General features: G+C 42.1%; 1 protein-coding gene, 1 long non-coding RNA gene and 1 pseudogene across 5 annotated transcripts; 1 reads left to right on the top strand and 2 right to left on the bottom strand.

The window, feature by feature from the left end:
• Positions 1-32272: 32272 nt before the first annotated feature.
• Positions 32273-118242, top strand: TMCC2 (transmembrane and coiled-coil domain family 2). Of its 4 annotated transcripts, XM_056558071.1 has the most exons (6): positions 32273-32894; positions 52178-52762; positions 93749-94012; positions 99762-100453; positions 113466-113601; positions 116286-118241. In XM_056558071.1, exons 1-6 carry the CDS (start codon positions 32709-32711, stop codon positions 116595-116597), a joined length of 2175 nt encoding a protein of 724 aa, XP_056414046.1. In that variant the 5' UTR covers positions 32273-32708; the 3' UTR covers positions 116598-118241. The 4 variants fall into 4 exon arrangements, with proteins under 4 accessions (XP_056414046.1, XP_056414047.1, XP_056414049.1 ...); XM_056558072.1 differs by lacking the exon at positions 52178-52762; XM_056558074.1 differs by lacking the exons at positions 32273-32894; positions 52178-52762 and adding an exon at positions 63228-63509 and having other exon boundaries at positions 116286-118239.
• On the bottom strand, positions 117837-140607 carry LOC130356473 (uncharacterized). Its single transcript, XR_008888893.1, has 4 exons — positions 140479-140607; positions 122881-122929; positions 118545-118686; positions 117837-118329 (listed from the first exon to the last, which is right to left on the bottom strand). It is a non-coding gene; the product is annotated as an uncharacterized LOC130356473 (long non-coding RNA).
• On the bottom strand, positions 130434-130540 carry LOC130359894 (U2 spliceosomal RNA; annotated as a pseudogene).
• Positions 140608-144179: the final 3572 nt, after the last annotated feature.

The following is a 144179-nucleotide window of genomic DNA, read 5'->3' as shown; positions in this document are numbered from 1 at the left end:
CAACTAATTGGTCTTAAAGGTAAAGCAGTGAAAATAACCCCCTTGTGCACCATTCCCTCTCAGTCTGTCAGTCTGGGACCCCCTCCTCGCTCAATTGTTGGTGCTCTATTGGCTTACTCAGTTACATTATCTCCTCTCAGATTTGGTTATCATTATTTTCTTAGCACTTCAATCATCTCATGATATTCCTAGCTTTGAAACTTTACACTTTATCCAACAAAGGCATTGGGCAGCCATTTTTGTACGGGATGGGGGGGAATTTCCAGAAATGTCCTGTCTAACCCCAACATCATAATCAGCATCCTTATTCCTTATGTGCACAATTGGGAGTGGGACTTAACATTGAATAGGGATCTTGCACTTGTCTAAGTGCTGTATTAATGTAACATCCTGAGGCTATAATTACACAGCAGAATTTCGGAGTGGAATTCCTTGAAAATATTCCGCTTGGAAATTACTATGCAGCAGAGTCCAATTGATTTTAATGGGATTCTGCTGCACTGAGCCTGCGGTGAAATTTCTGCGGCAGAGGTTTCTATGAGGACGGCGCATTTCTGAGGGGTCCTAGTGCCACAGAATTAAAGGGGTTATCCACCATAAGGTGATTTTAGTACGTACTAAAACAAAGATTAACCACACCTCAAGAATACTACCCTAGGGTACACAGTGAATAATTGTTTGAGACATAAAGTTTTGAAAAAAATGCAGATTTTATTAAAACAATAAAAACCTAAATGGTTAAAAATATCAGAGCAATGTCAATGTTATCTTAAACTGTCATTGGGCCCTAATGACAGATTTAGAAAATATGAATATATGTATAGCAACCACCTGATATAGAATAATCTATAGATGTTAAAAACAAATGCAATTTTTCTACGGCATATAATGATCCGGAGTCGACTATTAGTCCGGCACCTATGATGAATAAAAAAGGGCTGATAGTCCGGCACTTGTAATGGAAAAGGCAAAGTCACTTGATGGACTGATGTACAGGTGTATAAAAAGCTGCCCACAGATGTTAAACATATGCAAAGTTCAACCTCACCCTGGCTGCTGGTCCCGTACTGCGAAGGGCCGATAGTTGAAATTCTTGAGTTGGCTGCAGCAATCCCGGCGTGAGAGCCTGGATGGATATGGGCTCCGGCAGGAGACTCTCTCGGGAGTGGTCCGTGGTATCGGCAAATACCTGGATGTGTATCGGACCTTCGCTGGAGAGATCGTGGCTGGGTTCTGGTATTGCAGGCAGCAGGTTGGTAATGCAATACCAGAACCCAGCCACGATCTCTCCAGCGAAGGTCCGATACACATCCAGGTATTTGCCGATACCACGGACCGCTCCCGAGAGAGTCTCCTGCCGGAGCCCATATCCATCCAGGCTCTCACGCCGGGATTGCTGCAGCCAACACAAGAATTCCATCTATCGGCCCGTCGCAGTACGGGACCAGCAGCCAGGGTGAGGTTGAACTTTGCATTTGTCTAACAACTGTGGGCAGCTTTTTATACACCTGTACATCAGTCCATCAAGTGACTTTGCCTTTTCCATTACAAGTGCCGGACTATCAGCCCTTTTATATTCATCATAGGTGCCGGACTAATAGTCGACTCCGGATCATTATATGCCGTTGAAAAATTGCATTTGTTTTTAACATCTATAGGTTATTCTATATCAGGTGGTTGCTATATATATATTTATATTTTCTAAATCTGTCATTAGGGCCCAATGACAGTTTAAGATAACATTGACATTTTCTCAATGTCCTGATCTCGAGAAATGACATTGGTGGATTAGACACTACGATATACCGCAAGCCCACATCCACAAATTCACTACTAAACTGGGATAGTCATCACCCCAGATCTGTCTGCCGAGGGATTCCGAAAGGACAGTACCTGCGCATCAAGCGCAACTGCTCTACAGATTCGGAGTTCAAAAAGCAGGCTGCTGACTTACGGAAGAGGTTCAGAGAACGGGGTTACCCCGATTGGGTGTTAAGGAAAGCATATCAGGAGGCTATGAACAAAGAACGCAATTCACTCCTTGTACCCCGACAAAAAACATCAGGTAAAGACATCACACGGATAGTGGCTACTTTTGACAGTGGCACCCCGCAGGTCAGAGCCATTATTGAAAAGTATTGGCATGTCCTACTGATGGATAAAGATCTCCAGGAGGTCTTGGACACTCGCCCACAGATTTCATTCCGGCGGGGTCGGAATCTGCGGGACAGACTTGTTCGCAGCCATTTCTCCAGACCCAATCAAGGACATACTTGGCTAGACCGCAGAATCAAGGACTGCTTTAGATGCAGTGGGTGTATTGCATGTAACCACATTGCAGTGACCAAGACCTTCAGGAGTTCCATCACAGGGGGCATATTCAATATCCGTGATTTCATAAACTGTCGGAGCAAGGGGGTGGTATATAAGGCCAACTGTATATGTGGTCTTGAGTATATCGGCAAAACCAAGCGTGAACTGAGAAGGAGGATAGGGGAGCATTTGAGGGATATTGCAAATCAAGCAGATAAACCCTTGGCAAGACATGTATGTGACAGCCACGGGGGGGACCCAAAAGTGGTGACCTTTGTGGGGATTGAGCTGGTAAGACCCCCCCTTAGGGGAGGGGACTCGGACTAATTGATTTTGCAAAAAGAGGCCCAGTGGATTTTTCGTCTCCAGACTCAGTCCCCGAAAGGCTTAAATGAGAAATTAAGTTACGCATGTTTTTTATAGCTGAGATATGTATATGGTCATTTTGAGCCTATACCCTCATGCCCTGTTACTCCATCACTTGGCCTATCTCTATGGTTCCTCCGCCATTCACACCCTTGTTATTACTTTGTTTTATTTCTACTACAATGATTTACTCACTCGGTACTCTGAATCTACCTGTCTGAAGGTCATTAAATATTTTTTCAGTTGCCCGACACTGACTAACATGTCCCCAATTAGTAGGATTGCACTACCTCTATGTTTTACTTACCACTGATGTCCCAGATCCAGCCCCCAAAATACTCATTCTGTCATTGTTTACAAAGTTGCGGACGACGCCTGCACTTAGCACTATGGTGTCGCCAGGCAACGGCAGACGCTCCGCTCTGTACTGTTGACGCGCCCGCGGAAGTGATGCAGACTCACCAGCGTGACGTCGGCATCCGGCAGTGGCGCGCGATCCGAACGTAGCAGCGTCTAACTAGGTAAGTGCTATAAGAGGGCTCCTCTTTCGCTGATCAAACCAGCGGAAAACAGACGCCATAGCTGTGCATTCTGCCACTACAGATGCCAGCATCTCGCAGACCGCCACTGTGGGTCACGTGAGTCAATACCCAGGAGCAGGGCTCTGCTCTGGGTCATTAGCACATCGCTACTCCCTGCACTATTACTTGTTACTGAGGGGTGCCTAAACGGATGGGATGTGATTGCGGTGTGTTTCATTTTGGTTACTTCATATGGTGCACTTTATTGTAACTGTTGCACCTTTTTGGCCTCGGCTTTTATCTTACACTCTGTGTCACTAAGTTGTAGTTTATATTTGTGACATTGGCTGTTTATGCTCTGTAGCCCCTGACGAACCCAGTGATCTGGGGGAAACGCGTTGGGCGGGCGGGCTGACTATTCCTTATTACAGGGATTGACAAAGGGGTAGACCGGGGCAGGGGTCGTCCTTTCTAGGACGAGTGCCCCGACAGTTCCCTGAGCGAGCAGGGGTAGTGGCACGACATCTCCCTGATAGGGTATACTAGGGCCACAGCCCTACCCACCCTGGTCTCTTATTGCTTATCCCCTATCACTCCCTGACCATCACCTTGGCCTTGTGACTGACTCAGACTGCTGTCCACAATCTATGGCCTCTGGGTCCGGTGTGACTACTTTTTCTGCTGTATTGTTGTCAGTGGGGTCCTGTCTTTTAAATAGCACATTAAATGTTAAGTTTTAAGTTGTTATACCCCTTCTGTGAAGCATATATTGAAACTGGGTATTTACTACAGAATCCTGTGATTTAACATTGACATTGCTCTGATATTTTTAACCATTTAGGTTTTTATTGTTTTAATAAAATCTGCATTTTTTTCAAAACTTTATGTCTCAAACAATTATTCACTGTGTACCCTAGGGTAGTATTGTTGAGGTGTGGTTAATCTTTGTTTTAGTTTTTACCCATTTGGATTGGTGGGGATCAATCCTTTAACCACAATAACCTCGAATACCTGGTTGTGAGCTGCACACATTTTTCTGATTTTAGTACGTACCTGGCAGACAGTAATGGACATGCTTAGGAAGGATCTGCGCTTGTCTTGGGGCTAAATGGCTATGTTGTGAGATTACCATAACACTGTGGCTAGCTTTTAGTGAACTGCTATTTCCTGTTTGACTTTTCTCTTTGACTACAAATCCCATGATTCAATTTTCCTCCCTCCCACACATCAATCAGGGTGCCTACAGCTGTTGCATTAGTTGCAGATTGATCCCTCCACCCATTGAAGCAGACAGGCTCCCTGTCATCAGCTGACTAGTGAGTCAGGTCTCGGCCGCATTGCAAGCTGGGAAAAATCCAAGACAACAGTCATTTTGTATGCTGTTAAAAATAAATATTGGGGTGAAAATCACAGAAGAATTGTGAGAAAACCGTCACACACAAGTATGGACACTATATTATGAACTACACTAACTTTACAGCCCCTGTAGCATAGTCAAATAAAAAAAAAATTCCTGGAAAACCCCTTTAAGCAAATGTGTGAAATGTCACCCGGGTGGATATTATGCACATTTTTGGCCGTAGGAATCCAGCTATACAGTCGTTATGCAGTGGTATTTAGTACCAGAACCAATAGTTTTACTGTGTCCCTGGCTATCCCTTTTCCTACTTCTAGGGCTGTACGTACATTATACATATGCTGCACATTTGCTGGACTTACCCCAGACTAGTAAGTTTTTGGTCTTGAATATGGTATGATACATACCTTTTTTAATATTGTTTTCCATCAGGACCCTTGGGCACTGTTACATCAAGAAACTTCTGCCTTCACGCACCTCTTGACTGTATCTACCTGCAGCTAAACAAACAATTGCCCATTCCTTGAGGAAAAGATGGGTTCCCCTTTCAGAAGTTAAAGAAGATGTCCAGCATTAAAAACGTATCCCCTAGCCGCAGCATAGGGAGTCCCAGATCTCCCGTAAGGGGCAACGGCTCTGCTCCTGTATGTGACGTTTCGCACCCAGCACGTCATCCATATGGGAGAGGAGGAAATACAGCGTTTGTTGGTCTCTGCCTTTCCCACGAAAGGTCACATACAGGAGCAGAGCCAGGGCCCAGTACAGGAGATTGCAGGGGGTCCCACAAGTCGGATAGGGGATACGTTTTTTACTGCTGGACATCTTTATATCCAAGATGGATTAGAAGCGTGTGGTGATATATTGTCGTCACTCCGTGTGTCCTTACTGAACCAATATTCAAAGAGACTCAACACTTACCAATAATACAGAAGGAGCTGATTTATTAAGCTTCACATCATAGAAAACAGACACAGGACGCGTTTTGCCAATTTGCCCTTCTTAGTACCTATTAGTAAGTATCGGGCTTGTTTGAGTAAAAATCCAGGATGGAAGGCTTCCTCATAAAAAGACAACTTTCCAGCATTTTACTTGACAGAAATGATAAATTTGGAACATACAAACTCCCCCCTCCCGTTTTTTTTCTTCTTATCTGTTCTTTTTATGTCCTCCCAGTCTTCATTGTTTTGGGTGTTTTTTCTTGTTTGTATAGCTCTTTCTCAAATTGATGTCCATGCGGCTCCTACCCTTCTTTGCTATACGTATCTGTTTTATATTGCATGAAGCTGTATTTTATGTCTTGTTTTAATAATTATCTTGGTTCTCATTATGCCTGTGTAACCTGTGTTACCCAAGAATATAATAAAACCCTTCGAAATAGAACGATCTCGTCCACTTGCCTGGTACTGTACATTTTCCATGTGCAAGTCTGCAACATTTAAACAACTTTTCTATATACCCTAAGAGGTTAACCAATGCCTTATGGGTGCTAGGCTGTTAGTTGGCTCTGGTATGAAGACTCGGCATCTGTCATTTTATTTTCTGAAATGATCAAGACAAAAAAATATCTTGATCCAGGATATTCTTGGAATCAGTCCATTGCAATGCGGGTTTCTATTTTTCCCCAATGAATATGGACACATAATTTTAAAAGATACTGACTATAGTCCAGTGCTTTCCAAACAGTGTGTCTCCAGCTGTTGCAAAACTACAACACCCAGCATGCTCGGACAGCCTTTGGCTGTCCGGCCATGCTAGGAGCTGTAGTTTTGCAACAGCTGGAGGCATCCTGTTTGGAAAACACTGGACTATAGGTTCAACAGCATGCTTGCCTAAATGGCTACTCTCATTAAAAACATTTAATTTTTATATTAAATACATTATGTAAAAAGAAAAATGTTTGTAATATATTTATTTAAAAAAAAATCATGTTTTACATGTTTTTTTTTACATTTGAAAACCTGGCCACTAGGTGTCACCCTATATGGCTCAGGATTACTTACCCCCCCCCCCCCCCCCCCCCCCGATGTTGATGACGTTCGGACCAACGCTGGCCGGGCAGCGTGGCACAGCGTGTTCCGAAATGCGCGTTCACATGAATGAGGAGAGGGAGATGCAGGGGGCAGGGATATTATGTTTCCTATACAGGTAGAGAGTGAGCACAGTGCTCGTGCACGCGCGGCATGCGAAATTTAAATATCCCCGCCCCCTCCATCTCCCTCTCCTCATTCATTGCAGCGCACAAGCTGAGGAGAGAGAGGAGACAGGCGGAAGCGAGCCCCGGCCAGGCTTCAGATGACGTCGCGCCTGTGCAAAAAAAGGTAATTTTATGGGGATTTGGGGAAAAATAAAGACAGGGATAGATGTAGTTAGTGTCAGGGACAGATGGGGAGGGGGAATAGGGAAATTTAATTTAGTGATATCCACTCTTTAAGGCTAAGTTTCCACTTGGATTTTCTCCTGGCAGTTTTTGGATATCTGCCACTGCAGTTTTTGAGCCAAAGTCAGAAGTTGATCCATAAGGGAGGAGAAGTGTAAGTCCTTCCTTTTCCTTCCTTCCCCTGCAGCATAAAGTTGCATTCTGCGTATTTAAAACCACATTGCATGCCAATTTATGAAGGGATTTTGTGCTGACTTTTTCTACAAATCTCATCCATTTTGCTTCTTCTACAGGGTGGGCCATTTATATGGATACACCTTAATAAAATGGGAATGGTTGGTGATATTAACTTTCTGTTTGTGGCACATTAGTATATGTGAGGGGGGGAAACTTTTCAAGATGGGTGGTGACCATGGCGGCCATTTTGAAGTTGGCCATTTTGAATCCAACTTTTGTTTTTTCAATAGGAAGAGGGTCATGTGACACATCAAACTTATTGGGAATTTCACAAGAAAAACAATGATGTGCTTGGTTTTAACGTAACTTTATTCTTTCATGAGTTATTTACAAGTTTCTGACCACTTATAAAATGTGTTCAATGTGCTGCCCATTGTGTTGGATTGTCAATGCAACCCTCTTCTCCCACTCTTCACACACTGATAGCAACACCGCAGGAGAAATGCTAGCACAGGCTTCCAGTATCCGTAGTTTCAGGTGCTGCAGAATGGGCAAAACAAAAATTGGAACAGGACCCTCAGTTTACGCAGAAAACTTTGTTCAGTGATGACGCAAACTTTTATGTGAATGGTGAAGTTAACAAACAAAACCACCGCTATTGGTCTGACACTAACCCACATTGGATAGATCCCTCCAAGACTGTTGGAACACAAAAATTTATGGTATGGTGTGGTATATGGGGTACAAAGATAGTGGGGCCATTCTTCATCAATGGAAACCTCAAGGCCACTGGATATGTGAAATTGCTACATGATGATGTGTTTCCCTCTTTATGCACTGAAGCTGGCACGTTCCCTGAGTGTATCCAGCAAGATGGTGCACCACCACATTATGGGTGTCAGGTCCGAGCATTCCTAGATGAACAGTTTCCTGGAAAGTGGATTGGTCATCGTGGGCCAGTTGAATGGCCCCCAAGGTCTCCCGATCTGACCCCCCTTTGACTTTTATCTTTGGGAGCATCTGAAGGCAATTGTCTATGCTGTGAAGATACGAGATGTGCAGCACCTGAAACTACGGATACTGGAAACCTGTGCTAGCATTTCTCCTGCGGTGTTGCTATCAGTGTGTGAAGAGTGGGAGAAGAGGGTTGCATTGACAATCCAACACAATGGGCAGCACATTGAACACATTTTATAAGTGGTCAGAAACTTGTAAATAACTCATGAAAGAATAAAGTTACGTTAAAACCAAGCACATCATTGTTTTTCTTGTAAAATCCCCAATAAGTTTGATGTGTCACATGACCCTCTTCCTATTGAAAAAACAAAAGTTGGATTAAAAATAGCCGACTTCAAAATGGCCACCATGGTCACCACCCATCTTGAAAAGTTTCCCCCCTCACATATACTAATGTGCCACAAACAGGAAGTTAATATCACCAACCATTCCCATTTTATTAACCCCTTAACGACGCAGGACATATATTTACGTCCTGCGCCAGCTCCCGCGATATGAAACGGGATCGCACCGCGATCCCGCATCATATCGCGTCGGTCCCGGCGCTAATCAACAGCCGGGACCCGCGGCTAATACCACACATCGCCAAAAATCCAGAAGTAAATTTTAAGTAGCATGTGAACGGAGTCCAGGAGGAAACCCTATTCACACACATAACATGCAGCTTGTCATTGCATTTGACATGGATTTTAGTTTGGAATGCTTGCTGAAATCTGTGTCAAGTCAAACATGTATGAATGGGACCTAGATAGATAAGTGACAGCAGCTTATACCATATCCCTAGCTGATTCTTCTTTCTCTATAGTAATAACCATTAGTTGATCTGAGCCTGCATATATGTGTGGGCAGAAATCTCCTTCATTTCTCTACAAACCTAATGGTGTTGGATTTATGTTACTTAAAGGGGTACTCCGGTGGGAAAAAAATTTTTTTAATCAACTGGTGCCGGAAAATTAAACAGATTTGTAAATTACTTCTATAAAAAAATCTTTACCCTTCCAGTACTTTTTAGCAGCTGTATGCTACAGAGGAAATTCTTTTATTTTTTAATTTATTTTTTTGTCTTGTCCACAGTGCTCTCTGCTTACACCTCTGTCCGTGTCAGGAACTGTCCAGAGCAGCATAGGTTTGCAATGGGGATTTTCTCCTGCTCTGGACAGTTCCTGATATGGGAATCAGGTGTCAGCAGAGAGCACTGTGGACAAGACAAAAAAGAAATTCAAAAAGAAAATAATTTTCTCTGTAGCATACAGCTTCTAAAAAGTACTGGAAGGGTAAAGATTTTTTAATAGAAGTAATTTACAAATCTGTTTAACTTTCGGGCACCAGTTGATTTAATAAAAAAAAAACTTTCCAACGGAGTACCCCTTTAAGAGCAATCTGTGGCACTTCAGCCATATAGAACACCCAGCAAGTCATGCCATCATCTGAGGATTTTTTCTACCTTGAAACATAGGTAAAGGCCTAGAATTATGGTGATACAGTCACATACATTTTTATGTTACCTCCTTTTTATATAGCAACATTTTTGAGTAAATACTTCATTTATGTAATGATTCAGGGATTTATAAATGTATCACACCAATCATATCTCACATGTGATAACATATATTTACTCCTTTACTTCCTTCATCTATGCCCTCATCCCTCCCCTGATTTATCTTAATGGGTATGTCTTTTATCAGCTGTACCATGTAACCATTGATGTTGGCTAAGGCTAGAGTGGCCTGAAATACTTTGGATGTCCTTATCAGATGTTTCCACATACATGGTGAACTTAAGTGCCTTTGTTATCTTCCTGTCTTCTATTCATCTTGCCACAGGTCTAGTGCCGCAAACAAGGCCCAAGAGGGCTAAACGTTAACTTACTTACTTCTAAGTGGCACACATTCTACTCACACTGAAATGCACATTTAAACGGGGTATTCCGGGCAAAAACATTTTATTCCCTATCCAAAGGATAGGGGATAAGATGTCTGATCACGAGGGGGGGCCCGCTGCTGAGACCCCCCTCGATCTCCCTGAGACCCATAGAATGCGGGTGCTGAATCTCCAGTTTCGGAAACCTCCGGTTTTCCGGGACTGGGGACGTGACATCACGCCACGCCCTCTCCATTCATGTCTATGGGAGGGGGCATGATGGCCATCACACCCCCTCCCATAGACATGAATGGAGGGGGTGTGGTGTGACGTCACGTCCCCAGTCCCGGAAAACCGGAGGTTTCCGAAACTGGAGATTCAGCACCCGCATAGAATGCAGGTGCCACAGGGAGATCGCGGGGGGTCTCAGCAGCAGGCCCCCCGCGATCAGACATCTTATCCCCTATCCTATGGATAGGGGATAAAATGTTTTTGCCCGGAATACCCCTTTAACCACTTAAGGACCTAGGGCGTATGGATACGCCTTGACGTCCTGGTACTTAAGGACCCAGGGCGTATCCATACGCCCGTGGGAATTTCGGTCCCCACCGCGCGCCAGGCGGGGACCGGGCCGGGGTGACTGCTGATATCAATCAGCAGGCACCCCGTGCAAATGCCCAGGGGGGTCATCAGACCCCCCCCCGTCGGCGATCGGCGCAAATCGCAAGTGAATTCACACTTGCGATTTGCGCCGATTCCGGGTCATACGGGTCTATTGTGACCCGGTGACAAGGAATAGAAGGGGGATCGCGGTTGTCTAAGACACCCACGATCCCCCTGTAGGCATAGGAGTGAGGTGGCAGGGTTGCCACCCCTCCTATCCCTGCTATTGGTCTGCTATTGATCGTCAGAGGCGACGACCAATAGCAGACCGGGGGCGGGGGGGTTAACTTTCGTTTTCCCCGTCCTGCCCACCCACAATAGGCGGGGCAGAACGGGGAACCGAAGGGGACCGGGCGCCGACGTCCACTTACCCGTCCGGAGGCTGCGGCGATGTTGATCGGCGGGCGGCGTCACGTGCGTCTGAAGAGGACGGCTGCCGGGATCCTACGGAAGCCGGTAAGTAGATCTGGAGGGCTACAGTCTGAGACCGTGGTCTCTAACTGTAGCCCTCCAGATGTTGCAAAACTACAACTCCCAGCATGCCCAGACAGCTGTTTGGGCATGCTGGAATATGTAGTTTTGCAACAGCTGGAGGGCTGCAGTTTGAGACCACTATACAGTGGTCTCTAAACTATATCCCTCCAGATGTTGCAAAACTACAACTCCTAGCATGCCCACATAGCTGTTTGTTGTCTGGACATGCTGGGAGTTGTAGTTTTGCAACATCTGGAGGTCCACAGTTTGGAGATCACTGTGCAGTGGTCTAAAAACTGTAGCTCTCCAGATGTTGCAAAACTGCAATTCCCAGCATGCCCAGAAAGCAAACAGCTGTCTCGGCATGCTGGGAGTTGTAGTTGGGTACCTCCAGCTATTGCATAACTACATCTCCCAGCACGCCCTTCGGTGATTAGTACATGCTGGGAGTTGTAGTTTTGCAACAGCTGGAGGCACACTGGTTGGAAAATATTGAGTTAGGTAACAGAACCTAACTGAAGGTTTTCCAACCAGTGTGCCTCCAGCTGTTGCAAAACTACAACTCCCAGCATGCACGGTCTGTCAGTACATGCTGGGAGTTGTAGTTTTGAAACAGCTGGAGGTTTGCCCCCCCATGTGAACGTACAGGGTACATTCACATAGGCGGGTTTACAGTAAATTTCCTGCTTCAAGTTTGGGCTGCGGAAAATTCTTTGCCGCAGTGCAAAATCCTAGCGGGAAATTCACCGTAACCCGACAGTGCGAATGTACCCTAAAAACACTACACTACACTAACACCTAATAAAGGGTAAAACACTACATATACACCCCTTACACTGTCCCCCCCCCCCCCCCAATAAACAATTTAGAACGTCTTGTACGGCAGGATTTCCAAAACGGAGCCTCCAGCTGTTGCAAAACAACAACTCCCAGCATTTCTGGACAGCCACTGACTGTCCAGGCATGCTGGGAGTTTAGCAACAGCTGGAGGCACCCTGTTTGGGAATCACTGGCGTAGAATACCCCTATGTCCACCCCTATGCAATCCCTAATTTAGTCCTCAAATGCGCATGGTGCTCTCTTACTTCGGAGCCCTGTCGTATTTCAAGGCAACAGTTTAGGGCCACATATGGGGTATCTCCGTACTCGGGAGAAATTACACTACAAATTTTGGGGGGCTTTTTTTCCTTTTACCGCTTGTGAAAAGGAAAAGTTGGGGGCTACACCAGCCTGTTAGTGTAAAAATGTTTTATTTTTTTACACTAACATGCTGGTGTTGCCCCATACTTTTTATTTCCACAAGCGGTAAAAGGTAAAAAAGACCCCCAAAATTTGTAACGCAATTTCTCCTGAGTACAGAAATACCCCAGATGTGGGCGTAAAATGTTCTGCGGACGCACAACAAGGCTCAGGAGTGAGAGTGCACCATGTACATTTGAGGCCTAAATTGGTGATTTGCACAGGGGTGGCTGATTTTACAGCGGTTCTGACAAACGCAAAAAAAAAAAAAATACCCACATGTGACCCCATTTTGGAAACTACACCCCTCACCGAACGTGACAAGGGGTATAGTGAGCCTGAACACCCCACAGGTGTTTGACGAATTTTCATTAAAGTTGGATGGGAAAATGAAAAAAATTATATTTTTTCACTAAAATGCTGGTGTTACCCTAAATTTTTCATTTTCACATCGGGAAATAGGAAAAAAGCCCCCCCAAATTTGTAAACCCATCTCTTCTGAGTAAGAACATACCCCATATGTAAATTTAAAGTGCTCTGCGGGCGAACTACAATGCTCAGAAGAGAAGGAGCGCCATTGGGATTTTGTAGAGAAAATTTGTCCGGAATTGAAGGCCACATGTGTTTACAAAGCCCCCATAGTGCCAGAACAATGGACCCCCGACACATGTGACCCCATTTTGGAAACTACACCCCTCACGTAATGTAATAAGGGGTACATTGAGAATTTACGCCCCACAGATGTCTGACAGATTTTTGGAACAGTGGTCCGTAAAAATGAAAAATAAACTTTTTCATTTGCACAGCCCACTGTTCCAAAGTTCTGTGGGGTGTAAATACTCACTGCACCCCTTATTAAATTCTGTGAGGGGTGTAGTTTCCAAAATGGGGTCACATGTGGGGGGTTCCACTGTTCTGGCACCACGGGGGGCTTTGTAAATGCACATGGCCCCTGACTACCATTCCAAACTAATTCTCTTTCCAAAAGCTCAATGGCGCTCCTCCTCTTCTGAGCATTGTAGTTCGCCAGCAGAGCATTTTACGTCCTAACATGGGGTATTTCCATACTCAGAAGAAATGGGGTTACACAATTTGGGGGTCATTTTCTCCTATTACCCCTTGTAAAAATGTAAAATTTTGGGGAAAAACTGCATTTTAGTAAAAAAAAAAAAAATTTTCATTTACACATCCAACTTTAACGAAAAGTCGTCAAACACCTGTGGGGTGTTAAGGCTCAGCGGACCCCTTGTTACGTTCCTTGAGGGGTGTAGTTTCCAAAATAGTATGCCATGTGGGTATTTTTTGCTGTTCTGGCACCACAGGGGCTTCCTAAATGCGACATGCCCCCAAAAAACCATTTCAGCAAAAGTTGCTTTCAAAAAGCCAAATGTGACTCCTTCTCTTCTGAGCATTGTAGTTTGCCCGCAAAGCATTTTACATCCTAACATGGGGTATTTCCATACTCAGAAGAGATGGGGTTACAAATTTGGGGGGGCATTTTCTCCCATTACCCTTTGTAAAAATGGTAAATTTGGGGGAAAAACTGCACTTTAGTGAAAAATTTTTTTTTTTCATTTACACATCCGACTTTAACGAAAAGTCGTCAAACACCTGTGGGGTGTTAAGGCTCACTGGACCCCTTGTTACGTGCCTTGAGGGGTCTAGTTTCCAAAATAGTATGCCATGTTGGGGTTTTCTGCTGTTCTGGCACCATAGGGGCTTCCTAAATGTGACATGCCCCCCAAAAACCATTTCAGCAAAATTCCCTCTCCAAAATCCTATTGTCACTCCTTCCCTTCTGAGCCCTCTAGTGCACCCGCCGAACACTTGACATACACATATGAGCTATTTCCTTACTCGAGAGAAATTGGGTTACAAATTTTGGGGGGATTTTTCATCTATTACCCCTTGTAAAAATTCAAAAACTGGGTCTACAAGAACATGCGAGTGTAAAAAATGAAGATTTTGAATTTTCTCCTTCACTTTGCTGCTATTCCTGTGAAACACCTAAAGGGTTAACACACTTACTGAATGTCATTTTGAATACTTTGAGGGGTGCAGTTTTTATAATGGGGTCATTTGTGGGGTATTTCTAATATGAAGGCCCTTCAAATCCACTTAAAAACTGAACTGGTCCCTGAAAAATTCCGATTTTGAAAATTTTGTGAAAAATTGGAAAATTGCTGCTGAACTTTGAAGCCCTCTGATGTCTCCAAAAGTAAAAACACGTCAATTTTATGATGCAAACATAAAGTAGACATATTGTATATGTGAATCAATGTATAATTTATTTGGAATATCCATTTTCCTTACAAGCAGAGAGCTTCAAAGTTAAAAAAATGCAAAATTTTCCATTTTTTCATCAAATTTGGGAATTTTTCACCAAGAAATGATGCAAGTATCGACAAAATTTTACCACTAACATAAAGTAGAATATGTCACGAAAAAACAATCTCGGAATCAGAATGAAAGGTAAAAGCATTCCAGAGTTATTAATGTTTAAAGTGACAGTGGTCAGATGTTCAAAAAATGGCCGGGTCCTTAAGGTATATTTGGGCTGGGTCCTTAAGGGGTTAAGTGCCATAGTTTCTCTTTTGTTCTTTAACAAATGTGTTATTGCATTTTTAAGAAAAAACAACAAAGCCAGACATAACTGTAAAATCAATGTTAAGTTCCTCTTCATAATATCTATGATCCCTCGACCCACTGCAGTGTCTGCAGGAAAGGAGGTCAAAACATCCACATGTGGTTCAAGCTTCAAGAAAACAGTAGGAACAATTTAAAGCTAAATGAACCAAAAGAGAAAGGGAGAGGGACATGGGTGTCCGCAGGATGGGGTGGATTCTGGTAACCTATTAATGAAACAGACAGGGAGCTCTTGCTCTGTGTAGTCTCCATTACAGGAAGCAATACATTGTCCCTACATTGACCAGCTGCTTATCTATCTATTTTTTTTTTATCTATTTCATATCTGTCTAATCTATGTGCCTATCTCATATCTCGAATGTATCTATCTCCTATCTGTTTGCCTGTCTATCTTATATCAGTCTTTCTATCTATCTTTGCACTATGAGAGTGTTGGAGATACTCAAGTACAGTATACTGCGCTCTTGTATCTCTGTCTCCTATAGAGAATACATACAGCGTGTGCCAACTTACCACTCCATGCACAGGAAGAGGCAGAGCCTATTTCTGGAGATTGCGGTCACCACCAAAATGCCAGCCCCCAACACTGCCTCTCCACACCTGTGATCAAATACTTATCCCATACAGTACCACATTACAGTTAAAGGGATGTTGGTAGTCCATCAGATAGGGTCAGGGAATAACACCCAACAGGAGCAGGGCTAAATACTAGGCAGGTGGTTGTAGGTAAGAAATCCAACAAAAACAGTTCTTGAGTGCGGTGGTTTCTCTTGTGCCTTTGGACGTATCAGTCCAAGTAAAGAACTCCACCACTATTCCATTGTTTTGTGACTTCTTGGATACCTTGTAACTGAGGGCTTGTCAAATCATTGCTAAGAAGTAATTTTCTTTCAGAAGAAACACTGTCATAGTGGTGTCACAAGACCTTAAAAATGGTTTAACACTTATGTTTAAACAACTTTTCTATTTGCCTTTTAGACTTGAAATAAGCATGGGCAGGAAACATACCAAAGTGTCTGGGTGGAGCAGGTCTACGGAGAAGAGTTGCATATGATTCCTCAAAAAGTTGGGACCAGATATGTTTCACCCTGGTGATAGTCCTGTTGCATAACTGAATTAATAAATGTAATAATAACTGAAAAAAACATGTGTATATGTTGTGCGCCTATAGAAGACACAGAGCTAGATTGTTTTCTCACTAGCCCCCGCTGGTAACTGGTCACAGAGTATGAGCTGCCACATCTCGGCTAATGACAACACCATTACTTAGTGTATTCTTCCACCCCCATATCCCCTCCTGTCATTCCCTCCTCCTACTCTACACAGCACCCTGATTTCTCACATAGCTTTTCAGCTCCACGACTGCCATAGAATGACATAATACATGTTATTGCCATGGGAACCCCTCCTACAGCCTTAATGTTACTTGAAACATTCCAAACTTCTGATGCATCATAGACAGTGGTACCTCCCTGTACAAAATGGGATTTACATATTAACTTTCGAAACCATGTGCATAGTACAAAAACAGTGAGTCGGCAGGAAAATGAATATTTGAATTATCCATCTTTATGTATGTCCTGAGAGGAGAATTAGTCAAACTGTGCTTTAATCCTCTTTCAAAACCAGAACTGATCTCTATCGAACAATACCTGACCCATATAAATCTACAGGCCTCATAGAAAAGTCTTGATGGTTTTGTGCAGCTTCCGAAACTAAATTGAAATATAGCTTTTCAGTAGGTATCCATTTCAATATGTATAGTTTTGTCTGTGTTGATCTGATCATAGAAGCAATATATGAAAAGATAGATAATAATAAGGACCTACTGCTAAAGAATTTACAGAGCAACCAACAGTCAAATACTACAAACCTTTATGATAATAGAAAAAGAAAGACAGGGCCTTGTGTATTACCCTTGACAAAGGTTTTTTCCGAAACACTGCATTTCCGTGGTGCCACTCCTGTGTCTTGCAGTATGTTTTGCATTGCTGTGATGCAGAGAAAACATTTGAGTCTGATGCATGGATCTTGCATTATACAGTAGATTAATAGAGTTAATAGTTATATAATTATTTTTTTCTATAATTAACATTAACATTAAATGTAGTAGCTTTGTTTCATGATGCAGAACAAGAACAGTTGTTAAATTGGGTGTTAATTTCCTTTTCTGCAGACGGATGCACTTTCTGTAAGCCAGGTTGGACCTGGAATACATATGAGACTTTTAAACAGAGATGTGACTTTTATTCTTCATAAATAGTGACTATCACATTTGATAAATACATGACCACTGCAAAGTGAAAAAAAAAAAAAAAGACCACGTGAGCAGATTTCAGAAATGTGCTTTGGAATAAGCAAATATCAAAAAGTTGCAGCATGTATAGAAAAGTCGCACGTGCGCAAGTACGTGCGACTTTTTTACGAAAAAAAATATCTACTACAGAGGTCTGTGCCTGCCTGTGCATAGATATAGCAGTGTACCCCATTCTAACAATTTGCCAATGTATCTGTGCTTCAGTGGGCAAAAACATGATGTGAACGTGACCTAAGAGATGCTTACGCAGACATTCACCACCTAAGTGTAACTGTATTATGTATGTGGTTTTTTGTTACTAGTTATATAATAGAGCGGGGGGTTGTGGCTTGTTTGTTATTTCCTGCTGAAAATAGAAAGATAAATGCTTGTATCTGTTTTGCAATATTTTGAACAATAATTTAAGCCCACTTTAGAGAGCAGGTACTTGATTGTTCTTTGGGTACATATAGTAAAATGATGGGGGTCTCAGAGACCAGAGCAAGGAAAAAATTCCTAGAGGGGAAATTGAGATTCTGCATGGTGTCATGGTTTCATCTAGAAATAACTGCAGTTTTCTGCACTTGATATACACTTTGGTTAGTTAGAATCCCCATTCTTCACATTCCCACACACCCAGAGGGTCTCATGACACATGACAGCTCCCTTTTTTTTTAGGACACAATGATGTGTACAGCTGCTTTTTTATACTTTATTATGGCTGCAAGTCCTGTCTTGACATCGAGTCTGATCACCTGTACGTTATACCAATGTAAAAATACATCTATATTACATCCATTTTAAATCCGCCTAAAAATGGAAGCAATTTTTTCTGAAAGTCTGGGTGTCCTCTAATCAGATTTACTGATGAAAATAGAATGTCAGAGATTCTAAAGTGTCCAGTCTGTCTTGGGGAATTTTAATGTTTCACTCGCTCTTCCTTTGCTCCCCACCTGAGCTCTTTATAGAATTAAGACAGAGGATGATCAGAGATTGTATCTACTGAGGAGAGTAAACTCTGTATTTAACACCAACCTCCAAAATCCAGCATAGTTTAACGTCTCAATTGGCACAATGTAAAATGTGTATAAAAATTGTCTTACCAACCACTGCTGATTGCACCCTTGTGTCTATGCATAAATATGTAATGAGAAATGCTATTTAACTAATAAGGCATTGTTGTGTAGAGCCCTTGTACTCTGCCACCTTCCATTTGAGGAATCCCCACAGATGCTCAGTATGGTTAAGGTCTGGAGACATGCTTGGCCAGTCCATAACTCTCCATTTACCCTCAGCTTCTTAAGCAAGGCAGTGGTGGTCTTGGAAGTGTGTTTGGGGTCAAAGGGGATCATGCTCTGCTTCAGTATAACACAATACATGTTGGCATTCATGGCTCCCTCAATGAATTGTAGCCCCCCAGTGCCAACAGCACTCATGTAGCCCCAGAACATTACACTCTCACCACTTGACTGAAGACTCCTCATCTGGTTGTAACCACACACGCTTGACACCACCTGAACCAAATTAGTTTATCTTGGGCTCACCAGACCACAAGACATGGTTCCAGTAGTCTGCTTGTCTTCAGCAAACTGTTTGCGGGCCTTCTTGTGCATCAAACGCTTCCTTCTGGGACGACATACAGACTGTTGTGTGCGGTGTATCATCTGAGCACTGACAGGCTGACCCCCCCCCCCCCCCCAGCCCTTTAAACTCTGCAGCAATGTGCTGGCAGCACTCATTATTTCCCAAAGATAACCTCTGGACATGACCCTGAGCATGTGCACTCAACTGCTTTGGTTGACCATAGTGAGGCCTGTTCTGAAAGAAACCTGTCCTGTGAAACCGCTGTATGGTCTTTCCCACCATGCTGCAGTACAGTTTCATGTTCTTATAGCCTAGACCAGCGGTACTCAACTGTCAGACTGCGGTCTAGATCCGGACCGCGGCCGCCAGTCATCCGGACCTCTACAAAGGAATAGCTGAGCGCTGTTGGAGCAAGGGAACACTCTGCTCCTTGCCTGGCCGCACTTCTCCTGTGATGTGGCGGCGCGATTAGCCAGGCTAGAAGAGGCCAGAGCAGTGGAGCAGTGTGGGAACTGGCACAGAGAGGCAGTGTCGGGACAGGTAAGTAAGTATGAATACTGCAGGGGTCTTGGGGTGTGGGGAGGGAGATGAATGCTGCAGGGGTCTTGGGGTGTGGGGGGGATGAATGCTGCAGGGGTCTTGGGGTGGGGGGGATAAATGATGCAGGGGTCTTGGGGTGTGGGGAGGGAGATGAATGCTGCAGGGGTCTTGGGGTGTGGGGGGGATGAATGCTGCAGGGGTCTTGGGGTGGGGGGGAAGAATGCTGCAGGGGTCTTGAAGTGGGGGGGGGGAGATTAATGCTGCAGGGGTCTTGGGGTGGGGGGGATGAATGCTGCAGTGGTATTGGGGTGGGGGGGGATGAATGCTGCAGTGGTATTGGGGTGGGAGGAAGATGAATGATGCAGGGGTCTTGGGGGGGAGAAGATGAATGATGCAGGGGTCTTGGGGGGGAGTAGATGAATGATGCAGGGGTCTTGGGGTGGGGGGTGAATGCTGCAGGGGTCTTGGGGTGGGGGGAGATGAATGCTACAGGGGCCTTGGGGTGGGGGGGGGATGAATGCTGCAGTGGTATTGGGGTGGGGGAAGATGAATGATGCAGGGGTCTTGGGGTGGGGGGAAATGAATGCTACAGGGGTCTTGGGGTGGGGGGATGAATGCTGCAGTGGTATTGGGGTGGGGGAAGATGAATGATGCAGGGGTCTTGGGGTGGGGGGGAGATGAATGCTACAGGGGTCTTGAGGTGGGGGGGTGAATGCTGCAGTGGTATTGGGGTTGGGGAAGATGAATGATGCAGGGTTTAGACAACAGAGTAGATGTCAATAACTGTGAGTCACCTATATCATTGTCCTATCAGAGCTCTAGTCACTTGTATGTTCTGCAGTGCAGAGATGATGGGTTAAACAACAACTCCGAACATACCCATACCACTATTGGGTTATACTAGGAGCTGTCAATTCACATGGTAAAAACTTCTGTACCATTTTAGTCTTACTTGTCAATTGTAGTGATGAGCGGCATAGGCCATATTCGAATTCACGAATATTCGCAAATATTCGTCATATATTTGCGAATATTCGCATACTCGTAATATTCTCGATTTATTTTCGCATATGCGAACATTAGCATGTACAGAAATTAACATAACCGAAAATTCGCATATGCGAAAATTAGCATATGCATATTTTTCGCATATGCGAAAATTCGCACACCGGTCTCACACAGTAGTATTAGAGCCTTCTTTACATCACACAAGCTGCAAGCAGAAAGGGATGATCACTGTGATGTGTACTGTGAAAAAAAAAAATTCAAAAAAAAAAAAAAAGACTATTCGTAATTACGAATATATAGTGCTATATTCGCGAATATTTGCGAATTCGCGAATATGCGATATTCGTGAATAAAATTTGCATTGCGAATATTCGCGAGCAACACTAGTCAATTGATATATTTGATTATAATATTGATTAATATAACCAGACACAAGAGATAGTGTACATTTCTACAAATCCTTTTAATTACCTTATAAATCTACTGCTATATCTATGAACTCCCAAAATGCAGCATACATACAAAAATTGGAGTAATTACAAAAACTTAAATTGTACAAAAATTTACTTTAATAATCAATGCAATATACATAAAAATTAGAGGTATTCCACCCAGAGGGGAAATGAAACAACAGGGAGATACTTCATATCCTAGAACATGCCTAAAACAGTACGTATTGAAAATACACACTGCACACCTTGATAATTTTAGGACACGTACATGCTGGCGTACCCACAACATTTTAAAATTAATGTTATGTTAAAATAGAATAAGGCACAAAATAATTGTGTAAGAATTTCTACAGACTATGTAAATAACCCATATGTGTGGCACAAAAATGTTTCCTTAGCATGTATCCATAGTAATACAGCTTCATGCACATTTTGGGGTGGGTAATGTACCGAACCATTTTTTATTTTTTTTTGTGACTTCACTATTGTTTACGTGCCTGTTGGTGCTGCGCTGTCTTCCTTCCTGACATAAACTCTGGCCTCAGCGCAGCAGCGCAAGACCCCGCCCACCAACGTCACTAAATGCGGGCTCAAAATTAAACAAAAAAGCCTCCAGAGTAGGGATATTCATGGTGCTGCATAGTATGTTTTTAATAATTTTTTTTTTCTGAGGAGGGTGGATGGGTTGTTGCGGGATAGTTGGAGTGCCGCTATTTAGTGCCAGTCAGGGTGTCACCCGATGCGGTATGCCCTCCCTCCCCATCACTCTCTAGCAACGCTACTGGTAATAAAGGGTAGATAAAGAACTTCGGCTATAAACATAAGGGAAAACTTTTCTCCTTTAACCCCTTAAGGACGCAGAGTTTTTCCGTTTTTGCACTTTCGTTTTTTCCTCCTCACCTTTTAAAAATCATAACCCTTTCAATTTTGCACCTAAAAATCCATGTGATTGCTTATCTTTTGCGCCACCAATTCTACCTTGCAGTGATATCAGTCATTTTACCCAAAAATCTAAAGGAAAATGGAAAAAAAAAATCATTGTGTGACGAAATTGAAGAAAAAACGCAATTTTGTAAATTTTGGGGGCTTCCGTTTCTACTCAGTACATTTTTCAGTAAAAATGACACCTTATCTTTATTCTGTAGGTTCATATGATTAAAATGATACCCTACTTATATAGGTTTGATTTTGCCGTACTTCTGTAAAAAGTCATAACTACATGACCCCTATAACTTTTTTATTTTACCGCGTATGGGGCAGTATGAGGGCAAATTTTTTGCGCCGTGATCTGAAGTTTTTAGCGGTACCATTTTTGTATTGATCGGACTTTTTGATCGCTTTTTATTCATTTTTTCATGAAATAAAAAGTGACCAAAAATACGTTATTTTGGACTTTGGAATTTTTTTGCGCGTACGCCATTGACCGTGCGGTTTAATTAATGATATATTTTTATAGTTTTATGCACGCGGCGATTACACATATGTTTATATTTATTTTTATTTACATGGTTTTTTTTTTTATGGGAAAAGGGGGGCATTTGGACTCTTATTAGGGAAAGGGTTAAATCACATTTATATACTTTTTTTTTTTTTTTTGCTCCCATAGGGGGCTATAACACTACACACACTGATCTTATACACTGTTCAATGCAAAGCCGTAGCTTTGCATTGATCAGTGTTATCGGCGGTCAATTGCTGAAGCCTGAATCTCAGGCTTCGAGCAATCAATCGCCGAAGGGACGCGCCGGACGAAGGCAATAGGACCTCCGCTTGTGTCCCAGCTGATCGGGACACCGCATTTTCACTACGGTGGTCCCGATCAGCCCCACTGAGCAGCCGGGAAGCTTTCACTTTCGTTTTAGACGTGGTGCCGCGCGCTATTAGCCCCGGGTCCCGGCTTCAGATACATGCCGAGACCGACCCAATATGACGCAGAGTCACCGCATCGCGGGAGCCGCCCAAGGACATAAATATATACGTCCTTTGTCGTTAAGGGATTAAAAAATGCTTTTGTAAGCGGGTTTCCCGGGTTTTGCTTACGTGAGATTTATTTATCAAGGTCGTGCGACTATTTGATAAATAGGTCATACGTAAGCAAATGTAAGTAAAAAAAAAATTGTCATATAAAAGCCATACGTTTGAAAGGAATGATAAATCTCCTTCTATGTTGTTTAGTAGCTAAGGCTACTTTCACACTATAAAATTCATCCGTTTCAAAGATCCGTCTGATGTTCCGTCATGAAAACCCTGCAAATTGTCCGTTAAACGGCCGTTAGAAAATCCCATTATAGTCTATGGGATTTTTACATTATCCGTTTTAATCCGTTATAGTCTATTATTAATAACGAACGTTATTTTGTGACGGGAGAATGAACGGAAGAAATAGTGCATGCAGTATTACTCCCGTTACTATCTTCCGTCACAAAATAACGTCCGTTATTAATAATGGACTATAACGGATTAAAACGGATAATGTAAAAATCCCATAGACTATAATGGGATTTTCTAACGGTCGATTTTGCAGGGTTTTCATGACGGAACATCAGACGGATCTTTAAAACTGATGAATTTTATAGTGTGAAAGCAGCCTAAGGAGGCCTCTACTTTTTCACCTAGGGTCATGTGTGTCTGAACTAGGGATCGACCGATATAATTTTTTTAGGGCCGATACCGATAATCGGTGGAGGTTAGGGCCGATAGCCAATAACTTATACCGATATTCCGGTATAAGTTATCGGCTATTTATCCTCCTGCAACACCGCTGCAGATAATTGATTTAAAGCGGGCGCTTTAAATCAATGCCCTGCAGTGGCTTTTGCGGTGCCATAGGCCGCCGCCGCCGCCACCGCCACCCGCTTCTCTCCCCCTGCCTGTCCGGTGGTCCTGAGATCTATCACCGCCACCGCTCCCCCCGCCGCACCGCGCCTAGGGGTGCCTCCAGCTGTTGCAAAACTACTACTCCCAGCATGCCCGGACAGCCGTTGGCCTAATGTAGGTATAGTATATTATACAGACCCCTGTCCATCCCAGAACCCTGACTCACCTTCCCAGTTGCTGCAGGGACCGTCCGGGGAGGGTGGTCCGGGCCATCCATCCTTCCTGTAGTGTCCGGCGGCATTCCGGGTGGAGGGTGAACTGGTCCGGGCTGTCCTTCTTCTCCGGGGGTCCTCTTCTCCACTCCGGGCAGGCTCTGGCCTAGTAACGCTGCATAGACGCCGCTGCGCAGCGACGCACCTGACGTCACGGCATCTATGCAACGTACTAGGCCGGAGCCTGCCCGGAGTGGAGAAGAGGACCCCGGAGAAGGACAGCCCGGACCGGTTCACCCTCTACCCGGAATACCGCCGTACACTACAGGAAGGATGGATGGCCTGGACCACCCCCATTACGGGTAAGTTTAATTTTTTTTATTGACTTGGAGGGTGGGGGAGGGGCCCGATCGGTATAGCGGTATGGGCAAAAATCCATACCGTGGGAGAAAAAAAAAACGGTATCCGGTTCATACCGATATACCGCCCAGCACTACGGTGGGGGTGCGACGCGGTGCGGTGGGTCGGGGGGGCGGTCGCGGTGCGGTGGATCGGTCGCGGTGCGGGGGTGGGGCATTATCGGCAAGGTAATTGCTGATACCGATAATGCCCAAAATCGTGATTATCGGCTGATAATATCGGCCATACCGATAATCGGTCGATCCCTAGTCTGAACAGCATTTGGACCTATGCCCTTTACCTATTCGCTCATTTAATTAAAAAAAGGGTGTCTCCAAAAGTTATTTTGACAAAGCTGGTAAATAGTAGACATAATATCATAAATTATAATATACATTACATTGATATTTTATATCCATCTAAGCTCCATAAAAAGGAAATGTACACTCTTTCATATGAGGCTCTTTATAATACTGACTCCCAGACAGAATAGATGTCTGTAGACCTAAAGACAAGCACGGTATGTAACAAATGATCCTGTCTGCTATTACTCTCTCATTACTCACATCCACATACAGACTGCATAGCTATCTCAAGGATGAAAAGGTCACAAGCTTGGAGGATCAAACAGGCAATGTCATTGATTAAAGCCTACAATACAGAATCAATATATCTATCAGGGAATTATAGAGAAATAAACCAGCTACCCTACACACTGTAATGTGTGACCTTTCATTATCACCTTGTACAGTTAGAAGTACCGAACGCCCTGTTTCATATCACCAGCTCACTTTCCTTTCTGCACTGAATCCTAGTCAAGATTCCTAGGAGTGAAGAATAATTGTCACTGACAATGATAAATGTGCATTAGAACACAATGCAGTGAAGACTTCAGTAGTTACACAGTAATTGACGTTAACCATGTAAAATGCGCATGCACTATTTTTATGTCATATAGTCGTTGAGTCACTTAAAATGACTTTAAACCTTTAAATGGGCACTGTCAGAATCAAAAACTTTACTACGGTTTTAGGTCCGGTCTCAAAACCGGATACGGGTCAAAAATTAGCTGACCGGAGTCACCGTTTGACTCGGTCGGCTCATTCAAGTAAATGGATTTCAGCGCCGATCCGGCTGGGGTACGGAAGCGCCCGGTTTTCCCCTCCCCCAGCCAGATCCGGCAATCGTAGGCTGAAAACGAGGTGTGCATGCAGCCTAAGACAGGTACCCTTTAAAGATGCATTCTGTTTTGGACACTCATAAGGTTGCATTCACACCACATTTTTTAAATACAGTTCCTGTATCAGGTTTTTGATGAAAAACGGATTCCTCAACTCAATACTAAACTGTATCAAAATGTGTGTACAAATTTTAACCCATATACAGATTATAAACCATATACGGTTTGAAAAATGATGTCCGGTTGCATCCTATTTTTAAGAAAAAAAACGTTTACGTTTTTAACTTTTCACTCCATTATGAATAAAGTTTCACTTGTTTGATTAAAATTCCATGAAAAAAACTGTGCAAAGTCAAAAACTGTATGGTGCAAACTGGATGGAACCATACATGGGAATCAACGGTTCCCATTGATTCCCATGTTAAAAAAATATATATATACAGTTTGAATACGGTTTTTCACCCAGACCAAAAACCGTGGTAGGCTACGGTTTTGGGTATGGGAAAAAATGGACGAAACCGTACAAGACACAAAACGGATACAAGCGGATGAATCATTTGGCATACGGTTTTCATATACAGGAACTGTATTGCAAAAACGTGGTGTGAATGCACCCTAACTTTTTTTTTCCAGTTTTTACATTACTTTAACTAGTTTTTATTTATTTATTTTTTACAGAATGGTGAACACTAGGTAACTTGAACATGCAATCCTGCAAACACTGTTGCAATGTATTGCAATACTAATGTATTGAAATATATTGTTTGTTAGTGGAACACTGACTAAATACCTTTTTGACAGGCACATTAATATAGAAGTGGTCACATTTTAACACTATTGACAAACCTTGACTGTACTCTGTCCTGTCTCTGTGGTACTGAGCACCATCTGAGGTTCGAGGCTGTGGATGATAACAACGTACCTGAACATGGTAGGGTTTCCCATTTTGGCCTCCAAGGCCATATGGTGATTTTATTGTATGGAGGTATGGGTATTAACACTGTATGGCTCTATTTAAAAAAAAAATAGCTGTATAGTTGAACATATGTAACTTTGGTGCCAACATTAGTCTAAAACAACAACAAAAAACGTGGTCTCAAATGGCTGGAGGTGCTCAACCCCCAATGCGGTTGTGCATTTATACTGGGGGAGCAGATCCTGCCCTTTAGTCCGTTGCTAGGGGTGATCCCCAGCATAAAAAATGCATACAATGGAGGATGCCTGCAGCGGACTACAAGTGCCACAACATTAGTCTAGCAATATACAGTGGGGCAAAAAAGTATTTAGTCAGCCACCAATTACATACAAGTTCTCCCACTTAAAAAGATGAGAGAGGCCAGTAATTTTCATCATAGGTATACCTCAACTATGAGAGACAGAAGGAGAAAAAAAAACCATTAAATTACATTGTCGGATTTTTAACGAATTTATTTGCAAATTATGGTGAAAAATAAGTATTTGGTCACCTACAAACAAGCAAGATTTCTGCCTCTTACAGACCTGTAACTTCTTCTTTAAGAGTCTCCTCTGTCCTCTACTCGTTACCTGTAGTAATGGCACCTGTTTGAACTTGTTATCAGTATAAAAGACACCTGTCCACAACCTCAAACAGTCACACTCCAAACTCCACTATGGCCAAGACCAAAGAGCTGTTGAAGGACACCAGAAACAAAATTATAGACCTAAACCAGGCTGGTAAGACTGAATCTGCAATAGGCAAGCAGCTTGGTGTGAAGAAATCAACGGTGGGAGAAATTATTAGAAAATGGAAGACATACACAGGGGTGTGGAAATTTAAAAAAAAACTACTTGTCCAAGGGACTAAAGCGGAACACAATCTACTTGTCCCTCATGAAAATCCACTTGTCCTGGTAGATAAAATAATTTCGACGAAAATAGTACGATCCCCCCCACTAGACCACCAGGGATGGATATAAGATCCCTTTAGACACTGCTGTCAACTGAGACAGTGGTGATCTAATGGTTTAATAGCGGCCGCGGTGATCTAATGGTTTAATAGCGGCCGCGGTGATCTAATGGTTTAATAGGTGATCGCAGTATGTCAGGATATTAGCGGAGGGAGAGCTGTAGATCCTCTTACACCCGAGACAAGCCCAGAAAAGTCTAGATATAACTTTTTGATCACCATAAAAAATTTCTCATATGAAGTGACCAAAAATGAGCAATTCTGGACTATTTTTTTACATTTACACCGTTCACCGTACGGTTTAATTAACATCATATTTTAATAGTCTGGACATTTCCACATGCAGTGATACCACTTATGTTTATTTTTGTACATTATTTTTATTTAAAGAAAATTGGAAACTTATTAGGAAAGGGGCTTATTCACATGTATACGCACTTTTTAAAATATTTTAATCACTATTTTTCAGTCTCAATAGGGACTTATGTGTTACTGGGGGGGGGGGGGGGGGGGGTGGTGGTGTTGTTCTGCTTCTCCAGTTTATGTGGTGCATTTTGTGTAAGAAAATGCTGGAAGTTGCATTTAGTTACTAGATAACTACAACACCCAGCATTCCCTGATACAGTCTATGGTTGTGTGGGTGTTGCAGCATGTTGCACTGTATAGTAGTACAGTTAAGGTTATTGTGTAACATGCTGGGAGTTGTAGTTTTGGTCCGTGTCAGCTGCAGATCCATAGGCTGTGTCAAGGAATAGTGGGAATTACAGTTAGTAACTACATCACCCAGCATGCCCTGATGCAGCCTATGGCTCTGCAGCTGACCCGAACCAAAACTACAACTCCCAGCATGCTACACTTTATAGTTCTACAGTTTAGGTTATGGTGTAACATGCTGGGAGTTGTAGTTTTGGTTCGGGCGTGTTTGCGTGCATCCGTGAGGCTCTTGGTTGGCGGGTGAGTATGAAGGGGGGGGGGGGATTCTGGGGGTGCAATTTAGTGCGGGTGCCACTAAAAATTAATAAAATTAGATGGCACAACTGGCAGCGGCAGTGCCCTTCCCCCGCCCCCCCACATCATACATTACATACACACATCACAGATACATCATACACCCATACACTCACACCATACATATGCACACATCATACATACACCCGCCACTGCCCCCCCCACATCATATATTACATACACATCACACAGACCTCATACACACATCACACATACACTCACACTATACATATACACACACGCACACACACATCATACATACACCGCTGCCCACCCCACATCATACATCACATACATACACACATCACACATAGACAGACATCATACACACATTATCCATTACATACACATCACACATAGACAGACATCATACATTACATACACATCACACTTAGACAGACATCATACACACATTATCCATTACATACAAATCACACATAGACAGACATCATACACACATTATACATTACATATACATCACACAAACAGACATCATACACACATTATCCATTACATACACATCACACAGACATTATACACACATCATACATTACATACACATCACACAGACAGATATTATACACACATCATACATTATATACACATCACACAGACAGACATCATACACACATTATCCATTAGATACACATCACACAGACATTATACACACATCATACATTACATACACATCACACAGACAGACATTATACACACATCATACATTATATAGTCATCACACATAGACATCATACACACATTATACATTACATACACATCACACACAGACATTATACACACATCACACATACACTCACACCCTACATATACACCCACCCTTCCTGTCGCCGCCTGTATTCTCTGCCTCCTCACCTGAGCCGCCATGAGTGAACATCAGAGCTGTAGTACCGGACAGTGTGAGGTTACATGGGTTATAAATCTCCCCTCACACCGGACGTCCTCTCCTCTCTCCCCTCCCCCGCTCTGTGTTTTCCCTGTGCAAACATGCAGCCTCCCTGTGGTGGATTAGGTCCTGTGAAGAAAGAGCAGGGAGAGGGGGAGGGATAGAGCTGTGTGCGGGGGAGGGGAGGAGCTGTGTGCCGAGCTGTGGACATCCTTTCTCTCCCCCTGTCTTCTTGTGTTCTGTGTAGCTGCGTCCTCCGGGAGGATTAGATAAGGGGGCGTGGCTCAATTATGTAATGCGAACGTGCGACCTCGGGCTCTGCGGCCAGCTGGGGGCCGCCGCCCCCTCCATACACTCTGAGCTCCGGTGTGGGGTGGAGACTTCCATCGGCCCCTGCGCCTCACACCGGCAGTAAAGAAAAATAAGGGGGACATCGGTCTGTCCCTGCTAGCCCGATACAGGGCTAAATCTATAAACAATTCACCTGCCCGGCGCCCAAAACTACTTGTCCCGGGCGTCGGGCGATATAATTTCCACATCCCTGCATACAAGACCACTAATAATCTCCCTAGATCTTGGGCTCTATGCAAGATCTCACCCCGTGGTGTCAAAATGATCACAAGAACAGTGAGCAAAAATCCCAGAACCACACAGGGGGACCTAGTGAATGACCTGCAGAGAGCTGGGACCAAATTAAGAAAGGCTACAATCAGTAACACACTACGCCGCCAGAGACTCAAATCATGCAGTGCCAGATGGTCCCCCTGCTTAAGCCAGTACATGTCCGGGCCTGTCTGAAGTTTGCTAGAGAGCGTTTGGATGATCCAGAAGTGTATTGGGAGAATGTCATATGGACAGATGAAACCAAAGTAGAACTTTTTGGCAAAAACTCAACTCGTCATGTTTGTAGAATGCTGAGTTGCATCCAAAGAACACCATACCTACTGTGAAGCATGGGGGTGGAAACATTATGCTTTGGGGATGTTTTTCTGCTAAAAGACCAGGACGACTGATCCGTGTAAAGGAAAGAATGAATGGGGCCATGTATCATGAGATTTTGACTGAAAACCTCCTTCCATCAGCAAGGGCATTGAAGATGAAACATGGCTGGGTCTTTCAGCATGACAATGATCCCAAACACACCACCCTGACAACAAAGGAGTGGCTTCGTAAGAAGCATTTCAAGGTCCTAGAGTTGCTTAGCCAGTCTCCAGATCTCAACCCCTTAGAAAACCTTTGGAGGGAGTTGAAAATCTGTGTTGCCCAGCGACAGCCCCAAAACATCACTGCTCTAGAGGAGATCTGCATGGAGGAAAGGGCCAAAATACCAGCAACAGTGTGTGAAAACCTTGTGAAGACTTACAGGAAACGTTTGACCTCTGTCATTGCCAACAAAGGGTATATAGCAAAGTATTGAGATGAACTTTTGTTATTGACCAAATACTTATTTTCCACCATAATTTGCAAATAAATTATTTAAACAGACAATATAATTTTATGGATATTTTTTTCTCATTATGTCTCTCATAGTTGAGGTATACCAATGATGATAATTACAGGCCCCTCTCATCTTTTTAAGTGGGAGAACTTGCACAATTGGTGGCTGACTAAATACTTTTTTGACCCACTGTATAATAATGATAATTTTGATTGCACAATATTATTTCAGGCCTATAAAATCGTACTATTTAGACATACATTAAAAAAAATCTGGAAATGTATGGCAATTGTGCATGATAGTCCATATATTATTATTATTATCTTATTATTATGTTATTTGCCTTAAAGAGACTTTATCAAGAGCCAGATAATAAAATATGTTAATTTTTTTCTGTTTCCATTTTCTGATTGTAATTTTTTTTTTATATTTATTTTCCCGCACACTTTTATGGGTGGGGTGCCATCTTGCGATAGCTGAGCATTTAGATATTTTCTTTACAGAAAACCCCTTAGACATGGTCTGGGTGTGCTCTGTGACCTTGTCAGAGGTCATTCTACAGGAAAGGGAGCCTGATCTGTGAGCAACAGCTATTGCGTATACCTCTGTTATTTATTAAGGCTAGGATCACATCAGCATTGAGGAGCTCCATTTAAACTGCCGATAACAGGGCTGGGACGAAGATTTTGACACTTTAAATGGCGTCTGTTGGAGTTCAGAAAGATGCCCGTTATTTTACACGATTTTATCAGAGAAAATAACCTGACATGTAGGGTTTTTTTCTCCGCTAAAGCCCATTCAAAATAACGGAATCGGCGAACAGAGCTCTGAACGCTATTGTGAACCCAGCCTTACTGGTGTCACCTTGTACTGTCATTCCATCTGTGATGATAAGGAGAACACTGCTTGGGAGTGGTTTGTACAGAACAGGAAGTCTCAGCTTAGCTTACTCCTAGTGGCCAGAGTGGAAACTACAAGACTTACGGATTGTTTTATATTATAGATAGAAAAATGAGAAAAAGAAAATCGTCCGAAATTCTTAAAAAATATGGTTAACACAAAAACATAATAATAAAAAAAAGGTAATTTTCTGATGACACATCCCCTTTAAGCACATGTATCCCGGGCATGCTGGGAGTTGTAGTTTTGCAACAGCTGGAGACACAGTGTTTGGACACCACTGCTGTAATGCATCCATCTTGTAGGTACTACTCGCAGACAAGGAGTTAGGCTGCTGCTTGCACTGCTTAAATAATAAGGCGGGGGTCCTTCCCGTGTCTCCTCTGGGGCCCCGTGAATCGTAGTCACGCCCTGACTCCCTCCGGTGACCCCTCACACTCCGCACAGACCTTCTTACTTAACCCCCTACAGCACCACCTTCTTGTGACAGCTCCCGCATCTCAACCCAACTTGAAACGGGCTAAGTCCCCGCCCCTATTTCTGATTGGACAACTAACGTCAAACGCTCTCTCGCCATTGGACGGCGCCGGCGTCGCTCACTGGCGGATGTTAGGTTGAGCTCTGGTCACCCCAGGCTCTGCAGGGAGAAGTGCAGACGTAGGAGCCGGGGCCCCCGGGACCTGGAGCTATTGGGGCCTGGGGGAGGATGGACTAGACGGCAGGGCCTCTCCCACCTTCCAGCCCTCCCTGCCCCGCCGTGTGCTGTGTGTGAGGACTGGAGCACCTTTGTGGCTGCACATTGCATTGCTGAGATCGGACGTGTGTAGATGCGGCAGCCGGGTGACAGTGAGGTGATGTGTGTGCCTGTCATGTCCACTTGTGTGGTGTGTTCTTGTGGATGACACCATCCCCCAGAGCTTGATGTGACCTCCCCCCCCCCCTTCCTTTGTTGTAATTCTACCTGGCCATTGCTTCATGGTGCCCAGCTGGACTGCTCCCCCCACCTACCCCTCTACCCTCTACCCCCTCTGGATACATGAAGCGCTGCCAGTCAGACGAGCTGTACCCTGAGGAGGTGGCTGCACAAGATGCTCTTTTGCCACCTACTGTCATGGAAGTGCGAGGTTCAGACAGCCCGGTGCCTGGGGATTTGGGCTTTGCAGGAGCATCTGGTAGCCAGGCAGCCCCTGTCCTCACAAGGAATAAACCTCCAGACCTCAAGGTAATGTCATGTATGAGCTCCTACCATTGGATCCCTCCAGCATCCTGTAGTGGCTTCTGTGCATTCTTCAGGCCTGTGTTCATACCTATACATCAGTCTTTCCCAACCAAGGTGCCTCCAGCTGTTGCAAAACTACAACTCCCAGCATGCCCGGACAGCCAAAGGCTGTCCGGGCATGCTGGGAATTGTAGTTTTGCAATGACTGGAGGCGCCCTGGTTGGGAACCCCTGCTCTACATAGATGGAGGAGATTTATCAAAACCTGAAAAGTTGCTGAGTTGCCCATAGCAACCAATCAGATCGCTTCTTTCATTTTGCAGAGGCCTTGTTAAAGGAAAACTGTCTTGTTTTCTCCTGCCCGATGGATAGTGCGGGAGACGCTGAACATTTTCAGTCCTACCTTGCCCGGATGCGCTGCGCCGTTCACCTGTTATAGCAGTTTTTCTGTATATTAAAATTAGCTGCTAACTGGCACGGGCGGGGTTACAGCCTTCATCTGGCACTGTGACGTAACCACCGCCCGGCCCGCAGCACTGCCCGGCTAATGAATATTCATATAATGTCTTACACTCTCCTTCTCATACTGCGCATGTGCGGGATTTCCTACTATACCCGGAGCGGTCTTTAGCGCCGCTTCATTATATTGCTAATAGATGGTAGGCATGAACTACAACCTTACTCCAGCGCTGCTCCGGACTAATGAACAGCGCTGAAGACCGCTTCCGGGTATAGTAGGAAATCCCGCACATGCGCAGTATTGGCCGGGATGAGAAGGAGAGTGTAAAACATTATATGAATATTCATTAGCTGGGCGGTGCTGCGGGCCGGGCGGTGGTTACGTCACAGTGCCAGATGAAGGCAGTAACCCCGCCCGTGCCAGTTAGCAGCTAATTTAAATATACAGAAAAACTGCTATAATGGGCAAACGGCGCAGCGCATCCGGGCAAGGTAGGACTCAAAATGTTCAACGTCTCCCGCACTAGCCATCGGTACCTGTGGATAGTGCGGGAGAAAACATATGACAGTTTTCCTTTAAAAATGAAAGAATTGATCTGATTGGTTGCTATGGGCAACTGGTCAACTTTTCCTCTAGACAGGTTTTGATAAATCTCCCCCTATGTCGCAAAAAATCTGCTGTTATCTATAAAGGTTCTGGATAGGGACAAATCGTTCTACCTAAACGGGCGGAGTGTGCTATACAATATATAAGTCTCAGGAGTATTGTAGTGTAATGCTATGTTTGCCATAGATATAATGGACTCATAGCTTTATTTGACAAGCAAATTGCTTTCCAACCTTGCAAAACTACAACACCCAGCATGCCCGGACAGCCAACGGCTGTCCGGGCATGCTGGGAGTTTTCGTTTTGCAACAGCTGGAGGCAACCTGGTTGGGAAACACTGCTATGCAACATGTATTGTTGTGGGTACAACTGCATTGATATCCTGGGTATCTGTCCAAAACTATTGACTGAGTTACACAATGGACTTTCTATCTTGTACAACGGTGGAAAACTTTTTTTTTTTAATCAAACAGATTTGTAACTTACTTCTATTAAAAAATCTTAATCCTTCCAGTACTTATTAGCTGCTGAAAACTACAGAGGAAATTCTTTTCTTTTTGGAACACAGAGCTCTCTTCTGACATCACGAGCACAGTGCTTTCTGCTGACCTCTCTGTCCATTTTAGGAACTGTCCAGAGTAGTAGAAAATCCCCATAGCAAACATATGCTGCTCTGGACAGGGATGTCAGCAGAGAGCACTGTGCTCGTCATGTCAGCAGAGAGCACTGTGCTCGTGATGTCAGCAGAGAGCTCTGTGTTCCAAAAAGAAAATAATTTCCTCTGTAGTATTCAACAGCTAATAAGCACTGGAAGGATTACGATTTTTTAAATCTGTTTAACTTTCTGGTACCAGTTGATTTAAAAAAAAAAAAAAAAAAAAAATTCCACCGTAGTACCCCTTTTAAACAATGGACTTTCTTGTTCTTCCCTTAAAGGGGTACTCCGGTGGAAAACTTTTTTTTTAATCAACTGGTACCAGAAAGTTAAACAGATTTGTAAATTACTTCTATTAAAAAATCTTAATCCTTCCAGTACTGTACTTATTAGCTGCTGAATACTACAGAGGAAATTCTTTTCTTTTTGGAACACAGAGCTCTCTGCTGACATCACGAGCACAGTGCTCTCTGCTGACCTCTCTGTCCATTTTAAGAACTGTCCAGAGTAGGAGAAAATCCCCATAGCAAACATATGCTGCTCTGGACAGTTCCTAATATGGACAGAGATGTCAGCAGAGAGCACTGTGTTCCAAAAATAAAATAATTTACTCTGTAGTATTCAGCAGCTAATAAGCACTGGAAGGATTAGGATTTTTTTTAAATAGAAGTAACAAAAAAAGAAGGTTGCAGCAGTACTCTTGGTCAAAAAATGGACGCTCTTAGTGCACTTTTTTGATAAAAATAAGTCCTCCCATCCACCACGCGGAGGTGGCCTAATTTCGGATGGGACCCTAACAGTCAGAGGCTATATGCCCAGCAGAGGTGAGTGTTATGAGTGTTAGGCTCAGAATGTGTGTTAGGGTCCCATCCGAAATGAGGCCACCTCCGCGTGGTGGATGGGGGGACACGTTTTGATCAAAAAGTGCGCTAAGAGCCTACATTTTTGACCAGGAGTGCTGCTGCAACCTTTTTTTTTTTGTATACTCTGTATTTGCACAGCAGCGTGCACCCGTTTATTAGGTAGTTGTGCTGGCTATTTTTCTTTTTGTTTTGTTTTATTTACAAATCTGTTTAAAGGAGTAGTCCAGTAGTGAACAAGTGGCGAATAACTTATCCCCTATCCTAAGGATAGGGGATAAGTTGCAGATCGCGGGGGGTCCGACCGCTGGGGCCCCCCCGCGATCACCTGTACGGAGCCCCGACAGCCCGCGCGAAGGGGGCGTGTTGACCTCAGCACGAAGCGGCGGCCGACATGCCCCCTCAATACAACTCTATGGCAGAGCCGGAGTGCTGCCTTCGGCAATCTCCGGCTCTACCATATCGATGTATTGAGGGGGCGTGTCTGCTTCCGCTTCGTGCGGGGGTCGACACCCGCTATCTGGCCGGAGAGCCTGGCCCCCGTACAGAGATCGCAGGGGGCCCCAGCGGTCAGACCCCCTGCGATCTCAAACTTATCCCCTATCCTTAGGAAAGGGGATACGTTTTTCACCACTGGACTACTCCTTTAAAGGACACCTCTCATCAAATAAACTTTTGATATATTTTAGATTAATGAATGTTGAATAACTTTACAATAGCATGTTAATGAAAAATATGCTTCTTTCTATTGTATTTTTCCCGATCAGTCCTGGCAGCAAGCATTTCTGACTCATGCTGGAGTCCTAAACACTCAGAGCTGCCAGCCTGCTTTGTTCACAGCCAAACAGGCTGTGAACAAAGCAGGCTGGCAGCTCTGAGTGTTCTCCTTTGTGAACAAAGCAGACTGGCAGCTCGTAGTGTTTAGGACTCCAGCATGAGTCTGAAATGCTTGCTGCCAGGACTGGTAGGGAGACCCCTAGTGGTCATTTATTCAAAGTGGAAAATCAAATAGAAAGAAGCATATTTTTTAATAACATACAATTGCAAAGTTATTCTGCATACATTAATCTATAATATATCAAAAGTTTTTTTTGATGAGAGGTACCCTTTAACTTTCTGACATCAGTTAATTAAAAAAAAAAAAAAAAAGCTTACCACCGGAGTACCCCTTTAATGCAGTGTTTCCCAACCTTGCAAAGTTACAACACCCAGCATGCCCGGACATTTTGCAACAGCTGGAGGCACACCACTTGGGAAACACTGCCTTAATGCATTGATCTTGTACTCTCTGTTCATGACCGGCCGCTCAGGTTTACAGTGTAATAACAGTGATGAACATGTCTATAAGACCCCTTTCAACCCCATCCTAGACAGTTGTCAGCCATTGCATTCCTCTGCAGAGCATCGCAAGGTGGAGAGGGTGAACTTATTTGCCTCTGTAGCTGTTTCCATAGAGATGCTGGAAGTTTTGCTGGCTGTCTTTGGTGTGAGAGCTGTGGAGTGGGCTGTTAGCAAGTTGCATGTTATGGAAATTCAGTTATTCAGTATCATGTGTTTTGTTTTTTTCTTTAATCTATTTTTCCTGTAAAGAAAGACATTATATTAGAGTAGTGATCTAGGTAGTGCCTAGGGTACATGTAGCCTCTCGAGGAGCAATACATACCGCCATAAAATGGGAATATATACCGTCATATACTCTGTGACTTGTCTGGTGAGAATAATAGTGCCCATAAGCCAGGAGGCACATGCTCGTAATAGAAGGTGTCCATACACTCTGAGATGTCTCACTGGTTCATTCATTCTGGTTTTGGGGTTTTTAGAAAATTCCATTATAATGTAGCGGTGCTGTCACCACATATGGGGTCTGAGCCTTGTATTGAGAAAATGTCCATGTGCCCTATTGAATACTTGTGGTAGGTGACAGATTACATACGCAGTTTCTTTGGACTGTATGTCTCAGTACGCCAAAATATTCAAATTGTTGTACAACTGTTCTTTCAGCAATACAAGCATTGACAACAAAGCATAAAAAAAAAAAACACACTCACACACATGTAGTAGAAAACCCACCCTCTTAAAGGGGTTATCCAGGAAAAAAAGTTTTTTTATATATCAACTGACTCCAGAAAGTTAAACAACTTCTGTTAAAAAATCTTAATCCTTTCAGTACTAATGAGCTGCTGAAGTTGAGTTGTTCTTTTCTGTCTATGTGCTCTCTGATGACACGTGTCTCGGGAACCGCCCAGTTTAGAAACAAATTCCCATGGCAATCCTCTTCTACTCTGTGCAGTTCCCGAGACAAGCAGAGATGTCAGCAGAGAGCATTGTTGCCAGACAGAAAACAACAACTCAACTTCAGCAGCTGATAATTATTGAAAGGATTAAGATTTTTTAATAGAAGTCATTTACAAATCTGTTTAACTTTCTGGAGCCAGTTGATATATAAAAAAAAAAAAGTTTTTTCCTAGATAACCCCTTTAACCCCTTAAGGACGCAGGACGTAAATGTATGTCCTGGTGCGGTACTTAACGCACCAGGACGTACATTTACGTCCTGTGCATAACCGCGGGCATCGGAGCGATGCCCGTGTCATGCGCGGCTGATCCCGGCTGCTGTTCGCAGCTAGGGACCCGCCGGCACTGGCCGACGCCCGCGATCTCGCGGGCGTCTGCCATTAACCCCTTAGGTGCCGGGATCAATACAGATCCCGGCATCTGCGGCAGTGCGCGATTTCAATGAATGATCGGATCGCCCGCAGCGCTACTGCGGGGATCTGATCATTCAGAACGCCGCACGGAGGTCCCCTCACCTTCCGGCTCCCGGCGTCTACTGCTCTGGTCTGAGATCGAGCAGACCAGAGCAGAAGATGACCGATAATACTGATCTGTTCTATGTCCTATACATAGAACAGATCAGTATTAGCAATCATGGTATTGCTATGAATAGTTTAATAGACATATTTGGTATCGCCACGTGTGTAAATGTCCGAACTATTAAAATAAAATGTTAATGATCCCATACGGTGAACGGCGTGAACGTAAAAAAAAAAAAAAGTTCAAAATTGCTACTTTTTAATACATTTTATTAAAAAAAAAAATTCTAAAAAATGTATTAAAAGTTTTTTATATGCAATTGTGGTATCAAAAAAAAGTACAAATCATGGCGCAAAAAATGAGGCCTCATACCGCCGCTTATACGGAAAAATAAAAAAGTTAGAGGTCATCAAAATAAAGGGATTATAAACGTACTAATTTGGTTAAAAAGTTTGTGATTTTTTTTTAAGCGCAACAATAATAGAAAAGTATGTAATAATGGGTATCATTTTAATCGTATTGACCCTCAGAATAAAGAACACACATCATTTTTACTGTAAATTGTATGGCGTGAAAACGAAACCTTCCAAAATTAGCAAAATTGCGTTTTTCTTTTTAATTTCCCCACAAAAATAGTGTTTTTTGGTTGCGCCATACATTTTATGATATAATGAGTTATGTCATTACAAAGGACAACTGGTCACGCAAAAAACAAGCCCTCATACTAGTCTGTGGATGAAAATATAAAAGAGTTATGATTTTTAGATGGCGAGGAGGAAAAAATGAAAACGTAAAAATTTAATTGTCTTAGTCCTTAAGGGGTTAAGGCTAGGTTTCCATTCCAAAACACTGCGGCCTTTTGTTAGCTGAAATCAATAGGTATTTATGAGACGCCAAACCCTCTTGGTGTTTTTTTCCTTTGGCGTATTTCTGCAGTTTTGGGCACAGTGGCAGTTTTCCAAAATCACCGCCTGTTGAGACCATGTTTATTTTTTATTTTTTTTTACACAATCTTGGTGCTTCTCTCCCACAGAAGTCTAAGGGAGAAAAAAAACGCCATAACAAAATGCCATGTGGGTTTAGCATTGAATAAAAATCCTTGAGTCACATGAAGAAAGAATCGCATAATTGTCATGATAAAAATGCCGGGGGAAAAAGCACCAAAGAAAATGAAAGCAAGAGCAAAGGCCATTTCCAACATGATATACAAGTACCGTGCTCCCTCAAGTTACAATATTAATTGGTTCCAGGACGACCATTGTATGTTGAAACTATTGTATGTTGAGGCCATTGTAAGTTGAGGGATCACTGCATAGAAATAAAAGCTCTAGGTGTGGAATCCCCCCTAGAAAAAAACTGCATCTGAATGCAATCTATCTATAGACTTTACCGCACATGCACATTGTAAGGTGATAGAATTTTTCATATGAAAAGCCTCCAGTAAAAGGCACCTCATAGACATGCTGCCTTTCTCTTTGTGACTCAGCAATGCCATTAATAATTGAATCCTATGGAGAAGTGACGATGGAGTTTGGATACTGGAGCATAGAAATGTAAAAAATCTCCTATGATCTATTAGAGATAGGATATAGGATGTATCATTTCTAAGAAGATTTACGAAATCTGAATGAAGCGTAGGTGTCACATGAGGGGCACCTAGAAGCAGACAGCTACTGAAGGATAAGGCTGGGCTCACATTGGACAGAATAGTGTAGGATGATTTGCTATTTTGTCCATGGAGTCCAATGGGTCCCATTGGTAACCATTATGTATCGAAATTATTGGCACTATCTTTTTTTTTTTTTTTTGCTCCAATGAAAAAGACAATGCAGGTGTGAACCCGGGCCAAAAAGCTAGTTAGCATATAGATCACACATTTCCTTGGATGAGGAGGGAACACTCCGCAGAGGGAAACTCCAGCACTCCGTAACGGTGCCTCAAAATCGTCCAACTTTATTAAGAATCTAAGTTAAAAGTTCAGAAACATATCCTAAAAACTCAACATGTTTCGGAAGTAAGTATTACTTTATCGGGTATACCTCAAAGGATATTACCGAAATGCAAATGAACTTGATGCTTAATGAAGTTGGATAAATATCAGATACATACTGCAGAGTGCTGGAGTTTTTCTGGAGTTTTTCTCTCAGGCTAAGTTCCCACTTGTTTTTTTTTCTGGCAGTTTTTGGATATCTGCCACTGCGGTTTTTGAGCCAAAGTCAAAAATGTATTCAAAAGGAATAGGAATAGGACATATAAAGGAAGGACTTACACTTCTCCTCCCTTATGGATCCACTTCTGACTTTGGCTCAACAACTGCAGTGGCAGATATCCAAAAACTGCCAGAAAAAACCCAAGTGGAAACTTAGCGTAAGGAGTGTTTGTGTTCAGTACAGATCAGCTGCTACAATGAAATCATATTGTTACACTAAACATAGGGACAGAAAATACATACAGGCCACTGTGAGGGGGTGGGGTTTTTTGTTTCTGTCAACCATGTATTTACTTACAGAAGGGACCAGAATTGGATAATAAATACCAGAATAAATTACAAAAACATTTAAAGCGCAACTGTCATGGAAATTATACCCCCCAGACTAATACCATGACAGTATAGATGATGACACTTGTAATGCAGCTGTACTTTTGGCTGCTGTTTATCACTCTTTATCAGCCAGAAAATAGTTTTATTGTGCGGTCAGCAACAGTTGGATAGGCGTGGCCGGGGATCGTAATGCCCCGCCTCCGCCACGCCTATCCCCTGTAAGTGAGCACTGGACCACTGTGTGATTGACACACAGGTCCCCACCCCCCGATGTCCATGATGTGCGGGCCGGCGTGACTCCACTGAGCCTTTACATATTATGTGCACCTTTATGTTATATGATATACAGTGCCCGTACTCCTCTTCTTTCTTCTCCTGGTGCCGGAGACGCACTGCTTCTGCTTTCACTATAGGCAGAGAGCTCGCTCCCATTGTCTGCCGCCAGCTCAGGGCGCCTGCGCAGTGCTAGAGGCAGGGAGAGAGCTCACTGCCTATAGTGAAAGCAGAAGCAGCGCGTCTCCGGCACCAGGAGAAGAAAGAAGAGGAGTACGGGCACTGTATTTCATATAACGTAAAGGTGCACATTATATGTATAGTCTCAGTGGAGTCACGCCAGCCCGCACATCACGGACATCGGGGAGTGGGGACCTGTGTGTCAATCACACAGTGGTCCAGCGCTCACTTACAGGGGATAGGCGTGGCGGAGGTGGGGCATTACGATCCCCAGCCACGCCTATCCGACTGTTGCTGACCGCACAATAAAACTATTTTCTGGCTGATAAAGAGTGATAAACAGCAGCCAAAAGTACAGCTGCATTACAAGTGTCATCATCTATACTATCATGGTATTAGTCTGGGGGGTATAATTTCCATGACAGTTGCGCTTTAAATCTCCTTAAAAAATTATATTGACAGTTACACTGTAAAGGAGTTATCCGGTAAAAAAATGTTTTCTACTATGCCCAGGCTGCCACAATTAAAATATAAAACTTGGACTTACCTCTCGTTCCCCCAGTGCTGCTGGTATTGCTCTCCTGCCATCTGGTGCGGTCTTCTGACTGCTTTTGGGGCCCGACACATCACACTGCTGCTCAGCTTATCACCAGCCACAGTGATAGGCTAAGTGGTGGGGTGATTTATTAAGCCTGGGCTCGGCCTTCTTCCTGGTGTCCCGGGCCTCATACATGACCCTGCCCCTCAGCCTATCAACAGCCAAGACAGGACATTGCTGCTGGAAGAAGTCCGCACTGGAGGACTGTAGAGTGATTTCATTGGCACCATGGGGCCGACGAGAGGTAAGTCAAGGTTAATCATTTTAACTGTGGCAGTCTTTGCATAATTGAAAAATAAACAATTTAAATGGATACTCCGCCCCTAGACATCTTATCCCCTATCCAAAACATAGGGGATAAGATGTCTGATCGTAGGGGTCCCGCTGCTGGGACCCCCGCAATCTACCTGCAGTACCCAGTGTTCATTCAGAGCCGGAGGCTCGTGACGTTACGGCCATGCCCCCTTGTGACGTCATGCAACGCCCTCTCAATGCAAGTCTATGGGAGGGGGTGTGTGTCACGAGGGGGGTGTGTGGCCGTGACGTCACGCACCTCCGCCGCTGCATCGCTAGTCATCCAGAAGTTCGCTTTGTGCACCGGATGACTGAGGTGTTGCAGCAGAGATCGCGGAGGTTCCCAGCAGCAGGACCCCCATGATCAGACATCTTATCCCCTATCCTTTGGATAGGGGATAAGATGTCTAGGGATGGAGAACACCTTTAAGTGTAATATTTTATCACAGTAAATGCTGCCAATGTGTTTATATGAATATTGTGGGCAGTAGATATATATTACTTATTATTCTTTATGGTGTTCAGTTTGTCAATAAAAATATTGTCTATGGTCTAAGATTCAGACAGCCCAACCGAGGGATTTTGGGATGTTTAGCCCATAAATATATACTGCATGTTGCAAATGTACCCATATAAACGCCTTTTGTCATGTAGTAAAGGGCCAGCTTTCCTAGCAATCTTCAGTCATTTGTCAGGGAGAAATATGAGACATTGCTGTTCCTGCTTAGTACCCATACTGTGGTCACACTTCACTAGAGAATGCAATTTATTGTAATGCCAGAGCTTAGAAACCAGTGGCTTACAGTGAAATTGCCATTGTTACATATAGCACACAACTGTAGTACGATAAGCATTGTAGGACAGAATTGTCCCAGTTAGGACACCCTTTGATTTAATAATCGAGAAAAATTAAGCGAGAAAAAAGACACAGCGCCCCTAGTGCGGTACTTAAAGGTTTCTTTGGCAAAATGTAAAGATTTACACATACCACAAGATGTTGCGCTCAGGGCAAAACACCATATCACGTGTAGAAAAAGATCATGTTTAGAAAAAGCCTGTGTGCAGCCTCGATCCTCCGGTCAGGTCCTCCCTTACCAGCAAGTACAACAGCAAAGGTTCCAAAAGAAAATGGATCTAACTCAGGCGCAGCTACAGTAGAAGAAGGATGACGATGTCCATAGATATTGCTTCATAAAGTTCATTCAGGGCACAAAAGCAACGCGTTTCTTGCCCGCAAGGGGCACTTCCTCAGGCAATGTGCATATACAAAAAATGGCAAACACTAGGATTTAAATACAACACCCTTATGTATCTTCTAAAGGTTAAGTCAATCTGGTAATTCAGAATTGACTGCTGAACTTCTCACAGCTGTGTTAGAGTTCATACTGTTACTATTAGGCAAAAGTCATATAAGATCCAACCAAATTTAGTGGAAACAACTTTCCACTGTTAAAATGTATAAAGCTGATAACGTTCTGATAATGTACTCTATAAAATTATTGTTATTGGTGGACTTAGTATTATGGATCCATGGAGCAGGTGGGTAAGCGTACGTGAGATTCGCTCGTAAGCGCTCTAATGTTGTGAGATTCATGAATGAAAGCGCTATATGCGCCATAGCGTAGCTAGTAGTGGGCGGAGTAAGGCTGGTAAGTAAGCGTGTGTAAGATCCGCTAGTAAGCATTTTGATGTAGTAGGATTAATGAATGGGAGCGCTATATGTGCCGTAGCGTGAATGTTGTATGACTCCATAATAAAGGCCTCCTGCACACTGCTGGATTGTGAATGCTGTATGACTCCATAATAAAGGCCTCCTGCACGCTGCTGGATTGTGAATGCTGTATGACTCCATAATAAAGGCCTCCTGCACACTGCTGGATTGTGAATGCTGTATGACTCCATAATAAAGGCCTCCTGCACACTGCTGGATTGTGAATGTTGTATGACTCCATAATAAAGGCCTCCTGCACACTGCTGGATTGTGAATGTTGTATGACTCCATAATAAAGGCCTCCTGCACACTGCTGGATTGTGAATGTTGTATGACTCCATAATAAAGGCCTCCTGCACACTGCTGGATTGTGAATGCTGTATGACTCCATAATAAAGGCCTCCTGCACACTGCTGGATTGTGAATGCTGTATGACTCCATAATAAAGGCCTCCTGCACACTGCTGGATTGTGAATGCTGTATGACTCCATAATAAAGGCCTCCTGCACACTGCTGGATTGTGAATGCTGTATGACTCCATAATAAAGGCCTCCTGCACACTGCTGGATTGTGAATGCTGTATGACTCCATAATAAAGGCCTCCTGCACACTGCTGGATTGTGAATGCTGTATGACTCCATAATAAAGGCCTCCTGCACACTGCTGGATTGTGAATGCTGTATGACTCCATAATGAAGGACTCCTGCACACTGCTGGATTGTGAATGTTGTATGACTCCATAATAAAGGCCTCCTGCACACTGCTGGATTGTGAATGTTGTATGACTCCATAACAGGTCATTAGTGTAACCTGCTAACTATTGCTGGGCGGTATACTGGTTCATTCCGAATGCCGAATTTTTTTTCCTGCACGATAAGAATTTTTCCCATACTGCAATACCGGTTGCCCCCCCCCTCGAATTAATGAATTATCAGCCACAGCGTGCTCCCCCCCCCGGTTTATCAGCCCAGTGCTGCGCTGTCCCCCACATCTGGGACCCGCGAGCGCTGCTTCTCCCCCCCAAAATAATTATCAGCCCGGGCTTCAAAAGTAAACAAAATAAACTTTAACTCACCTTCCTATGTTCCCCCATTGCTCCAAAAACGGCCTCACGGTCCCTCCACTGCTCTTGCTGCTTCCTGGAGATGGGAACGTCACAGAGCCGTCAGCGTATCACCGGCTGCAGCGATGTCTCGCCTCGGCCGGTGATCGGCTGAGCGCATTGTCATGTAAGGAGCTGGACGGCTTCTTACATGACAGTGTGCTCAGCCTATCACCGGCCGAGGCGGAACATCGCTGCGGCCGGTGATATGCCGACTGCTCTGTGACGTTCCCATCCCCAGGAATCAGCATGAGGCTCGCATCGCTGGACCGTGTGGCTGGTTCCTGAGCAACGGGGGAATGTAGGAAGGGGAGTAAAAGTTTACTTTGTTTATTTTTGCAGCCCTGGCACAGGATAGTACAGTACAGCGGCTGACAATTATTTGGGGGGGGAGAGAAGCAGTGCTCGCGGGTCACATATGATGAGTTCCCCGATGTGGGGGACAGCGCAGCGCTGGGCTGAGAAACCGGGGGGGGGGGGGGAAAGCAGCGCCCAGGGGTCACATGATAGCGGGGGAAGCAGTGCCCACGGGTCATATGATGGGGGGGGGAATACCATTAAATACTGTGGAACAGCCATAATTTACAAAAATACCGTGATACACATTTTTAGTCATACCGCCCAGCTCTACTGCTAACCACCTCAGGGCCATATGTGTGTAGCGGGTCTCTTAACCTTTCTAACATAAAATAATGTGGTGCTGACTGTCAACCACCACCAGCCAGTGCTCATAGGGGGAACAGTCCAGTGGCTCTGGGCCACGCCATCCCTCAGACATGAGAAGAAAGCTGTTCAGCACCATCGGTGTGTAGAAAAAACTATTCCGGCTTTATTGAAGGTTGCATACAAAGGTTTAGAAATACAGGATAAAAGTCTCTAACGCATTTCACTCCATTGGCGCTTAGTCATAGAGTATCCACAGACATGGCGCCACAACAGCAACGGCCGCCGCACAGGACCTCACCTGTGGCCTTGACATGGCGAGTGGTCTTGCACATTTTGATCAAAAGGTACACCAACAACCTGTTAACTATTATGCTTTTGAAACATGCTGAGAAGCAACTAGATCATAGTATTACCGGTAGTTGTGTGGCCATGTTTTGTTTCTCCATTTTTGAAATACCCTGATTATGCTGTAGGTTTTCTGCAAACAATTTCCAGTGGTTACACCACACCCTCTAGTTTCACCAGCGATGTGGATGTGATTGGAGAAAACATCCGCATGGAATCTGACTTGTGGTGCGGAATTGAAATCCACAGCATGTCAGTTTATTGGGATCATACACTTCAGATTTATTGTGGACTAGCTTTTGCCCGCGGCCTGCTCACGTTAAATTTGGGGTAACATAGATTTTACTTTTTACGATCCTATAGTAATGAGGCCGCTCTGGGTAAAGTCTACGGGCATCCAAACAACCCGAAACATTACATCTGCTGTTTCATGGAATTGAAGATCGACATCCTTTGAGGACTTTTACCGAGTCTGCGGCAGGGGAACCCGCCTTCTCGCGCTGCTTATATACTGCCAACAGTCCTCCTATCTCGTCCTCCTATCTCGTCCTCCTATCCCGTCCTCCTATCCCGTCCTCCTAACCCTTCCTCCTAACCCTTCCTCCTAACCCGTCCTCCTATCCTGTCCTCCTATCCTGTCCTCATATCCCATCCTCATATCTTGACCTCCTAACCTGACCTCCTATACTGTCCTCCTATGCCTTCCTCCTATCCCGTCCTCCTATCCCGACCTCCTATCCCGTCCTCCTATCTCGACCTTCCCGACCTCCTATCCCTTCCTCCTATCCCGACCCCGTATCTCTTCCTCCTATCCCGACCTCCTATCCCGTCCTCCTATCCCATCCTCCTATCCCGACCTCCTATCCCGACCTCCTATCTCGGCCTCCTGTCCCGTCCTCCTATCTCGACCTCCTGTCCCGTCCTCCTATCCTGTCCTCCTATCCCGTCCTCATATCCCGATCTCCTATCCCGACCTCCTATCCCGACCTCCTATCCCAACCTCTCTCGACCTCCTATCCTGACCTTTCTATCCCGTCCTCCAAACCCGTCCTCCTATCCCCTCCTCCTATCTCGTCCTCCTATCTCGACCTCCTATCCCGACCTCCTATCACGACCTCATATCCCGATCAACCCGTCCTCCTATGCCGACCTCCCATCCCGTCCTCATATCCCGACCTGTAAATGTGTACCAGGTATTGAAATATCTCCAGCCGTACGGAAGTTATGTGGGAACATACATTTCCCATTGATTTGCATGGGACTTTAACCCCTTAAGGACACAGCCAATTTTCACTGTAGGACACAACCATTTTTTGCACATCTGACCACTGTCACTTTAAACATTAATAACTCTGGGATGCTTTTACCTTTCATTCTGATTCCGAGATAGTTTTTTCGTGACATATTCTACTTTATGTTAGTGGTAAAATTTTGTCGATTCGTGCATCATTTCTTGGTGAAAAATTCCAAAATTTGATGAAAAAAATTTAACATTTAGCATTTTTTTTTACTTTGAAACTCTCTACTTATAAGGAAAATGAATATTCCAAATAAATGATATATTGATTCACATATACAATATGTCTACTTTATGTTTCCATCATAAAGTTGACATGTTTTTACTTTTGGAAGACATCAGAGGGCTTCAAAGTATAGCAGCAATTTTCCGATTTTTCACAAAATTTTCAAAATTGAAATTTTTCAGGGACCAGTTCTGTTTTGAAGTGGATTTGAAGGACCTTCTTTTTAGAAATACCCAATAAATGATTTCACAGGAATAGCAGCAAATTGAAGGAGAAAATTCAAAATTTTCCTTTTTTACACTCGCATGTTCTTGTAGACCCAGTTATTGAATTTTTACAAGGGGTAAAAGGAGAGAAATCTTCCTAAAATGTGTAACCCAATTTCTCTCGAGTAAGAAAATACCTCATATGTATATGTCAAGTGTTCGGTGGGCGCAGTAGAGGGCTCAAAAGGGAAGGAGCGACAGTGGGATTTTGGAGAGTGAATTTTTCTGAAATGGTCTTTGGGGGGGGCATGTCACTTTTAGGAAGCCCCTATGGTGCCAGAACAGAAAAAAAAAAAACCACATGGCATACTATTTTGGAAACTGCACCCCTCTAGGCACATAACAAGGGGTCCAGTGAGCCTTAACACCCCACAGGTGGTCATTAAAGTTGGATGTGAAAATTTTTATATATTTTTTTCTTCACTAAAATGCTAGTTTTCCCTCAAATATTTTTTTTTACAAGGGATAATAGGACAAAATGACCCCCAAAATTTGTAACCACATCTCTTCTGAGTATGGAAATACCCCATGTTAGGACATAAAATGCTCTGCGGGCAAACTACAATGCTCAGAAGAGAAGGAGTCACATTCGGCTTTTGAAAAGCAAATTTTGCTGAAATGGTTTTTGGGGGGCATGTTGCATTTAGGAAACCCCTATGGTGCAAGGAGAGCAAAAAAAAAAAAAAAAAAAACCACATGGCATACTATTTTGGAAACTACACCCCTCAAGGCACGTAACAAGGGGTCCATTGAGCCTTAACACCCCACAGGTGTTTGACGACTTTTCGTGAAAGTTGGATGTGTAAATGTTTTTTTTTTTCCACTAAAATGCTAGTTTTCCCTCAAATTAAAAATGTTTACAAGGGGTAATAGGACAAAATGCCCCCCAAAATTTTAAACCCCATCTCTTCTGAGTATGGAAATACCCCATGTGTGGACGTCAAGTGCTCTGCAGGCGCACTACAATGCTCAGAAGAGAAGGAGCGCCATTGAGCTTTTGGGGAAAAAAATTGTTTGGAATGGAAGTCAGGGGCCATGTGCGTTTACAAAGCCCCCCGTGGTGCCAGGACAGTGGACCCCCCTACATGTGACCCTATTTTGGAAACTACACCCCTCACAGAATTTAATAAGGGGTGCAGTGAGTATTTACACAGATCTTTGGAACAGTGGGCTATGCAAATGAAAAATAAAATTTTTCATTTTCACGTACCACTGTTCCAAAAATCTGTCAGACACCTGTGGGGCGTAAATGCTCACTGCACCCCTTATTACATTACATGAAGGGTGTAGTTTCCAAAATGGGGTCACATGTGGGTATTTCTTTTTTTGCGTTTATGTCAGAACCGCTGTAAAATCGGCCACCCCTGTGCAAATCACCAATTTAGGTCTCAAATGTACATGGTGCGCTCTCACTCCTGAGCCTTGTTGTGCACCCGCAGAGCATTTTACAACCACATATGGGGTATTTCTGTACTCAGGAGAAATTGCCTTACAAATTTTGGGAGTCTTTTTTTCCTTTTAACGCTTGTGAAAATAAAAAGTATGGGGCAACACCAGCATGTTAGTGTAACATTTTTAATTTTTTTACACTAACAAACTGGTGTAGCCCCCAACTTTTCCTTTTCATAAGGGGTAAAAGGAGAAAAATCCCCCCAAAATTTGTAGTGCAATTTCTCCCGAGTACGGAAATACCCCATATGTGGCCCTAAACTGTTTCCTTGAAATACGACAGGGCTCTGAAGTGAGAGAGCGCCATGCGCATTTGAGGACTGAATTAGAGATTGCATAGGGGTGGACATAGGGGTATTCTACGCCAGTGATTCCCAAATAGGGTGCCTCCAGCTGTTGCTAAACTCCCAGCATGCCTGGACAGTCAGTGGCTGTCCAGAAATGCTGGGAGTTGTTGTTTTGCAAGAGCTGGAGGCTCCGTTTTGGAAACACTGCTGTACAATAAGTTTTTAATTTTTATTGGGGGGGACAGTGTAAGGGGGTGTATATGTAGTGTTTTACTCTTTATTATGTGTTAGTGTAGTGTTTTTAGGGTACGTTCGCACTGGCGTGTTACGGTGAGTTTCCCGCTAGGAGTTTGCGCTGCGGCAAAAAATTTGCCGCAGCCCAAACTTGAAGCAAGAAACCTACTGTAAACCTGCCCGTGTGAATGTACCCTGTACATTCACCTGGGGGGGCAAACCTCCAGCTGTTTCAAAATGACAACTCCCAGCATGTACTGACAGACCGTGCATGCTGGGAGTTGTAGTTTTGCAACAGCTGGAGGCACACTGGTTGGAAAACCTTCAGTTAGGTTCTGTTATCTAACTCAGTATTTTCCAACCAGTGTGCCTCCAGCTGTTGCAAAACTACAACTCCCAGCATGTACTGATCACCAAAGGGCATGCTGGGAGATGTAGTTATGCAACAGCTGGAGGTACGCAACTACAACTCCCAGCATGCCGAGACAGCTGTTTGGGCATGCTGGGATTTGCAGTTTTGCAACATCTGGAGGGCTACAGTTTTAGAGACCACTGCAAAGTGATCTCCAAACGGTGGTCCTCCAGCTGTTGCAAAACTACAAATCCCAGCATGCCCGGACAGCAAACAGCTGATTGGGCATGCTAGGAGTTGTAGTTTTGCAAGATCTGGAGGGATAAAGTTTAGAGACCACTAGATAGTGGTCTCAAACTGTAGCCCTCCAGCTGTTGCAAAACTACATATTCCAGCATGCCCAAACAGCTGTCGCTGTTACCCTCCAGATGTCGCTAGGCAACTCACCGGCTTCCACAGGATCCAGCCGCACGACGTCGACGCCCGCCGATCTCCGTCACCGCCCGCCGATCTCCGTCGCCCGCAGCCTCCGGATCGGTAAATGGATCTTCGGCGCCGGTCCCTGTTGGGACATATCAGTAACATGTGACCAAATATTATCGAAATATCTCCAGCCATTTGGAAGTTATGCCGTAATATATATTTCCCATAGACTTATATGGGACTTAAAAAAAAAAAAAAAAAAAAAACCCTGATCCCTTTTTCACCCCCTTAAGGGTGGAATTTCGAAAAATCCTTTCTTATTCCTTTTCTACTTCTTAAAAACAACACCTGTGCAAAAATTCAGGTTTCTAGGTCCAAGGGTTTAGGCTGAGTGTTGATGAGTCAGTGAGTCAGGTCTTCTCTTTTTATGTATAAGATTTTCATCCTTGTGTTCAAAATCCGCAATAAATCCATTCTTGTGGATTTTGGTACGAAATGTAGTGAAACTGCAGCAAATAATTGAAAAGTGGATACTAAACATTTTTGTTGCATCTAATTCTGCAGCAGAGACTCTGACACAAACCTGCAACAAAATCTGCAGTGGATATGCCATGCCAGGCTCTACCCCTGGAATCCTGTTTTATACAGAGGCATGGAGATGGGGGAAATGATTATTGTAATGTATGCACATATGTATTTTATTATTTAACAGGAATAATAATAGAAATTCTTGGTGACCTTTACAGCCGGAATACTTGGGGAGCATGGATCCCACTGAACTGCTGCGTTCTTGACCAAGCCATCATGATGTATAAATTATTCATATGTGCTTGTCTGTGTTTTTTTTCTCGCTGTCACACAATCCTATGTTCCTTTGTCATACCTTTAATCTCTTCTCTCACTATCACTTTCTCATCTTTTCTCACACAATTCTTCGCACCTACTTTCTCAGCCTGTATCTTCCTGTCTTTCTTGCTTATATTCCGATTTTTCCACTACCGCTCTGTTTTCCAGACCGTCGCGCCTTGCCTTACATCTCTTTGCTGTCCTCTCTTGTCGGCATCGCAGGTTAGCCCAGAGCTTAGACACCAGTCTGGGAACCTGATAGCTGATGTGGAGACTGTAAATTTTTTATGGCTGTAATGTGACATTCTCTTTCTGACTCCGGCCAGCTGTAAACTCTCAGACTGCAGGATTTCAGGTCTGACAAGCTCCAATGCGTAAGGAGCTTAAACGGTTAGCACTCTGGTGGGTCACTATTTTGCAAGGAATAGGCCTAGTCATTACGGGCAAGGGTATATATCAAAGTATAGCTCATACTGAATAGCACATTATTCTGGAATGATAAAGTATAATGGGTAAGAATGGAAAATATGTACACTGCTATATAGTGCAGACTTGGCAAATTGAGCCACTGTGCAGGCTAGAAGCTGCACTTCCCATGGTGAAAGGTCCTTTGTACTGGAAGTAATAGTCAATTTATATAAATAGTTTTTATGACTGTTTAGTATAAATAGGACTGTGTTATTGGTGAATACTTTGCATTTATTATTGCGTCATGCCACAAGCACATTCGTTTTGGTAAATTTTCTTTTTAATGTATCTTTGATAAATCTTTAACTGCCTAGCAAACCATATTTCCCTACAGAAAATCCAACAGCTTTCTGAAGGATCCATGTTTGGACACGGACTGAAGCACCTCTTTCATAGTCGACGGCGTTCCAGAGAGCGCGACCACCAGGCAGCTACAGAACCCGCTGCTGCTTGCTCAACCCCCGGACCCCAAACTTCACAAGCATCCATAACTGCCCCCCTGTCCTCTTCAGACCACGACTCTGCAGATGAGAAGGAGCGATCCCCAGAAATGCATCGGGTGTCTTATGCTGTTTCTTTGCATGATTTACCAGCACGTCCTACTGCCTTTAACCGTGTACTACAACAAATACGCTCCCGTCCTTCTGTCAAGAGAGGCTCTGGTCAGCATGGCGGTGGTCGTCGGAGCAAGAGTGGCCCTGGGGACACTGCTCAGCATCATCATCAGCAGTTGCGTGGAGGAAGCCCTCATCTGCCTCGACGACCCCCACCAATGGATGGTGGACTGGCTGCTGTGTTACACCACCACCAAGGTCGACCTAGATCTTCTTCTACCACTGATGCTGCAATGTTAGCTGGAGGGGATACTACCGGGGCTGGAGGATTTTCACATGAAGATCAAGATAGAGCAACAGAAAAGGTATGGTGGTATCTTCCTATAATAAGAATCCTGTTTTGCATCCAGTTGTCTAAGGCTGTGTTCCCATTTGGCACATATGTTGCATGTCAACCAATAAAGGCCTCTTTGAGGGTCGTATATGTTGGTATAACTATTTGTTTTATTGAATTGGAAAAAGTAGTGGACTGCGCTTTCCTATATAGGAAGCCGCCATATATTAAATATTAAAATCAGCAGGAGAAGTGTAAGGCTGGGTTCACACCACGTTTTGTTAAATACGGTTCCCGTATACGGCTGGGAGGAGGGGCTTAATCGCGGCGCCCGCACTCAGCCGTACTCGGCAACCGCGGTCGACCACGTTTTTGCCTGCAGTCGGGAAACCGCATACGGCCGAAAACGAAGCCGACCGGAGGCTGCGGTTCACTCTGGTTGGCTCATAGACATGCATTAAATACGGTTCCCGAATACGGCTGAGTGCGGGCGCCGCGATTAAGCACCGCCCCCCTCCCCCCAGCCGTATACGGGAACCGTATTTAACAAAACGTGGTGTGAACACAGCCTTAGCCTGCAAGAGTCGCCGCTGGTCACAGGCTTAAAGTGGCCGCGGCCAGGCTTCTGATCTTTGGCAAGCAGCTGGCGCTGCAACCACTTTAAATCAGTGACCAGAACATTTATCGGGGTATAACCCGCAGGCAAGCTTTTTGCCCTAAATTTAGGTTTTAAAAGTGCGTGTTATACACCGATAAATATGGTATTTGTAATATATATGGTATTGGTTATAAACCAATGTGTATATTTTTGTGTGAAAAAATGCTCTGTCCCTGCAGCTATTGCCTGTGTGTCTCTGTGCAAAGAGCAGGGCTCTGTGCAGGCTCCTGACTTGTCAATCATTCTGCTGTGTGAGCTGGGAACATGTCACAGAGCCTCACTGCACAAAGCCCTGCTTGTCCTCGGTGCACAGAACCCTGCTTGTCCTCGGTGTACAGAGCCCTGCTTGTCCTCGGTGCACAGAGCCCTGCTTGTCCTCGGTGCACAGAGCCCTGCTTGTCCTCGGTGCACAGAGCCCTGCTTGTCCTCGGTGCACAGAGCCCTGCTTGTCCTCGGTGCACAGAGCCCTGCTTGTCCTCGGTGCACAGAGCCCTGCTTGTCCTCGGTGTACAGAGCCCTGCTTGTCCTCTGTGCACAGAGCCCTGCTTGTCCTCAGTGTACAGAGCCCTGCTTGTCCTCAGTGTACAGAGCCCTGCTTGTCCTCAGTGTACAGAGCCCTGCTTGTCCTCAGTGTACAGAGCCCTGCTTGTCCTCGGTGCACAGAGCCCTGCTTGTCCTCGGTGCACAGAGCCCTGCTTGTCCTCGGTGCACAGAGCCCTGCTTGTCCTCGGTGCACAGAACCCTGCTTGTCCTCGGTGTACAGAGCCCTGCTTGTCCTCGGTGCACAGAGCCCTGCTTGTCCTCGGTGCACAGAGCCCTGCTTGTCCTCGGTGCACAGAGCCCTGCTTGTCCTCGGTGCACAGAGCCCTGCTTGTCCTCGGTGCACAGAGCCCTGCTTGTCCTCGGTGCACAGAGCCCTGCTTGTCCTCGGTGCACAGAGCCCTGCTTGTCCTCGGTGCACAGAGCCCTGCTTGTCCTCGGTGTACAGAGCCCTGCTTGTCCTCTGTGCACAGAGCCCTGCTTGTCCTCTGTGCACAGAGCCCTGCTTGTCCTCTGTGCACAGAGCCCTGCTTGTCCTCGGTGCACAGAGCCCTGCTTGTCCTCGGTGCACAGAGCCCTGCTTGTCCTCGGTGCACAGAGCCCTGCTTGTCCTCGGTGCACAGAGCCCTGCTTGTCCTCGGTGCACAGAGCCCTGCTTGTCCTCGGTGCACAGAGCCCTGCTTGTCCTCGGTGCACAGAGCCCTGCTTGTCCTCGGTGCACAGAGCCCTGCTTGTCCTCCTGCACAGAGCCCTGCTTGTCCTCGGTGCACAGAGCCCTGCTTGTCCTCGGTGCACAGAGCCCTGCTTGTCCTCGGTGCACAGAGCCCTGCTTGTCCTCGGTGCACAGAGCCCTGCTTGTCCTCGGTGCACAGAGCCCTGCTTGTCCTCGGTGCACAGAGCCCTGCTTGTCCTCGGTGCACAGAGCCCTGCTTGTCCTCGGTGCACAGAGCCCCGCTTGTCCTCGGTGCACAGAGCCCCGCTTGTCCTCGGTGCACAGAGCCCCGCTTGTCCTCGGTGCACAGAGCCCCGCTTGTCCTCGGTGCACAGAGCCCCGCTTGTTCTCATTGTACAGAGCCCTGCTTGTCCTCAGTGGGGCAAAAATATACAACATTTTAACCAATGTATATTACACATATACATAAAATGTTATTACCTACATTATATAAAAAGTTTTTGCTAATTAGAGGTACACTTTAACATTGTTATGTGTCAAAGGTGTATGTCCTGATGCATACCTTTGACATGTATTAACAGCCTGAAGTAAGCAGGTGCCTAACAGTGACATGCACACACATGGCCTCTTGTCTTAGACAAACAATGTGTCTGCCATAGCAGCATAACATTTTATTCTCCGTAGGGTTGTCCTCCATCGTTTCTCAGACACAAAATGAAATATAAATTTCCATTGTTATGCAGAGGATACATTTAGATTTAGAGGGAAAAAAAAATCCATAACATCACATTGTCTGATTTTTAAAGATTTTTTTTTTGCAAATTATGGTGGAAAATAAGCATTTGGTCAATAACAAAAGTTCATCTCAATACTTTGTTATATACCCTTTGTTGGCAATAACAGAGGTCAAACATTTTCTGTAAGTCTTCACAAGGTTTTCACGCACTGTTGCTGGTATTTTGGCCCATTCCTCATGCAGATCTCCTCTAGAGCAGTGATGTTTTGGGGCTGTCGCTGGGCAACACAGACTTTCAACTCCCTCCAAAGGTTTTCTATTTGGTTGAGATCTGGAGACTGGCAAGGCCACTCCAGGACCTTGAAATGCTTCTTACGAAGCCACTCCTTCGTTGCCCAGGCGGTGTGTTTGGGATCATTGTCATGCTGAAGGACCCAGCCACGTTTCATCTTCAATGCATTTGCTCATGGAAGGATGTTTTCACTCAAAATCTCACAAAATATGGCCCCATTCATTCTTTCCTTTACACGGATCAGTCGTCCTGGTCCTTTAGCAGAAAAACATCCCAAAAGCATGATGTTTCCACCCCCATGCTTCTCAGTAGGTATGGTGTTCTTTAGATGCCTCTTAGCATTCTTTCTCCTCCAAGCACGACAAGTTGAGTTTTTACCAAAAAGTTCTACTTTGGTTTCATCTGACCATATGACATTCTCCTAATACTCTTCTGGATCATCCAAATGCTCTCTAGCAAACTTCAGATGGGCCCAGACATGTACTGGCTTAAGCAGGGGGACATGTCTGGCACTGCATGATTTCAGTCTCTGGCTGCGTAGTGTGTTACTGATTGTAGCCTTTGTTACTTTGGTCCCAGCTCTCTCTGCAGGTCATTCACTAGGTACCCCCGTGTGGTTCTGGGATTTTTGCTCACCATTCTTGTGATCATTTTGACACCATGGAGTGAGATTTTGCGTGGAGCCCCAGATCGAGGGAGATTATCAGTGGTCTTGTATGTCTTCCATTTTCTAATAATTGCTCCCACAGTTGATTTCTTCACACCAAGCTGCTTGCGTATTGCAGATTCAGTCTTCCCAGCCTGGTGCAGGTCTACAATTTTGTTTCTGGAGTGTGACTGTTAGAGGTTGTGGACAGGTGTCTTTTATACTGATAACAAGTTCAAACAGGTGCCATTAATACAGGTAACAAGTGGAGGAAAGAGGAGACTCTTAAAGGGGTATTCTGGGCAAAAACATCTTATCCCCTATCGATAGGGGATAAGATGTCTGATCGCGGGGGGCCAGCCGCTGGGACCCCCCGCGATCTCCCTGCCGCAGCCTGCATTCTATGCGTAGCTCCGTCTGAAGTCTCGGAAACCACCGGGCTTCCAAGACGGGGACGTGACATCACGCCACGCCCCCTCCATTCTTTTCTATAGGAGGGGGTGTAACGACTGCAACGCCCCCTCCCATAGACATGAATGGAGGGGGCGTACCATGACCTCACTTCCCTGTCTCGGAAGCCCGGAGGTTTCCGAAACTTCAGATGCAGCTACGCATAGAATGCGGGCTGCTGCAGGGAGATCGCGGGGGGTCCCAGCGGCGGGCCCCCCATGATCAGACATCTTATCCCCTATCCTTACGATAGGGGATAAGATGTTTTTGACCGGAATACCCCTTTAAAGAAGAAGTTACAGGTCTGTGAGAGCCAGAAATCTTGCTTGTTTGTAGGTGACCAAATACTTATTTTCCGCCATAATTTGCATATAAATTCTTTAAAAATCAGACAATGTGATTTTATGGATTTTTTTTCTTATTATGTCTCTCATAGTTGAGATATACCTATGATGAAAATTACAGGCCTCCCTCATCTTTTTAAGTGGGAGAACATGCACAATTGGGGGCTGACAATACATTTTTGCCTTACTGTAAATGCCAGTCAGGGTCTGTAAAAATTGGATGAAGAATCATGTCGGTCTAAGGCTTGGCTCGCATCCCATGTGTTTTATATACATTAACTTAAAATTTATACTAGTACTAGCTGCGTTGCCCGGTTTTTCCTTCCTAATCCTTGTTGGGGAGGAAAATAAACAAAGGAGGAAGCTTTTGACTTCATATCCCGTCCTCATATATTGTTGTCATATCCCAACCCCATATCCCATCCTCCTATCCCGTCCTCCTATCTCGTCCTCCTATCCCGTCCTCCTATCCCGTCCTCCTATCCCGTCCTCCTATCCCGTCCTCCTATCCCGTCCTCCTATCCCGTCCTCCTATCCCGTCCTCCTATCCCGTCCTCCTATCCCGTCCTCCTATCCTGTCCTCCTATCCCGACCTCTTATCCAGTTCATCTATCCCGTCCTCCTATCCCGTCCTCATATACCGTAACATGTGACCAAGTATTGTGGAAATACCTCCAGCCGTTTGGAAGTTATGCAGTAACATATATTTCCCATAGACTTGTATGGGACTTTAAACATAAACCCCACCCCTGGCAAATGGGGGTGAGTAAGGGTTAAATCACCTATCCTATGTTTGTTGTTGACATATAAGTAACATGTGTGCCAAGTTTCATGTTAATATCTCTAGCCGTTTGGACGTGATGCTGGAACATACACACACACATACACACGTTGAGTTTTATATATATATATATATAGATACTTTCTTGACATGTCCATCAATGGCCTAAATAGTTTACTCTAGCAGTTTCAGACATACTTTACAGGTGTTTTTAGACATTTACATATATATGTTTAGGCTATCGACTTCCATTATGAAGAATAACTACACTTCAATGTATACATAATTTCTGTGAGTCAGAACAGTCCTCTCTTTTCTGTTAAATCTGAAACTATTCTGCGTTTTGGCACTGTACAATAAAAGCCTTGCGGTATGCTACTGTATACTTTTCTCTATATTCCTTTGTTACACAGATGTATATGCGTGATGTTTTAGCACGTGTGACAGCCTAAAAGACAAAACGACCAGTGTACCTCTACATAGTTCTAGTGTCATTCAGGTGACAGGCTGGGGGAGGGGCTGTAAGCTTGTAACGTATGGTGTCTGCTTGTGTTGTACATAGGATATGAGATTACATACAGATGTGAAGATGGGTATTTTTACTGCTACCAGACTAATTAACAATGAATAATTCAGCTGTGTATACTTGTCAAGCAGGCGCTGAAAGGATAAATGTTGTTACTGGTGTGCTGGCGTGTGCCTAAGAACTACCATGTGACCTCTCCCGCGGCACCTCTATTGTAAAGATGCTGTTTTTAGCATGTAGCGCACGTTCTGTTCTGCAGATATACTAGCCAGGCATATATGTTTTAGGTAAAGAAACCTGGGCATGCTGAGAGTTGTTGTTTTGTTGGTTCCTGCTTGGGAAATGCTGATCTACGCCAAATGGATGGATGTGAGAAATGTTTTACTGGAATACCTGGTTAACAGTATTTTTTTTCAAACTATGAAAACTAATGCCATCAGTCAGGACATTTGACTATGCTACAGGGACTGTAAAGTTAGTGTAGTTCATAATATAGTGTCTGTACCTGTGTGTGACGGTTTTCTCACAATTCTTCTGGGATTTTCACCCCAATATTTATTTTTAACAGCATACAAAATGACTGTTGTCTCAGATTTTTCCCAGGTTGCTATGCGGCCGAGACCTGACTCACTAGTTAGCTGATGACAGGGAGCCTGTCTGTTTCAATGGGTGGAGCGATCGCTTGGTGGGAGAGGGATCAATCTGCAACAACTGTAGGCACCCTGATTGAAAACCACACTGATTTGAATGGATGCAGCTCATTTATGTTTCAATGGGTGGGGTGGCTGATGTGTGGGAGGGAGGAAGATGGAATTATGGGATTTGTAGTAAAAAAAAAAAAAAGGCAAATAGGAAATGCCAGTTCACAAACAGCTAGCCACAGTATTATGGTAATCTCACAGCATAGCCATTTAGCCCCAAGACAAGCGCAGATCTTTCCTAAGCATGTCCATTACTGTCTGCCAGGTACATACTAAAATCACCTTATGGTGGATAACCCCTTTAAAGGGATTTTTCTACTGACAAACTAAGAATAAAAATGATTAATCCCTTAAGGACACAGCTCATTTTGGTCATAAGGACACAGCCAATTTTCATTTTTGCATTACATTTTTTCCTCCTGGCCTTTTAACCCTTTCCTGACCCATGACGTACATGTATGTCATGGTTCAAGTGAGGGGAACATGATGCGGGCCCACGAGTTGGGTCCCCGTCAAAACGACAAATGTTCGCTGCTATTAGCAGCAAACATCTGCCGTTAATGATGGACATCAGAGATCATTCTGATGTCCTTTATTTAAATGGTTAAAGGGGTTAACCACCATAAGTTGATTTTAGTACATACCTGGCAGACAGTAATGGACATGCTTAGGGAGGATCTGTGCTTGTCTTGGGGCTAAATGGCTATGTCATGAGATTACCATAATGCTGTGGCTAGCTTTTTGTGAACTGGTATTTCCCGTTTGACTTTTCTTCTTTGCCTACAAATCCCATAATTCCATTTTCCTCCCTCCCACACATCAGCCACCCCACCCATTGAAACATAAATGAGCTGCATCCATTCAAAAGACCTGTGGTTTTCAATCAGGGTGCCTACAGCTGTTGCATTAGTTGCAGATTGATCTCTCGCCCTCCAAGTGATCCCTCCACCCATTGAAGCAGACAGGCTCCCTGTCATCAGCTCACTAGTGAGTCAGGTCTCGGCCACATTGCAGGTCTCGGCCACATTGCAACCTGGGAAAAATCTGAGACAACAGTCATTTTGCATGCTGTTAAAAATAAATATTTGGGTGAAAATCACATAAGAATTGTGAGAAAACCGTCACACACAGATACAGACACTATATTATGAACTGCACTGACTTTAAAGCCCCTGTAGCATAGTCAAATAAAAAAAATTCCTACAATACCCCTTTAAATGCCGGTAATTCCTGGTGTTTAGTGGTCCCATCGGCACCACCACAATGTAATCACGTGGTGCCGGTGGGTTGCTGGGGAAGCCTGGGGCCTTAACTTTATATCTTCCCTGGCTCGGTGATTGCTGCAGCTTGCCTTTGGCATCCTCTAGCTATCAAGCTCAGAGAACATAGATAAATGTAATGCAATAGCATGTAATGATGGCATGTAATAGGCCCCTATGGGGGGCCAAAGAAGTGTGTAAAAAAAATGAAAACAAAACAATGTTTTTAAAAGTATAAGCCTGCTGATGTCAGCCATTATCCATGAGATCCCTGCTGCTGTTAACACCTACCAGCTTGGCCCAATCACCATGTCAGAAGAGGCAGCGATCGTCTGTGTATGTCATTGTGCGCTAAGCACCGGGGCACAGCAACATACATGTACGTTGCATGTCCTCTAGGGGTTGAAGGCTATGGACATCCTTGAAAAGGTTTTTTTTTATTTATTTTTTTACTTATCATGGGCCAAAAAACACTTTCTATTGGTCGTTATTAAAATTGTGTTTACGTTGTTCTACAGCCTCTACTGTATCTTCTTGTTGTCAGCCCTTCTCTAGTCTCCAAAAGGAACCTCTAAGCTGATTTTATGACTATATCAAAGTTGACCTTTTATCTGGTCATAAATGAACTTAGAAATTGGTTCAAGACACTAGCTGTTCTAAAGGACATAACAGAGAAAATGCGATTGGAAGACTGTCATCCAAAAACTATTTATTACAAAACTTCTCCTAAAGCCTTTCGCAAGCATAAAGCAAGTGTTCACAATAACTGGTTTATATATATATATATATATATATATATATATATACAGTACATTTTATATACAGTAAATCAAATCACTTGTGCCAATTATATCATTAGTGATATCACTATATAAAAAACCTTAGAAGTGTGGCAAGAAAATGTACAATATCCAACATATAAATAATCCCAATAGTATTTATAAAGACTAATGCTAAGTAAATTGCATATACTGGGATCATTGAATGACAAACTTATAACATTGATCTCAGTGTCGCCTGTATGCACCATACAATATAAATACCTGCTCATCCGTGTTCTCCTATAAAGGGTGTGCATGACAGGAACCCTGGGGATTTGGGCTTCTACATTGCAAGCTCCACTCCCTGTATAGAAACACCTATAGAGTAATATAAATATTTTTAATTTTTTTATTTAAATATGTCTACTGATCTCTCTAGCTGTATCTCTACTGATATCCTAGGTATGAACCCATACATTTAGACATAATAGTAAAAGAAAGGACTGAGACATGGTCTGGCCTTGCTCGAACAGAATCTCTTTGGAGATCAATTTATTGACAGAACTACAATAAATATTTAAATAAATAAAAGCATAAAGAAAAGAGCAGTAGCAGTAAAGCAATGTTATTAAGTTGTATAGTTCCCCCGCCACCCTGAAAGTAAGCCCCTGGGCGGGGACTTCTACTTACCAGCTCCTGTTGCTCCCCATTGCTCCTGCTGTGGTCCCGTCCCCTCGTCTTCATTGACGGCTTTAGTCATCGCTGTTCTCCTTAAGCAGATGGAGCAGAGCGGTGATGCAAAGCGTCAATGAAGACGAGGGGACGGGACCACGGACGGAGCGACGGGAGCTGGTAAGTTGAAGTCCCCTTCCCAGGAGACTACTTGCGGGTGGCCGGGGGGACTTTATAAATTAATATCTTCACCATCCGAGGGGGCAAAACGTCTTCCGGGGATGGTGAGGATAATGATTTTAGCATATATAGCGCGTTGTCAAGCTTTATATATAAATCTGCTAATTGGTTCCCATTGGTTAATTATCTGACTGTAAAAAATGATTTCTAAAAATGATAATCATGTTTGCGGTAATAAAATAACAGTGAGAAATAATACATGTTCAGCAACAATGTACACCAGTGATATAGGAATGATGTTCTATGCATACACCTTTAAAGGGATTCTCTGTTGAAAAACATCTTATCCCCTATCCAAAGGATAGGGGATAAGATGTTTGATCGCGGGGGTCCTGCCGCTGGGGACCCCCTGTGATCTCCGGCTGGCAGCGGTGCCGTCCCGAATACAGAAGCTAGGAGCTTCTGCGTTCGTGATGCCATGCCCCCTCCCTTCATGTCTATGGGAGTAGGCATGACGGCTACGTATTAGTAGTCACACCTCCTCATTTAGACATGAATGGAGGGGGCGTGGCAGCTGGCACAAAGCGGAGTTCGCCCCATGCACGGATGACTGGGGTGCTGCGCCGGAGATCATGGGAGTCCCCAACGGCGGGACCCCACCCGATCGGACATCTTATCCTCTATACTTTGGGGATAAGATGTTTTGGTGGAGTAACCCTTTAATTCCAATTATCTAAACAAAGTTGAATCAAACCTTCCTGTCTATCTGTCTATGACCGTCTTTTAGCTCTGGTTTTATTAGACATTGTATGATAGAATGAAGTGGACTCCTGGTGTTCTTCAGACCTATCAGATGTTGATGGACTGTACTTTGGAGTCTGCAGGATGTAGCATGCATGCACTGCATTTTATGCTTTCATTGGAGTTTATATATCAGGAGGTACTTTCTAACTCAGTTTTACTAAGAAAACCATACATATTGTATCACAGGAAGACATGGGTGCTGTAACTGATCTTCTAGATAGAGAGATACATTAATTGTTATGTACTTTAATCGGAATACGTGTAATTTATGTGGTTCTGACAACTATACTTTGAGCTGAACACGAAGGCATGTAGGAGTGTGAAACCCATGTGTTCCCTATTAGCTGCCAAATTCAGTCCTTCAATCTGAAGTTATGATGGGAACCCTGGTGTACATCAGGCTCTACTCCGTTCTTTCTGCTTTTGATTCATTCGGTAGACAACTGTTCCACCTGCTGGTAAAAAGCACTTACTACAACTATAATGTTGTACGCTCCAGCAGAGAGGATACTGTTCTCTCTACACTAATCCAGCCTTGGTGACCTGCCAGTCAATTCCCATGAGTCTACAGTGGGGATTAAAGGTTCCCAAGCTGGGTGATTGTCTACGGGAAGGAGACAGGATTGTGGCGTGACTCTACATAGGGAGGTGACGGAGACAGAAGACACTCTCCAGACCCATGAAGCCGTTTCTTGTAAAAACACTATTAGACTGATCATTGGTCCAGGAGGGAACTGAGGATGGTGCATATTCTGGTGAGTTCTGACAAACATCCCAGAGATGTAATATTATAATGCAGCTGCAGATTAAAGCTGGAGAGAAACCATGATATAAGCCTCCTATGGCGCAGACGGGTGGCATGGATCTTGTACGCAATTGTATTGCTTTTGTACAACTGGGACACCCTGACTCTAGTCCGTTTAATCTCAGCACCACAGCTGCTATTGGGCTTATATTGTTAATACCTGCAGGTCGCAATGATGTTACAGCTATATGTACGTGTGTTCTGCAGCTGTTCCTTATACATACATGATGTATGTATACATCAACTTACTGTTTATTATACCTTTATACTCCTGGTGTATGTATACATCAACTTACTGTTTCTTATACTTTATACTCCTGGTGTATGTATACATCAACTTACTGTTTCTTATACTTTATACTTCTGGTGTATGTATACATCAACTTACTGTTTCTTATACTTTATACTCCTGGTGTATGTATACATCAACTTACTGTTTATTATACCTTTATACTCCTGGTGTATGTATACATCAACTTACTGTTTCTTATACTTTATACTCCTGGTGTATGTATACATCAACTTACTGTTTCTTATACTTTATACTCCTGGTGTATGTATACATCAACTTACTGTTTCTTATTCTTTATACTCCTGGTGTATATATACATCAACTTACTGTTTATTATACCTTTATACTCCTGGTGTATGTATACATCAACTTACTGTTTCTTATACTTTATACTCCTGGTGTATATATACATCAACTTACTGTTTCTTATACTTAATACTCCTGGTGTATATATACATCAACTTACTGTTTCTTATACTTTATACTCCTGGTGTATGTATACATCAACTTACTGTTTCTTATACTTAATACTCCTGGTGTATGTATACATCAACTTACTGTTTCTTATACTTTATACTCCTGGTGTATGTATACTTACTGTTTCTTATACTTTATACTCCTGGTGTATGTATACATCAACTTACTGTTTATTATACCTTTTATACTCCTGGTGTATATATACATCAACTTACTGTTTCTTATACTTTATACTTCTGGTGTATGTATACATCAACTTACTGTTTCTTATACTTTATACTTCTGGTGTATGTATACATCAACTTACTGTTTATTATACCTTTATACTCCTGGTGTATGTATACATCAACTTACTGTTTATTATACCTTTTATACTCCTGGTGTATATATACATCAACTTACTGTTTATTATACCTTTATACTCCTGGTGTATGTATACATCAACTTACTGTTTCTTATACTTTATACTCCTGGTGTATGTATACATCAACTTACTGTTTCTTATACTTTATACTCCTGGTGTATGTATACATCAACTTACTGTTTCTTATACTTTATACTTCTGGTGTATGTATACATCAACTTACTGTTTCTTATACTTTATACTCCTGGTGTATGTATACATCAACTTACTGTTTCTTATACTTTATACTCCTGGTGTATATATACATCAACTTACTGTTTATTATACCTTTATACTCCTGGTGTATGTATACATCAACTTACTGTTTCTTATACTTTATACTCCTGGTGTATATATACATCAACTTACTGTTTCTTATACTTTATACTCCTGGTGTATGTATACATCAACTTACTGTTTATTATACCTTTATACTCCTGGTGTATGTATACATCAACTTACTGTTTCTTATACTTTATACTCCTGGTGTATGTATACATCAACTTACTGTTTCTTATACTTAATACTCCTGGTGTATGTATACTTACTGTTTCTTATACTTTATACTCCTGGTGTATGTATACATCAACTTACTGTTTATTATACTTTATACTCCTGGTGTATGTATACATCAACTTACTGTTTCTTATACTTTATACTCCTGGTGTATGTATACATCAACTTACTGTTTATTATACCTTTATACTCCTGGTGTATGTATACATCAACTTACTGTTTCTTATACTTTATACTCCTGGTGTATGTATACATCAACTTACTGTTTCTTATACTTTATACTCCTGGTGTATGTATACATCAACTTACTGTTTCTTATTCTTTATACTCCTGGTGTATATATACATCAACTTACTGTTTATTATACCTTTATACTCCTGGTGTATGTATACATCAACTTACTGTTTCTTATACTTTATACTCCTGGTGTATATATACATCAACTTACTGTTTCTTATACTTAATACTCCTGGTGTATATATACATCAACTTACTGTTTCTTATACTTTATACTCCTGGTGTATGTATACATCAACTTACTGTTTCTTATACTTAATACTCCTGGTGTATGTATACATCAACTTACTGTTTCTTATACTTTATACTCCTGGTGTATGTATACATCAACTTACTGTTTCTTATACTTTATACTCCTGGTGTATATATACATCAACTTACTGTTTCTTATACTTTATACTCCTGGTGTATGTATACATCAACTTACTGTTTCTTATACTTAATACTCCTGGTGTATGTATACATCAACTTACTGTTTCTTATACTTTATACTCCTGGTGTATGTATACATCAACTTACTGTTTCTTATACTTTATACTCCTGGTGTATATATACATCAACTTACTGTTTCTTATACTTTATACTCCTGGTGTATGTATACATCAACTTACTGTTTCTTATACTTAATACTCCTGGTGTATGTATACTTACTGTTTCTTATACTTTATACTCCTGGTGTATGTATACTTACTGTTTCTTATACTTTATACTCCTGGTGTATGTATACATCAACTTACTGTTTATTATACCTTTTATACTCCTGGTGTATATATACATCAACTTACTGTTTCTTATACTTTATACTTCTGGTGTATGTATACATCAACTTACTGTTTATTATACCTTTATACTCCTGGTGTATGTATACATCAACTTACTGTTTATTATACCTTTTATACTCCTGGTGTATATATACATCAACTTACTGTTTATTATACCTTTTATACTCCTGGTGTATATATACATCAACTTACTGTTTCTTATACTTTATACTCCTGGTGTATGTATACATCAACTTACTGTTTCTTATACTTTATACTCCTGGTGTATGTATACATCAACTTACTGTTTATTATACCTTTTATACTCCTGGTGTATATATACATCAACTTACTGTTTCTTATACTTTATACTTCTGGTGTATGTATACATCAACTTACTGTTTCTTATACTTTATACTTCTGGTGTATGTATACATCAACTTACTGTTTATTATACCTTTATACTCCTGGTGTATGTATACATCAACTTACTGTTTATTATACCTTTTATACTCCTGGTGTATATATACATCATCTTACTGTTTATTATACCTTTATACTCCTGGTGTATGTATACATCAACTTACTGTTTCTTATACTTTATACTCCTGGTGTATGTATACATCAACTTACTGTTTCTTATACTTTATACTCCTGGTGTATGTATACATCAACTTACTGTTTCTTATACTTTATACTCCTGGTGTATGTATACATCAACTTACTGTTTCTTATACTTTATACTCCTGGTGTATATATACATCAACTTACTGTTTATTATACCTTTATACTCCTGGTGTATGTATACATCAACTTACTGTTTCTTATACTTTATACTCCTGGTGTATATATACATCAACTTACTGTTTCTTATACTTTATACTCCTGGTGTATGTATACATCAACTTACTGTTTATTATACCTTTATACTCCTGGTGTATGTATACATCAACTTACTGTTTCTTATACTTTATACTCCTGGTGTATGTATACATCAACTTACTGTTTCTTATACTTAATACTCCTGGTGTATGTATACTTACTGTTTCTTATACTTTATACTCCTGGTGTATGTATACATCAACTTACTGTTTATTATACTTTATACTCCTGGTGTATGTATACATCAACTTACTGTTTCTTATACTTTATACTCCTGGTGTATGTATACATCAACTTACTGTTTATTATACCTTTATACTCCTGGTGTATGTATACATCAACTTACTGTTTCTTATACTTTATACTCCTGGTGTATGTATACATCAACTTACTGTTTCTTATACTTTATACTCCTGGTGTATGTATACATCAACTTACTGTTTCTTATTCTTTATACTCCTGGTGTATATATACATCAACTTACTGTTTATTATACCTTTATACTCCTGGTGTATGTATACATCAACTTACTGTTTCTTATACTTTATACTCCTGGTGTATATATACATCAACTTACTGTTTCTTATACTTAATACTCCTGGTGTATATATACATCAACTTACTGTTTCTTATACTTTATACTCCTGGTGTATGTATACATCAACTTACTGTTTCTTATACTTAATACTCCTGGTGTATGTATACATCAACTTACTGTTTCTTATACTTTATACTCCTGGTGTATGTATACATCAACTTACTGTTTCTTATACTTTATACTCCTGGTGTATATATACATCAACTTACTGTTTCTTATACTTTATACTCCTGGTGTATGTATACATCAACTTACTGTTTCTTATACTTAATACTCCTGGTGTATGTATACATCAACTTACTGTTTCTTATACTTTATACTCCTGGTGTATGTATACATCAACTTACTGTTTCTTATACTTTATACTCCTGGTGTATATATACATCAACTTACTGTTTCTTATACTTTATACTCCTGGTGTATGTATACATCAACTTACTGTTTCTTATACTTAATACTCCTGGTGTATGTATACTTACTGTTTCTTATACTTTATACTCCTGGTGTATGTATACTTACTGTTTCTTATACTTTATACTCCTGGTGTATGTATACATCAACTTACTGTTTATTATACCTTTTATACTCCTGGTGTATATATACATCAACTTACTGTTTCTTATACTTTATACTTCTGGTGTATGTATACATCAACTTACTGTTTATTATACCTTTATACTCCTGGTGTATGTATACATCAACTTACTGTTTATTATACCTTTTATACTCCTGGTGTATATATACATCAACTTACTGTTTATTATACCTTTATACTCCTGGTGTATGTATACATCAACTTACTGTTTCTTATACTTTATACTCCTGGTGTATGTATACATCAACTTACTGTTTCTTATACTTTATACTCCTGGTGTATGTATACATCAACTTACTGTTTATTATACCTTTATACTCCTGGTGTATGTATACATCAACTTACTGTTTATTATACCTTTATACTCCTGGTGTAAATATACATCAACTTACTGTTTCTTATACTTTATACTCCTGGTGTATGTATACATCAACTTACTGTTTCTTATACTTTATACTTCTGGTGTATGTATACATCAACTTACTGTTTCTTATACTTTATACTCCTGGTGTATGTATACATCAACTTACTGTTTCTTATACTTTATACTCCTGGTGTATGTATACATCAACTTACTGTTTCTTATACTTTATCCTCCTGGTGTATGTATACATCAACTTACTGTTTCTTATACTTTATACTCCTGGTGTATGTATACATCAACTTACTGTTTCTTATACTTTATACTCCTGGTGTATGTATACATCAACTTACTGTTTCTTATACTTTATACTCCTGGTGTATGTATACATCAACTTACTGTTTCTTATACTTTATACTCCTGGTGTATATATACATCAACTTACTGTTTCTTATACTTTATACTCCTGGTGTATGTATACATCAACTTACTGTTTCTTATACTTAATACTCCTGGTGTATGTATACTTACTGTTTCTTATACTTTATACTCCTGGTGTATGTATACATCAACTTACTGTTTATTATACCTTTTATACTCCTGGTGTATGTATACATCAACTTACTGTTTCTTATACTTTATACTTCTGGTGTATGTATACATCAACTTACTGTTTATTATACCTTTATACTCCTGGTGTATGTATACATCAACTTACTGTTTATTATACCTTTTATACCCCTGGTGTATATATACATCAACTTACTGTTTATTATACCTTTATACTCCTGGTGCATGTATACATCAACTTACTGTTTCTTATACTTTATACTCCTGGTGTATGTATACATCAACTTACTGTTTCTTATACTTTATACTTCTGGTGTATGTATACATCAACTTACTGTTTATTATACCTTTATACTCCTGGTGTATGTATACATCAACTTACTGTTTCTTATACTTTATACTTCTGGTGTATGTATACTTACTGTTTCTTATAATTTATACTCCTGGTGTATATATACATCAACTTACTGTTTCTTATACTTTATCCCCCTGTGTATGTATACATCAACTTACTGTTTATTATACTTTTATACTCGTAGTGTATGTATACATCAACTTACTGTTTATTATACTTTTATACTCGTAGTGTATGTATACATCAACTTACTGTTTCTTATACTTTATACTCCTGGTGTATATATACATCAACTTACTGTTTCTTATACTTTATCCCCCTGTGTATGTATACATCAACTTACTGTTTATTATACTTTTATACTCGTAGTGTATGTATACATCAACTTACTGTTTATTATACTTTTATACTCGTAGTGTATGTATACATCAACTTTCTGTTTCTTATACTTAATACTCCTGGTGTATGTATACTTACTGTTTCTTATACTTTATACTCCTGGTGTATGTATACATCAACTTACTGTTTATTATACCTTTATACTACTGGTGTATGTATACATCAACTTACTGTTTCTTATACTTTATACTTCTGGTGTATGTATACATCAACTTACTGTTTCTTATACTTTTATACTCCTATTGTATATATACATCAACTTACTGTTTCTTATACTTTATCCCCCTGTGTATGTATACATCAACTTACTGTTTATTATACTTTTATACTCGTAGTGTATGTATACATCAACTTACTGTTTATTATACTTTTATACTCGTAGTGTATGTATACATCAACTTACTGTTTATTATACTTTTATACTCGTAGTGTATGTATACATCAACTTACTGTTTCTTATACTTTATACTCCTGGTGTATGTATACATCAACTTACTGTTTCTTATACTTTATACTCCTGGTGTATATATACATCAACTTACTGTTTCTTATACTTTATACTCCTGGTGTATGTATACTTACTGTTTCTTATACTTTATACTCCTGGTGTATGTATACTTACTGTTTCTTATACTTTATACTCCTGGTGTATGTATACATCAACTTACTGTTTATTATACCTTTTATACTCCTGGTGTATATATACATCAACTTACTGTTTCTTATACTTTATACTTCTGGTGTATGTATACATCAACTTACTGTTTCTTATACTTTATACTTCTGGTGTATGTATACATCAACTTACTGTTTATTATACCTTTATACTCCTGGTGTATGTATACATCAACTTACTGTTTATTATACCTTTTATACTCCTGGTGTATATATACATCAACTTACTGTTTATTATACCTTTATACTCCTGGTGTATGTATACATCAACTTACTGTTTCTTATACTTTATACTCCTGGTGTATGTATACATCAACTTACTGTTTCTTATACTTTATACTCCTGGTGTATGTATACATCAACTTACTGTTTCTTATACTTTATACTTCTGGTGTATGTATACATCAACTTACTGTTTCTTATACTTTATACTCCTGGTGTATGTATACATCAACTTACTGTTTCTTATACTTTATACTTCTGGTGTATGTATACATCAACTTACTGTTTATTATACCTTTATACTCCTGGTGTATGTATACATCAACTTACTGTTTATTATACCTTTTATACCCCTGGTGTATATATACATCAACTTACTGTTTATTATACCTTTATACTCCTGGTGCATGTATACATCAACTTACTGTTTCTTATACTTTATACTCCTGGTGTATGTATACATCAACTTACTGTTTCTTATACTTTATACTTCTGGTGTATGTATACATCAACTTACTGTTTATTATACCTTTATACTCCTGGTGTATGTATACATCAACTTACTGTTTCTTATACTTTATACTTCTGGTGTATGTATACTTACTGTTTCTTATAATTTATACTCCTGGTGTATATATACATCAACTTACTGTTTCTTATACTTTATCCCCCTGTGTATGTATACATCAACTTACTGTTTATTATACTTTTATACTCGTAGTGTATGTATACATCAACTTACTGTTTATTATACTTTTATACTCGTAGTGTATGTATACATCAACTTACTGTTTCTTATACTTTATACTCCTGGTGTATATATACATCAACTTACTGTTTTTTATACTTTATACTCCTGGTGTATGTATACATCAACTTACTGTTTATTATACTTTTATACTCGTAGTGTATGTATACATCAACTTACTGTTTCTTATACTTAATACTCCTGGTGTATGTATACTTACTGTTTCTTATACTTTATACTCCTGGTGTATGTATACATCAACTTACTGTTTATTATACCTTTATACTACTGGTGTATGTATACATCAACTTACTGTTTCTTATACTTTATACTTCTGGTGTATGTATACATCAACTTACTGTTTCTTATACTTTTATACTCCTATTGTATATATACATCAACTTACTGTTTCTTATACTTTATCCCCCTGTGTATGTATACATGAACTTACTGTTTATTATACTTTTATACTCGTAGTGTATGTATACATCAACTTACTGTTTATTATACTTTTATACTCGTAGTGTATGTATACATCAACTTACTGTTTATTATACTTTTATACTCGTAGTGTATGTATACATCAACTTACTGTTTCTTATACTTTATACTCCTGGTGTATGTATACATCAACTTACTGTTTCTTATACTTTATACTCGTAGTGTATGTATACATCAACTTACTGTTTCTTATACTTTATGCTCTTGGTGTATACATACATCTACCTATTGTTTCTTATACTTTTATACTCTTGATGTATACATACATCTACCTATTGTTTCTTATACTTTTATACTCTTGATGTATACATACATCTACCTATTGTTTCTTATACTTTTATACTCTTGGTGTATACATACATCTACCTATTGTTTCTTATACTTTTATACTCTTGGGGGGACATGTATCAAAGATTTTACCCCTGTTTTGTGTGTATTTTTTTTGTGCTAAATTTAGCGCAAGCCCTTTTTTTGCGCATTTTTTTGAGCACATTTTGGTAGAGCATGTCCTCCAGATGTGGCCTAATCGGGGTACCTTGGAGTGACATCTATAGTACGCATGGATTTATTAAATGCGTACTTTTCCTTTACACCATAAATTTTGCCGCAAGAGCTGTTTTTTTTTGTGCAAATATAAGCCATCTTGGACTTAACGTAGCAAGATGCTCTAAATCATCGATTCTATTTTCCAAAGAGTGGATTGAGGGGATTACTATATTTACCCGCAATTTATGAAGCTTATTGCGCTTGATTGATAAATTTTGCGCTTCTGCACATAATTTAGAATTCGGGAAAAGGGGTAAACTGCTTCTACCATACACAAATAATGATACATGTCCCCCTTGGTGTATACATACATCTACCTACGGTTTCTTATACTTTATGCTTTTAGTGTATATATACATTTACCTACTGTTCATGTACTTTATACTCTTGTATATTTGCATCTACCTACTGCTCCTTATACTTTATGCTGTTGGTGTATGTATACATCAACCAACTGTTCCTTATACTTTTATACTCTTGGTGTATGTATACATTGCCCTACTGTTCCTTATACTTTATATTCTTTCTATGTGTGCGGTTGGCACTCTCAGTAAGTTAGCCTGATTAATGGTATCAGCCTTAACCATTTCTACTTGGCTAATGGCTATCAATACAGGAATATCTTTGCACACACATGTAAAAGTATTTTTAAAATATCATTTTCTTCTGCCCACACTACTTAACCATAAGTGTAAATAAGTACCATTGGCGACGTCTGGATTGCACTCACATCTGATACCATCGTGTATGTCACAACATTTCTTTGATTGACAGTGGAAAAAAAATTTCAGACATTGAGATGTATACTAAAAATAAAACAGCAATTAAGTGTATTGGGTTTATGGCAGGACCTTGTGATCATGCTATGTTGTAGTAATGTAGGACTTTTATGATCCAATGTAAACACAGTCATGCCTTTTAGCTTTGTAATGGTATTTGAAGATTAGGACCTTTTATGGACTTATTACACAATCTGCCTTGGTTTGGTGGTTATTTAGGTTGAGTAATGCTTTTTGGGTGGGAATTTATCCATAACCTGATTAAGTGATAAAGCAAGCCTCTGTATGTGTGCTTATACTAAGAGGCATGGTAGTTCAAAAGGGCACCAAAGACTTATTTGAGTCCACTATTAAATGTCTGTACAACTTGATGGTTTACAGAGTTGTATTGTACAGTAGTGGGCATGGCGCTAAAAGTAAAATTCCCACAGTGATGCCGTTTTGCATAGAAATTTGTTTAAAATGCAAAAAAAAGTATTTCTGTAATGTTAGTTTTTGTTAGTGGCCTAAAAAAACGTGTAAAATCGTTCCAAAGGTCACGACTACTTTAGCAACGTCATCATAGGATAGTTCACTTTCAGAATGCCTCTTAAAAAACCCAAGGAAACACGTGTTCCTCTTACTCACACATTCTTATTCCTCGTAGACACAGTTTATTAATACCGTGTGCATCAATCTGGATTCAGTGACAACTGCAGGAGCATCCTAGGGTCCATATGGAGTTCTAGGATTTATAATGGTTGTTTCTTTTTACCTTCCCTTAATGATATGTATTTGGTACATTGTATTCCTGGCTTTCCTCTGACTGAATTAAACTTAAGTTAGGATTATAGATGATAAAACTAGGGTAATATTGGGGGGGGGGGGCATGATTGGTCCAATGGGCTATATAAGATGCTGATGTTTTTATTATTATGTTTAGTGGAGGAACAGTAAGCCTAGTGATAGATATTAATTAAAAGTTGTCCTTACACTTGACGTTGGATAACTGTCTAATGTGTGGTCTCCAGACTCTACCCTGATGACAGATGATAGGGTAGGGTATGTTGGTTTTTAGCATACCTAGTCCTTCATTCTTGATGGAGAAAGGCCACTGCCAGAGGAGTCTGCAAAGGTGTATTCTCCTCTTCCTGTTGATATAGACATGTACATGGGCTGAGCATGCATAAAGTCTTGTCAGAATATCCCAAGTGTATGTCATGTTCTACTCTTCTCCAGTGCAACATGTTCTGGGCACATTATGTAACATATGTTACTTTGTAGCTCTGTGCCTTGTTTCTGGCTTGCTGTAAGAATTGCATTAGAATACCTGGAATTGTTTGGGGTGGTACATGGAGTTATGGTCCGAAAATTACTAAACATTTGAAAACGTGAAAGGAGTCTGTCTATACTAAATCCCCCACCACCCTATTCTTTAGGCAATACATTTATTACACCACAGATGGCCTTTTAAATAAAATATTATTGAGAATTTTCTATATTTTCTCTGATGTTTAATGAAATTTCCATATTGTTCACTTTTTATCCGGCCCTCCTGGAATTTGTGTTGTTTCATTTACTTTCAGTCTGACAGAAGAAACCCATGTTTCTATACATATACATTGGGGCAAAAAAGTATCTCCCACTTAAAAAGATGAGAGGCCTGTAATTTTCATCATAGGTATACCTCAACTATGAGAGACATACAGTGGGGATCAAAAGTTTGGGCACCCCAGGTAAAAATGTGTATTAATTTGCATAAAGAAGCCAAGGAAAGATGGAAAAATCTCCAAAAGGCATCATATTACAGATTAGACCTTCTTATAATATGTTAAAAAAAGTTAGATTTTATTGTCATCATTTACACTTTCAAAATAACAGAAAACAAAAAAATGGTGTCTGCAAAAGTTTGGGCACCCTGCAGAATTTATACCCCTTTGCAAAGCTGAGACCTGCCAGTGTCATGGATTGTTCTCAGTCATCATCTGGTAAGACCAGGTGATGTCAATCTCAAAGGTTTTAAATGCCCAGACTCATCTGACCTTGCCCCAACAATCAGCACCATGGGTTCTTCTAAGCAATTGTCTAGAAATCTGAAACTGAAAATAGAAGGCTATAAGAAGATAGCAAAACGTTTTCAGATATCAATATCCTCTGTTGGGAATGTAATTAAGAAATGGCAGTCATCAGGAACAGTGGAAGTTAAAGCAAGATCTGGAAGACCAAGAAAATATCAGACAGAACAGCTCACAGGATTGTGAGAAAAACTATTCAAAACCCACGTTTGACTGCACAATCCCTCCAGATAGATCTGGCAGACACTGGAGTTGTGGTACACTATTCCACTATAAAGAGATACTTGTACAAATATGGTCTTCATGGAAGAGTCATCAGAAGAAAACCTCTTCTACGTCCTCACCTCAAAAATCAGCATTTGAACTTTGCAAATGAACATATAGACAAACCTGATGCATTTTGGAAACCCGTTCTGTGACCGATGAGGTTAAAATTGAACTTTTTGGCCGGAATGAGCAAAGGCACGTTTGGAGAAGAAGGGGAACAGATCTTAATGAAAAGAACCTCTGTCCAACTGTTAAGCATGGGGGTGGATCAATCATGCTTTGGGGTTGTATTGCAGCCAGTGGCACAGTGAACATCTCATGATTAGAAGGAAAAAATGGATTCCATAAAATTTCAGCAAATTTTGGATGCTAACTTGATGCCATCTGTGAAAAAACTGAAGTTAAAGAGAGGATGGCTTCTACAAATGAATAATGATCCTAAACACACCTCGAAATCCACGGGGGATTACATCAAGAGGCGTAAACTGAAGGTTTTACCATGGCCTTCATAATCTCCTGACCTCAACATAATTGAAAATCTATGGCTAGACCTTAAAAGAGCAGTGCATGACAGACAGCCCAGAAATCTGAAAGAACTGGAAGACTTTTGTAAGGAAGAATGGGCAAAGATACCTCAAACAAGAATTGAAAGACTCTTGGCTGGCTACAAAAAGCATTTACAAGCTGTGATACTTGCCAAAGGGGGCAGTACAAGATATTAACTCTGCAGGGTGCCCAAACTTTTTCAGACGCCAATTTTTTGTTTTCTGTTATTTTGAAAGTGTACATGATGGAAATAAAATCAGACTTCTGTTGACATATTATAAGAATGTCTAATCTGTAATTTGATGCCTTTTTGAGATTTTCCATCTTTCCTTGGCTTCTTTATGCACATTAATACAAATTTTTACCTGGGGTGCCCAAACTTTTTATCCCCACTGTAATGAGAAAAACAAATCCATAAAATGACATGATCTGATTTTTTAAGAATTTATTTGCAAATTATATTGGAAAATAAGTATTTGGTCAATAACAAAAGTTCATCTCAATACTTTGTTATATACCCTTTGTTGGCAATGACAGAGGTCAAACGTTTTCTATAAGTCTTCACAAGGTTTTCACACACTGTTGCTAGTATTTTAGCCCATTCCTTCATGTTTTGGGGCTGTCGCTGGGCAACACGGACTTTCAACTCCCTCCAAAGGTTTTCTATGGGGTTGAGATCTGTAGCCTGACTAGGTCACTCCAGGACCTTGAAATGCTTCTTATGAAGGCACTTTATCATTACCCGGGGGTGTGTTTGGGATCATTGTCATGCTGAAAGACCCAGCCACGTTTCATCTTCAATGCCCTTGCTGATAGAAGGAGGTTTTTACTCAAAATCTCACGATACATGGCCCCATTCATTCTTTCATTTACACGGATCAGTCGTCCTGGTCTCTTTGCAGAAAAATAGCCCCAAAGCATGATGTTTCCACCACCATGCTTCTCAGTAGGTATGGTGTTCTTTGGATGGAACTCAGCATTCTTTCTCCTCCAAACACGACAAGTTGAGTTTTTAGCAAAAAGTTCTTCTTTGGTTTCATCTGACCATATGACATTCTCCCAATACTCTTCTGGATCATCCAAATGCTCTCTAGCAAACCTCAGACTGGCCCATACATGTACTGACTTAAGCAGGGGGACATGTCTGGCACTGCATGATTTGAGTCCCTGGCGACGTAGTGTGTTACTGATTGTAGCCTTTATTACTTTGGTCCCAGCTCTCTGCGGGTCATTCACCCGTGTGGTTCTGGGATTTTTACTTACCGTTCTTGTGATCATTTTGACACCATGAGGGGAGATCTTGCGTGGAGCCCCAGATCGAGGGAGATTATCAGTGGTCTTGTATGTCTTCCATTTTCTAATAATTGCTACCACAGTTGATTTCTTCACACCAAGCTGCTTGCCTATTGCAGATTCAGTCTTCCCAGCCTGGTGCAGGTCCACGATTTTGTTTCTGGTGTCCTCTGACAGCTCTTTGGTCTTGGTCATAGTGGAGTTTGGATTGTGACTGTTTGAGGTTGTGGACAGCTTTCTTTTATACTGATAACAAGTTCAAACAGGCGCCATTAATACAGGTAACGAGTGGAGGACAGAGGAGACTCTTAAAGAAGAAGTTACAGGTCTGTGAGAGCCAGAAATCTTGCTTGTTTGTAGGTGACCAAATAGTTATGTTCCACCATAATTTGCTATTAAATTCTTTAAAAATCAGACTATGTGATTTTATGGATTTTTTTTTCTCATTCTGTCTCTCATAGTTGAGGTATACCTATGATGAAAATTACAGGCCTCTCTCATCTTTTTAAGTGAGCAAACTTGCACAATTGGTGGCTGACTAAATACTTTTTTTCCCCACTGTATATAGCGTACTTCACATGTTACCTAAGCATATGGTAGCATTGATCTCAGAGTTCCTTCTATACTATACTATACTGTGTTGTGGATAGAGAGCATAGAAGGAAAGGCAATGAAGTATGGTGTGCCTGCTAAAGAGCTCTTCCTGATGCAAGAAAGAGTGGGCTACAAGACATTGGCAGCCAGTACTCTCCATATGTGTTCCCAGAGCAGTGTACTTCCTTCTGTACTTCCTTGGCAGTTGGAAATGTTAATGGGCATGGCCAGACCGTATCTTATTATTATTATTATTTAACTTGTATAATGACAAGAAACTAAACAGGACTTTGTATAAGTTTATCAGTCATCTTGATAACTTGAAATAAAGTGTATCCTCTGCTGGCATACAGCTTATCGATTTTAAAGGGATTGTCCAGTTTATATTTCCATCTATCCTAAGAGGTAATCCTGAGTAAACTGGGGGAGGGAGAATGCTCTGTTCAGGATTCTGACCACTTTGTCAGAGTGGACTGTAATGGAAGACCAGAGCCTTGCATAGTCTGTTAGTATGAATGGACACTGTGTAATGCTTAGTGTCCGATCATGCAAAAAAAAGGAACACTGACTGCCAGGTTTCCCCACAAATTATACCTTATCCCTTCGGGTCACAGCGAGGGTACACATTATTTGCTTTTTTTCAAGGGACCCTTCTATCAAGTAGGAATTTTCTAAAGTGGAAAACTATTTAAAGGGATCCAATCATGAGATTTAAAAGGGTACTCTGGCCCTTTGGATAGGGGATAAGATGTCTGACTGCGGGGGTCCTGCCACTAGGGACCCTCGCAATCTGGCATTCACGGCTCCGCCCCCGTGTGACGTCACGCCCCACCCCCGCTATGCAAGTCTATGGGAGGGGGCTTAGGTTAGCCACAGTGCCCAGATGTAAACACAGTATACATAGTCAGAAGCCTTGGCTTCATACACTTTGTAGTGGCCGTGCTGTGTTAGGCTATGTAGACATCTGCGTTCAGAAGCTCTATGGCAGACACAACTGACATAGCTGGTTAATGGTTGCAGACACCAATGGATCCCATTAACTTTTATGGAGTCTGCCTAGTTTTCCATTTTGTGTCCATTGTTTTTCAGGCTCTGAGCTAAGAAAAAATGACTGCTTGCAGTTTTTTTTTTTCTCTGTACAGGTCCTGCTGAATGGAGCTGAATGCTGATATGCACTTTGCCTTACTGCTGTTCAGCTGCCATGAGCTGTAGAACCCAATCGTGGCCATTACACGATGTACAACGCCAAGGCTCCCAGCTCTGTACTCTGGGTTTACATCTGGGCCCTGCTGCTCACCTGAACAGCTGATCTGCTATTGATGGCCTATCCTAAGTATAGGCATCAATCAATTTTGCCTGGGAAACCCCTTTAAATAAGAACATTCATTGTCAATAGGTAAAACAAGATGGTGATATAGCTCTCATAAAAGGTTACCCGCTATCCATGGTTGTGGCCCTGATCTTTATTATATTTCTACCCTTTGTTATGCTAATTTATCTTTTTCTGGCAAGGTTCTCTACTTCTACAAAGATTACATGGCTACATGTTATTATATTCGTCATTTATGTGGGAATGGGAAGCAATATGATGCTAGTCTGTGCCACTGAATCAGCAATGCCACATCACTTGGTGTCTTGGCTGCCAAGACTGAAGTAAGCGATATTTATTTAGAGAACTTTTCATAGGCATGGAAGGAACTCTGTAAGCTGCTGATAAAAAAGACACAAAGCACAATACAGTGGTCCCTCAAGTTACAGTGGCCCGAGGTTACAATATTTTTAAATTACAATAGCATTTCCTGGGCAGTTGTAACTTGAAACTACATACAATGCCAGAGCATTGTGAGTGTTGTCTTGGGGACCTTGACTCGAATAACTAAATACATCAATATCTGCTTTCTACTTAGTGTGAATAGTTACAGTAAAGTCTGTATGTATGAACTCTAATGTCATTGGTTATATGAATCCAGGTAATGTCCTTATGACAACACTGCACGTGTCAGAAATCTGAAAAGTCATTGTTGTCATCAGAAATCTCCGGTATCTTTTATTTATTTATTTTAAACTAAACATAGCATTTTTTGTATAAACATGTCTGGGAATTGCTATCCAAGAAATGTTATTCATTTCGTCATCTTAACCCTATTAATCCCTGATTTACTAAAAACGATCAGTCTCAAGAATCTGAAGCATTGAGGTGAAAGGTGGCCTCAGTCTATCATCTACCTTTTCATGAACACTGTGAGAAGGGTGTTGAATGGATTATGTGAGGCACTCGGGCATTGGCATGTAAGACATGGAATAGTGTTACAAGCACTTGTCACCGTAATACCAGCTGTTGCCTTCCCTTCTCTGGGCGAGGCTAAAATAGTGAGAGCATTGCCGATACTGAGCTGATCTCTGTAAAACTGATCTGCGGCCCCGACAGCCAGCACTACCTATGTGGATGATGTGAAGGTGGAGCGAGATTCAACCAATATCCTTCCTTTCTTAGGATGTTTGGCAAATGAGTTATTCGGGAAGTTGGGAGCATGAGCATGGATTTGTTGGTGTCCACTTTTACCTTTTCTATCTTCATGATTTTCAAATGTCTTAGTTTTTATAGTTTTCCAGGCTGTGGAGTACAAGCTATGTATGCCCAGATCCTGTATTGTCCGCCATCAGTAAGTTATGGGATTAATCACATTTAAGTAGAATTATCTCTGTGTACATTTATTAACACTGTAGAAATGGTATTTCAGATCTGTTGGATGGACTGGTTTTGTAGAATGGTGTTAACTGCTGTCTGTGTTGCCACATATGAAGTGCAGGTCTATATATCCTGTTACTTTGTTTCCATTACCCTGCGAAATTCTCACTGTACCTCTGGACTGGCCACGTGAATACGTTTACATGTCTTGTTTGCTTCTCTTCATTTAATAGTTACTAAGATTTATTTAAGATGTACAGTCATGGGTGTAAATGGTGGCACACCTGAAATTTTTCAAGAAAATGAAGTATTTCTCATAGAAAAGGATTGCAGTAACACATGTTTTGCATATTGGAACTAAACCATAAAAGGGAGGAAAAAAAGCAAGTTGGACATAATGTCACACCAAACTCCAAAAATGGGCTGGACAAAATCATTGGCACCCTTAAAGTGGTACTCTGTTGGGGGCTGTTATTTCTGGCTCCTAATCTGTTTATGTTTGTTTGTGTACCTTCTGCTCCGGCGTGTGCTGTGCCGTTTCCATTGGGCTTCTGTTTCCTCATGGCGTTTTGTCTTTTACTTGTTTCCAGCACATCCTCTTTTTTGGTCCATAGCAAACTACATTTCCCTGCATGTCTTGCAACCTCTGTTTTGAGTTATTGAACGCCCCTTTCCCTCGTTCTTCCTCCCCTTTGACATGTATACTCCACCTCTTACCCTGCCTTCCTAATTATCTTATCCCCGCCTGGTATGATAATCTTTCTGCCTGTTGATGCCTTTCATTTGCAGGATGGGGTGTTCCTCTTTGATCACGCTGCTGTGAGTCATCCTATCTTGCTAGCTCTGATGCTTGCACAGTGCTGGCCAATCAGGGGATTTTGCCTCTGCGTCACTAATTTTTATCAGCGGTCTGCTGCGCTCAAGATCTATTAGACATACAGCAAAAATATGTAAATTAATATTTTATTAAAGATACACTATAATTTACAATCACCTACACCAGCAGGGCCCTTTCTGGTGAAGAGACCATAATCTAAAAATCGCTGATTAAAATAACATTCATAAAAAATGATACAGTAAGATATCAAACATAATGCCCCATAAAGAAACAGGTGGCATATGGATTGTCAATCCTGTATGCAAACTGCATGCAAAAGTCTTTGAGTAATAGAAGTTCATTCAATAGTTCAAAATGGAACAGTGGTATTTATAGGTGTAATCCTTTATAATCCACTTAATGGCAGTATGCACTAAATATCAGTTTGTCTATGTCCACTTAAAGAGGTACTCCAGTGGAAAACTTTTTTAAATGAACTGGTGCCAGAAAGTTAAACAGATTTGTAAATTAAATGTATAAAAAAGAAAGTTGCTACAGCACTCTAGGTCAAAAAATGGAGGCTCTTAGTGCACTTTTTGATCAAAAAGTGCGCTAAGAGCCTCCATTTTTTGACCTACAGTGCTGTTGTAACTTTCTTTTTTATACATTTTGTATTTGCCACAGCAGCGGGCACATGTGTATTAGGTTGTTGTGCTGGCTATTTTTCCTTTTGTTTTTAGATTTGTAAATTACTTCTATTTAAAAATCATAATCCTTTCAGTATTTATTAGCAGCTGTATGCTACAGAGGAAATTATTTTCTTTTTTTGAATTTCTTTTTTGTCTTGTCCACAGTGCTCTCTGCTGACACCTCTGTCCATGTCAGGAACTGTCCAGAGCAGCATTGGTTTGCTATTGGGATTTTCTCCTGCTCTGGACAGTTCTTGATTGGGGCATCAGGTGTCAGCAGAGAGCACTGTGGACAAGACAAAAAAGAAATTAAAAAAGAAAAGAATTTCCTCTGTAGCATACAGCTGCTAATAAATACTGGAAGGGTAAAGATTTTTTAATAGAAGTAATTTACAAATCTGTTTAACTTTCTTGCACCTATCACTTGCCTACTGAGGAAGGGGTCATTCTTAGCACCCTGAAACGTGTCTAGGCTTTAATCCAATCTGAACAGAGCGATATAAGAAAGTACTGCCAACTACATTGAAGCCGACACACGAAGAATAGAAGGAGGCCGCCCACTGCACCTGGACTCCTAACTAGCTGTCTTACTCACCGGGCGTATTTCCAGCTTGTCTGCCTTAACCACGAGTATCCTGCTACAAGATCCACAGCGAGAGTCCGACATGCCAATACGGACACACTGCCAGCACGGACCCCGCACTGAGGAGTCTCATGCCAGAGCTCCGTACCTAGCAGGCTCGTGAGGATCACTCTATACAACAACTGCTGGTAACCTCCCAGTAACCGCAGGATCTGTTAACATCGGCCCGTCGCAGTATGGGACCAGCGGCTCTGGACACGGTGAGAAAATCATTTATTTGTGCAAAGACTATGGGCAGTCTAGTTTAATCTCCGCAGAGACTTTAATACATTTAACATCGAATTGCCGGATTACCAGTCTCTTCCGGATCATCGGAATTTTTTAACAAGCATTTTTTAACACTCATTATTGCTGACTTTTCACAACATTGGCAGTGCCATACCTATTTTTCCATTTTTTGCCATTAGGGCCCAATGGCAGGGAATTGTAATATATTTTCAGTAACGCTCTAATCAATATGTTTTATTGTTATAGGTTTCTTTTAATTGTATTTTAATAAATATTTCCACATTTTCTCAAACAAACTGTTTCCAATTCTTTTCACTTTGTGTCCAGTAGGGCAGTATCCTTGAGACGTTGTTTACTTTGTATTGATTATTTATAATTATAAATAAATAATAATAATCGGTGGGGATCGATCTCATAGCCGCATTAACCTCGGATATTTGGTTGTAAGTTGCACACATTCTTTTCTTTGTTTCAGATTTGTAAATTACTTCTATTAAAAAATCTTAATTCTTCCAGAACTTATTAGCTGCTGAATACTACAGAGGAAAGTATTTTCTTTTTGGAACACAGTGCTCTCTGCTGACATCTCTGTCCATTTTAGGAACTGTCCAGAGCAGCATATGTTTTCTATGGGGATTTTCTCCTACTCTGGACAGTTCTTAAAATGCACAGAGGTGTCAGCAGAGAGCACTGTGGTCATGATGTCCGCAGAGAGCTCTGTGTGTTCCAAAAAGAAAAGAATTTCCTCTGTAGTATTCAGCAGCTAATAAGTACTGGAAGGATTAAGATTTTTTAATAGAAGTCATTTACAAATCTGTTTAACTTTCTGGCACCAGTTTATTTAAAAAAAAAAAAAAATTCCACCGTAGTACCGCTTTAAGGGGATATGGACATACTAATATTTAGTTCATATTGCCATTAAGGGGATTATAAAGGATTACACCTATAACTACCACAGTTTAATTTTGAACTATTGAATGAACTATTATTACTCAAAGACTTGTGCATGCAGTTTGCATACAGGATTGGCCATCCTTATGCCACCTGAATTTTTATCCTTTCTATCATTATTTCTTTTTGGGGCATTATGTTTTATATCTTATTGTATAATTTTTTATGAATGTTATTTTAATCAGTGATTTTTAGATTTTGGTCTCTTTACCAGAAAGGGCCCTGCTGGTGTAGGTGAATGTAAATTATGCTGTATCTTTATTAAAATATTAATTTACATATTTTTGCCGTATGTCTAGTAGATCTTGAGCACTAGCCCATTATATTGTCTTACTAAGACTAGGATCACACTGCATTAAGCAGTGATCCAGCAGGCTACTGTTTCACACAAGCACTGGCTTAGGTTCTAGCACTTGCGTTAAACAGATCCATAGACCTGCGCTCAGGACTTTGTGGGCTATGTTTGATGTCAATAAAGTGGAATCGTAGGTGTATGTTAAACCTATACATCAGGAGGGCTAGTCGCCCGGCTGCCCCTATCCCCTGCATCATGGGCAGTGACTGTTCTGCAGTGGCAGACCCCCAGCTGATTAACTCTGTATTTAGGGACTTCTACTCCTCTTTGTATGCTGCCCCTTCTTTGCCAGGAGAAATGTAGTTTTTCTTGCGTGACCTCTCCCTTCCCATGCTTAGCCGCACTCAGGCGGAGGCTTTGGACGCCCCCTTTACAGTTGAAGAGGTGGAACAGGCCATAGGTGATCCTCCCCATGGGAAGACCCCCGGTTTGGATGCAACTTAACATCGCGGTGGCGGGGGAGGGCTTTCCTACTGGTGCAGGGATGTGGAATTCCTATCGCCCGACGCTCGGGACGTGCCGTTTCAGGCGCCGGGCGGGCGCATTTTTCCGGCCCTTAGCCCGGCTTCGGGCAAGCAGGGCCGGACCTGACGAGCAGTCTGTATGGAGCGGGCACGAGTCGGGAGCCCGCTCCATACAGACTGCTCGTCAGGTCCGGCCCTGCTTGCCCGAAGCCGGGCTAAGGGCCGTAAACTCTGCTGCCCTCAGCTGTGGGAACTTGCGTTCTTCGAATGCAGAGCAGGGGAAATGAGAAGCTGTGTACTTCTCCCCTGCTCTGCATTTTTTCTCCCCGTGCAGATCTGTGTCCTCTGCCTCCGCTCCACACAGCTCTAGCTTCGGAGAGCTGAGGGGAGGAGCGGTTGCATGTCTGCACAGGGAGACTGCGACGCTCAGAGGGGTGTATGGAGCGGGCTCCGGACTCGTGCCCGCTCCATACTCTGCAGCCCCCGGCTGTTCTCAGTAGCCGGGGCCACTGCTAATAGCCCATACTCAAAAAAGTGTCCCTGAGAGTGTTCAGGGCAAAATTGGCAATAACAACCTATAAGGGGTGACCCCCTTATGGGTACAACCCTCACTAGAACCCTCCCTATAAAATAATTGCTTTATTTGGTATTAGTTAAAATATATGACCCCAAAAGAAAAGTTAAAATCTGCAGTGGTAGGGGAATGTTTATGATCAGGTGTGAAGGAATTCACACACTAGAGGGTGTTCGGGGCAGCTGCGCATATATTCGATTCCACTCTGTGGACCACTGGTAATTCCAGTGTCCACTAGTGCTCAGCTGTCCCTTACTCCTTTGTTACTAGCGATCCCCTGTACCACGCTAACTAGGGAGGAGGAGGCCTACGGTCCAAGTTTTAGTTAGCGTGGTACAAGGGATCGCTAGTAACAAAGGAGTAAGGGACAGCTGCGCACTAGTGGACACTGGAATTACCAGTGGTCCACAGAGTGGAATCGAATATATGCGCAGCTGCCCCGAACACCCTCTAGTGTGGGAATTCCTTCACACCTGATCATAAACATTCCCCTACCACTGCAGATTTTAACTTTTCTTTTGGGGTCATATATTTTAACTAATACCAAATAAAGCAATTATTTTATAGGGAGGGTTCTAGTGAGGGTTGTCCCCATAAGGGGGTCACCCCTTATAGGTTGTTATTGACTGCTAATAGCCAGCATGCGGCGGCATCTAAAGGGACATGTGAATGCTCCCTGGTGGGCTAGTGGGGTGGATCGCCCCCCCGCAGCGCGATCGCAGGGGGCGATCCACTATTGAGGTAGCCGGAGGGCTCAGTTCCCTGCTGTCCGGCTCTGTCATTGATAGATCCTGGCTGGACTAGGCACTATAAAAAAAAAAAAAAAAGTTTAAATAAAAGTTTGAAAGACACACATTAACCCCTTCCATGTTAAAAGATCAAATCACCCCCTTTTCCTATATAAAAACATGTAAACATAATAAAAATAAACATTTTTAGTATCGCTGCATGCGTAATTGTATGAACTATTAAAATATAACATTATGTATCCCGTACGGTAAATGTAAAAAATAAAAAACGAAACCACAGAATTGCTATTTTTATAATATCCTAGAAAAAAAAAAGTTTAAAAGTGATTGAAAAGTCAGATTAATACCAAAATGGTACCGATACAAAAAACAGATTATGGCACAATAAATTAGCCCTCATACAGCCTGGTATGTGAAAAATAAAAGCTACAGGGGTTGAAAAATGGCAATTAAAAAAATTCAAAAAAGTTCAGAATTTTTTAAAATTAGCAAAAAATTACGTAAATTATACAAATCTGGTATTGCTGTTATCAGGCGGCCTAAAGTATCAAAACAACATACTAGCTCAACCACAAGGTAAATGGCGTAGAAAAGAAAAACCACCAAATCTGCAAAATTATCTTTTACTTTTTCAATTTCAATTCCCCAAATATATAATTAAATGTTTTTTATTTTTTTTTTTTTTTTAGTTCAGAGAATATGTTATTGAAAAATTAAGTTATCATTATAGTAGGTAGTTATGGCTATTATAGGGCGAGGAGGAAAAAACGAGAGTGTAAAAGTGAAAAATTGTCCGGACAAGTGGATCGTCATGAGGGGCAAGTAGATTTTGCTCCATATTAGTCCCGTGGACAAGTAGTTTTTTATAAAATTTCCACATCCCTGCGGTGTAGTGGTCAGTTTTGACATCGGTGTTGTGGCCCTTTCTATGGGAGGTCCTGGGTGCGTTTGGGTTTGTTCCCCGATTTTGTGCTTGGGTTTGTTTGCTGTATGATAGCCCTAGGGATCGTATTTGCACTAACCTGAATGTTTCTGCTCCTTTTCTCCTGGGTTCTCCCTTCCTTTTTACGCTGGCGATGGAGCTGTTGGAGGCAGCTATACGCAGGGAACCTGCTATATGTGGTATCCCCAGGGGTCATACATTTACCTCACCTACATGGATTACAGGAGGCCAGGTTCTGGGGTTCTCATGGTGTCAAATTTGTGATCCACTTGTTCGGGGAGCAGGTTTTCCTATCCTTTTCGGACATGAGGGAACGTTACAGCATTCCTGGAAATGCCTTTTATAGGTATCTTCAGCTTAGGCATGCGGTCCAGGCGCAGTTTGGCTCCCTGACATTTACCCCTGTATTTTCTGAAGTGGACCTCTCTAAACCCCTAACTCAGGCCTATGCTCTTCTCCAGACTTTAGGGCCTAACCCATTCTCACGAGCATTTCACAAATGGGTGGCTGATATTCCGGATTTGTATGAGGATCAGTGGAAAGAGGTTGAAGGATCGTATTATTCCACAGTGGTCAGTAGTAGGGATATGCTGATCCAATCTTGGTATGTTTTGAGGTTGTACTATACCCCGGCGAAGCTGAAGCGTATTGGTGTTTCTGATTTGTGTTTCCGTTGTTCTTGTGAAGTCGGTACCTTCTTGCATGCTGTGTGGGAGTGTCCTGTCATTGCTCTCTTCTGGAGGGAGGTGATGGGGTTTCTAGCTGACTATCTGGATTTTCCTTTCCTACTCTGCCCGCAGTCTGCCTGCTGGGAGTCATTAATGAGGTGGTTTCTAGCTCTCATAGACTCCTATTGATTCGCTTTCTGCTCTTCTGGGATGAGTGTTACCGGGACGAGTGTTTGTGTGTGAATGACTGTGTCTGTCTGTGTGGGCTCCCTCCGGTTAGGTCTTAGATGCACTCTCCTGTTTGGTTGCAGCTAAATTCCTGTGTATTATGCTTCTAGTCTGTGTGCTGAGACTAGTCTCTGGGACCCTCGGAGCTTGTTGTCTCTGATCCATTTTGTTCCACTACTAGTGGTGTTTGTTGATTAACTTGCAAAATGTAAATAAATCCTTAAAAAAAAACAAAAAATAAACTATACATCAGGGAATCCTGTAAACCAAGCCCCATTAACATTCATACACGTGTGCACAGACTGTTCTTGTTTTCACACCTACTCTGTTCATATCTGTGTATGTTAGTTATATCACTTGTGCCTTCTTGTATTTGTATACAAAGAGAAACACATTCCTACATGGAGCTAGGTAAATTCACATGACAGCCAACATGCACCCCAGAATTTCCATTTCAATAGAAAGAAAAGTTCGGTAGAAGTTGAAAAGAAAAAAGATTAATTAAACAGAAAATGGTATTTGCAAACTTTATATAGAAAAAGTGTACTTACTGCTGAAGTGTAAGAATGAGTTCACACTGCTTTAACTGAATAATTGGTGGGAAACCCATCAAAACAGGAATGCCGACATATACTGTGGCGCTTTTGCCCCATTCGGCAAGTGACTACATTTAGACCACTTTCTGCATGTCAGTGATACTAAATAGTGCGGCCTGTGGTTTTGTTCACACACACAGTATTTTTGTAAGTATTTGTAGTCAAAACCAGGAATTGGTCAAAATGCAGAAAAAGATGCAAATATTTTCATTATAGTTTTCTTTGTGTTAAATCTACCCTAAGTTTTCATTACTGACCAAAATACTACATGTGAACCCAGCTACACAGCAACATGTGGTATACAAATTGTGGGGAAAATTACATGCAAGTGACATGGCTGAAGTGCAATAGTTGTAAATCGTGCGTGGGACCACAAGTCACAGTAGATTATGAATACAATGTATAATTCTATTTTCCTCTTGCAGACAGAAATAATTCCCTGGTTCCAAGCATGTGTTTTTTTTTTTTGTAGTAAAGCAGATATGTGTTTATTTATTTTTTGTTGGCCTAGCAGTATTTTTTCTTTTAGGCAAAATGGAGCCTCACATTGAATCCATTAAAGGGGTACTCCACCACTAGACATCTTATTCCCTATCCAAAGGATAGGGGATAAGATGCCTGATCGCGGGGGTCCCTCTGCTGGGAACCCCCGCGATCTCCCTGCTGCACCCTGCGTTCGTTTTGAACGTCAGGTGCAGCGCTGGAGGCTTGGGATGTTATGGCCACGCCCCCACAATGTAAGTCTATGGGAGGGGGCGTGATGTGTCACATCCCCTCCCATAGACTTGCATTGAGAAGCGTAGCTGTGACGACACGAGCGGGGCATGGCCGTGACGCCACGAGCCTCAGCCCCGCATAGCCAGTTATCCGGCACGGAGCAAAGTTCCCTCCGTGCATCGGATGTCTGGGGTGCCACAGCCGAGACCGTGGGGGTTCCCAGCGGGGGGACCCCCGCGATCAGACACCTTATCCCCTATCCTTTTGATAAAAAAATATTTAAGAGTTCCACAAAGAACAACCGGCAGGGCTCCTGAGAATGCCATTGCTATTGTCTCTTTTCACACGCACATTAGTTAAGTGACCTTGGAGCATCCCTTTAATTCCCAGTGGTCTTCTCATGTGATATTTCTCTATGCTTGGCCACAGTGTACCATACACAACATACACAAATGTACATTCCCAGCAGCTATATGGCAGTGAATTGTATATCCTCGTTGGCACCACTTGGTTTATGTTTATCCTGAAAATTCCGGTAGCTCATGTCCCTGATTTAGATCAGTATGAGAGAACAGTTGTGTCCTTGTGTCCAAGTGTCCCCTGAAGGCTCATAAACCACTCATGCGATGACCATTGATTGGCAGTGAATGCTGGGAAATATCCATTCTGTGTTTACCGAGCTGCCCTGCCAGGGCTGAGGACACAGTACTGGAGTGTGGATCCTACAACCAAAGCATATGCACTTTCTCTGTTTCTTCCCCTATATCTTTTCATTCTTGTCTAACTGACTTACTATATCATTCATTTCATGATTTTCTGCTATCATTAACATTATCCACACAAACCCTGTCTTTTTTTTCCCGTATCCATCTTTTCCATTTGGTTCTCCCTTAACTTTGGGTTATCATGAAAGAGGGAGAAGAAGACTTGTCATTTGTGGGAACACTTGGGCAGGCTCTGTGCACCAATCCATTGGGTCTGCTATTGCCGGATATATTCCCAGCTGAGCCTGGACCTGTGAAAATGCAGCTTGTAAATCCTCTCATTGCAGTGGGTGTAAGTACTGTGCTGTGGTGTAAACCATGTTACTTACCATATGCATGTAGTAGATAAGGATAGTACAGCATGTGAGTGAAGCTTGATATCGGCTATTTGTAACATCTTGGAGTCAGTGAACCAAGCATTTCCTAAGCTGGTAAATTCTGGAGCCTGTTCTAGATGGACCATTCATATTTATCCAGGTATTTATACTGAGTCGTATACTGTGGTCTAGAAGTCTGTACACTGTAGGATGAAAGGTAGAACTTCCAAACTTTACAAAATTACTTACTGTTTTACCAATTTTTTTCACCTGCTGTACTTTGCTTGTAAAATAATAGCAATGAAAACAGAATGTTAGAAAGAAGTATTCAGACCCTATGCATTGAATTTAGCTCTGGCTCCTCCCATTTCTCTTCATCATCTCTTAGACGTTTCTGCACCTTGATTGGAGGCACCTGTGGTAAATTCAGCTGACTGGACAGGATTTTGAAAGACACGCCTGTCTATATAATTTCTCACAGCCGATAATACATATTATAACAAAACCAAAGCATGAGGTAGAAAGAACTGCCCGTAGAGCTCAGTCAGGATTGTGCTGAGGCACAGATCTGGAAAAAGATACAAAAAAAATTCTGCTGTACTGAAACTTCCCAAGAGCGCAGTGGGCTCCATAATTCTTAAATGAAAGAAGTTTAGAACAGTCAGTAACTAAGTAACTGGGGGAGAAAGGCCATGGCAAGAGAGATGAAGCGCACTCTGGCTGAGCTTCAAATGTTCATAAGGTCAACCAACCCTTTAGCACTCCACCAATCTGGGCTTTATGGCAGAGTGGCCAGAAAGAAGGCACTTCTCAGTAAAAGACACATGAAAGCCTGCCTGGAATTTGCAAAATAGCACCTTAAAGGGGTACTTCGCTGCCCTGCTTCGGAAGCTCCACTCCCCAGCGTCCGGAAGTTTATTGTTCCGTCCGCCCCTCTTGACGTCATGCCCGCCCCCTCATGACGTCACGCCGCCCCCCTCAACGAAAGTCTATGGGAAGACCATCTATGGGAACATCACTGTAGATCTCATCTGAGTACCTGTTGATAGGTAGCTCTGAAAATGAAGATGACATCTTTTTTATGTATATGATTGGCTTATAGACTCCAGTCATTGTTTCAGAGCTTTGGGAAGCCTTGCTGATTTGTTAGTGTTACAGTCCTAGTGTATAAAAAGACCATCTGTAATTGACAAATGCTTCTACCGTATATTATGTGAGCTGGGGAGGCGGAGCCCCTAATAAATATTACTGATAAAATGCAATCCACGTAGCATATATGTTTTATAGCATTTTATAGTCTTTAGTAATTTTTTGTCGACCTTTTACAATTGGATAAGTACAGCTCAGGGTGAACAGTGGGGAAGATAAAAGAAATCAAATAAAAATGTCCTATAAGGGCCAGGGGGAGAGCACAATATTGTTGTTGGTGGAACACACTGATAATCTATGGGATGGTAATATGTGCAATAATGTGTTCAACCCCTCTCTGGCCAGATAGCGGGTGTCGACCTCCGCACGCCCCCTCAATACATCTCTATGGCAGAGCCGGAGATAGCCGAAGGCAGTGCTTTGGCTCTGCCATAGAGTTGTGTTGAGGGGGCGTGTCGGCCGCTGCTTCGTGCGGAGGTCGACACGCCCCCTTCCCGCGGGCTGTCGGGGCTCTGTACAGGAGATCGCAGGGGGCCCCAGCGGTCGGACCCCCCGCGATCTCAAACTTATCCCCTATCCTTAGGATAGAGGATAAGTTGTTCACCACTGGGTTCACCACTAGACTACTCCTTTAAGGGTTAATGTGAGAGTTTACTTCCCCCTCCTTTTCCCAGTCAGCGGTTGGTTCTGTATAAAGTAAAGCTTATTGTGATGACATCACCTGTTGCTAAGGTACTTCAGATATCTGGCCAGAATAAAGTTAGATGGTGATTGGTCAGTATCCCTTTGGCGGGAAGTTTCTATGTTTATAAATATACCTGCTTCTTGTGAAGCGGTTTCAGAAGCTACGTGTCAAGCACAGAAGAAGATCCCCCCCACCCACAATTCCCTTATTTTATGCTATTCTGTCACGGTCCCATTAAAATGGGTGTCACCTAGCCTTTCTGGGTGGACAGTAATTTTGAGCTGGATAGTTATAAACTATTTTATTTATTTATAAAGGTTTGTATTGCCTCCACTAATTTGTCTTGCCTCATTATTTATTTAATAATTTTCTGGGGTTGGGAGGCTAGGCTCCCTCCCATGGAGAGTCCTAACAGTATTTTATCTGGGTTCGCCTGGCAAAGTCATCTGTTTGAAAGGACGCTGGGCGTTTGCTGACCATCACAGCTGTTCCAAAGCATAAGAGGCCTGATGGAACCACTTAGGAGGTTCTCAAATAAAATACATCATTGGGATGGGGTGCGATATAGCAGATTGCCTGTAGGCTGCCATGGTTTTTCTGCCTCTTTCTTCCTTATACTCCTAAAAAGGGGAAGTATGCAATAATGTACCCAGTTCATTTCCTGCACTCCACATTACTGTAATAGTTCAGCTGATTCTTTCTCCTTGGTTCAGCAGTTTTTGTTCACAGCCTCTGACACCATCACAGCTTCTTCCTTTTCTGTATCATTTTGTCATAAAAAGAAACATGAGAAGAAGACTCAGTCAGGTACTAGTGTTATCCTATAGTCTTATCGATTTGAATGTAAATATACAAACTCGGTAGCATGCATAAGACATGCGCATAAGACATGTACCTTCGTTTTGGAATACAGCAAGAGATGTCTTTACTGTTGTCTGAAAAAAGTGACGAAAGGGCTGTGGGTGACGCTGTCAGAGGAGTGTGAAGGGATACCAGGAGAAACCAAAGACTTATAATGCTACTCGGACTATCAATATTATATATTCTAATATATTATTTATCATTATAGTTATTGTCATTTTATTATCAGTAATTTGTACTCGGACGACAACTTGTACAAGAATGGCCTGAAATGATTGTATGCTCAATTGAGACTTTAATATTCCACTCTTTGCTTTTGTCTGTAAACATGCCATTTACATTCAGATTTCTGTCTTCTTGTGAATTTACAGCAACTGGACAAGGGAGATCTTAGCAGCCTGAGTCTCCCCCCAAGTACACTTCATGGCGGTTCAGAGGGGAACATCAGCCTGGAAGTCCCTGAAGGGGCCCCAGATCCACAGCGCACCAAAGCTGCAATGGACCATTTGCATCAAAAAATCCTCAAAATAACAGAACAGATTAAGATTGAGCAGGAGGCTCGAGATGACAACGTTGCGGAGTATTTAAAGTTGGCAAATAATGCAGACCGACAACAAGCTTACCGAATCAAACAGGTATTTATTGTACTAAATCTAGCTGTCTAAAATTGAGGTTCTAATAGTATCATTTCAAATACCTACAGGCTTCAGCACAGTAGATTTAGCCTAGTCCTTACAAAACGGATGCTATTAGATGCTGTGGATGCTATTAATTGCAGCATCTAAAGGGTTGAATTGCTGTGGTATATACAGTTCAGTACAGCATACTCTTCTCTGTAATGTTATAGCTCACACCAGCTGCGGATGCTGTATAGATACAATACTGAATGTTAAAGAGGTTGTCCCGGATTTGAAAAACCTTTGCCCTTTCTTCCAGAAATGACAGGTTGTATGTTGTATTACAGCCCCATTCACTTCGTTTATTAATAATAGAATGCGTCTACATAATGGCAGAAGATGTACTACATGTGGACATAGTGGCAAAATTGTCTAGTAAACTGCATTTTCTTTAAAGACGTATCATATGTGAACACTACCAAAGAATAGTGGAAAACTTCGTCCTATGTAAATAAACCGTGTGGGCTGAATATAGAAGTTACTGGTGGGAGTCGAAACAGTTTACAAATCCAATATATCTAGTGAAAGGTTTTAAAGGAAAACTGACATCCTGTTCACCAGCACTAAACCTAATTCACTGGGTAATAGTGCGGGTGAATAGCATTAAAAGCAAGGGTTACTTACCTAATTCTGTCCAGCAGATTTTCGGGTAGGGTCACACACAACGGATCCACAGCATATTTTGTGCCTGCCTCCTCTATGTGCACCACTATACATTCCCATCTAAGGAATATTCCAATTTTTTCACTCTCAGGTCCATCTTCCTAGTGACATGACAGTGAAGAAATTTAAATATTAATCTCAGGGACGGGCATAGCGCTGCGTATAGAGGAGGCAGGGAAGCTTGGCAAGCCAGCTCCCCGCCTCTATTGTGCACAGCAGCACTATTGCAATGCTGCTGCTGGGAGGGATAACTTTTAATCTGCTGGACAGAATTAGGTAAGTAACCTCTGCTGTTAATTCTATTCACCCACACTATAACCCAGTGTATTGGGTTCAGTGCGGGTGAACAGGATGTCATTTTCCATTTAACCCGTTAAGGACCAAGACCATTTTCACCTTAAGACCAGGCCAATTTTATTTTTGTATTTTCGCTTTTTTCCTCCTTCTAAAATCCGTAACTCTTTCATATTTCCATCTACAGACCCATATAAGGGCTTGTTTTTTGCGTGACCAATTATAGTTGGTTATGAAACCTCAGATTTTACCATAAAATGTACGGCGAACCCAAAAAAATATTTTTTAGGGAGGGAATTTAAATGAAAACCACAATTTTGCACATTTTGGAGGGTTTCAAAATTTATGGTAAAAATTACATGTGTTCTTTATTCTGTGGGTCAATACGATTAAAATGATACCCATGGCTAGATACTTTTATATTTTTGTACCGCTTAAAAAAAAATCTTAAACTTTTTGTACACAATCAGTAATCTAAAATCGCCCTATTTTGACCACCTATAACTTTTTCATTTTTCCATATATATGACGGTATGAGGGCTAATTTTTTGCGCCGTCATCTGAACTTTTTATCGATACCACATTTGCATATATACAACTTTTATATGATTTTTTTTATACATTTTTTTTAAAATGTGACAAATGTGACGATGTGACAAAAAAGCAGCATCTTAGGACTTTATTTTTTATTTTTTACGTTTACGCCGTTCACCGTACGGGATCATTAACATTATGTTTTAATAGTTCGGACATTTACACACGCGGCGATACCAAATATGTTTAATAAACAATGTTACGCTTTTTGGGGGTAAAATGGGAAAAACTGACAATTTTTATTTTTATTGGGGGAGGGGATTTTTTTTTTTTGATTTTTTTTTTTTACTTTTTTCTTTTTTTTTTACACTTTTTATGTCCCCATAGACTATCTATAGCAATCATTTGATTGCTAATACTGTTCAGTGCTATGCATTAGACATAGCACTGATCAGTATTATCAGCTATCTCCTGCTCTGGTCTGCTCGATCTCAGACCAGAGCAGGAAACACCGGGAGACTAACGGAGGCAGGTGAGGGGACCTCCGGCCGGCATTACAGATGATCGGATTGCCGCAGCAGCGCTGCGGGCGATCCGATCATCTATTTTACTATGCGCATTGCCGGAGAGGCCGTGATCTGTACAGATCACGGCATCTGAGGGGTTAATGGTGGACATCCGCGCGATCGCGGATGTCGGCCATTACCGGCTGCTCCCCGGCTGTTGATAGCAGCCGGAGCCTGCCGTGTATGACTCAAGCACCGCTCTGATGCTCGCGGTCATACACAGGATGTAAATGTAGGTCCTGGTGGGGGAAGTACCGCCAAACCAGGACGTACATTTACGTCCGTGGTCCTTAAGGGGTTAAAAAGACTAAATAAACATATTGTTAAAAAAATTCTTAAGTAAATGAAATGTAACCTATTTTATTTCCTTATATATATGTATGTATATATATATATATATATATATATATATATATATGTGTATATATCTTAAGGATGCAGCTAACGGTTATTTTTAAAATCGATTAGTTGGTTGATTATTCGTTCGATTAATCGGATAAAATAGCAAAATTACACAAAAAGGTTTTTTGGGGTTTAACTTTAATAACTATGTACATTAGGCAAATAAAAAAAAGTTAAAACATCATTAAAAATGTTAATGAGTATCAGAACAAACAAACAAACTTCAAACAAGGTAGACATCTACAAAGTGTCCAAAGCAGAGCTTACATGGCCTGGAAGCACTATGGTGATGCATAAGCATTGTGCAGGTAAAAAGCACTGTCTGTCTGTCAAACCTACTCATATATTTGTAAGTTAGACAGAAATAGCATTATATATCCCATGACAAATCCTTGTGCCTGTAGGTTAGCCATGCAGAAGCCAGTGCCACATTAGTCCATTGTCCATATAGTCAATGCAGTGGCAGCAGGACTGCAGGAAGTACGAGGAGGCTTTTCAGAATGTGAAGGACACCATTAGCACTAAGAGCCAGAGACTTGTCTTCACTGCAGACATACTGTATGGAGAAGCGTAGCAATTTGTTACTAGCAAACATCCTGGACGAGAAGCATGGATGGTCCAGTATTCACTGCACCTGGCCACACTTTGCAGCTGGTAATAATGGTGCATTGAAGAATCCAAGAATTGAAACAACTGTCAGTGGCCGGGACTAGTTGTCAGTGGCCGGGACTAGTTGTCAGTGGCCGCGACTAGTTGTCAGTGGCCGCGACTAGTTGTCAGTGGCCGGAACTAGTTGTCAGTGGCCGCGACTAGTGGCCAGTGGCCGGAATTAGTTGTCAGTGGCAGGGACTAGTTGTCAGTGGCAGGGACTAGTTGTCAGTGGCCATGACTAGTTGTCAGTGGCCGGAACTAGTTGTCAGTGGCCGGGACTAGTTTCAGTGGTAGGGACTAGTTGAACACATTAGAACAAGGAAAGGCATATTGAAGGAGAAACAGATGCAGATGGGTACAGTGGAACATAAACCGCTGTAAAATGTCAGCACCAGATGGAACAGCCCTTACTACATGGTTGACAGACTCCTTGAACAAATGTGGCCAGTAATTGCAACCCTGTCAGAACCTAAAGCCAGAAAAATGGAGTGTTCTTGAGGCATCTTCTACTGTGGGGTCCAGTGAGTCTGTATCTTTTGAATATTTGGCCACAAGGTGCTTCCAATCCACTGCAACTAACCAGCTTCAAAGCAGATGGAGTGATATCCTTCCAGAACAAGTCCATGATCCTGTCATTATTTCCTCTGCGCTGGACCCAATATTTAGAGAATTAAAGTTTTTGACACCTGAGAAAAATTATAAATGTGCAGGCAAAAGTCCAGATAGAGCTGCTTGCCCTGAGAAATGAGATCATGGAGGTGCAGCAGAAAACCACTTTACCTGCAGTTTCTGGTTCTAGCCAATCCTTTGTTTTTCTTTATTCTAGCACCCAAAAATGTTTTAATCCATAAACATTTGCATATACTTGCTATCCACTACTACTAGCCATAGTATAAGCACTATTTGGCACAAGATCGCTTTAAATCAACTTCCCATTAAACATAGCTTCATGTGTGATACTGTCTGCAGATATGAGGTATCTCAATAGGAAAAGGGTCATGTGACACATCAAACTTATTGGGAATTTCACAAGAAAAACAGTGATGTGCTTGGTTTTAACGTAACTTTATTCTTTCATGAGTTATTTACAAGTTTCTGACCACTTATAAAATGTGTTCAATGTGCTGCCCATTGTGTTGGATTGTCAATGCAACCCTCTTCTCCCACTCTTCACACACTGATAACAACACTGCAGGAGAAATTCTAGCACAGGCTTCCAGTATCCGTAGTTTCAGGTGCTGCAGAATGGGCAAAACAAAAATTGGAACAGAACCCTCAGTTTACACAGAAGATTTTGTTCAGTGATGAGGCAAACTTTTATGTGAATGGTGAAGTTAACAAACAAAACCACCGCTATTGGTCTGACACTAACCCACATTGGATAGATCCCTCCAAGACTGTTGGAACACAAAAATTGATGATATGGTGTGGTATATGGGGTACAAAGATAGTGGGGCCATTCTTCATCAATGAAAACCTCAAGGCCACTGGATATGTGAAATTGCTACATGATGATGTGTTTCCCTCTTTATGCACTGAAGCTGGCACGTTCCCTGAGTTTTTCCAGCAAGATGGTGCACCACCACATTATGGGTGTCAGGTCCGAGCATTCCTAGATGAACAGTTTCCTGGAAAGTGGATTGGTCGTCGTGGGCCAGTTGAATGGCCCCCAAGGTCTCCCGATCTGACCCCCTTAGACTTATCTTTGGGGTCATCTGAAGGCAATTGTCTATGCTGTGAAGATACGAGATGTGCAGCACCTGAAACTACGGATACTGGAAGCCTGTGCTAGCATTTCTACTGCGGTGTTGCTATCAGTGTGTGAAGAGTGGGAGAAGAGGGTTGCATTGACAATCCAACACAATGGGCAGCACATTGAGCACATTTTATAAGTGGTCAGAAACTTGTAAATAACTCATGAAAGAATAAAGTTACATTAAAACCAAGCACATCATTGTTTTTCTTGTGAAATTCCCAATAAGTGTCATGTGTCACATGACCCTCTTCCTATTGAAAAAACAAAAGTCAGATTCAAAATGGCCGACTTCAAAATGGCCACCATGGTCACCACCCATCTTGAAAAGTTTCCCCCCTCACATATACTAATGTGCCACAAACAGGAAGTTAATATCACCAACCATTCCCATTTTATTAAGGTGTATCCATATAAATGTCCCACCCTTTATATATTTCCGCAAACGTAAACCCTTGCTAGGGGGTTAAAGTATATTTAAACCCACATCATTGTAGTTTGTATACTTGTATAAAAAATGCATAATGATAAAAAACATTATTCATTATATTAAGCAAATAGAGATTATATTTAGCAAAGACGCACCAAAGGTGGACCTGCATTTTCAGGGGTTTTCCTGTAAATTACTTTTAGAGCATATTCACTAGACTCCATGCCCATTCTTGAGATCAGTGGCCGTATACATTGTATATGCTATAAAATAATTCACTAAAAATCCCTTTAGATATTCCATTATTTATATTGTAACTATGGATTCATGTTTTATATTTGTGTTGTGTAATTATAGGTTTATATTTGTGTTAAATATGTATTTCATTTACCACTTTGTGTCATTACACTACAGGTTTTTGAGAAAAAGAATCAGAAATCTGCACAGACTATTGCTCAGTTGCACAAGAAGTTGGAGCATTATCACAAGAAACTAAAGGAGATTGAACAAAATGGCATATCACGACAGCCAAAGGATGTCTTGAGGGACATGCAGCAAGGGCTAAAAGATGTGGGAGCAAATGTGCGAGCGGGCATCAGTGGCTTTAGTGGGGGAGTAGTAGAAGGTGTCAAGGGAGGCCTTTCAGGACTTTCTCAGGTTACCCATACTGCTGTAGTGTCAAAGCCTAGAGAGTTTGCCAGTTTGATTCGAAACAAATTTGGAAGTGCTGACAATATCGCACACTTAAAAGATGGTATGGAGGAAGATGGGGAGGGTCAGGGGGGTTCAAGGGCTCTGAGTGGAAGTGCAACTTTAGCACCAAGCCCTAAATATGGTAGCGATGATGAGTGCTCCAGTGCTACCTCTGGGTCAGCGGGTCCAGGAAGTAACTCTGGGGCAGGACCTGTAGGACCTGGAAGCCCTAGATCCAACACTCTAGATGGACATCATCATAGTCACCATGGAGGCTTTGATGCAATTTTGGAGGAGTTATGTGAAATCAAAGAAGGGCAGAGCCACCTTGAAGATTCAATGGATGACTTGAAATCGCAGCTCCAGAGAGATTACAGCTATATGACTCAATGTCTTCAAGAGGAACGCTACAGGTTAGTGCCTCAGCATTGACTATAATGCTTTTACAGTAGACAAATAGACTTAGACAGTGACCTGACAGTTACTGTAAAATCTCAGGATTACCATGACTGCCAAGTAACCTCAATTACTGTAACCTCAAAATATCTGTTCCCTTTAGCTGTAGTTGGTAAAATAATTTCCAAAATAAGCCTCAGCTGCTAAATCATATTGGACCTAACTTTATGAACTGGCAAATAGATTATTCCCAATAAAGAGACATCAGTATATTGATTTTACTTATTCAAAAACTATGGAGTCAGAGAAAATGCAGCCAATGGGTTCCTCCTTAGTACTAAGGAGCCACAGACATCCGGTGTTGTGTATGGTGCTCAATACAAAACCTTATTAGGTGGGCTTCTCAACAAGTTATTCCTTCCCGCCATAGCTATCCATCGGCATCCTTCCGAGAATGGGATGCTGACAGGGTTTTGCTTATGCAGAATCTGATGAACATAAACTCTGTATACCTTCCTATATATTCAAAGTAGGTAACAGTGGAAGTCTGATGCCTTTAGTCAATCACAAATCCTGAATCATTAGAAATATGTAGCGTTGTAACAGTGGGAAGCTAAAAAGCTAATATGAGATTACTGTTTCCTCAGGAAAACTGACACATTTGTGAAATGTCAGCTGCCTTATTAATGGGACTTGAATGAAGATTATTATCTTTTAATGTAAACGCAGCAATGGCATTTGACGGATATTCTATTTAGATAACATAAGCCATGCATAAAGTTACATAGTTAGCACGATTGAAAAAAGACACCTGTCCATCAAGCTTAACCAAGGAGTGAAGAAAAAGCGTAACCTTAGACAAAATGGATTCTGCTATATGACATACAGCAGAATCCATCTTCAGTATTTATTCAACATACACTTTTTCATTTTACCCTTTTCAGAAGTATAAGATGTATACTTCAACTATAAACACATTGTGAACCTAGCCAAGTTTTAAGCCTTGTTATGGATGTATTTGTGTGAGGGGCAGGAGTATCTCTGCCCCCCCCCCCCCCCCTGTTGTGGATAGGGCTGGGGGTATATAAACACCCCTACTCATACAGGCGGGGCGTACATGACGTTTTGCGTGACATTGGACGTTTTGAATTTCCTGCTGAAAATCCTGCGGCGCTCGGGTAGCTGCTTGTGGCCGGTTCCAGTTCCGCTGCCAGTTAACAGCCGCTTCCCCTCTCAGTGTCACCAGAGAAGCTTCGGTTATCAAGTAAAGTCAGGCCTTGCCTCCCGCCTGCTCTGCCTGCAACACTGCAGGATCCGGGAGCCGGGCGGACATGCAAAGGGGGGTGCTAGAACTAGGGGGCCATCGGTCAAGGTTTCTATTGCCTGATCGCTGGTTGGGCTTTGTATAGGCAGTCCGCGATTGCATCTGTTCTCTGCCCATCCTCATATTTTTTAGTTGCAGTACGGACCTCGTCTGGCCAGTTCACACCCCCTAGCGTGATTGGCTGCTATGCGTCATGTGACCACATGCATAGTGATGCGTCCGTGGTTACTGACAATACTGGGAGACAGCGTATACCGATCGCAGAGATCTCTCTATTGCTAGCTCATGTTCTATCTGTTTACTAACATGCAGTGTCCGGAGTCTCGCTTTCAGCCACTACTACTGGGATGCGGTAGTAGAGGCTGATGTAATGTTTTATGTTGGATGCTTTTCAGTTATTTACATGTGTTCAACTTTCCATATTGAACTTTAATGTTTCTATGCTGTAAAAAGTCTACTATGCAGTCGGTATGGTCACGTTATGTAGAGATGACTAGTATCATACATACGCCAATAGCTGTCATACTTTTATACACAATCATTGTTACAGAATACATGCTCGTAGCTTTATCGTACATGGGCTCATAGTTCACTGTACTTAATCTCATAGTTTTCTGTACCTGCGCTCATTACTTATACGGTTTCATTTCGCTTGTAGCCCCATATGGCACATACGCTCGTAGCTCTACCCTTCATATTCTATACGTTCGCTCGCAACTTTTTCATACGCTTGTAGCATTCACACATACATACGCTCGTTGTTTTCATATTGTACTATTGTAGCACACATACATTTGTATTATTGATACTGTTCATACGCTTGTATTATTGATACTGTTCATACGCTTGTATTATTATACGGTACATCCGCTTGTAACTTCCTTACTGGATACATGCTAGTAGTTTTTTCACGGTGCACGCGTTGGTATCATTCGGACTGTACATACGCTTGTGACTCAATAACTAAACCCCAAGGCCGAAGCCCGGGGTGTAAACCCCTATTGCTTACCCCTTAAAAATTAACTTTTATTAATATTGGTTAAAATGTAGTTCCCACAACAAAATGATTAAAACTGACAACCATGTGATCCAAATATATCAGTGGGTGCATCTATAGGATCAATGTCCTCTCAGGTACTAGGTAGCCCTGCAGTGGCTGCCTGTTCAAGGGATCACTCTGGTGTCGCTTAAAACATACACACAATTGCCGCCTCTACATGTTTCGCCGCCTCCGCGGCTTTCTGAAGAGGAAATGGTGGCAATGGCAGCTGCCAAAATGGCGGAGGGGGTATATATAACCCATCCCTCAGATGTCATCAATATGGGCCCAGTCATGTTCTCCAATGTAGTCCATTGTAACAAACATTGCCACTAGGGCAACCAATAAAATGTAACTTGTAATCAGCACCATCTGTGTGCGAAAATCATTCACCAATGCGGGACCTGAATTACCTAATCCGACGGTCCCGCGTCATACTCCATCATCAATTGATGTCAGCACTTACTACCGACATCATCAGGATGCGCGGCGCATGTCAGAAGCCGTCTACGGAGAACTTCAAACATCCGCCGGCCTGCTGGGATCAGCTGCGCCTGCGCTAATGTCTCCACAGATATTCTCAAATAGTGGCCGCGCATGCGCTAAAACTTAGAAAAAAACACAGTGACTTGATGCTCTCTCATAGTTAGCAAATACATGATTCTAAATGCCCTCAATCTAACCCTTAGCCTTATATATAAGATACATAACGACCAGCTCTTTAAGGTAACAGTATATAGCTGTCAAGAGAAGAAAAAAAGAGAAAAGGGGGAGGAAGGGGGGCATATAATCATTTATCTCATCGTTTAGTAACCTTGTTACAATATTCCCATTCAAAACATAAAAGATATAAGACAAATGGGATGAATTAACAGAGTACAACGGGGTTGGTGAAAGAAAGGGAGAAATAGAGGAGTGGGGTATATAGTCATTTCACATTAGGCATATAACCTTCTTATAATGTGCCAACTTGGAACACAATAAGTAGCGCAATAAAGATTCCAACTATTCCTCAAGGAATATGGACTAACATCTAAACAAAAAGGGGGGGTTATGACGGGACTGCCGATACAAAATAAAATAAAATTATTTTTATTAGGTCAGTTGCCAACCGGCTGCTACCAAAAATTAGTAAATATAACTTGGGGAAATTGATAATATGCACTTATTAGAAAATATTTATAAGAAAGCTGCGAAAGAAAAGCCTTCATTCAGGCCCAACGGTGACTGACTACGTAGTCGCCAAATCCATCTCGCCTCTTCTTGTAAGAGGCGAGTATCTATGTTTCCTTTTCGGGGTCCTAATTTCAATTGGCAAAGACCAGCAAATTTTAGATCCTCCAATCTCCCATTATGTATTGCGAGCATGTGCCTCGCCAGGGGAGTATCCTTACCCGTTCTAATATTGCTTAAGTGTTGTGAGATCCTCTTCCTTAGTTCTTGGGTTGTTTTTCCCACATAGATTTTGGGACATGTGCATTTGGCCACATAGATGACATTATGTGAGCTACAGTTGATGAACTGCCTAATTTGATAGGTACGGTCATCCACCGGATTAGTTATTTCTTTAGTCTTTTGAACATGACGGCATAGGTTACAGTGGCCACAAGTATACATACCCACTGTCCTAGTTTGTAGCCAACTTTCCTTATTGGCTGTGGTTCTGAGATGACTATGTACCAATTGATCTTTAAGGTTAGGACCTTTGCGGAATGTCACACTCGGGGTCTTGCCTATGACTGGCAAGAGATCCATGTCTCTTGCCAGTAAATGCCAATGTCGTTTAAGGACAGCCATAACTTGATCTGTATGGCCATCGTAAGTACCAATGCATCTGACTTTTTTTGAGGTATCGACTACCCTTGTTTCTGTTAGTAGTCGATTCCTTTCTGAGTGACAAGCTCTGTAATAGGCTCTCTTCAGATGCTTACGGGGATAACCCCTCTGTCTGAATCGATTAAACAGGTTCGAACTCTCCTGTTGGAAGCTGGTTTCTTCAGAACAGTTCCTCCTTGCCCTGAGATACTGACCAACCGGGATACTCTTTTTAAGAGACCCCGGGTGCCAGCTATCCCAGTGCAGGAGAGAATTAGTAGAGGTGGGCTTGCGATAAATATCCGTCTGGATATGGTTCCATATGGCTGTCCTTAAACGACATTGGCATTTACTGGCAAGAGACATGGATCTCTTGCCAGTCATAGGCAAGACCCCGAGCGTGACATTCCGCAAAGGTCCTAACCTTAAAGATCAATTGGTACATAGTCATCTCAGAACCACAGCCAATAAGGAAAGTTGGCTACAAACTAGGACAGTGGGTATGTATACTTGTGGCCACTGTAACCTATGCCGTCATGTTCAAAAGACTAAAGAAATAACTAATCCAGTGGATGACCGTACCTATCAAATTAGGCAGTTCATCAACTGTAGCTCACATAATGTCATCTATGTGGCCAAATGCACATGTCCCAAAATCTATGTGGGAAAAACAACCCAAGAACTAAGGAAGAGGATCTCACAACACTTAAGCAATATTAGAACGGGTAAGGATACTCCCCTGGCGAGGCACATGCTCGCAATACATAATGGGAGATTGGAGGATCTAAAATTTGCTGGTCTTTGCCAATTGAAATTAGGACCCCGAAAAGGAAACATAGATACTCGCCTCTTACAAGAAGAGGCGAGATGGATTTGGCGACTACGTAGTCAGTCACCGTTGGGCCTGAATGAAGGCTTTTCTTTCGCAGCTTTCTTATAAATATTTTCTAATAAGTGCATATTATCAATTTCCCCAAGTTATATTTACTAATTTTTGGTAGCAGCCGGTTGGCAACTGACCTAATAAAAATAATTTTATTTTATTTTGTATCGGCAGTCCCGTCATAACCCCCCCTTTTTGTTTAGATGTTAGTCCATATTCCTTGAGGAATAGTTGGAATCTTTATTGCGCTACTTATTGTGTTCCAAGTTGGCACATTATAAGGAGGTTATATGCCTAATGTGAAATGACTATATACCCCACTCCTCTATTTCTCCCTTTCTTTCACCAACCCCGTTGTACTCTGTTTATTCATCCCATTTGTCTTATATCTTTTATGTTTTGAATGGGAATATTGTAACAAGGTTACTAAACGATGAGATAAATGATTATATGCCCCCCTTCCTCCCCCTTTTCTCTTTTTTTCTTCTCTTGACAGCTATATACTGTTACCTTAAAGAGCTGGTCGTTATGTATCTTATATATAAGGCTAAGGGTTAGATTGAGGGCATTTAGAATCATGTATTTGCTAACTATGAGAGAGCATCAAGTCACTGTGTTTTTTTCTAAGTTTTAGCGCATGCGCGGCCACTATTTGAGAATATCTGTGGAGACATTAGCGCAGGCGCAGCTGATCCCAGCAGGCCGGCGGATGTTTGAAGTTCTCCGTAGACGGCTTCTGACATGCGCCGCGCATCCTGATGATGTCGGTAGTAAGTGCTGACATCAATTGATGACGGAGTATGACGTGGGACCGTCGGATTAGGTAATTCAGGTCCCGCATTGGTGAATGATTTTCGCACACAGATGGTGCTGATTACAAGTTACATTTTATTGGTTGCCCTAGTGGCAATGTTTGTTACAATGGACTACATTGGAGAACATGACTGGGCCCATATTGATGACATCTGAGGGATGGGTTATATATACCCCCTCCGCCATTTTGGCAGCTGCCATTGCCACCATTGCCTCTTGAGAAAGCCGCGGAGGCGGCGAAACATGTAGAGGCGGCAATTGTGTGTATGTTTTAAGCGACACCAGAGTGATCCCTTGAACAGGCAGCCACTGCAGGGCTACCTAGTACCTGAGAGGACATTGATCCTATAGATGAACCCACTGATATATTTGGATCACATGGTTGTCAGTTTTAATCGTTTTGTTGTGGGAACTACATTTTAACCAATATTAATAAAAGTTAATTTTTAAGGGGTAAGCAATAGGGGTTTACACCCCGGGCTTCGGCCTTGGGGTTTAGTTATTGAGTCTGATTTTGGCCCCTTACTACCCTAGGGTAGTTTTTTCCATATACATACGCTTATACCATTCATACTGTTCATACGCTATTAGTCGTTATACGGTACATACACTGGTACCATTATGCTGTACATACGCTAGTAGTTACACTGTAAATACGTTTGTGTCATTTCACAGAGCATACTGTATACTATATACACGTTGGTAGCTTTATTATACATATGCTCGTAGCTTCCATACTGTACATATACTGATAGCTTTCAGACTGTACATATGTTCTTAGCCCTTATATTATACATATGCACGTACGTCTCATACTGCACATGGCAATAATTATTCTATTACGGTACATACGCTGGCATTATTTATACTGCATATACGCTAGTAGCATTTATTGCACATATGCTCGTTTCTACGCATGTAGCGTTTACTGTACATACGCTGGTAGTATATTTGTTTATACACAACATTTTTTGTACATAGTTTCACACTGTACAGCTCATAAATTTTGCACATACTCAGCATCCTTACCATTCGTACTGCAGGTATGATCATAGCATTCATACTGTACATGCACTAAATCTTAACTATAGTAGGCATACAATCGTAGTTTATTTCATGCATTTATTCACAGTTTTACCTTGTGCTTAGCTTCACACATGTCCTGTTCATTGCGTTCATGTGTACCTAGCATACCTTTATAGTGTTTATCTGGTGCACACATTAGAGCTGGGCGGTATAACCAAAAATGTGTTTCACAGTATTTTTGTAAATTATGGCGGTTCCACGGTATTTAACGATATTACCCCAGCCCCCAAAATAATGTGGCCCGTGGGCGCTGCTTCTCTCTGGCCGGCTTCTTACAAGACAGTGCGCTCAGCCTATCACCGGCCAAGGCGGGACATCGTTGCGGCCATTGATCGGCTGATGGCTATGTGACGTTCCCATCCCCAGGAAGCAGCAATAGCAGCGGAGGGACTGTGAGGCTGGCTCCGGAGCAAACGGGGGAACTTAGGAAGGTGAGTTTAAAGTTTATTTTGTTTATTTTTGAAGCCCGCGCTCAGGATAGTACAGTACAGCGCAGTGGCTGATAATTATTTGGGGGGGGGGGGGGGGGGGAGAAGCGGCGCTCGCGGGACACATATGATTAGTTCATCTGCCCAAAATTAATAAGATCCATATGACTAGAAAATAATCATGAAATAATATACTTTATTATACAAGAAAATTCATATATGACATACAATTGATAATCCCATCCTCCCCATAAAAAAAAACACATACAAATAAGACAATATTAAAATAATGGATGGGGGAACATCCTGGACAAGCTAAGTAATGATGGTTCTCAATCCGCACTCACAGAGATATATATGTTTCTAAGCACCTCACAAAATTGGAAAGACACTATCTCAATATTGCAATTTGCCCCCAGTGAGAATGTAATGAATCACTCTAATGTATGGATCCAATATAGTTAATAATATTAGTATGCTGCTTCTATAAACAAATAAATCAATAATCAAATGACCACTGAAACTATGATAAAGTGGCTAGTGCATAAAAGACGTTGCAGCATAGTTATAGGGCATAGTGCAAAGCAGGACATAACAATCTTACATGGTACAGATAAAATATACCATACCAATGAATATTATGTGTACAGGGTATGCTCCAGGATGTCCCCCCACCTCACACTTTTGCCAAGCTTCCTCTAGCCGTGCTGCGGCTGATCATTCATTCGACGGGGGGGGGGGGGGGGGGGGGATTCAACCGGTATTGCGGTACGGGAAAAATTCATATCATGCAGGGAAAAAATTTCGGAATTCGGTATGAACTGGTATACCGCCCACCACTAGCGCACATTTCTTAGCATCAGTACATTATAGTATTATTTGGTTTCATGAGGTTCAGCATTCTGTACATTTGGTTATGGAATAGGCTGTCTCTATGTCTGCGCATACTATGGTAGCATTTTATGTGCGTCATACGTTCATGGCATTCATACTGCTTATACGCTCATGGCCTTCATACCGATCATATGCTCATAGTATTCACACTGTTCATACGCCCACTGGTTCTATTGTTTATATGCCCATGGCGTTTTGCACCATAGATCACAACTTATACTGGTCATACGCTCACGGCGGTAACACTGTTGCATACGCACATGGCTGTTTATACTGTTCATAAGCTCATGGTTTCATAGTAGTCATATGCTCATGGCAGTTACACTTGTTCTTGGCATTATCACCACATTTATTAGGCATACTGTTTCATACGCCATTAGCATCTTCATGGTCATTCGCTCATAGCGTGCACACGGTTCTTACGCTCATTATAGTTTTACTGTTCATACGCTAATGGCATTTATACTGTTCATACGCTCATTTACACGGACCATACGATCTTGGCGTTTACATAATGTCGTCAACATTCATACTGTTCCTACACTCATAGTATTCATACTGCTTGGTTCTTATGTTCTTAGTTCTTACGGTTTCTTATGCTCATGGTACTACTATTCATAAGTTAATTGTGTTCACATGCTCATGGCTTTGGTGCTGCATGTACGTTTGTGGCATTCTGTCCGTGTGCCTATGGCGTTTGTGCTGCCCGGACGCTCATACATGCTCATAGTATCACTATGCACAGTGATCGGCATCTATGCTCTGTATACATTCACATACTTTATAATGTTCATATGCTCATTGCATTAAACGGCACATATGCTCGTAGTTATACTATGCACACGCTATAGTATTTATACAGTACATATGGTCATAGTTTATACGGTACTTTCACGCATCTCGGTACACATGTCCTTAGCGTTATATGGTACATACGCTCATAGCATTTATACTATGTTATAGGCTCATAGTATTCATGGTACACAACTGCATAGCATTCTCTCCGGGCATACATTCATAAAAAATAAAAAAATTTATAACACTATACTGTAAAGTTGTGATAGCTTTTACGTTGTGTTACACTGTGCAGTCAGACACAGCATTTACTGTACAGCTGGTAGATCATACAAGTTACTGTAGTAGTTGCACCACATGGTAGTCACTAAGTCAGTATCACGGTCACATATCCGCACTGTACATTGAAATCTGATATTCAGCCTCTACCTTTTAATCCTTGTGTCCAAGTACACGCACCATGTTATTGTCGCAGACACGTCTCCAGCAAGTAACATCTTGACACATAAGCGGTTTTCCAACATATTTGCCATGTCTACAGGGGGACTTGCAGTGCACAGTTGTTGTTACTGACACTTTTCAGAGCAACACCATCTCGACACATAGCCGTACAATCTTCATACCTGCCACATCTGCAGGGGGATGCACTGCTTTGTTGTTGGTCACCCGACACATCTTCAGATCAACGGCACCACGACATACAGGCGGTTGTATACCCCTCATGCCTGCCATGTCTGCAGGGGGATACACTGCAAAGTTTTTGCTACTGACACATTTTTTCTGAGCAACAACATCACGACACACAGTAGACCCGTCATTGCCTCGTCTGCAGAGGGATGCACGGCACAGTTGTTGCTGACACATCTTTAGAGCAACAACATCACGACATGCAGATGGTTGTTTTCCCGTTATGCCTGCCTCGTCTGCAGGGGGAGGCACCACACAGGTTATTGTTACTGACACATCTTCAGAGCAATAACATTTCGACATATAGGTGGTCGTTTACCCGTTATGCCTGCACGTCAACAGGGGGAGGCACCACGTAGGTTATTGTTACTGACATGTCTTTAGAGCAATAACATTACGACACATAGGTGGTTTTTTTACCCATTATGCCTGCCACGTCTGCAGGTAGAGGCAGCATGTAGGTATTGTTATTGACATGTCATTAGAGCAATAACTTTACGACACATAGGTGGTTGTTTACCCATTATGCCTGCCACGTCTGCAGGGGGAGGCACCTCACAGGTTATTGTTACTGATGCGGCTTCAGAGCAATAACTTTACGACACATAGGTGGTTGTGTATTCTACCATGAATGCCACATCTCCAAGGGGAGGCCCCGAACGCAAGTTTTAAGCCTTGTTATGGCTGTATTTGTGTGAGGGGCGGGAGTATCTCCGCCCCCCCCCCCCCCCCGGACTTCTATGCGGGGCATTAGGAAGTTGTTGGTAGGGCCGGGGGTATATAAATGCCCCTGCTCCTACGGGCGGGGCGTACGAGATGTTTTGCGGACCCCTCCCAACCCTCCCCTCTCTTCAGTTTATCCACTACAGGGTATGCCCACTAAAAACGTGCTGTTATTGGGCACAAATCTGACCGCTTTGTTAAAGTTTAAATGTTTCCATGACAGGTAGGAATGTAACGTTGTAATCACGAGCACGAGTGTGAAGCCCCGAACACAAATATGGGTTGAATACAAGCTCCTAGGGGGAGATTTATCAAAACCTGTCCAGAGGAAAGGTTGCCCAGTTGCCAATAGCAACCAATCAGCTTGCTGCTTTCATTTTTAACAAGGCCTCTGCAAAATGAAAGAAGCAGTCTGATTGGTTGGATTACTAGTTTTTCCTCTGTGCACAAAGTACTGATTTAAGTACTGATCCATTCAGAGCTGGGGCAAGGAGACTGGGCTATTGTTTTTTTTTTTTTTATAAACTTTTCCATAAATCTCTATTGGCCCTCTCATAGACAAAAAATAATTATAGTTATCCAATATTTTCTAAAAAATAGTATGGTGCTGTAGCCAGGGGAAAATTAAAAACAAAACAAACTTACCTTGCCCTGGTCCCCCGCTGCTGTCCTGCTGCTTCCGTTTGCCTCTATCCAGAGTAGGACCAGCCAGCTCAGACTGTCACTGACCACAGCGGTGTCCAATCTTAGCCACTGCTCGGCAGAGTGGACATGTCCTATAAAAGTGCTCATCTTGGAAACATCTTTTTTTGTGCTTGCTGCTTTTGTAGCATTTTTTGAACCTTTTTTGGTTGCATTTTTGTCTGTTTGTTCACTTACAAGAAATTCTTTGCTCATGTGATATATGGATTTCCCATAAAGAATATGAAACCACTCTATATCCTCTATGATTTAACAGTATCTATGTAAGACTTCAAAGCTCATAAACCTATTCACTGTATTTTCCCAGGCTATCACTGATGGAGTCAGTAATCTGATGTAGCATGAACTGTTTTCCCTAGTGAAACAGCCGAATATCCATATGTATAACATAGACATACAACTACATTAGAGCTTGACAAATTTGTTATGAATCAAAGGTGCCAGCAAAAAAAGTTAGTAGCCAGAATGCCGCAAGTCACGTAAAGTGACCTTACACAACAGGATGTTATGTGGTTAAATATGATCCGTCATTAGTGTCCCCTCATCTCCCCCTTATATGCCATAGTCATTACTATCCCCTCATCTCCCCCGTGTGTCAGTCATTGTTGTCCCCTTATCTCCCCACTGTTATTCAATTATTACTGTCCCCTCATCTTCCCCTTGTGAGTCACAGTCATAAATGTCCTCTTATCCTATAAAACAAAACAGTTTTACGTACATCTGCCTCCATTCCCACGCTGATCACCCATTTTGCTTCTGATGTTTAGCATCAGATGTCAACAGTCGGTGCTCTGGTGTCTTGTGACTGGTACAGCCAATCAGCAGCCTTGGTGGTGATGCTCGGTACTCCTGAGTACGGAGCGTCACTGCCATGGCTGCTGATTGGCGGTGACGATCTCCTGCTGTCCGCTGCTCATGTAACACAGCAGCTACTGCAGAAGTGATGCAGAAGTAATAAAACTGTTTTTTTTTTTTGTTTGTTTTGTTTTTTAAGATGGACAATCCTTATTGGAAAGGACTGATAAAAACCTTGGTGCCACCATAAAATTCTTAGTTGCGATGGCGACCTCATTCCCAGGATAATTCCCAGGGTATAATTCTGGAATTTACTGCATAATGTTATACATTGAACTGAATAATAAAACAACGTAGTGTCGAGCAGTATAGTTAGTTAGCTCCCTCTAGTGGTGGTGCAGTTGCAAACATCTGCAATTTTATTATTTAAAGGGGTACTTCGGTGGAAAACAATTTTTAATCCTTTAACTTAATCATTTCAGTACTTATCAGCTGCTGTATGCTCCAGAGGAAGTTGAGTTGTTCTTTTCAGTCTGACCACAGTGCTCTCTGCTGACACCTCTGTCTGTGTCAGGAACTGTCCAGAGTAGAAGCAAATTCCTATAGCAAATTTCTACTCTGGACAGTTCCTGACATTAAAAATATCAATCCTTCCATTACTTATCAGCTGCTGTATGCTTCACAGGAAGTTCTTTTCTTTTTGGATTTCTTTTCAATCTGACCACAGTGCTCTCTGCTGACACCTCTATCCATATCTCGAACTGTCCAGAGCAGGAGAGGTTTGCTATGGGGATTTGCTCCTACTCTGGACAGTTCCTGACATGGACAGAGGTTTCAGCAGAGAGCACCGTGGTCAGACAGAAAAGAACAACTCAACTTCTACTGTAGTATACAGTTATCACAACAGTTATATTTTGCTAGTGCCATTTTCTTTTCTGTATAGACATAACATTCCCTATATCATTATGGGGGGAGGGGGCTGTAAATAGTTCCATGAAAACAAGAAATATCCATTGTTTTCTCAGCAGTTTTTCATTCCATCCAGGTATGAACGCTTGGAAGAGCAGCTGAATGACCTGACAGAGCTTCATCAGAATGAAATGACATTGCTTAAGCAGGAGCTGGCCAGCATGGAGGAGAAAGTTGCCTATCAATCATATGAGCGGGCTAGGGACATTCAGGTACAAAAATTAGTTATAAAGTGAATTGTGACCTCTTTGAGAAGACCATCATATACTGTTCATACCGGTGACTTTGTTTAGGAGGACTACACCTCTTCTCAACCTTTTTAAGCCAAGTTCTCCTTTAGTGACAAGAAGATAAGGCTCTGCACACATAAATAATGCAGCGCTTCAAAATCATATAGAGGCCTTTGATGACTGTTGTATGACTGATCCGGCATGGTATCATAGCTTTTACTTAGAAGAAGGTAATGATTTTTTCCTGGATGCCCTGCCCAATTTAGAGAGTACATAAAGGACATGCCCCTAGCTGACAGCATGAGAATTATTACATTTGACCCCCTTAAAGGGTAGCTCCCACCATCCTATTTTTTTTCTGTCCCTGCCTATTGCCAATCTATCCCTAACCCCCTCCCTGCTTTTAATTTTTATTTTTACTATATTAAAAATGCCTTTTGTCTGCCTGGCAGTGTGCTCACTACCAGGCAGACTTCCCCAGCAGGCACCACGTCACTGATGCCTGCTGGGGGGGGACTTCCGCCCTTAGTTCATCTACACAGGGTGCCTCCAGCTATTTCACCACTACAACTCCCAGCTTGTCCTGACATCTACTGGCTGTCAGGGCATGCTGGGAGTTGTAGTATTGAAACAGCTGGAGGCACCTTGTGTAGATAAACTATTAGTTAGTTACATGCGGCGCTACGGCGCTAGCCCGCCCCCTCCTTCTCCCAATCCCCCCACCCCCGGCATACCCCGTTCCCTCCATCATAAACACCCCCCCCCCCCCCCCTCGCATACCCCGTTCCCTCCACCACAAACCCCCCTCCCGCATACCCCGTTCCCTCATTACACTTACTGCAGAGTCCGGCAGTGGGCGTGCAGGGACAGCGGCGGCGATGTGCGGGAGGAGTGGCGGGAGGAGTGGCCTCCCAGCCAGTGGCCGGGGAGCCAATGCGCTCGCTCCCTGCCTGTCTGATTGTCAGGCAGGGAGCGAGTGCAGCCTAACTGAAAAAGGATTGATTGCCAGGCCAAAATCAGTCCTTTTTCAGGCGTGACGTCACGCCAGGCTGCAGACAGCCACTAGGAGGGAGACCTCCAGCTGTTACCTACTTAACCCTCGCCCCCCTATTACAACTCTAATAAAACTTACTATTTATTAATAACTTACTCAGGGTGGGTTCACACTACGTTTTGATGATACGGTCACGGTACAGTCCCGTTTCCCAGCAGGACCAGGCCCCAATCTCATTCATTTGAATGAGCCGACCAGAGTCATATAGTGACTCCGGTCAGCTCATTTATGCCCCGTATCCAGTTTTCTGACCGGACCTAAAACCGTGGTATATTGCGGTTTTAGGTCTGATTAGAAAACCCGGATATGGGGCAAAAATTTGCCGACCGGAGTCACTATCTGACTCCGGTCGCCTCATTCAAATGAATGAGATCGGGGCCGGGTCATCAAAACGTAGTGTAAACCCACCCTAAGATTGTACGAAAAACTGACCCGAAATAGATCTACAACACATAACTTCCTACCAACAAAAAAAGATTTGCCACACAACATATACCCAAGTACCATTATGTCATAGAGTCTAGGCCACTGCATAAATCGGTACTATGTTGCTTATGCTGTGTCATAAATCACTACATCAAAGAACGGGTGCATGCCCTGCTAGGATTTATGTCATGTATATTATGATGGAATCCTTCCCATATATGCAGTTATCAACCTAAATATTAATTTATTAAAGGGGTTGTCCCACGAAGCAAAGCTGGTGAAATCAAGTGTATACCCCAGCCGTTGGCTGTCTGGACATGCTGGGAGTTGAAGTTTTGCAACATCTTGAGGGCCACAGTTTGAGATCACTGTCCTACATACTCAAACATGTAAACCAGCAGGGAAAGGTCAACCTCCACCCCATACACTTGAGAAATAATACTAACCCACTCCCTCCAAAAGCATTCCAGGTGGGTTCAGGACCATAATGTGCAAGAGTTCAGCATGAGGCAGATGACCATGTTTTTTTTTTTTAATAAAGTATTTATAATCTGAAAAAGACCATTGTGAATGCTTAAAGGGGTACTCCACTGGAAAACATTTTTTTTAAATCAACTGGTGCCAGAAAGTTAAACAGATTTGTAAATTACTTCTATTTAAAAATCTTAACCCTTCCAGTACTTATCAGATGCTGTATACTACAAAGGAAGTTCTTTTCTTTTTTGAATTTCTTTTCTGTCTGACCACAGTGCTCTCTGCTGACACCTCTGTCCATGTCAGGAACTGTCCAGAGTAGGAGCAAATCACAATAGCAAACCTATCCTGCTCTGGACAGTTCCTGACATGGACAGAGGTTTCAGCAGAAAGCACTGTGGTCAGACAGAAAAGAAATTCAAAAAGAAAAGCACTTCCTTTGTAGTATACAGCATCTGATAAGTACTGGAAGATTTTTAAATAGAAGTAATTTACAAAATCTGTTTAACTTTCTGGCACCAGTTAATTTTAAAAATAATAATAATAATGTTTTCCAGTGGAGTACCCCTTAAAAATAGATTATTGTGACACAGAATATATGTCTTTCTTTGGAAGCATGACTCAATATGGGAATAAATATAATATTAAAATAATGATAATATTGACATTTTCTTCTTATTTGCTTTACTCCTTACTTTTCATATAATTTCAGGAAGCCGTGGAGTCTTGTCTCACCCGTATCACTAAGCTAGAGTTACAGCAACAGCAGCAACAGGTTGTCCAGCTGGAAGGTGTGGAAAATGCGAATGCTCGGGCTTTACTAGGCAAATTCATCAACGTGCTGCTAGCGCTCATGGCCGTTCTTCTAGTCTTTGTTTCGACGGCCGCCAGTTTTATAACTCCACTGGTTAAAACACGTGTCCGCCTTTTGTCCTCCCTGCTCTTTCTACTTTCCCTGCTGACACTGTGGAGACACTGGGACTGTGTTACTTACTTTCTGGAACACGTTCTCCTGCCCAGTTGATTTTTCGCCCTTTGTATATCTAACCTGCATTTATGTTTCTCTCTACACATGTGAGAGGCAGACTTGACCTTGGCAGAAGATGATGCCCAGTTCCTTCTATACACATATTTATCTGGATGGATCTGTTTATGCATATATTGGTATACCTATATAGAGCTTTTGTTTTTAAAATGGGCAGCTATTTGCCACTTACACCCCCCACATGAAGATGGAAGGATCACTGGAAAACCAGCTTAGTCACAGGCGGTTGCTTTGCAGAACATGGAATACCAGTGGTGAATATAGGCAGCAGCTTACATGCTATTGCCGCACAGAACGTGGAGTACCGGTGGTGAATTTATGTGACGGACATGCATCTCTAGAAGGTGTGAAGAAACTGTGCTGCATCGCTATGACGAGCACATATAGTACAAGGCAATGTATTATAAATCTATGGAGTTTGAGGGAAAACAGTGAATGGCAATACAAATAAGGACAACTCATTTGTGTTATGGCAAGGCAGAGTTGGATATGTTTAATAGAAGACCTCTTTGTTGTGAGTTTGAAAGATATTCCTCCGTATTTCTTATTTGTTTTTTATACGGAAGGTTTATATAGGTTCATTTATGTACCAGAACCATTGGTGTACATAGACTTTTAGGGAGTATGTGGAGCAGGTGGTGATGGTTTAGCCTTCTCTACTTCAACTTCTTTCCCCCCCTATGGTTCCCTAATTTAAAAGGCACCATCTTGGGGGGGTAGGTGCTGTGTGACCAGCGACACAAACATCTACCGTAAACTGTTTACATAAAGACAGGAAGGAGAGTGATTTTATTTTGAAAAGTATACTAATTTTAATGCAATAACTTGACATGCCAGGCAGGGCACACTTTGGGTACTGTACTCTGTCAGCCTCTTTGCAAACAAAAACAAAAAAAGCTGACATAGCCGGTCCTGATTTCTTAATGATTTTTTACCTGGCCATAACCCATACAGTACCTGTGGGGAGACCCATGTATTAAGTTGCATTTCATGTATTTATTTATCCCTGATTCATAAAGAGTATTGTATATTTATTTATTTATTACAAGTCAAAGTGTACTTACCTCCTATACACAGTGGAGGGAGGGAGGCAGGTTCTTGGCAGTATTCATCCCTATACATTTGTGTGGATCTATAGGGGGAATATTGTTCCAGCGTGCAGCGGCTGCTCCCACTGTGACTAGAAGCTTGGTCATTTTTGAGCAGCATTTTTTTTAATTATTATTTTAGAGATTTATTAGTGAGTTTTTATGGCTTTTATTTTCTAGTTTTGCCCTAATGCATTAACAAATGCACAAGTGGGAAAGGGTTTACAACTTTGACATAGCCAAATAATTGCAAAACAACATAGACACTCCATGACACATGTATGAAATTGTTTTACTTGTGTTTTAGATTCTATTTTTTACCAGAAGTATTACATGTACATATTTAGAGATCTTCCCCTTTAAGGTATGTGTACATATCATGAATCTCACTCTCTCTGGCAAGAGGCATTTTATTTGTGCTTTTGGTAACATTTGGGATGGAATTTTTTTTTATTTTCCCTACTGCTTCATGTAACAATGCTATCACGAGGCAAGGTTTGTTGTTACATTCTTTGCTTCTGTGTGAAAATAAAATTTACACATTTAAAAATTGTCTTTTTTCTTTTTTTCTTCTTTAAACACTTAGGTTTTATTGAGGGAAGTTGTTTCTTTGGAATAAATTACTAAAGACAAATAATAGTAAAATTAGTATATATTGTATAATCTGTAAAAATCTAAATTTAATTTAAAAAAATAGCTTCATTGAAATTTTTAAAATACTGGTATATTTACATAAGATAATTGGATAAAGAAATAGTGGACATATAATATTTTGCATAATATGTGTGTATACTGGGTTATAGTGTGATGAAAAGCTTTAAAATGAAGGGTAACTAACATTAAGGTATTAGGTAGTTCTGTCCATTACAAGGTCCATGAAGGAAGCTGCCTCATCAGTATTCCACGCCCTTCCGTGAGAGCCAGAGCTGGGTGAGCTGACTCGCTGCCTCCATTGTGCGCTGGAGCGCAATGGCAAGGACCTGTATACAAGGAGGGAATATTATCATCATACATATCACCATCATACTGTTACTGACCAAATCCTGTATACTGAGACCAATGTTACCAATAATATCAATATACAAGAAGAAGGTGCAGGTAGGCCAAACCTTTTGTCTGTTCTAGAAGGCATGTTTACAGCTGTTCATCCACACTAAACTCAGCTCTCATGTAACAGAAGGGGGCGGGCCAGGGTGAAATATTGAGACAGGGGAGCTGGGCAAGCCGCTGCACTGCCTTAGATTGTGATTTGCCATAGATTGTGATGGAGTGACTCAGCAGTTTTCCCTGCTCGAGCGCTCCGCCTCCATTACAATCTATAGGCTGACACTCGCACACCCCCCCCCCAACCATTGGTTACTGCGGGGGCTGGGGGGGGGGTGTGCACGAGTGTCACGTGACATATTTAATCATCAGGCATCGCAGCTCAGGGCAGTCTCACTTGGGCTATCACAGGGAGAGGATCTCCTCTCCCTGTGATAGCCCGAAGCTGCACGGAGCTCTCATGGCCTTTGTGGCCTGATTCCGAGAGCGGTATCGGGCCACAGAAGCTAATACTTTTACTGTTTTATTGTCACCCGCCAACAACTCCCAGCATGCCCATACAGCTAAAGGCTGCCAGGGCATGCTGGGAGTTGTAGTTTAGCTTAGATTAGACAGCAAAAGGACTACAACTCCCAGCATGCCCAGAGAGCTAAAGGCTGCCCAGGCATGCTTGGAGTTGTAGTTTAGCTCAGATTAGACAGCAAAAGGACTACAACTCCCAGCATGCCCAGACAGCTAAAGTCTGCCCAGGCATGCTGGGAGTTGTAGTTTAGGACTACAACTTCCAGCATGCCCAGATAGCTAAAGGCTGCCGAGGCATGCTGGGAGTTGTAGTTTAGCTTAGATTAGACAGCGAAGGGACTACAACTCCCAGCATGCCCAGACAGCTAAAGGCTGCCCAGGCATGCTGGGAGTTGTAGTTTAGCTTAGATTAGACAGCAAAGGGACCACAACTCACAGCATGCCCAGACAGCTGAAGGCTGTCCGGGCATGCTGGGAGTTGTAGTGCAGTGATGGGACCACAAATCCCAGCATGCCCAGACAGCTGAAGGCTGCCAGGGCATGCTGGGAGTTGTAGTTTAGCTTAGATTGGGCATGCTGGGAGTTGTAGTCCTTTTGCTGTCTAGACAGCCACAGGCTGCCCAGGCATGCTGGGAGTTGTAGTTTAGCTGATGGGACCACAACTCCCAGCATGCCCAGACAGCTGAAGGCTGCGTGGTGATGCTGGGAGTTGTAGTGCAGTGAAGGAACCACAACTCCCAGCATGCACAGACAGCTGAAGGCTGTGTGGTGATGCTGGGAGTTGTAGTGCAGTGAAGGCACCACAACTCCCAGCATGCCCAGACAGCTGAATGCTGCGTGGTGATGCTGGGAGTTGTAGTGCAGTGAAGGCACCACAACTCCCAGCATCACCACGCAACCTTCAGCTGTCTGGGCATGCTGGGAGTTGTGGTTCCTTCACTGCACTACAACTCCCAGCATCACCACGCAGCCTTCAGCTGTCTGGGCATGCTGGGAGTTGTGGTCCCATCAGCTAAACTACAACTCCCAGCATGCCTGGGCAGCCTTTAGCTGTCTGGGAATGCTGGGAGTTGTAGTCCTTTTGCTGTCTAATCTAAGCTAAACTACAACTGCCAGCATGCCCTGGCAGCCTTTAGCTGTATGGGCATGCTGGGAGTTGTTGTCCTAAACTACAACTCCCATGCTGGGAGTGCCTAACCCCCTTTCACTTTTAATACTAAACTATGCTAAATTACGACCTACACTAATCTACGGCTACGCTACCTACCTATGCTATCTACGTAGTGGTGCGCATGTGCAGAGCTGCGCTCCCCTGCTCTACTTTCTGTTCCCCGTTCCCTGAGAGTTAACAGGGGACGGGGAGCAGAGCAGCGGGCGGGGAGGCAAGCGGTTGTCAGTGCTATCGGGCATAGGGATCCCGATAGCGGTCGCGAACGAGCGTGCTGGCGGGTGACAGTAAAAGTATTAGCTTCTGTGGCCCGATACCGCTCTCGGAATCGGGCAACAAAGGCCATGAGAGCTCCGTGCAGCTTCGGGCTATCACAGGGAGAGATCCTCTCCCTGTGATAGCCCAAGTGAGACTGCCATGAGCTGCGATGCCTGATGATTAAATATGTCACGTGACACTCTCACCCCCCCCAGCCCCCGCAGTAACCAATGGTTGGGGGGTGGTGTGTGAGTGTCAGCCTATAGATTGCAATGGAGGCGGAGCGCTCAAGCAGGGAAAACTGCATCACACTCCATCACAATCTATGGCAAATTACAATCCACGGCAGTGCACCGGCTCTCTGCCTTTATTGTATGCTGAAGCGCAATAGCAAGGACCTTGTGACGGGTAGAATTATGGAAACACCTAACATATAAAAATGTAAGTTATCTTCATTTTAAGCTCTTTACCCGCAATATAACCCAGTATACTAAGTTTAGTGTGGGTGAACAGCTGTCAGATTCTTTTAGGCCAAGGCAAACATACGCTAAACCCAACAATTATCGGATACCTTTTATTATATCTGTCCTTGGTAAATAAAGTAGGTTTAATGACTGAGTTTTATAAAAATGCGCTAATGAATTAGATATATAATAAATCCATTCAGTGTCTAATAATTAAAATTCTGATCTGAGATTATTATTACAGAGATAATGTTCCTGTTCCGGAGATACCCATTGCATAAAAGTTGGCTTTGTGCAATTGAGGCAGGACCGACATACTCAGCACGCTGGCTCCACCTCCATTGCGCAAAGCTGGCTATTGTCCACGGATCCTGGTAAGTGATAATTCCTTGTAATCCAGTTTGCCCATAATATAACCCCTTGTATTGGGTTTAGTGAGGCTGAACCAGCTTTCAGTTTCCCTTTAAAGGTGTCCTGGTGGCATTAACATATACTGTAGGTTTGAGGAACTAAGCCAAGGAAATTTGATCCGGCATTAAATCCACATCAAAGGTCTATTCACATGTACAGTATCCTGCGCATATTTGATTCGCAGCATTTGAAACAGCAGACTATATGCTGCAGATTTCAATGTAAACTAAATAAATGAACACAGCATAAAATCTGCAGCTACAAATCCTGCACATCAAATATGCTCAGGGCACTGTACTGTGAATAGACCTTTGAAGGGGTACTCCGGTGCCAGAAAGTTAAACAGATTTGTAAATGATTTCCATTTAAAAATCTTGATCCTTCCAGCACTTATCAGTTGCTGTATACTACAGAGGAAGTTCTTTTTTTTTCTCTCTGACCACAGTGCTCTTTGCTGACCCCTCTGTCCATGTCAGGAACCGTCCAGAGCAGGAGCAAATCCCCATTGCAAACCTATCTTCCTCTGGACAGTTCCTGACATGGACAGAGGTGTCAGCAGAGAGCACTGTGGACGGACAGAGAAAATAAATCCAAAAAGAAAAGTAGTATACAGAAGCTGAAAAGTACTGGAGGGGTTAAGATTTTTAAATAGAAGTAATTTACAAATCTGTTTAACTTTCTGGCACCAGTGGAGGAGATTTATCAAAATGTGCAGAGGAAAAGTTGACCATTTGCCCATAGCCTTGCTTCTTATATTATAAAAAGTCCTCTGAAAAATACAAGAAGCAATCTGATTGATTGCTATGGGCAACTGCTCTACTTTTCCTCTGTACTGGTTTTGATAGATATTCTCCAGTGTACATAAACCCTGACTTGTTTCAAACTGATTAGTTTTTTTTGTCATGGTATACAGCTTATACCAATCAGGTAAGTACCACATGAATAAATGTAACCACTTAAGGACCAAGGGCGTACCTGTACACCAAGTCCGCTCCCTTTCTATATAGCGGGTCGGGCTTGCCCTCTAACAACAGCCTAGACCCGTGGATAATAGCACGTGGCACTGATTGCGGTGCCGCGCGCCATTAACTCTTTAGACGCGGCGATCAACGTTGAATGCCGCGTCTAAAGGGTTAATAGCATGGGGCACAGTGATCAGTGTCGCGCGCTATTAACCAGGGGTCCAGGGAGCGGACCAGTCTAAAGTAAAAGTAAACTATCCCCGGCTAGCTCAGTGGGCTGTTCGGGACCGCTGCAGTGAAATTGAGGCGTCCCGAACAGCTGCAGGACACAAGGAGGGTCCCTACCTTCCTCCTGCGTGTCCGATCGCCGAATGACTGCTCCGTGCCTGAGATCCTATGGGATAACAATGATCAGTGTAAGAGATCAGTGTGTGCAGTGCTATAACATATAAAAAAAAAAGTGAAATAAGCTAATAAAGATCATTGACTCACCCCCCCCCTTTTCCCATAAAAAAAAAAAAAAAGTGTAAATAAAAATATGTGGTATCACCGCGTGCGGAAATGTCCAAATTATAAAAATATATTGTCAATTAAACCGCACGGTCAGTGGCGTACGCGCCAAAAAATTCAAAAGTACAAAATATCATTATATAATGAAAAAATGAATAAAAAGCAATCAAAAAGTCAGATCAATACAAAAATGGTACCACATAACATTTCAGATCACGGCACAAAGAACGAGCCCTCATACTGCCCCATAGGTGGAAAAATAAAAAAGTTATAGGGGTCAGAAGATGACAATTTTAAACGTATAGATTTTCATGCATGTAGTTATGATTTTTTCCAGAAGTATGACAAAATCAAACCTATATAAATAGGGTATAATTTTAATCGTATGGACCTACAGAATAAAGAGAAGGTGTCATTTTTACCGAAAAATGTACTACGTAGAAACGGAAGCCCCCACAATTACAAAATTGTGTTTTTTCTTCAAAATTGTCGCACACTGATTTTTTTTTTCCGTTTCCCCGTATAGTTTTGGGTAAAATGACAAATAAGCTATTAAATGGATTTGGTGCAAAATTTAAAGAGTTATGATTTTTTAAAGGTGAGGAGGAAAAAATGAAGGTGCAAAAATGGAAAAACCCCTTGTCCTTAAAGGGTTAAAGAAGGGGAAAATCCAGCAACATCTTACATGCTAGTTCTTGGCTTTATGAAATCTTGTCTATTTATTTCAACAGGAATCATACAGGTAAGTACTGTATTCTAATAAAGACTTTCCAGATGATATAGTGTAATGGAATTAGGAATTAGACACTATTTATTGCCTGCTGTTTGTGCCCTGGTTCTGATAAAAATGTACTTTAGATTACAACATCTTAATGTTACAGACAAATCCACACTGCTCCCTGAAATAAGTTATAATGAATAAAAAATTCCTAAAAAGACTAGGGTGGCACGAAGTATAGCAAACGCAATTTAATCACATTATTAGCTACTCGCAATTACTGTTATTATGTACTTGCAAAATCTTGCAATTATTTCATTGCCATTGCTGTGTGTGTCCGCTACCCCCCACTCGACTCTTGTGCGTGTCTAGCATCCACACCTCTCCTCTGACTCCCATGTGTGTCTGACATCTACTACCTCCTGCCCAACTCCCATGTGTGTAATATGGTTCTTGGGCATGTGAGAAACATGAGAAAAAAAACTGATGCTTACCTAGCCCGGTCCCTTGTAGGTCTTAGGGTTGCCACCTTTCTTGCAAAAAAAATACTGGCCATGCTAATTTGCATATTTAATTACATATGTGTGACATCACAGGAAGTGATATACGAGATACAATACATAGGCAGGGTAAAATTTCCTAAATCATGCCTGAACCAAGCAATACATGGCTATATGAGGCCTTATTTTTTGTGCCATGATCTGTAGTTTTTAATTGTACAATTATTGTTTTAATGGGGCTTTTTAATTGGTTTTTATTATTTTCTAGTTACATTTACTTGTACAATATGAAAAAGATATAAAACAGACAAAAGCGCAAAGGACATGTGCCGTTACTCCGATGGTACAGAGGTTAATGAAAGCAGCAGTAAGGATAACCGCTCACCTGAGGGTGTTGTGCTCAGAGCACAACACCTACTGAAGCTTGTAACCCAATATTAGGGTGGGAAGTCGGGAAGCAGCCTGGATCCTGCCCGTCTCTGTGTAACACAGTAGCGGTTGGGGAAATCTCATTTAAAACTGCAAGAATGCAGAGGAAAAAACTTGGATCCTCCTGGCGCTCGCCCGATAAATGAAGAAGCCTTGGAGGACAGTAGATAAAATATTCACATTCTTTAATCAGCGCTAGAGACTACGCGTTTCAAGGGGTGGGACCCCCTCTTCGTCAGGTCATCTGATAGGATGGGTGTCATACACGTCATATATATACGGGGGAAAAAGCCCGCGAAACAATATGTTAATAGGTTAAAATGTACAAACATATGAATAACATATAAAAAGTCACTGTAATCATAATATGCAACCTTTGTAAACGCAGGGTGTTTTGAAGTTCAAATAAAATATCCATACTAAAAGACATCTAGTAAAAAGAAAACATGTAGACTCAATACTCTTAGAGTCTCTATTCGGCCATAGTTAGCTAATAGGTGCTGTATGGCTAAGGAGCAAAATATGTGGCCGCTCCCCAGAAGCCGCTCGGTGTACATTGCGGCTCAGGTAAGGATGGGAGACGGTCCGCAATCAAAAAGCGGTCTAGCCCTATCAGAGGGCCATCATCAAACTAAGGTGATATATATATATATATATATATATATATATATATATATTATATTATATTGGTCGCTCTAGGTGATATATATATTATATTATATCGGTCGCTCCCTTCCCGCGAGCTTATAATGAATATCCAACATTTGGCATATAAGGCAAAGAGCTCAAAAAGATACATACATATCTAGACCAACACCATTTAAAATGAATCAGTTCAATGGTTTCAGCAAAATGTCCAGATATAACATAAAAACAAAATCATAAATGATAAACACTAAATTTTAAGCGCTAAAAGGAATAAATGGTAATTTTAACAAACAAGTTCAGTAATCTCATTTAAGCCAAACGGTTGCGGAGAGTGTAATGTATAAACCCAATACATTTCCTTACGGCATAGGACCTCAAATCGGTTTGGTACCGATATCGGGATGTGTTCAATTGGCATAATTGTGATTAGATTTAATTCTTCTAATTTATGTGTTAATGCAATATGACGTGAGAGACCGTGTTATAAGAAACCTTTTTTGATGTTATTGCGGTGTAACTGTCGACTTGTATGTCCGACGTATTGTCTGCCGCATTTACAGGTTATTAAATAAATGGTAAAAGAAGTTTGGCAATCCATATGGGTTTTTATGGGGTATTTCTCTCCAGTGTGAGTACTTGAAAACATAGTGCTTCCATAGTTAATTGACGGGCAGCAAAGGCATCTGGATTTGTCGCATTTAAACACTCCTTTCTTAACTAGAGAGCCGGAGGTCCTGGTGGAATTTATAGCAGGTGTAATATATTTATTTATGCGGCTCGGGGCAATAATATTACGCAGGGAGGGAGCCCTGCGAAAAGTAATGCCGGGTTTGTTCGGTAATATTTTTCCCAAGTAGGGGTCTGATCTTAAAATTCCCCAATGTTTGTGAAGAATCTTCTTAATCAAAGAGTGTCCTCCTGAATAAGTCGTAATAAAATTATTCCTGTGTTGTTGTCCTCCTGATGTCGATGGTGGATAGTTTGGGCTTAAGTCAAATGCGATTTTGGACGAAGGAAGGCAATCATCTTGGGTGAGATTTGATGCTCGAGAATATGCGTTTTTAATAAGTTCATTAGGATAACCTTTTCCAGGAACCGGTTTCTTAGAATTTTTTGCTCGATTCTTGAAGGTAGAAAGGTTTGTACAGTTCTTCCTTATGTCCATAAGGGATGTTGATTTTCCATTTATGATAATGTCCACTAGAAAAGGGCACATAACTGTTTGAATCCACCGGCTTGAAATATTTTTCTGTAATTATCTCTCTGTCGGTATGAGAGATGGAGAGATGTAAAAACTCGATGATATTGGTGGAATAATTTGGAGTCAGAGTTATACCCCAATTGTTGCTATTAATATGTTTCACAAAATCTTCTATTTGTGTCGGGGGAACCTCTCCATAGGACGAACAAGTCATCAATATATCTTTTGTACATCACTACATGCTTTTGAAAGAGGGGGTTGGATTTAATCCAAGTCTCCTCGAAGACCCCCATAAAGAGGTTCGCATTACGAAGGGGCCATTTGAGTCCCCATTGCCGTACCCTTCTTTTGGTGGTATGTTCCACCATTAAAAATAAAAAAGTTATTTTTCAAAATGAATTCCAAACACTGTAACAAAAAAGGAATCTGCTCGTATGTCATTTCAGGATCGTTCTCTAAGAAAGATTGGGTGCTAGATATACCCAGATCGTGGTCTATATTACTGTAGAGAGCTGTGACGTCCATAGTTAGAAAAAATCATATCATCCTCCCATAGATGATTTTTCAGGAGGAGGATGAGATCGTCCGAATTTTTGAAATAACTCGGGAGTCTTTGCACATGAGGTTGCAAAATCAAATCGAGGTATTGTGAAATATTACTAGTTGGGCTGTTAATCCCAGAAATTATTGGTCATCCTGGGGGGTGGGTATCATTCTTGTGAACTTTGGGAAGATGGTAATAGAAAGGAACACTAGGATTCTGAATGTATAAAAATTTATTTTCTTTTCTTTCCTACTGAAACTGTCATTGATCAGATTGAGAATGGTTTTCTGAAGTAGTGGAAATGGGTCCCCAACGATTCTCTCATAATTGGTGGAGTCTCCTAGTATATCCTTTTCGTAATCCACAAAATCTTGGATGACAATCCCCTCTTTGTCAGCTGGTCGAAATATAATCGCTGTGTTTTCTTTTATTCTTTTCAGAGCCATCTTTTCTTTCTTAGTTAAGAGCCCTTCTTTGGAGTGTGGTGGAATCACTGTCGGAAACCTTCGGATTTTGTTTGCCACAAGTTTGTGGAACGTTTTGATGTAGTGTCCCTGGCTAGCAGTGGGTTAAAACCGCGATTTAGTTTTGACCTCTGGGGGTACCCCTGGCAGGGGATCCTCAATATTGAATTTATCAGGTTTGCTATTAGGAAGTAAAAAGTGCCGTTGTAATGTGAGCCGGCGTGTAAATTGATGAAGGTCCAAAAAAAGATCGAATTTCTTAGAATTGTGGTGCGGGCAGTAGGAAAAACCTTTCTGTAGCAGTGATGCTTCGTCGTTGTTCAGGACATAGTGAGATAGGTTAAATATTTTTATAGTAGATTGATTGAAACCGGTGGAAGTGCCTCCTTCGTTTTTCTCCAAATAGGGGGATTCTAATCTCTTGTTGCTATTTTTCCTTGTTTTTTTGTTGGCTCCTTCTCTTTGGCCCCTTCTAATTTTCTTTTTCCAGATGTTCTCGGGAAAAAATCTGTGATGGTTTTCAATTTCACAGGTATCAAGGGGGCTTTCTCTAAAAAAGGAGGAGAAATGGAGGTAATAGTGGGGGATGATAGAGCAAAGAGATCTAATGCCTGTGAATCCCCTTGGTCTGCCACCGAATGTAGTGTGTTGATGGGTCTGATGCTAAACAGACTAATAGATGGTGGAGTCAAGAGAGTGTCAAGTTTAGCATTATGATGGACCAAGGCCCGTGTGGTGATTGTAGTTGTAGTGTTCGAAAGTGGTCGTAGGAACGGTACAGAGGCAGACACCCCTGCTCGAGTATTGTCTATTAATGTAAAGGAATCCGACCTTTTGTCACATCATTGTGACTCTTCCAATTCTAGCGATTCGTGGAGTGTAAATATAGAATTATTAAAAGTAAAGTCATCCTGTTTTAGTGGAGATGGAGGTAATATCAACGGTATCGCCTCTTTCCCCTCCATGGTGTTTTTCTTTAATTTCTCCTTTAGGAGAGTAAAAGTACTTCTCAGATCAAGTAGCCGATTTTCTATGGTAGCATGTGGGTTGATAGGTGTGCGGGGAGATGGTATCGGTGGCGGCTTCGGGGTGGCTCGCATAGGAGTCACAGATTCTTCCACCCGCATGGGAGTCACGAGTTCTTCTTCCCGTGTCCCAATTTGTGCAAAAGTTTCAGCATGCACAGCAGTCACAAAATCTTCTACCCGTGTCGCGGTTGGTGCAGTAGCTTTTTTATTATTAGTGTCTACCCCACTTGTCTTTTTTTGTGTGGAGTTGTTAACGAAAACGGAGTTCCGCCAGGTTCGTCTTTTAGTGTATCGGGATTCGTTATTCTGTTGGTTATTATACTTATTAGTATAATGATATTTTTGGGATGTTAGAGGGGTTCTCTGTCTCATAACTCGTTCGCATTACATTTACGCCATACGTTTAATTAACATTATATTTTAATAGTCCAGGCATTAACAAATGTGGTGATACCAAGTATGTTAATCTTTATTTTAGTACACATTATTTTATTTATATAATGGGAAAAGGGGGGTGATTTAAAATTATTAGGGAAGGGGTTAATTCAGATTTATTAACTGTGCAATTTCAATTCACGTATCTCTGATCACCCTGTGCCATTTTAAACCGCTATGTGCTCTGCACCATCTCCCCTACACACCGAAATGTGCTGTAGTCTGTATATACCTATGAATACCATGCATGTAACCACATCAGCTTTCTCTTAATTTGTCCTGCATGCAGAACACATATGGGGGAATAGGTAGGCTGCAGGCTGTATATACTGTGTTTCCTCAATAGTGAGCCTTCAGCTGTTTGAAAACTACAAATCCCAGTATGCCTGGACAGCCTTTTACTGTCCGGACATGCTGGGAGTTGTAGTTTTGCAATAGCTGGAGGCACACTGAAATACTGGTATACAGTGTATTAAATACAACACACCATGCATGTGGACAGGCTGGATTTAGCTTCATTTGTCCTTCCTATAAAAGAACATATATGGAGGGAGCAGGTAGGCTGCAGGATGTATATAGTATATACTGTATACACTATATACAGAATGCTGCCTACTGTACCTTTCCCCTCAATTTTTTTTATTTTTTATCTAAGAGCAGAGGAACGTGCTCTCGAATCACCCAAACTGCAAGAAAAGGTGCAAACATGTTACACAAAAAAACGTGCACAAAAGATGCGGCCTATCGCAAGCCCTTCTCCGACAGGAGAGAGGCCCCCCAACAAACCTTACACTTCGCCTCCGGACCAAAAGGTACCTGCAAGGTTCCAGGTTCGATGTCCCTTTTCGCTGAAGCTACTTAGGGACAACAAATGCTCCCTGCATCCCCCTTGGCGTTAGCCAAGGTATCTGCCTGCAGAGCCGTAAACGGTTGGTACCCTGCCCGTACAGGAGTACCCGGGGATTTTGCAGGGAGGTGAGGAAGCTGATTGCCACACACACCTCCCCTAGACCACTAGGAGGGACACCCAGAAGAGCTACCGCATCCTAACAATTATGTGAACACACAACACGCAAAAAGTGACACAGTGACAAAAAATAAGTGAATGTGTGCAGGTATACTGCCCGGACATCCAGCCGGATCTATAAAAATTTCTCTGATCCTAGCTAGAAGGCCGGGAATCAAAAGGTGAGTCCCACAAGGTGACGAGATCATAGTGATTGTGCTTCCACTCAGTGAGCCAATACTCCCAGTGAATTTCGGCACCTCGGGGTCACCACTTCCCGAGGCGATAAAGTACCTCGGCTCTAGACCCTCTCAGCCTCATGGTGAGACCCGTAGGAAACAGGTCACATTGGGGCAGCCGTTGAGCTGATTCCTCAGAACCAGCCCCGAAACGCCCCGGTACACCTGTCCCCTCCATGCAGCACCCATCCCCACCAGTCCAAAACCGGTTCATCTGCTCACCGTATTAAACTAATAAGAACAAATGCTACACTTGATCTTAGCCAAAAGGCCGAGAGGCAATTGCCCTCTATATGTATTCTGCAGGCTAAACAAAAGAAGCTAAGTCTGGCCTGACCACATGCATGGTGTGCATAGGTATATACAATGATCCTTCAACATACGATGGTAATTCGTTCCAAATGAACCATCGTTACTTGAATACATCGTATGTTGAGGGATCCGTAACGATAGAAAGTTATACTCGCGTGTCCACGCCGCTCCGGACCGTGACCGCTTCCCTGGATCGTCGCTCTCCATCGCCTTCATCAAGACCCCGGGGTGTCCCCGCCGCTCCGGACCGTCACTGCTGCCCTTGATCGTCGCTCTCCATCGCCGTCATCACGTCGTTGCGCATGCCGCTCCTGTTGGATGACAGGACGGCTGAATAAAGAGGGGATAGATCGTCACACGGACCTGAAGCAGGAGCGCAGAAAAATACCGGCCATTGCATTGCCTGTATTTTTAATACAAAGATACTAGCAGGTTGGTTAAAATACCGGCTGGGACGGTGAAATACCGGCCAAGTGGCAACCCTACACAGGAGACGTCTTTTTAATTGCAGTCCTCTTTCCTCCATCTGGCTGAAGAAGACATTCACACCTGAGACATCTGGAGTAGTTTCTTCCGAGAGGTGGCCAAGATACCTGGAGACAAGTGACAAGAGGTCACTTGATTGCAACGACGGCCTCAAAAGTTTGTGAAACAAAATATTTAGTTCAGGTACCATCATTTTTGTTCAGGCCAGTTTTATTATTCAACCACAATTCAAAAGCAATGTCTGATTTTCATTAGTTATTTTCAGCAAAAATTTTTATTCATTGTTACTTTTGTCAGTATAAAGTTATTTCAGGGAGAATTGGGAGTTTTCTTTAACCCCCTCCCTCTTTGATGATTCTTCATTTTTTCACTTTAGTTTTTTCCTCCTCACCTTCTAAAAATTATAATACTTTCAATTTTCCACCTACAGACCCATATGAGGGCTTGTTCTTTGTGGCAACAATTTTACTTTGTAATACCATTAATAACTTCACCACAAAATCTACGGCGAAACCAGAAAAAAATATATTTGAAGGGCAATTTAAAAAAAAAAAAAAAAAAAGCCATTTTGTAATTTTTCCGTTTCTACGTAGTGCGTTTTTATTCTGTAGGTCCATTCAGTTGCAAGGATACCCAATTTATATAGGTCTACTTTTATTTTACTACAAAAAAAATTATAACTACATGCACAAAAATTAATACATTTAAAAATGTCCTCTTCTGACCATTATAACTTTTTTATTCTTCCACATACGGGATGTATGAGGGCTCATTTTTTGCTCCGTTATTTGAAGTTTTTATCGGTACCATTTTTGTTTTGCTCTGACTTTTTGATCACTTTTTATTTATTTTGTAATGGTATAAAAAGTGACATTTTTTAATTTTTTTATGTGTACGCCATTGACCGTGCAGTTTAATTAATGATATATTTTTTATAGTTTGGACATTTACATACGCGGCGATACCACATATTTAAATATTTATTTTTATTTACACCATTTTTTTTTTTAATGGGAAGAGGGGGGTGAGTCAAACTTTTATTAGGGAAGGGGTTAAATCACATTTATTAACTTGTTTTTACACTTTTTTATTGTTGCAATGTTATAGCCCCCATAGAGGACTATAACATGCAATACCTTTATTGCAGACATTGATCAGTGCTAAGCCATAGCATAGCATTGAACAGTGTTATCGGCGCTCCATTGCTCCTGCCTGGATCTCAGGCACGGAGCAGTGAATCGGCAATCGGACTGCAGGAAAGAAGGTAAGAGACCTTCCTCCGTCCTCTCAGCTGATCGGGATGCTGTGGTTTTGCCAAAGCAGTCCCGATCAGCCCACTGAGCTAGCCAGGAGTTAAATTAACCTGTTTTAGACACTTTGATCAACTTTGATTGCGGTGTCTAAAGGTTTAATGTCGGACATCAGCCCAATCGGCAATGTCTGCCATTAGCAGTGGGTCCTGGTTGCTTATAGCAACCGGGACCCACTGGGTATGATGCTTTGCTCACCTGATGAGCGTGCGTCATACCTCGGGAGCTCACAATGGACGTACATTCACGTTCATTTGCGGCAAGTGGTTAAAGTGAACTTGACATCAGATGTTACCATATATAATACATGGTATTGCATTATGTATGGTAAAATCGTCTTCCTGGAGGGGCAAGCTGTGCATAACTAGCTTGCCCCCTGACTGGTGAGCAGTTAAGGGGTTAAGAAATATACAGGCAAGGTTTTTAGCCCCCTCCTCCGCCTGTAAGACTTGTCGGTAACTATAGTGGTATGTCCCATGGGTGGGGGGGGGGAAGGAGTACACAATCAGGGGTGTAATAGTTTCCCGGGCTTTCAGGGGCCCTCCCCTGGGTATTTATAGCTGTGGTGTCTCCCTTCCCCCCTCAATCTGCCCAGGACCCGGAGTTTTGCCCTCCCTCCCTCCCTTTTTGTATCTCTGTTTGTTGTAAGTCACAGCTTGGCGGTAAGAAGACAGTGAATGCGGGGTCAACCCGGGGTCAGTGATAGGCTGAAGCTCCGTGTGACGTGCCGGGCTAACAGGAAGTAAGAAGAATACAGCCCGGGGACCGAACACCTGTACCGGAGCTCCGGGGGCTCGTTGGCAGGTAAGATAAAGTGCGTTTTCTTTTATTTTGCAGCCCGGACGGGATAACATGAGAAAAGTGTGCCCCGGAGTACTCCTTTAATAGCCAGCCACGGCGATCGCCGCATGCTGGCTATTAGCGGCGGCCCCCGGCTACTGAAATCAGCCGGGGGTCGCATAGTACGGAGCGGGCACGAGTCGGAGCCCGCTCCATACACCCAGAGCGATGCCGTGTCAGATCCGGCCTGCCCTGTGGAACTTTTATCTCCTGATGCCCAGGACATGCTGTTCCGGGCGTCAGGAGATAAAAATTCCACATCCCTAAAAGAATCGATTCAAAAATATTTTGAATCGATTCAGTATCGGCAAATGAAAAAATCGCGATTATCACGAGAATCGATTTTTTCTTACATCCCTAGTTGCTACACAATATGTATGGTAAAATCTGATGACAGGTTCCCTTTAACTGAAGGGTATCAACAATTTATCTACATCTGTACAAAATGGAATTTAACTGATAATTTCACTTGATGTCAAAGCTGCACCACTAAGCAAATGCATTGCAACTAATATACACATAACATACACATAATGGGGGGGTATTTATCAAAGGATTTATGTTTTTTTTTAATGTAACTTTGGCGCAATTCTTTGGCACAGTGTCTTTTTGCACCAAAGTTTGGCACATTCTCTCCACTGTCATTTTTTAAACTTTCTCAAAATCACACGGTCCTGTGTGTGATTTTTACTTTGGTCAGTAATTCATAATTTGCGCCAATCGCTCTTTGGCGCAATTTTGCGCCTCTTAGGTTTTTTTTTGCCGCAATTCACCGCCAATATATTTTGCACATGGAAAACACACATAGCAATGTCAGAAAATGTAAAGGCGTCAAAATACATGAAAAAATTTTTTGTGAAAGCATTGACGCCTCCGGGGCTGCGCAATACTATCCTGCGACATAGTTGTCTCTGAGGGACCTGCACCCTCCGTCACACTTCTTGCTATTTCCCTGTGTCCCCGGCGGGGCTGGGATCGCGGGACGCGCCCGCACGCGAATCCCAATCCGAATCACTCACCATGCTCTGCTGCCATCTCCTCCACTGTGTCTCAGCTTCGGCGTACGTGTCCCCGTCTCCTAGGGCGCGCACACCGGAGCTCTGAAATTAAAAGGGCCAGTAACTCCTTAATTAGTTGTACACCTGACACTACTCTATAAAGTCCCTGCACCTCTCACACTACCCTGCCAGATCTTCAGTGCCCCTAGCCTGAGATTAAGAGTTCCATATTGCCTGTTTGCCTTACCCGTGTATCCAGACCTTCCCGATACGTTATTTGACTTTGCACCTTTGCAGCCTGCCTTGACCTTCTGCTACGTTTGACTACGCTACCTCGCCTTGCCCAGCTACCTGTGTGGTCGAGCCGTGTCGGGGGTAGCGTCCTGGGTGTCGCCTGCATCAGCAAGCCCATCCTGCCTTGCGGCGGACTCTGGTGAAGACAAGCCGCACCTTAGACTCCGCTCCCTGAAACGGTCCGTGTCATCAGCCACACAGGTTAGAGGATCCACATCCAACTCCGTAACAGTGTGCATGTGTGTGTGTGTGTGTGTGTGTGTGTATATTCCAGCATCACGTCCAAACGGCTAAAGGTATTAACATGAAACTTGGCACACATGTTACTTATATGTCACCAACAAACATAGGATAGGTAATTTAACCCTTAACTACCCCCATTTGTGAGGGTCTGGGTTTTTATTTAAAGTCCCATGCAAATCTATGGGAAATGTATGTTCCCACATAACTTCAGTACGGCTGGAGATATTTCAATAATACCTGGTACATGTATTACTTATATGTCAAATAAAAATATATGATAGTTAAATTAACCCTTGCCTACACCCTTATATAAATGATGGGTTTTTGTTTCAAGTCCCATGCAAGTATATGGGACTTCCAGTACCTTACTTCACAAGCTCCACTCTGCATCTCCTGGGGAATGTGTCAGTCCGGCTTGCAAGCCACACCCCATCTCACAAAGACATGCCCACTGTTTAAGCCCCACCCTTTTATTATCTACTTTTTTTTGTGCATTGGTCTGGCTTGCAAATCAGTTTCAGTTCCACAAAGCCACATCCCCTTCTATTTTCAGCTTATAGTATCTTCATCACAAATCAGTCCCACCTGAGGACAGGATATAAGGATGGGACATAAGGACTGGATATGAGGTCGGGATATGAGGTCGGGATATGAGGACGGGATATGAGGACGGGATATGAGGACGAGATATGAGGTCGGGATAGGAGGTCGGGATAGGAGGTTGGGATAGGAGTTCGGGATAGGAGGTCAGGATATTAGGATGGGACATGAGGATGGGATATGAGGATGGGAAGTAAGCACGGGATATGAGGATGTGACATAAGGACGAGATATGAGGATGGGATTTGAGGTCGAGATATGAGGACAGGATATGAGGTCAGGATATGAGGATGCGATATGAGGTCGGGATATGAGGATTGGACATAAGGATGGGATATGAGGTTGGGATATAAGGTATGTGAGGTTGGGATATTAGGACAGGATATGAGGTTGGGATAGGAGGTCGGGATATGAGGACGGGATGTGGGGTTGGGATATGACAACAATATATAAGGATGGGATATGAAGTCAAAAGCTTCCTCCTTTGTTGATTTTCCTCCCCATCAAATATTAGGAAGGAAAAACTGGGCAACGTCGGGTACTCAGCTAGTAAGTAATAAAACACATGGATGCAGCTGTGCTAGAATAAAACTAATGGTGCTGTAGGACTAGTGATGGTGACTGTGCATGATATAGTCTAAAACCCCCACAAAAATCCTAAGTAAAAGTGTTTTGTTAATGCCATTTTCTCAGTATTCACAAATTTTTTCTGTTACATGCAGGTAATATTAATCCTTTGACATGGGATCACAACTTGAGCCCATGGCGCTGCCCGGACAGAATTTTCTGCCCCCTAAGGAAGTAAAATGAATGGCAATAACTCACAATGAGGGGGGCGGTGTTACCTAGCTACTGGTGGCATATGCATAATGTAGGGGGAATTGTCAACCTACTGAGGGCAATTATCTATATACTAGGGGCAGCTACCTTATGCGGGTGAAATTACCTACCTACAGGGGCCACCTTATGTGGGGGTATTACTTACCGGTCACAACTCAATCACCCTACCTTTCTCTCCAACACCATTACCTACTCACTCATACTATGCAGGGCACCACAGGGGCATAATTTGGAGAACTAAGAGAAAATTCAGGGAATGTGCTGAAAAAGTGTGGAGCCTAAGGCTATTTTCACACGGGTGAATATCCACACAGAAAATCTCCGGAATTTGAATTTACGCCCCAGATGTTTCAGCGTAGTGAACAGCGTAGCAGAATCCCATTAAATCAATGCTGCGGAATCTTTGTGCGGAATTCCAATGTGGAATTCTGCACAGACATTCCATCATTTGAACATAAGATGCTTGTTCTCTGGCAGATTCTGCTGATTCAATTCTTCATGGCAGAGCTGTGGTGTCCCAATAAGGGATGATGTGGCCCCGTACTGCATGTCCCCAGGGTCCCCCTTACAGTTCACCATGTTGTACATAGGTTTTGTATATAAAATGTACTGTTGCTTTAATGTTTGGATTCAGTGTCTGTGTCTAGAGCATTGGAGGCCTAAAGTCCTGCAGCCTCAAGTCGATCGTCAGTAAGTCAAGTCGTCTTATTGTCAGTCACCATCTCTGTCAAGTCCATCTGTAGTTACCGTGGCCTGGACTAAAGTCAGTCTAACTACTGCAAGTCACAGCAAGCCTGCGAAGTCCCCCTGTGTCACTGGTCACCTCCCTGGGATATTTGGCTGCATTGCAAAGAATAGATCACCTGTCTTGCCTCAGTAAAGCTGCCGTTATCCTTAATCTGCCATTGGTGTCTTCCCTGCCTAACCCAGGATCAGCAGTATTACCTTCGTGTGGTTAAAGGGGTTATCCACAATAAGGTGATTTTAGTACGTACCTGGCAGACAGTAATGGACATGCTTAGGATGGGTCTGCGCTTGTCTTGGGGCTATATGGCTATATCAAGGAGATTACCATAACACTGTGGCTAGCTTTTTAGGAACTTGTATTTCCTGTTTGACTTTTCTTTTTTGACTACAAATCCCACAATTCCATTTACCTCCCTCTCACACATCATCCACCCCACCCATTTAAACTAAAGACCTGTGGTTTTCAATCAGTGTGCCTACAGCTGTTGCATTAGTTGCAGTTGATCTCTCTCCCACCAAGCGATCCCTCCACCCATTGAAGCAGACAGGCTCCCTGTCATCAGCTGACTAGTGAGTCAGGTCTCGGCGATATTGCAAGCTGGGAAAAATCCGAGACAACAGTCATTTTGTATGCTAAATAGTGGGGTGAAAATCACAGAAGAATTGTGAGAAAACCGTCACACAAAGGTACAGACACTATATTATGAACTACACTAACTTTACAGCCCCTGTAGCATAGTCAAATAAAAAAAAATCGTGGAATACCCCTTTAAGGCTAAACCACGCCCTGGCGTCACGACAAGAAGGGGTTAATACCATCTGCCCCTTGGGCCATAACATCTGCCCTGCATCTACCCTGCACGTCACACCCCGATGCCACAAAGCCATATAGAGAAGAAAAAAAATAAAAGAATAACAGCAACACTACATCACTGGATGTAACTTTACTGTAGCCTGTTATATAGTCTGGAGAACCTGTGTACATCTGGCATCTACTACTATATGGGCACTGTTAGGTGTATTTTGGTCTGTATATAGTGTTTCTTTATTCAGTAGCAATATGGTGGTATTATCTAGTCACTTTGGGGTAGTAACGTTAGTGGTCATAGTGTGATGTAGATATTTGTCTCTTGTATAGTGGTGTTATTGGTAAAATTGGTCTGTGTATAGTGGTTTTTATTTAACAGCATGATGATATTATTTAGACACTTTAGTATTAATATGTGGTCCTGGTGTGGAGTTTTATTTTATGTTTCTAAACCCCAATCTATGATAAAATCCTGCATGCAGGTCACAGCTATAGGGGCTGCAGAAGTAGCAGTCGTACCTGGGCCCTTGTGCCTAAGGGGGCCCCAAAGCACATCTGCCCCATAAAAGATCTGTATAAGGGTACGTTCACACGAGCGGATCCGCCGCTGAAGGCCCGCTGAATGCTGCCTTCACAGGTGCCTGCTCAGAACGGCAATACACCCCTACAAGCATACACACTGAAGCGATGTGCTAGTCGCTACACATGCGTGGTGTACTCGCACACATTGCGGCCGCTCCCCCTGCTTTATGAGCTAGGGCAAGAGCTGCCGCGATGTGCGAGTCTACTGCGCATGGGCACGGCAACTCGCACATCGCAGTGTCTGCTTGTAGCGGCAGATTGCCACTCCGAGCAGCCACCTGTGAAGGAAGCATACAGCGGTCTTTCAGCGGCGGATCCGCAGCATAATACGCGCTGGGGATCCGCTTGTGTGAGCGTACCCTTATAATTGGCAAATGGGGCCCTGTTGCAGATTTTGCATCGGGGCCCTGAAGCAACAAGCCACGCCTCTGCCTGCATGCACCCCTGGTGAGCGGGCATTCATACAGCACTATATAACATAATGCTTTACTATAAGTGGTTTCTCTTTTGCGTAAGGACCCAAAAGCTCCTCTAGTAACTTTATTTAGATTTTTTTTAAACATTTATTTATTTATGTATATATGTGATTGTATGCAGGAAGAGGTCCCAAAAAATTGTCCAGCGTACAATCATAATTAGAGACAGCCCTGGCTCAATGCTAAAAGTGCCAAATGAGCTCCTCTAGCATCTTCAGCTGTCCCATAGGCAACAAATGGAGACTATGTTTGAGATTTATCAAAACCTGTGCAGAGGAAGAGTGGTGCAGTTGCCCATAGCAACCAATCAGATTGCTTATTTCATTTTTCACAGGTCTCTTTAAAAATATAAGAAGCCATCTGATTGGTTGTCATGGGCAACTGTACCTCTCTTCCTCTGCACAGTTTTTGATAAATCTCCCCCTATTGCCTTAGTTCTCGAGTCCCATAGACCCCCTTCGGCCCCTGTCCAGTGAATAGAGGACATGTGTTGGTGTGACAACCCCTTAAATGTTTATAGACATATGGAGGATATATGAGGTCATATGACAAGAAGGTGGTCTCCAAGGCTCGCCCAAGAGTTAATAAAGCCGGACTGTGACATTACAGTGTGAATGGTCACTTAAAGGGAATGTGTGACATTTTTTTGGTCTTTTGTTCAATTACTCCAAGATATTTTTTGTCTCCTACATGTAAATAACACTTCTGGTAATTTCACTCCCATTGCCTGTAATGGGAGTTATCAGATCCATTCCATCTCTGTTCTATACCATGTGACCACCATCCAGATAGGTTATTTGTGGAGCCTAAATCACTTTCTCTATTCAAGCGAGATCATCAATAGGATTCTTATTAGGCTGGGTTCACACCACGCCTTTGCAATACAGTTCCCGTTTCAGGTTTTTGATAAAAAAAAACTAAAACGGATTGCTCAAAACCTGACTAAACTGTATCGGTTTGTATACGGTGTGAAAAATGATGTCCGGTTGCATCCGTTTTTTAAGAAAAAAAACCTTATATGTTTTTAACTTTTCACTCCACTAGGAATAAAGTTTCACTTGTTTGATTGAAATTCCAAGAAAAAAACTGTGCAAAGTCAAAAACCGTATGGTGAAAACCGGATGGAACCGTATGGAACACGATTCTGTACGGTTCCCATTGACTTCCATGTTAAAAAAAATAAAAAAATAAAAAAAAAGGATACGGTTTAATACGGTTTTTCACCCGGACCAAAAAAACCGTGGTAGGCCATGGTTTTCTGTCAGGGAAAATAAAAACGTATGGTTTGAAAAACGGAGACAACCGTAAACATTATGGTGCATAGGGTTTTGAATGGGAAGTGTATGGGTACGTTTTTTTAATGAAACCGTATGCCGAAACCCTATAGCAAAACCGTGGTGTGAACCTACCCTTAGAATGACTAAAGCAGTGTTTCCCAACCAGTGTGCCTCCAGCTGTTGCAAAACTACAACTCCCAGCATGCCCGGACAGTCAAAGGCTGTCCGGGCATGCTAGGAGTTGTAGTTTTGCAACAGCTGGAGGCACAGGGGTTGGGAAACACTGGATTAGAGAACACATAACACGCTGAGTGCCAGTCACATGTTAAATTATATTAAAGAAAAAACTAAAACTATTTAAATATGTATAAATAATACAAAACAGTAATAAAAATAAAAAATCCCTACAATGTGAATGTGGTAGGTTTGAGAACTGCACAGGTAACGGTTCCTTCAGCAGCGTCACCAAAATGTACTACCAAGGCAAACTCCATACATAACCCCCCATATTCTTTATCTGGAAATCTATGGGGGAGATTTATCAGAACCTGTCCAGAGGAAAAGTTGCTGAGTTGCCCATAGCAACCAATCAGATCACTTCTTTCATTTTGGAGAGGTCTTTTTCAAAAATGAAAGAAGCAATCTGATTGGTTGCTATGGGCAACTCTGCAACTTTATAGATAGAGATAAATCTCCCCCTGTGTGTACAGTCACCAGTAGTCGTGTGTCATGACACCAAGTTGATAAAATAAAAATCATAAATAGCAAATTCATGTGACACTTGAAGAAAGGAGTTCTGCCTTATTACCTCAGTTCTTAGGCCTCTTTCACACTACAGGTATCATCCTGTAAAAAACCTCCGTTATTACTCCCGGCTAAAAGTTCTGAAAACGGCCGTCAAAAAATCCCATTCATGTCAATGGGATTTTTTGACCATCCTTTTGCATCAGGCATGTCCGTTTTTACTAATGTCAGTTATGTTTGCCGGCACAAATGACCAGTCCAGCCCAAAAAATTGTGAAAAAAAACGGACACTAAAATTTAACATTGAATTCTATGGGAACCGGATGTTCAAAAAAACCATCTGTTATCATCAGTTATTGTCAGGGTTTTTAACATCCGTTTTTTGTACTGAACATGCTCAGTACAGCTTTAAGGTATGTTCACACAAGCGGATTTACAGTGTATTTTTTGCTGCGGATCCGCTGGTGAAGGCCCGCTCTATGCTGTCTTTACATGTGCCTGCTCGTAGCGGCAATACGCTATGAGCAGACACACTACAGCGATGTGCGCAGCGTACTCTCACATCGCGGCCACTCTCCCTGCTCTAAACTAAGCAGAGAGCTTCCGTGATGTATGAGTATACTGCGACTCGCACATCGCAATGTGTGTCATAGCAGCGTATTGCCGCTACGAGCAGGCACATGTAAAGACAGCATAGAGCGGGCCTTCACCAGCGGATCTGCAGCGTAAAATACACTGTAAATCCGCTCGTGTGAACGTACCCTCACAAAAGAAGCGTTAAAAACCTGATGAAAAAAAAATGGTAACTGGTAATAACGGATGATATCGGATGAACAACATCAGGTTTTTTAAGAAAAAAAACATTAAAAATAACGGATGATGGTCATCAGTTATCATCTGTTATTACCATTTTTTGCATCCGTTTTTTTTTCCATCAGTTATTGTAAAATAACGGCAGTAGAAAAGCAGGATGACACCTGTAGTGTGAAAGGGGCCTTATATGTATAGCTTTTTATGTCATGGTGTTCTAATTATTTTCTTGAGGTCTGTACGGTATCAGCCATTTATTGAATTTCTACTATTAACAGTCTATACACTCTTAATATCTGTTCACCTGTTGATTTTTTCTGTTGAGGATATTTTCCAATGTAAACCTATCAATAGAAACCTCCGACGCTTGTCACATTAGCTATTATATAAGGTACACTGCAGGTATATATAGTGGGGGACATGTATCATTATTTGTGTATGGTAGAAGCATTTTACCCCTTTTCCCGAATTCTAAATTATGTGCAGAAGCGCAAAATTTATCAATCAAGTGCAATGAGCTTCATAAATTGCGGGTAAATGTAGTAATCTCCTCAATCCACTCTTTGGAAAATAGAATCAATGATTTAGAGCATCTTGCTACGTTAAGTCCAAGATGGCTTATATTTGCGCAAAAAAACAGCTCTTGCGGCAAAACTTTTGGTGTAAAAAAAAAGTGCGCAGTTAATAAATTCATGTGTACTATAGATGTCACTCCAAGGTACCCTGATTCAGCCACATCTGGAGGACATGCTCTACCAAAACGTGCGCAAAAAAATTGCGCAAAAAAAGGTCTTGCGCAAAATTTTGCGCAAAAAAATACACACAAAACAGGGGTAAAATCTTTGATACATGTCCCCCAGTATTTTTACTCACTGTATCGCCATCTAGTGGTAACGGCAAGAATCACAACAGTAGTTTGAATTTTTGCAGCTGCAAACTAGGCTTTACACGCTTGAAAAAAGAAGCAAACCTTCAAATTCTGTCATGAAAGTTTAGAGCAGAGCTTTCCAAACAGTGTGCCACCAGCTGTTGCAAAACTACAACTCCCAGCATGCCTGGACAGCCAAGGCTGGGAGTTGTAGTTTTGCAACAGCTGGAGGCACATTGTTTGGAAAACACTACTCTAAACTTTCATGACACAATTTGAAGGTTTGTTTCTTTTTTCAAGCGTGTAAAGCCTAGTTTGCAGCTGCAAAAATTCAAACTACTGTTGTGATTCTTGCCGTTACCACTAGATGGCGATACAACACTAGGTAAAAGTTATTTTCTCTGTTAAAAACATTCATGTTTAGCCCTATACACATCAACTCTGTAATTGCCAAATCATTTCCAATCCTAAAATATACAGATATAATACAATGTGATTCACATTCCGGTAAAAATAACTCTCAAAAAAGAGCGGGAGAGTCTCATTGTACTAATCCAATTGTTAGGGTAAATACCTTTTTTGTGTAATCCATTGCCTTTTGGGGTGTAACTACAGGACAATTTTTATTAGACTCCCTATTCTAGCATTATGTTCATATTTTGACTTCAATGGGTAGAAAAATACGCAGCAACAAATATGCCACAAAATATGCAGCATATACGGCATGTGTGACCCTACCCTTAGGGTAGGGTCACGTGTGCTATATTTTGCTGCGTATTTTCTGCAGCTGATTTGGTTTCCCATTGACTTATATAGGTAGTAAAATGAATCTCCCCCTCTGTCTTTCAAACATATGACCTAGTGAAATGGCTACTATCGTTATCACTGATGCTGTTTTGATCATTTTACCAATCCCAGTAAGGCTCACCAATAGATAGTTGGGGCATTTTTCACTAGTTTGCAAATTGGGTTCAGGAGTCTCTGCTTTCATGAATAGATAATATTGTGGTTAAAGGGGACCTGTCAGTTCTCCTGACCTGCCTGTTTTAGTAAATACCTGCCCATGAAAGAACAATTGTGGAAAATCTTCTCTTAGAACTCTGCACTGTGCTGTCCCTGTTGTAGTGACCCAGTACAGGATGTTGTCCTGTCAGGTAAATGTTGCCTCAGGCACTTCCAGTGTCACTGTTCTGGGCCCACTACTCCAGGGTATATTGTGTTATGTTATTTTGTGATTCAAGTATATCTAAATGTTAACAATGTTATTGTACCTTTAACCCCTTAATGACTCATCCCATTTTGACCCTAAGGACCAGGCCAATTTTCATTTTTGCACTTTTGTTTTTCCCTCCTCCTCTTAAAAAATCATAACGCTTTCAATTTTGCACCTACAGACCCATGTAAGGGCTTGTTTTTTGCGTAACCAATTGTAATTTGTAATGACATCAATAATTTTATAACAATCTACAGCAAAAACCCCAAAAATATATTTGTGGGGTGAAAATGAAAAAAAAAAAACGCCATTTTGTAACTTTTGGGGACTTTTCTGTGGGTTATAGTTTATTTTACTACTTAATTATACCTACATGCACCAAACATTTTATGTTTAAAATTGGCATCTTCTGACCCCTATAACTTATTTTTTTTCTGCATACGGGGCTCTTTTTGCGCCATGGTCTGTAGTTTT

This window comes from Hyla sarda, chromosome 2 (genome assembly GCF_029499605.1).
Source record: "Hyla sarda isolate aHylSar1 chromosome 2, aHylSar1.hap1, whole genome shotgun sequence".
NCBI classification, from domain to species: Eukaryota; Metazoa; Chordata; class Amphibia; order Anura; family Hylidae; genus Hyla; species Hyla sarda.
Note: the sequence above shows the minus strand (reverse complement) of the source record. Positions and strands in the feature narration are given on the sequence as shown.

Coding starts and splice junctions, on each gene's coding strand:
- TMCC2 (XM_056558071.1), top strand. CDS start 32,709: ATGAAGCGCTGCCAGTCAGACGAGCTGTACCCTGAGGAGGTGGCTGCA. Junction 32,895..52,177: donor ATAAACCTCCAGACCTCAAG/GTAATGTCATGT, acceptor ATTTCCCTACAG/AAAATCCAACAGCTTTCTGA. Junction 94,013..99,761: donor AAGCTTACCGAATCAAACAG/GTATTTATTGTA, acceptor ATTACACTACAG/GTTTTTGAGAAAAAGAATCA.